The following is a 121896-nucleotide window of genomic DNA, read 5'->3' as shown; positions in this document are numbered from 1 at the left end:
AATTAATAAAAGGTAAAATTAAAACTTTAAATTGTGTATGATAATGCATTCACAATAATAAGTTAATTTTGTATTTCAATGTCTTTGTTACGTAAAGGCCTATAAGGAGGCATTTGCACTTTTTTATAAACCGAAAAAAATAGCATTAAGATGTAAAAAACAATATCAATTTATATAAAGAATAAGAATTGGACACTCTCGTTAAAGCGCAACTTAAATAAATATTGCTTGATTAAAAATATTAGCATATAAAATAATTTTTTTGTGCATTGCATGTAACTCATAAATAAAGAAATAGCAATTTATTTCCACATCGGTGAATTATAATGATACCACTGATGTTAATTAAATATGAGCGGTGATCAAATTGAGCGACGGGTGGATTAGGGTTCCCACCAAATTCTGAATAACGGATGATACAACATACAAGCGCAATATCAGCTCAAACCTTTTCTGACATTTCTTTTTTCCCGCTTTTAAACCGTCGACTTGCAAATAGCAGTTTTTAAAACCCTACTACGGCTACCACAGTACCGCTTTCAGGGTTTTTAACGAACAGAAAAACCGATACTTTCTCGTCATTTTTCCTGTTTTGTATGTAAATTGGGAGTCTTCAAGTTCTGAATGGCGGTCTTCGAGCATTTTCAGAACTTGTACGACATCAGGTTGAAGCCTCGGTTGCTTCGTTCACTTATAAGAGATCGTGTTCCCGACGAGAAACACCCATTTTCTAAACCTTCAGAGCTATCTATAGTGGTTTCAGCAGTCAAAAACCATGGGCTTCTATCTGAATCTTCCAGAGAAGCAGTTGATCCAAAGCATATGGAGAACTGGAAATCTTCCATTGATGCATGGATCGAGCGCCTTCTGCTGCTCGTTTCAAGTAAAATGGTAACCACTAAAGACATCTTAGACTACCCATACGTTTATTTTTACTTTGATATTTGTAGTATCGCACCAAAGGCCCGTGTTTCTGTTATTGGTTAAGTAATCACTTGAATATATGTTTATTTAGCTATATATTTTTCGTGCTCTAGCCAGATAAATGTTGGGCAGGAATCTGTTTGCTAGGCCTGACTTGTCAGGAGTGCAGCTCTGATCGTTTTCTGGCATCGTACTCTGTTTGGTTCCAGAAACTTCTTGCACAAATTCAGGTTTTGTAAATTAACTTTTATCTTTATTTCTGTTGCAAATATATTCAGGTTATTGTTGTGTGCAACTCAACTCAACTAAGCATTGTCCCAGTTAAATGGGTTCGAGTTTCACCATTCCTGTCTGTTTAGTGCAATATCCATTGTTAAAATATGGGCCCTTAATCGTTTCTTGCCACTTCAACCGGATGCCCTTTTTGGCCTGCACATATCTCTTATAGACCCTTCAATCTGTAATAGACCACTTATCTTTAGCAGTGAAGATGGTCTTATTTGTGTGTGACAAAACCATGTTGTTATGTGAATCAAACTAAAATGTTTTTTAAGTGGATTTTTTGGTATCTAATTATCTGGAGATTTCAATTAGTAAGAAAGTTCATAATTTTTTGGTTTACATAGTAATGTCAATGCTGGACTTTTTTTGAAAGAAATGTAGGCACAACCTGTTGCAAAAGAATACATAATAATTCCTACAAAGTATGAAAATCCTAAACTCGACTTCCTTATCCTTTATTACTAATAAAGTATAAATTATTTTTTTTTGATAGATAAAAATTCAATTGATTTCATTAGAAGCAAATGATAAAGAGTCTGTTACAAGCATCCCAATATGAGGTGCGAGATGCAGCCTCACTCATTAATACAGAAACATCGTAAAATTACAAGTGGGCCTAGTACAACTGATCCCTGGTTACTCCTTTTTTAGCTAGGGAATCAGCAAAAGCATTTGCCTCCCTCCCCACCCATTGTATATTTACATCCATCTGCTGAGTTATCCATTTGAATTTCTTCATTTCAATTCTATAAGCTCAAATCACTTAATCTGGGCAACCCACCACCACCTTGGAGTCCCCTTCTATCACCAAATTTTCCAATCCTAACTCTCTTTCAATCTGTACGCCTTGTAGGGCTGCGTATTTTGCCTTTAAGGAGTCTCCATTCCCCTTCGGTCTTGAGAAGAGTGCTCTTAAATTTCCTTCATTGTCTTTGATGACCCCTCCTATTCTGGCTGGGCCTGGGTTGCCTTGACTACTCCCATCGAAGTTCAGTTTAAAAAATCCTTCAATGGGAGATGTCCAAGCCAACCTTGCCTTAACCTTCTGCACTAAGCTAGAAGTCACTAAAGGCCAATTCCTCTAAATATCATCAAATGTGAAATTTTTGAATAGTTCCAAACGTTTGTAGCCTGTGTATAACCATAGTCATTACACACTCCATAATTTGTTGTTTGCTCCTTTTTTTCTCTGGAAAATTTTGACATTTCTCTCTTCCCACAAGGTCCACACCATTGCTGCTCTAGTGTACCTCCACATTATTCTTCCCCTCTTCTTCGGTAAAGCAAAGGTAGATGGGTCAAACAACATTTTTATCTCCGTTGGCATATTCCACCTGCACCCAAACAAAGAGAAAAACCAGTCCCATATATCTGTAGCAAATGAATAGGAAATTAGTAAATGGTAACAAGATTCACCATCAGATTTGCGTAGAGTGCACCAATTCGGGGAATACACAGAAAATGCCTATTTTTTTGCAAATAATCCAGAGTGTTAATTTTCCCAAGAGCCACTTCCCAATAGAAGGCCTAAATTTTAGGGGTAATTAGTTGAAACCACACTTCTTTCAAGGAAAGGACAGAGAGGAAGGGGACTGACAAAGAGCTTTAAAAAAGGAAGCACAAGAAAAGGAGCCTTTAGAGCTTGGGAACCAAACTCTTCTATTTGGACAAGGAAGCTCTAAGCAGACACTATTAATAAGAAGGAGAAGCTCTGATAGACAAGTTGCTTCCTCATCCCTCAAACCCCTTTGAAATCCAAGATCCCAATTAAGACTCAAAGGCAAAGAAGGAAGAACAAGAAAATTTGAAATGACCTTATTTTTATACAAAGAAATAGAATACAAAGAAGGAAACACCTCCTTTAAAGGCCGGTCACCAAACCAAGTGTCTTCTTAGAACCGAATTAAATTCCCTGAGCCAATATCATACTTGATTTTACCTTGGAAATTGAGGGAGGAGGCTATGGATTGCTTTCCAAGGTGTTGCCAAGGTAGCTCAACGTGATGCACTAGCGTCCCAGCCATTCTTCAATCTACCATGTATGCTTGCCACTACCTGAACCCACAAATTTTCTCTCTCAGGAGGCCATCGCCATAACCATTTCCCTAACAGAGCTGTATTCTTCTTCCTTACATTCCCTAGACTTAAACCACCTTCTTCCTTTCTTTTACACACAATCTCATAGTTTATTAAGTGGTCCTTCTAGTCTCTCCCGGCTCCCAAAGGAAATCCCTCATAATTTTTTCTAATTTATTTTCTTCTCTTGGTCGAATCCTAAAAACAAAGAGGAAATAGATGGGTAGGTTAGCCAAAGTTGATTTTATCAGAGTGATCCTACCTCCCAAAGAGATATAACTTCTCTTCCAAGCCGCCAATCTCTTTTTACATCTTTCTATAACTGGGTTGCAAAAATTGCTTTCCTTCGGGTTTGCACCTAGAGGAAGCCCTAGGTAGGTCAAAGGCCAAGGGGTGATATGGCATTCTAAGCATTATGCTATCCTATTTAGGACAATCCCCTCCATATTAATCCCTGCTATGCAACTCTTGTCCAAATTGATTTTCAGATTTGACACCTTTTCAAATTTCTTGATTAGATTTTTCAATTTCCTGACTTTTCTGATGTCTCTCCCTTCACAAAGATAATGGTATCATTTGCAAATTGGAGATGAGTAACAAAGTATAAATTATTCATAGAAAAGGGAACGAAAAGTACTGGAAGATTGTTTTGGAAAGTTTATGACCTGATCACATTGCTTTTTTTGGATACTCCACTCTTGGTGGGTCACCAGATTGTAGTTGGCTGTCTTGGGTGTTCTTTGGAAGGAGATGTTATCCTTACTTTTACTTGTCAAAATAAAAGTAAATTTTCATCTCTAATAGGGTGTGCAGGACCTCACAGTAGCTAGGGGTGATTGGATCATGATCCGAGCCGAGATCTGATCCTATTTGGTCAAATTCGGATCATCCTTGTTCGGATATTCGGATCAGATTGGATAATAGGATCTGGTCAGAAATTGGATCGGATTCGGATCACCCCTATCCGATTCGAGAAGATCCGATCTGATATATGTTATATATTTATTTATATAAATATATATAATGCATATATATGCTATTTATTTATTTATAAATATATTATTTATATTGCATTTTTATAAATTTGTTATATTATTCATTTTTTATAAAAAACATGTATATGTATGATGAAAATAATAAAAAAATACTTGTATTTTTGTTTTTTCTTTATTTAAATTGGTATATATTAATTTTCTTTTAATAATTAAATAATTTGTTGTTCTCAGTCTTGGATGAGTCTGTAATCTGATTTGTGCTCAGGCAGTCTTTTTGGCCTGGGTTTTGTTGTATTTTCTCCTTTTATGTCTGAATAAATTTACTTTACCTTTCAAAAAAAAAAAAAAAAAGAAAGAAAGAAAACAAGTCGGATCGGATTAGATCCAAAGATCCGACTTACCGATAGGATTCGAATTCAGATTGAGGCCTATCAGATCCGATCGGATCTGCCATGAACGGTGTCGGATTGGATTTACATATACCCTGATTCGAATCTGATCCGATCTGTTTGCATCCTTTACTAGCTGACCATCCATCACTTGCTATCAAGAAACGGCCCTCCACTGCTATACTCTAAACATCAAAAGATTTCGAGTACTGACAACCTGAGCTCTTCAGGTAAAGACAGTCCCTAGATTTATATAGACTTCACTACTCCAAAGGCTATGCAGAACTGTAGAAGAGTGCCTCATCAGTTATAACCTTCAACCCCTCCTTAAGGTGAGACACCTTTAAAAGACGGGGGATTGGGTTTCCATATCAATCATATGGACATCGATCTCTTACAATTGGATTATTGAGCACTTTCTGAAAATTTCCACAATCTTTAGCTTGCAAATAGCTTTGATTGTGATCAAGTTAATGACTTCCTTTAGATGTTTCTGTTGAAGAAAATTGTAGAAATTCTCTCCCAAATATTTCATAATATAGTTTAGATGATTCATCTTCACATGAGCCTGCCCTTTTTGCTGAAAATGGCAGTGTGGCAACTACAAGGCAAGTCAATAGTTTTCTCAGAAGTGGTTCCCTGTTTCATCAAATGCCATATTGAGCAATAGAATGCTTCAAGATTGAGGAGGCAAATGAAAAATGAATGGACGGAATTATTTGCCTGTTGTCTTTTTTAGCTAGACACATGGAGGCTGGAGCAAGGGTACAGAGAGATTTCTAGAGCTTACATCTTCTCTTTAGAGTATCACAAGTATGCATCTTCAATTCATTCATTATTCCCATGGATAACTCTACTGTGCTCCATTAGAACCAAGTCACCAACATGAAAGTGGGGCCCTATAAACTAAGTTGAAGGCTAATTTTTTGGTGATAAATAAAAAAGAAAAATAAAAGTTGCACCCTGGGTAAAATCACTCCAGCTCTTTCAAAATTTCTCAATTACTGATATAGTAAGAGCATGGAATGAAGTGGCACTCTATAGGAAACCCCAGGTCCCAAGAAGAAAGAAAGGTGATGGAGTGGAAGCCCCCAGGTCCCAACAAAGCTGAACTTTGAAGGGAACTCTATAGGAAACCCAGTTATGGCAGGCATTAGTGGTGTGATCCATGGTTCAAAATATTGATACAGCTCAATACGTTGATAGGGGTGTATTGTACTGTATTGGGGCTCACTCCCTTATTTTTTTTAAACCTGGTTCAGAGGGGTCGGTTTAAGGCCTATCTACCCCTGAACCGGGTTAAACCCCGAAACACCCCCTATAAGGTGTATAGGGAAGCACTTGATACGATACATATCGTCTGATACGGCCCGATACGCGTTGAAATTTTGAACCTTGGTGTGATCAGAGATTCCTTAAGCAAAGTATTGCCTATGTACTCAGACCTTTAGGGGAAGGTGATTCTTTAAAAGATGAACTACTGGCTCTGCTACATTGGTTAAAAGTTGCCAAGCAAGCAGATCTTAAGAACTTGGAGATAGAAGGGGACTCAAAAATAGTGATGTCTTGGACCAATTCAGGTGGTAATGTTCCCTGGATCTATAGACATCCGTTAAGGGAGATGGTAAGCATAGCAAGAGGGAACTTAATGCCTCGTTCACATGGATCAGGAGAACTGCAAATGGAATGGTTGATTCTCTATATTTAATTCTCTTAGTGTAACAATTTCTGGTGCAATGTTTGCTTACTTACTGCTGTAATTCTGTATTTAATTCTCTTAATTGAATAAAATTCTCATTTTTCTGATAAGAAAAAAAGAAAAATTTCATTAAAGAAGAAGAAAGTACAATAAGGTGACAAGACATCACCCACAAAATTTCAAAACCCAAGACCCTCCAGCTCCCTTTTAATATAAAATTTTCCTTCCCCACTTTTACAAACACAAACAAGACTCACTAAGAAAACCCAAAATACTTCACCCAGTAGGCCCCCTTAAGATCCCCAAATCAACAACAATCCTAATAATTTTCACCATTCAGGTCTCTCTTTAAAGCTTTATTCGTTCAAGGGATGCTTCTTTTCCAAATCCTGGAACATTTTTCTCGCAAATTCTTCCCTTCCTAATATAGATAACCCTAACATCTTGCTTACTTGGACTTCAGTTTCTTTCTCACTTGATCCATAACCACGTTCTCTTCTTCCTCCCCCCTTCTGATTTTTCTTCTGCCAATTCATTCTCTATCACCACTTATAAAAAACATTCTCTATCCCCTGCATCACCTCCCCTCTTGTCATTACATCTTTTTGATGAGCAGAGAGGGTTCCATCTTCTTCTCCTCGGCCCCTTTCTCCACTGTGTTCAAATTACTACTACTTCTATCAAGGATCTGACTATCTGAATTTTATTTCTGCCTTTTTATCCCCTTTCTCTTATATATCCTTTTGTACTTACTGCAAGGACCATCTCCTAAGAGATAGTCTATCTGGGTTCTCAAAAGCTTTGATGACCAAGATCCAGTCTAAAACCATTGAGCTGATGTGCATACATAACCATCGGAATGGGAAAGAATCTTGAAATACTAAATGATTTCTTTCTTTCTATCCTCTGGCTAACTGTTAATGGAATTACGCTCCAACACATCTTGGCCAAGTCACTATCTTCCTTTCTAGGTCAGCTATTAAAGAGTTCTTCAATATTGTTTGAGTTGAACTAGCCCTTTTGTTATTGATTTGCACAATAGCCTTGGGATTTGAAAGAATCTTGAAAAGCTGAATGACTTCTATCTATCCCTTGACCAACTGTAAATGGAATTACACTCCAACACATCTTGGCCCTACCCTCCTTTTTGGCCACCTTTCAAAGATTTAATTAGTGTTGTTTGAGTTGAATCAACCCCCTCTGAATAAGGAGAACAGAGATTTGAAGGGTTAAATACCACTTGAAAAGTAACGAGTAAATGTATTCTATAAGTGTATTTTCCTTGTTACATATGAAGAACCTACTTGCCATTTCTTTAGATGATTTACTGAATGCTATTCTAAGATTTTAGCTAGGCAAAGAACCTCGATTGTTTCAGTATGTACTATATGAGATATTAAGACCCCTCAAATTCCATATTTAGTTTCTTCAATCACTATTTGCTTGTCTAGGAATTTTTCTCATTTCAAGAATTTCTGCAATATTTACTTGTATGCGTTTAATCTCCCTTCGAATACCCCCCCCCCCCCCCAAAAAAAAAAACCTCCCTTCTGTTTCTTGCAAAATTTTCATCTTTTATGTATAAAATTTGTTCTAAGTGCTTATTTTCTTAATCATGATCTGTTTGATTAAAACTTGAATACTTGTGTCTTAAGCAGCCTCCATCAGATTCTCATTTTGTTAAGGTTGCTTCTTGTGCGTCCTTGGCAGATCTTTTCACAAGGTTTGACTTTGTTCCTTGAGTGGAAGCATAATTTCTCGGTGGATCTCTCTCATACATCTAGTTTTGCAGTTGGTAACAAACCTGTAGTGACAATTATAAATGTCTGGCCTTTGCATCTGCCTACATGCCAGGCAATGCTTCACATGCATGAGAATGCCTGGTCATTTGTGAATTTGGGCCAGGGGATTCACCTTAGAATGTAAAATGACTCATTTATCTATTATCAAGTTACTAACAGTTAAAAGTGTACTTGCCCTCAGTGGGAATTTCAAAATTCATCTTCTTTTTCCTGTTTGACTGCATTACTTGGAGAATTGTTGTTTGTAAACGTCATAAGATCTTAACTTTTTTTTTTTTTTTTTCATTTGGTTTACTATTGACATTAGGCTAAGTGGATTTTCAAATATAAAGAAAGATGTGACATCTCATGCTGGAAAACTTATTCAACCAGTTTTGAAGTTGCTGACTGATGATAGCTCAGGTGCTGTATGGGTTAGTATCTAGTTGAATATATCCTCTTCTTCTCATCAGTCACATAGGAAAGACTTTAATTAATAACACATATGACACACCAGGATTTTGTAGAAATGGGAGATACCCACCTCATTGGGGGTGGTGGGGGGTTCAAGCCAAATAGATGGTTGTACCCCTTTTCCAGGAATTTGCTAAGGAGTCTCCAGACTTTTGAATGCAGTAGAAAGAAGATATTTTTGCAAGTTCAAATTAAATATTCATGGCAACTTTAAAATGTGGTTTATTGGTTTGTCTGCATGTTTTCTCTCTTATCCCCTACTCTCCCTCTTTCTTACTTAGTGTATGTTTCTTATACTCAAGGCCTTTGAGGTCGGGGAAATCTTATGCCTTTCTTTTGATATCTTAGTTAGAAGGTTTATTTATTTATTTTTACCCTAGACATTGTACAGGGACAGTGTCAACATTTTTTACGTATTTTTTTGTTTATCCATTTGCCTTCATAATAGCCTAATACATAATATTTCCATCATTTTAAGCTCTTTCAGTTCATCTTTCATTCACTTTGGTTATTTTTACAGGAAGGAGCAGTTGATTTGTTATGCAGCATTATAAATTTCTTTCCGTCTTCTGTCCATCGTCATTATGAAAGTGTGAGTTCTATTTGTCCTTAACTTTTTTTTGATCAATAATTCTATTTCTATTTGTCCTTATCCCGACTACACTCTTAGTTATGTTGTTATGTTTAACAAAGTACTTTAGAACCTTGACTTAATGTGGCTTTCCTGCATTTGTTTATCCATAAATCATGAAATAATATTACTTCTACAACCTGTTTCCCCAACCGAGATCATTCACTAGCTTACATAATGATTGGCTAGTAGCTTGGCTTCTAGTCCTTTTAGCTCATTTGAGAAACTACCTCCCAACTCTCTCAGTTGAGGGTTCTTGAGTATCAATTAGAAAGGCTAAACCTAAACATCATTTCTCTATTTTCCTCATTTTTCACATGCTGTGTTTCCTATGTAAGAGAGAGTGGAGCCAATCAGTTCTCACTTGGTTGTTCTTTCACTAGAAAAGTGTTCTTTCACAGTCGGAGATTGCAGAGAAAGAATGTTTTAGTATATCCAGATTCAATGGGATACAGGGATCCATTAATGGGCAGAACTATTAGCTTTTCTCTATATCTTGAGATAGGTGCTCTTTGGGCCTTCAAAGGTTGAAAGTAGAGGGGAATTCTGCTGGTGGTGACTGGATGGATGAAGGTTGAGGAGGATGTCCCATGGATTTTGAGGTGTCAAAGTTCACTAGAATTCCTATGGTTTATAGTTTTTTTTTTAATTTTTAATTTTTTATAACTAGCAAATGTGCCCATGCTTTGCATGGGGCAATTTTAGATGACGATGATATAAAAAATATGTATATGTTTTTACTTTAATGAAATACTTTACCATTCTCTAAAAGAATAATCGTAATAATATGTATCCAAAAATTCCACATTTTTTTTTATATTTGCGTATAAGAAATAATTGTTATTCATCACACTTATTTTCATTTTATGTGATGAATATATAATAATAAGACACTTAAATATTTTCTACAAAATTTCTGTATTTTTTTATATTTTGTGTTTTCATCTTTTTTTTTTTTTATAATTTTGATCATTTAATTTTGAAGGGTTGACACCTTTCATCCAAAAGGTTGAACTATTGGCCCACCATCAACTAGGAAAATATTTTTATTTTTGAGTTGATTTTTTTTGATCAGCAAATATGTATTTTATTAAGATTCAGATTGTAAGCAGTTTATACAACTTGATGATTGGACTGTTGATCCCCTTTAACCACTCTATTCACCCCTCTTTACAGTGTAGCCCAAAATAATTGCTGTCTCAATGCCCCCTGTTTTGATAATCCATCAGCTAGTCCATTTGCACTTCTTCAGATCCATTTTAAATTCAGCCTCAACCTCCTTTGCAATCTTCTCCACTTCCCTAATCACATGTTTAAACGTCCATGGGGTGTGGCTGCTATTTGTTGCCCATGAAATTACTACTTTTGAGTCCCCTTCCTCATTTTTGAGTTGATTTTAAATTTTACAGTTCAGTTTTTTGATAATTCTAAAATTTACAATTCATTCCATCATCGGTAAAAATAATTATTGTTTATCACACTTATTTTTCTTTAATGTGATTAATATAAAATATTAGAAATGAGTCCAATATTTTTTGTAATTATTGTTTATATTTCTGTTTTAAAAATTATTATTTAACTATCAAGCTTGACCCATTTGACCTGGATGGTTGAGTTGCATACTGTCCACTTGGGCGGAATAATGGTTTTGTTTTTGGGTTGGTTTTAAGAGATATGGGCTTTATTATTGTTAAGAGTATTGGTAGAGATCAAATTAGTAGAATTTATTGGTAAGAAAAATACCTTAAATATAGGATTTAATGATAGAGAATGGGAGTTAATACCTTAAATATAAAACTTAAAGAGAGGGGATTGAATGAAATGAAAAAAAATTACATTTTCAGTCCTCACAATTAGAGAGGGACCAAATTCAAAAATAGGTTATTTTAGTCAAGAAGAAAAGTAGCACAAACTCATTCATACTTTTGACATATTCCATTTAGATGATCCATGATAGTCAAAGAAGTTCCATAATTTCTCCATATCATATCATGCTTCATATTTGGAAATATTACAACAAAGGGGCTTAAATACTGAGGAGTGAGTGTACTCACAATTTTATACAAGATATAGCCCTTGTTAGAGTGGAATGGTGGAATAAGATTCATGCAACCAAGAACCAACCCTGTATAGTTGGGACAAGGCTTTATTTATTTAGACTAAGCTGACACACTTTCATCAAAGACAAACAAAATTTGAGGAAGTGGATTAACAAAAAAGATGATGTGCAAAATGGACACCAGAACAGAAAAAAGAAGAGTCCATTGCAATCTGTGCAAGCATATAGTAATATAGTATGCGCAAGTTCCTCTAGCAATGATGCTTCTTAAATTTCCTTGAATGACCTCCCATTTAGCAAGACTATTAGCTCTTGTATATAATTGTACAGGAACCCATCTTGTTACATGTTCACATGCCCAAAGGAGAGGTCTAGTCTCATTCCATCTTGTTACATGGAATTCCCTTCATTCAGATTTGAGGTAGGCTTTCTAGATTCCTTAAGCCCAAATCATGTTGCCTTTCCTACTAGTTATGATGCCACTTAACCCCAAGGGCACCAGATTTCTGAGTTGCCATCATATCTAAGGCGGATCTCCTCATTGAATTGTTCTACAATTATTACACCCATGGATCTTGGGCTGGTTTCAATGAAGAATTGAAGATCTAGAATCTGAGGTAGATGAGATGAGACAGATATAGTGTAGCAGTCCACAATAGAAAGGTGACCTTTGAGGGCAAGGTTCAAAGTATTGGAAACACCAAGTGTCTTAGAAAGGAAATTTTAAGAGACATATTGGGATATGCCTTCGATATACGTGTATCGGAGAAAAATTAAGATACACATGGAAACATTATAAATACTTCAATAAATCATAAAAGTACACCAATAACATTAAATCTAAGGCCTCAATGAGGTATACATGCATTAAATTAATATATTTTAATGGGTTTTATGAAGAAATACATCTTAGTTAATTATATTTTCCATTAAAACATCCTGTGCTTAACTATAATTTATAAATTATAATTCTTTAGTTTTAAGGGATGGGAAAAGTCCATGTCCAACAATCCTATCCAACCATAAAGCATGCATTGGTGCAACTTCTAAGTGAAAATATAAATAATAATTATTTCTTAGTTAAATAATTACTATCTTTTTTTTTTTAATTCCAAAAATATAAAAATTAAAAATAAACAAACATTGTACAATATATTCACAAAATAATTAGTAATGAAGAAATTTAATTACTCTGTGGATACGATAGATCATTCATAGATTTATAATATATTCAACCCTTATGATTAGATCATAAAAATATAATTCATTATTTTTAATTTTAAAATATAAAAAATGAAAAATAATTATTGAAAAGGAAATTTCAATTGCTCTATGGATGTGAAAGATCATTCATAGATCTACAACCAATGTTCAGAGAACTAGATCGGGCATAGAACCAGAGAAGGGAGAGGTTCACGGGTCAGAGGTTCAACTGGGGTCGAACTGTGATGACATGGCATATACATATAAATATATATATATATATATATGTATATTATATATATATATATAATGTATATATATACTATGGGTCATATAAATACTATATATAATGTATTTTACAATTTTTAATGTGCTTAAATATGGTGGATGGATGGTAAGCTACTTAATTTTTAAAACAAATTGACTAGGGTTCAAGCCTTTTAACTTACATTTTCTTTAAAATACATGCATAATAATGTAATATGTACAATAAATAGTCATTAATTAGTATAAGTAAAGAGGTGGATTAGTGGTAATTAAGTAATCTATGAAAATAAGAGGGTCTTGCGTTCAAATCTTGTTAACAACATTTTAAAATTTCACTTATGTATGGACCCAAGCGGTTTCATGAAACAGGGACCGGTTCACCGGGTTTTTGGTTAAACTAGTTGGCTAGCCGATTTTCAGCGGGTTTTGAGCAAGTCTGGTTATTGGGGTGTGATCAAACCAGTTAGGACCCTGGGTCACGGTTCGACCGGTTTGACTGGTCTGGTTTTCTAAACACTGTCTATAACATACATTGTCTTTATGGGAAAATTACAAGAAACTATAAATAATCAAGATTTATTACTTAATTCCAAAAATTACAAAAAATATTGTACAAGAAATTCCATAGATCTAAAACATATTAAGTCTTTATAGCAGATAAAAAATACATTTTCTATTTTTTGTTATCTTATATTTTTTTTCTGAAATTTATTTATAAAATTTCCATAGATCTACTCATAACACTAAAGAAGCGGTGGTTTTTAATACAAGAAATGTAGATCAACATAGATTTAAACATTTTCAAGCATTTAGGCAAAAAAAAAAAAAGAAATCATAAAATGTTATGAGAAAAATTGAAAAAACTTCTATTTTTGCAATATTTTCTAAAACTTGAGAAATTTTCAACCTTGATGATTCACACTTATTTCTTGTGTGTGCGTGCGTGTGTTTTGCAGATATATCACTCTAGGAATGAGGTTTTGAGTTTTAGAGTCGTTTGGGGTTGAAAAAATTCTTGTTTTGGGAGAAAGACGATATGGTGGAAAAAGACGGTACCACCTATTTCCCATCGTATCCTTTATCGAGCCTTCATAGATACGATGTGATCGCCCTGTATCGGGCATATTGTGTTGAAATTTAAACCTTGTTCGAGGGTACTACTTTCAGCCAGATGTTTGATATGGGAATTCTTCTGCCTGTGTCGAGTTCAATTTCTAGAAAAACAATTTAACTGAAAGAGATGATATTTCATTTTCTTAGTATTCCCTCTGGTGGAAGTTGTATGCCACTTTAATATTTTTTACATAGGGGTTTCCAACTTCCAACAAATTTTCCCATTTGTGAAGGAGTGAAATTCTAAACCCTAGGCTGTCCATGGGGTTGTGGACCCCAATTTGAAAAAAAATTCTCCTCTTTACTTTTTTTTTTTTTATTTCTCCTCTTCTTGCATGAGTCTGTCTCCATATGTTACTCATCAAAGGAGAACCAAAAAACAAAGAATTAAGTTTTCTGAGGTCTCTTTTTCTTTTTGTTAGATTTATATCTAAATTACTTTGATATGCGTAAACGAGTTGTTTTCCATAAAAATTAAAAAAATGACAAAATAGAAAGTAAGGAAGAAGGAACTTTAGGCAACCATGGGCAATCTGGTACTCTTTATATAAAATGAAGTCAATTGATCTTGTTTTTGCTGGGTCTGTAACAGTTCAACATGTTCTTTGAAGGTCATCAAAGTTGTTTAGGTAACAACTACATGCTAAGAATATCATGTAATATCTCTGGTAGGTTGAAGCTGCTATTGTTTCAAAAATCATGTCAGGAAAATGCGATTCAAACATATCAAAGGTGAGTAGTTTGCTCGCAATCTTAAGCATTTATTCATTGTAATATTCACAGACACATTGGACGAAGCAGTGTTGCATGGACTTATAAATGAATGACATATGATATCTATGTTTGAAGCATGTATACTGACACTCCATGGATTCTTGAGGGGCACTTCTATGTAAATGATGTAGTTTCCATTTTTTATCCCCTCATTTATTTGACATAAATGATGTACAAGATGAATGTTACTTTTCGTATTTGTTCTTGTTGGGGTTCATGTTCCCTAAGTCCAAGGCTAGAACCTGTGTACCAATCATTAATTTTATGTTATTTTTTAATCGATATCTGAACCAATTCATTAGATGATTAAGAAGAAAAAGGTACAACCAGTGATTTAAAAGGCGTGCCTCAGGCGTGCCTAGGTGCACAGGCGAGGCGCATTTCAGGGTATGCACCTCGCCTAGGTCCTAGGCACAGCCCTTTCAAAAGGCGCACGCTTGGTGGGCCTAGGTGTGCGCCTGACACGCCTCAGCCCAGGCGTGCACCTTTTGAAAATTTGACGCTTTTTTGCTTTTTTTGAACCCCCAATTTGGTAATGTTGTTCATTCATTCATCCTAATAAAACATCTTCTTAAAAAGTAATTAAAACGAAAATCATCGTTTTTTTGTGTGAAGAGTAGGAATTTAAGACCTAATGTGGACTTGTTTGGGCTTGCCTCGAGGGGCATGGCACAAAGGAGGCTCGTAAAATCAGGAACGTAATATGTTTTACATTACATTAGCTACTTGAAGTAATGCAATTGAGTGAAAAAAGAGATTAGAGGTTTTACATGCTTGAAAATGTTTTATATGTTTGATTTTATTTTTAAATTCTCATTTGAATATGCTTTACATCTTATGTTTATGTATTTTAATTTTAGATAATAGGTTTTCTAAAACATTATTTTAAAATTTAAGTTTATATTTTTTATTAATATTATGTTTAATATTTATTTTAGTTTTTTTTTGAATTTTTTGTATTTTTTAGCATTTTTTTTGTATTTTTGCGCCTTGGGCCTCAGGCACAAATTGACCCTTGCGCCTTTTTTGCACCTTGTGCTTTTAAAACACTGGGTACAACAAGAAACAAAGAACAGGGCACCAAAAACCAACTTGCAATAGAGCCCAAAACAAGGTACCCTTTCCCACCCTTCCTTCTTTAGCAAGTACATCAACAAAGGAGTTTGCACTTCGCTTTACACATTGAAGTCTCACTTCCATATTCTGTGTCAGCCATATAAATCTTCTTTTTTCATTAATATAACTCCAGAACCATTTTCCTCTTGTTGCATCCAATTAATTACTAGCTTGGAGTCACCCTCAACAACTATCCTTCTAATATTTAGCTCCTTTGCCCTTTGTACTCCTTCCTAGACAGCCATAATCTCTGCTCTGAGTGAATCACATTTACCTATTGGCCCAAAGAATAATGTACCAAATTTTCTTTCTTCATTTCTGAATACACCTCCAATACCTGAAGGACCCAGATTACCCTCGCTACTTCTATCAAAATTCAGCTTAATGAAACCTTCCACTGGTGGGGACGAAAGAGGCCTGAAAATATCCTTAGCAGGACTTTAGGAGCTGAATCAACCACCTTTTTTTTCCAATTTCCAAGTAGTGCATCTGTAGATATGCCTTCAAACAGCTCTAAAGATTTTACCCACTGCAACACTTTCATGGAAATAACTTCAATTAGAGCTTCTCTACTTATCCCTTTTTCAGAAAAAAATACTCAAGTTCCTTTCTTCCCAAATTGTCCAGCAAACAACTGCTCTAGTATACCTCTAAAGTATTTGGCCCCTCTTCTATGGGCGCTTAACAAAAGAAGTAAACAAACTTTGTATATCCGGTAGGGAAGTCCATCTATCATTAATTTTAATTTTAATCGAAGTTGTTGGTTCCTATAAAAATGTTTTTTTTTTTTTTCGTATTAAATTTTACCTAGGAGCGTTTTATAACATTGAACCAACACCTGACCTCTTGAAAATTCACTTTTTAGAGTTTTTTGGTCGTTTGGTGTCATCTCTAAAGAAACCTCTTACCTCCTAAAATGTATCTGAATCATTTAGAAATGTTTTTCATAGGTCCAAATGACGATCATCTCCTCTCACTATTCTGACAATGACAACATTTGTTCAATTTAAACAATGTCTCTATTTGAGCCCTAATTCTTCTTTCTCTTATTTTTTAACTTCATTTTTTTCATTTGAAATATTATAAATATGTTGTTATTTTATAATCTATTTTGAAATATATTTCAAACAATTTAAAATATGTTTTCTAATATGTGTTTTTATTTTCTAAAATAATTTGTATTATTTTATATTTTAAATTTATAAATATAACTTATGATTTTATTTATTTTTTATTACTTCTACATTTCCATTTACCTATGGTTTTAATCACATTTGGTATCATATTTCTTTATTGTTATTAATATTTTTAAACACTAGTAAGTGTGCACGTGCTTTGTACGTGGCAATTCTAGATGATGATAATGATAGTAATAATGTATCCAGAATTTTCTATAAAATTCATTTTATTTTTTTATTATTTTTTTGTTCATATTGCAAAATCCAAATCCAATTACGTAACACCTCATATTGGGTTGCAAAGTTTCGAGTATCATTGATAGGCCTACATGCCATCTGGACTCTTCCTTTCGTAATGTTTTATCTTCTTAGTGTATCTTTTCTTGTTCATTTATCAAAAAAAATGTTAAGATTTAAAGAAGGGAATTGAAGGAGGTGAAAAGTAGTAGTTCAAATTACATTTTAAATAGAGATAAATTAAAAAAGGGTATTTTAGTCAAAAGAAAGTTCCACAATCTTATTCATATTTTTAATAGTAGTGTAAATATAGAATTATAGATGTGTTAAATTTTTTCAAATTTTTTTTTTTTATTTCTGTGTACAAATAATTTTGATGTCACATTTTTTTTGTTTAATATGATAAACGTACGATATTATACATGTGCCCAAATGTTTTTTGTAAACTTTATGTTTTTTTCATTGTTGTTTTTTATAGTTTTTTAATTATTTATTATTTAATTATGACATTAAAGGTTGACGCATTTGACCTAAAAGTTGAACTATTGATCTCCATTGAATAGGAAAATAATTTCAGTTTTGGTGTTTTAGATTATGTATTTCATTTTCATCATTAATAAAAATAATTCTTGTTTGTTATACTTATTTTTTTTTTAATTTGATTAATAAAAATATCATAAAAGTGTACTTTTTTTTACATTTTTGTAATTTTCTATATTTATTTCTGTCAAAAAATTTTATTATCTGACTATGACTTCATGGGTTGACCAATTTGATTCGGATGGTTGAATTGCTTAGTCATCACTTTGATAAAGAGTGGTTTTGTTTTTGAGTTAATTTTAAAATGCATGGGTTTATATTGTTAAAAAGTATTGGACATAGATCTATTAATAGCATTTATGAGTGAAAAAATAACTTAAATATAAGATTTAATAAGAGAGAATGAGAGTTAATACCTTAAATATAAGACTTAATGAGAGGGGATTAAATGGGGTGATAAAACAATAATTGAAATTGTATTTTCAACCATCATAATTAGAGATGGACTAAACACACAAATATGAGCATTTTAGTCAAGAAAAGTTCCACACTCTCATTTGTACTTTTAATGATAGTATAGATTTCAAAATATAATTATTATATTTTATATCATCATCATCATCCATGCCTTGTGCCAACTATATGGGGTCGACTACATGAATCCTGTTTTGTGAATCCATTCTATTCAACACCCTATCAACTGTTACATTAGTAGTGCTAAATCATTTGGTACTACTTCTACCCATGTTCTCTTTGGTCGACCTCAAGCTCTTTTAGCCTCTTCAATATGTAACAAATCACTTTTTCTAAGTGGCACAATTGGTTGTCTTTTATGTACGTGCCCAAACCATCGTAGTCTACTCTCTCATTTTATCACCTATTGGAGCTACTATTAGGTTCTTATGGATAACTTCATTTCTAATCCTATTCTTTGTAGTTTTCCCACTCATCCATCTTATTATTTGCATTTCTGCCACTCATTTTTTTTTGGCATAGTGTTTCTTGACTGCCCAACACAACACTTTGCTCCATACAACATAGCTGGCCTTACAACTGTTTTATATAGAATTTTCCTTGAATCTAAGTGGTATTCGCCTATCACATAATAGTCTAGATGCACTCCTCAATTTTGCTCCTCCTGCTCTAATTCTTTGGGTCACATCCTCAATCTCACCATTATTATTAATTATTGAACAAAGGTACGAAAAATGATCACATTGAGTCATCTTTTGGCCTTCTTGATTTACACTCCTGTAATATACTTGTTAATGTCGACTATGTAGGGGTATTTTTGTCTTTATGCTTATGTTTAAGTTGCTGATGTGTAAGGTTATGTTAGATCTTATGTCCCTCACTTAAGTAGGGGCACAAGTGTCATTTCCAGATTAATAGAAATATAAAAACAAATCTGGCCGAATGGGAGAGTAGACTTTTCTCTCTTGTTCGACCAGAACTTTCTCTCCCTCTCTTCTCTTCTTCTTCTCTCTCTCTCTCTCTCTCTCTTTCTTTTACTTGTATTGTTATCAGTCAAACAGGATTCAAGGGCAGGCTGAATCCTAATATGGTATCAAAGAAAAACTAAGCAAATCGAAGCTGCCCAGAATTCTGTTCTTTGCATACCCAGTCTAGGGTTTTCTCTTGTTTTCTTTGCCAACAGTTGGAGATAAGGGAAAGGGTTGAAAAGGAGTGATCGCCCTCTTCCCTTGGAGGTTTCTATGCCTCCAATTGTGCAGTTTGTGGTTGGTTGCTGTGGTTTGTAAGAAGCCCTCCCCTAATCGATGAAGAGAAGAGGGCTGATTCGTGTGGTGCAGTGGGTGCCTTGTGTGGTCTGATTTTCGGGTGATTAGGTAAGAGGTTTCTATGCAATTTCTTGTTGTGAATCAAATGATAAGTTTGTTTCAGATTGTATTGTGGGAATTCAGATTGTAGTGTGTTAGGGTTTATGCAAATTTCAGTGTGATTTGAAGGGGGAGTGATCCTCAAACAGTGTGGTGAGTTTTTAGGTAGCCGTGGGGTAGGGTTGTAGTGTAGAGAGTGCAGTTTTCAGCAATAATAAGTGCTGAAAATAGTGTGGTTCAGTGTGCAGTGTGCCGAATTCAGCAATAACAGAATTCAACAATGGGAGACAACAGTGACAATAAGACTAGTGTGATGGTCCCTACTGACTACCTGAATGCTCAGATGACCTCTATTAAACTGAATGGAGAAAATTATGTACCTTGGGCTAAATCTGTAGAAGTCTTTCTTAAGCCAAAGAAGAAGGTGAAACACATAAGGGAAGAAAAAACCCTTCACTGATTCTCATGAGTATGATGACTGGGAACAAGAAGATGCACAGATTATCACATGGTTATGGAACAATATTTCATGTTTTTGATACTGCCAAGGAAGTGCGAGACCATGCTAAGAAGTTGTATTCGGGTCAAGACAACACAACTAGAGTATATTAGCTGTATCAAGAATACTTTAATCTACAATAGGGTAATCAGAGTCTTGAGGAGTACTATGCTAGTATGAGAAACATTCGTAATGAGTTGAACGTTTATCACCCCCACTTCTGATGTCAAAATTCAGCTACAATAGAGAGAACTAGATGTGACCCGACTTTTGGTGGGGCTGAAGTCTGAATATGAACAAGTGCGGGCTCAGATACTAGGAGGATCAGCTCTCCCTTCCTTAGAAGAGGTGTTTGCTCGACTTAGGAGGATTTCTATTGGATCTACCGAGAAGTCTAGTGTTTCTGACAGATCAACCTTTGTAGTATCAAGGGGCTGTGGTGTTAGAGGTGGATGTTGGGGAGCTCAGTTTGGCCGTAGTGGTAGCAGTGGACAGGTTTATGGTCGTAGTGGTGGTGGTCGTAATGGAAGTCGAGATTCAGGGGGAACCCGTGGCAAAGGACGTAGTTCGGGTCCGAGGAGATGTACACACTGTGGTATGGATGGACATACCATTAATTATTACTATGATTTGCATGGTCCACCTTCAACTTGGGCCAATCATGCCATGACTAGTGACAGTAGCTTTAGACAAGAGTCGTTTAACTGATCAGATGCTCCCTACATCCACTGATGTTCCTGGGAAGGAGATGATGAGTATGAGAGGTTTGTCCAGGCCACAGCTCAACAGAACACGACCACTCTCTCACACTCAGGTATGGCTTGTCTGGCATCCACACCCAATCCTTGGATTATTGACTCTGGAGCCTCTGATCACATGCCTGGAACTCCAGGTGTGTTTTCTTCCCTCTCTCATTACCCAACATCACAATTTGTTACCCTTGTTAACGATTTCACATTCTCCATTTGTGGTGTTGGTAATGTTAACATGGACCCTTTACCCTTATCCTCAGTTTTGTACGCCCCTAAATTTCTATTTAACCATATGCCAGTTAGTAAGTTGACAAAGTCTCTTAATTGCTCTATTACTTTTTACCCTTATTCGTGTGTTTTTCAAGATCTCAAGACGGGGATGAAGATTGGTGGAGGGCATGAAGCTGGTGGAAGGACGTCAATAGCTCTCCAGTCATCTCTTTCTCCCCTCCAGTGGCACTGTCGATTTGGTTACCCTTCGCTGAAAGTTTTGAAGTCTTTGGTTCCTTCGTTGAGTCATCTTTATGTTTTGGATTGTGTCGTGTCAGTTGGGGAAACATCATCATGTTCCCTTTAGTCCTAGGGTTGATAAACGTATGTCAAGTCCTTTTTCTTTGGTTCATTCAGATGTTTGGGGTCCTTACAAGTAATGTCTTACAATGGATATAAATATTTTGTCATTTTTGTTGATGATTATTCAAGGATGACATGGCTTTATTTAATGAAAGAAAGGAGTGAATTGTTTTTTATGCTGAAATTCGCAACCAATTTGGTGTCCACATTAAAATTTTTCGTTTCGATAATAGCCGTGAATATTTCTCTATATCATTTCAAGAATATTTGGACCAACATGGCATTATCCATTAGACTTCATGTACCTACACCCCACAACAAAATGGGGTGGTTGAGAGAAAGAATCGTCATCTTTTGGAAACTGCTCGATCCCTCATGCACCACATGAATGTACCCAAACCTTTTTGGAGTGATGCAGTGCTTACTTCTTGCTTCTTGATTAATTGGATGCCTACGTCTATCCTTGATGGTCATTCTCCATTCACCACTTTGTTTCCTACCTTGTCTCCGTTTTCCCTTTCTCCTTGGGTTTTTGTGTGTGTCTGCTTCATTCATAATTCGGGGCCAGGAACGGACAAGTTAGATGCACGACCCATTAGGTGCATCTTCCTTGGCTATTCCAGGACCTAAAAAGGGTTAAAGTGTTATCATCCTAGCTCTCGACTTTCCTTTGTGTGTGCTGATGTTACTTTTTTTGAGTGTACTCCGTTTTTCTTGGGGTTCGATGATGTTTCTTCCTCCTCATCACCTCCTCCCCTTCCTCTTCCAGTTGCGGATTCTATTCCTCTTGTTCCAGCTGTGACCAAGTCTTTGCCTCCGGTGCCACCACCTATTAAACGACCACCTGTTCGTCAAGTGTATACACATCGCCAACATGTACTGGCTCCTCCTTCAGCTCCATCTTCGTCGACAGATCCGACAGTTGTCCCCACACCAGCCCCAACCCCAGTATCTGAACTTGATCTTCCCATTGCCTTGAGGAAAGGTAAACACAGTTGTACCCTTCATCCTATTTCTAATTATGTTTCTCTCACTCACCTTTCTGCTTTCCATTGCCAGTTTATCTGCTTGTTATCCTCTGTTGTTGTCCCTAAGGATGTCCAGGAAGCCCTTGCCTCTCCAGGGTGGTGCCGTGCAATGGAAGAACTCTCAGCTCTAACTCATAATCATACATGGGATCTCACCACTCTTCCTCCTGGTAAGCAGGCTGTCGGTTGTAAGTGGGTTTATACTGTTAAGTACTTACCTGATGGTCATGTAGAGCGGCTGAAAGCTAGACTGGTTGCAAAGTGTACTGCCAAACCTATGGTATTGACTACACAGAGACCTCCCCGGTTGCTAAGATTGGTTCAGTTCATGTTGTGATTTCTCTTGCTGCTATGTATGATTGGACCCTCTATCAGCTTGATATCAAGAATGCCTTATCGCATGGTGATCTGCTCGAGGAGGTCTATATGGAGCAACCACCCGTCTGTTGCTCAGGGGGAGGATGGTAAGGTGTGCCGACTAAAGAAGGCCATTTATGGTAAACTAAAATATTTCTTGGGGATAGATGTAGCAAGGTCTAAGCATGGTATTAACTTGTGTCAAAGGAAATATGCCCTTGATTTGCTGGAAGAAACGAGTTTGTTAGGTACTAAACCAGCTAAAACACCTATGGAAACAAACACTAAGCTGAGTAGTGATATGGGTGAAGAGTTTGAAGACCCTGGCAGGTACCAACGGCTTGTAAGTAAACTGAACTACCTAACCATTACTCGGCCAGACATTTCATTTGCGGTTAGTGTGGTAAGTCAATTAATGCAGAAACCTCGGGTTCCGCATTGGGATGTAGTTCTAAGGATTTTGAGGTATTTAAAGGGGGCTCCTGGTCGTGGTTTGATATACAGAAGTGGTGGAAAACTTAAAACAGGATATACTGATGCTGATTGGGCCGGTTCTATATCTAATAGGAGATCTACTACAGGCTATTGTATTTTTCTTGGGGGTAATCTGGTGACATGGAAAAGTAAGAAGCAGACAGTTGTGGCAAGAAGCAGTGCAGAGGCAGAATATAGAGCTATGGCACATACTACTTGTGAATTAGTGTGGCTAAGGAACCTTCTATAGGAGATGGGATACACTGTTGACACTCCAATGAAGCTCTACTATGACAATCAGGCTGTGGTCCATATTTCTTCTAATCCGGTGTTTCATGAGAGAACCGAGCACATAGAGGTTGACTGTCACTTTGTGAAAGAGAAGGTGCTGAGTGGAGTGATAGATACTGCATATGTTAACACAGGAAACCAGTGGGCATACTTGTTTACCAAAGGGTCGAGTCGGGGAAGAGGGGACTACATATGTAACAAGCTGGGATTATATGATATATACTCACCAGCTTGAGGGGGAGTGTTAATGTTGACTATGTAGGGGTATTTTTGTCTTTATGCTTATGTTTAAATTGCTGATGTGTAAGGTTATGTTAGATCTTATGTCCCTCACTTAAGTAGGGGCACAAGTCTCATTTCCAGATGAATAGAAATATAAAAACAAATCTGGCCGAATGGGAGAGTAGACTTTTCTCTCTTGTTTGAACCAAAACTCTCTCCCTCTCTTCTCTTCTCTTCTTCTTCTTCTTCTTCTTCTTCTTCTTCTTCTTCTTCTCTCTTTCTTTTACTTCTACTGTTATCAGTCAAACAGGATTCAAGGGCAGGCCGAATCCTAATAATACTCTATTTTAATCTTACTTTGTTTAAAACCTCTTCTTTATGAGGCATTTGTCCATTAGCTTAATTTTGCATTTATTCCTTCATTTGTTTCATCAATTAAAACAACATCATCCACAAACAACATTCGCCATGGAATTTCCTCTAGAATATGTTTAGTCATCAATTCATCTATGATTAGCGCAAATAGATATGGGCTAAGTGCTGAACCTTGGTTATATTTTACATATTTGTTATTATTTTATGTTTAAATTTAAATAATGAAATATATTTTTATTATATTTTAATATTTTTAATAGATTTTCTATTTATTAATAATATTTTAAAATGCTGTGATTATTTAATGTTTTGATGCCTTTATTTATGAATTTATATTAATAAACAATAGTCATGTGAAAAAATAACATTAAATTATAACAACATCCAAAAGCACTAAAGAGATTTACTCAAAGGCGTAAAATTGTAAAATAGACATTTCTCATAGGTCTAGATAGCAGTGCATTTTTATTGTGTTCACTGTATTAAAGAAACAGAAAAGTAGATTTTGACTTTTCTGTGATCAGAACTGTTCTCAGATTTTTTTTTTCTTTTCAAATATCAGAGCTGAGTGTTATCAAATGCACCTTAGTATTAAAGGCAATATTTTAGACTCATATTTTGTAAGCATATAATGTTAGAATTCAAACAATAACTATGTTAGTGGTATATATAAACATGTCAGCACTCCATTTTTTCTTGTCTTCTGAATTTTGTTTGGTTTTTATTGTTTAGAAGTTTGTCCATTGTTTAGCATTACTTCCAAGATCAAAAGGAGATGAAGATAGCTGGTCCTTAATGTTGCAAAAGATTTTAATATCAATAAATGTTGATTTGAATGATGCTTTTCAAGGTCTAGAAGAAGGTACATGATACAACCACCAGCTATGCTTGATTTGAGTCTTCCATTTCTTGGTGTTAGTGTGACTAACGTTCTTTGCATATGCAGCAGAAACTAAATCTAATGAAGTTATTAAACACTTGGTTCCACCTGGGAAAGAACCCCCTCCTCCTCTAGGAGGCAACAAAATGCAAGGAGAAACCTCCAACCAAGCAACTGAAATGTCTGAGCAATTAATACTGCACAGAATATCTATGCTGATGCTTTGTTGTTGCAGAATGCTTACTAATCCTTATCCTGCCCAGGTGTGATGTTTATGCGATTCTTTTGTATTGCTTTTATTGACATGCAATGATAATTTTATTAAAGATGACAAAAAGGTATTAATAAAAGCACCCAAACAGAGGTGCGAGGTGTGGCCTCCATTACAAAATCAGAATTACAATTGAGCCAAAAATAGTCCAGCCATATGCACCCCCTGTTTTGCAAAAAAAAAAAAAAATCAGCTATCCCATTTTATGACCTCCTTTCCCATTGGATGATAATTCTTATATCTCTAACTAACCATTTAAAACTTTTCAATGTTGATTCACTGTTTTTCTAAACCCACTATTTCCAATTCCTTCAGCCCACCTACTTTGAATTTAGAGTCACCCTCAATTACCAATCTGCCATAGTTTGTCTTTAGCAATTTGTACTCCTTGTAATACTGCTTGAAACTCAACATACACTCAGTCCCCTTTTCCAACAGGACCTGAATATACATCATGAATGTGTCCATCAATATTTCTGAAAACTCCTATGCCAGCTGGTTTTGGCTTTCCAAGACTGCTTCCATCAAAGTTTAACTTGATAAAACCGTCTTCTGGTGATACCCAAACCGCAACCGGTTTATCCTTCACAACAAAACTTCTTGCTACAACTTCCTAATTTGGTCATATATCATCAAAAGAGAAATCTAAGAAAAAGGTTTAAAGATTTAGCCCAATGTATAACCCTATTTACTACACATTCCTACATTGCCTCCTCATTCCTTTTTGTACCATTGAAAATTTTGTTATTCCTTTCTTCCCATACTGTCCAAATCAATGCAGCTTGAGCACATCTCCATATAACTTTGCCTCTTCTCTTCAGCCAGCTAAAGGTCGTTGGGACAAAAAGACCACCATCATGGTCTTTCAAATCTCTCCTTAGTCCCAAATCCCAATTCCAACCGAACTTGGTCAACGAGGAGGAAGATGCAAAGCGGAGGATAGGTTCTTTTTTGAACAAAGAAAGGGAGTACAAGGAAGGAAAGAGATCTTTAAGGGTTGCGTTGCCAATCCAAAAGTCCTCCCAAAAGAGAACTTTATCTCTAGGGCGATCATCATACCTAATAAGGGTTATAAATAGATCTGTTCATGGGCCGGGTAGCCTGACGGCCTGGCCCGGCCACGGTCGGGCTTGGACATATTATTAGTCCCGGGCTCGGGCCCTATTATCTAAGCCTGACATGATTTCGAGCCAGGCTTGGGATTTTACAAAAAAGCCTGACCCGGTCCGACAATATATAAAAATATTAATAATATATATTATTAAACATATAATATTTCTAACCCTAGCCCAAGTGTTCATTCAAACTCATCCCTATTTCTTAGCAACGTGACGACATCTTTCTGAGCTCTGTCCTCGACTCTCTCTTAGCAACGTGACGGCGTCCCCATTTCTTCGAGCTATGCTCTAGTAGCGGCAAGCCAGCAGCTAGTCCCCATTTCATCGAGCTTTGCTCTGCTCCAAACACTCCCAAGTCCCAACATCAGGTTGGCAACATCTACAGTACCACGGTGAACTCAGATTTGAAGTGTTGGTAGTTCAGAAAATTGTCATCCCTACGGTGAACTCAGATTGACGACATCTTTTCTCTCTCTCTCTCTCTCCCCAGTTCTCCAGCCATGCGGTGAACTCAGATCTAAAGCGTTGGTAGTTCAGAAAATCGTTGTCCATCGCTCTCTCTCTCTCTCCCTAGTTCGCTAACCCTGCGGTGCACTCAGATATGCGATTGCAATGTCGGGCTTTGGGCTTTTACAAGGGCCGGGCTTGAGCCTAAGATGTAGGCTTGATGGTTGGGTCGGGGTCGGGCTTGGGCCTCAATATATTGCATTGATAACCAATGAAAGCCCGACCGACCCGTGAGCAGGTCTACCTAGAAACCAAGGAAACACTCCACAAATGGACTTCTAGGGATAAGCCATAATACCCCTTGAAGATACTCTAACATCCTAGCCGTTGCCTACATTTCCATGAATTCTAGCAACGACCTCTTGCCACAATCTCCCCCTCTCTAGAGGCCATCTCCAGATCTATTTACCTAGAAAAGATAAATTCTTCTTCCCTAAATTACCTATACCTAGGCCTCCTTTCTCCTTGCTTTTACACTCTAATTCATATTTGATCAAGTGATCCTTTCTTCCTTCCCTAAACTCCTATAAAAAGTCTCTAATTAGTTTTTCTAATTTTCCACTTCCTTTTGTGGCATTCTAAAGACCAATAACAAATAAATTGGCAAGTTTGCTAAGGTGGATTTTATCAAGGTAATTCTACTTCTACCCCAAAGAGAAATATAATTCCTCTTCCAAGTTGCCAGTCTCTTAGAATGATTCTCTACTATTGGACTCTAAAACTTGCTTTCCTTTGGATTATCTCCTAGGGGCGCCTAGATATCTCATTGGCTAGTAGATAGTAGAACAACCTAGGGATTCCACTACTACATTCAACTCCTCCTGCTCAAGGTTCATCCCAGCCACACAATTCTTGTCAAAATTGATATTCAACTTAGGAAATAGAAATGCTTTCAAATAGCCTTTGTGAAGGGAAGGCAAATTTCTGATCAAATCCTAATTGCAAATGAGAGTTTGGATAATTTCAAGAAGACCAAAAAGAAGGGAGTGGTTTGCAATCTAGATCTAGAAAAAGCTTATGACTTGGTTGATTGGTCCTTTTTGATGGAAGTGTTGGTTAACTTTGGATTCAGGGTCAAATGGTGTAAATGGGTATTGGGATGTATTAGGAGTTGTCATTATTCAGTGTTGGTAAATGGAACAATGGTGGATTTTTTCCCAGCTTTGAGAGGGATAAGACAAGGAGGCCCACTTTCCACCTTCTTGTTTATCTTGATTGCAGATGTATTAGGGAGATTGATCCATAGAGTTGATTCGAGAAATTTGTTGAGATGTTAGAGGATAGGAAGGGAGGAAATACCACTCACACACTTGCAATTTGCAGATGATACAATCTTATTCTGGGAAAGTGGAAACATGTGTTGGATTAGGAATATGAAATTGGTTGTACAACTCTTTGAGCAAATGTTCAATCTTAAGGTGAATTTTGAGAAAAGTTGTATAGTGGGAGTGAACTTGGAGGGATGGGAGATTAGGGAGTGTGTAGGTATTCTAGGGTGTGCAATTTCGGAGTGGCCCATGCAATACCTAGGCCTTCCCCTAGGACATAACCCAAGAAAGGAAGCTTTTGGAATCCAGTGGTGAAAAGATTTGAGAAATGACTTGCTTCTTTGAAGAAAGTTTATCTTTCTCTTGGGGAGGAGGATTACTTTGATTAGGTCTACCCTAGCTAATCTACTTGTCTACTTTTCATCTTTCAAAATCCCTACAAAGGTCTCTAATAAATTGGAAAAGCTGATGAGGGATTTTTCGTGGGAGACAGGAAAGGAAAAGAGGGACCATAGGGTGGGTTGGGAGGTGGTAACTAGAAGTAAGAAGCGAGGAGGTCAAAGAGAGCATACAAGTTGTGATAGTGGCTAGCATTCATGGGCTGGAGGACAATGGATGGGATCCTAGAATTTTGGCAAGGACTACAAGTGCTTCTCCATGGAAAGCAATCCATGACCTTCTGTCGACTCTCCCCTTGGATCAGGTAAGATTTGAATTCAGGTAACTTCATAAAATTTTGGGAACAAACCTAGGTTGGGGATTCTCCATTGATGAACCAATTCCCTTGGATGCTCTCTTCGACCTAAAAAATGAGCCTATTTCTTCTTTCTTAGTTCCTTTAGAATTGACCTCTGGCTTTGGGTGGAATCTAGGCCTGACTGCCTGAGGAGGGCTGTCAGGGATACAAAATTGGGTAGCACCTTGACCCTCTTGGCCACCCTCGAGTGTGTTTGTTTGGGCACTTCAAAGGAAGAGAACAGATTTTGGACCCCCTCTCCCTCGGGGTCCTTCTCTTGTGCATCAATTTTTAAAACCTTAACTTATCAACTTGCCATTCTTGGTTTGTCTTTCCTTGTTAAAGAGGTTTGGTGCAAGCCCATTCCTCCTCAGGTTGGGAGTTTTTGTCAGGAAGCTTTCCTGGAAAGAGTCAACACATGTATCTATAGAGGTAGCAAGTGGGTGGGTTGGGTAAGGGTTGAATACCAACCCACCCATATTGATCCACCATCCCACCATGACCCATCGTTAATTCTTGTTAAAGTGTCGTAACCCACCCTAACCCTGGCCCACCCATAATGACCCACTTGACCCATCCATATTGACCCTTAACCACCCTCACACATACTGACCCACCTATCCTCACCTATAAATACAAAAATGGGTCGGGACGACCCGTATACCTGAAATAATAATTTTTAAGAGCAACATCTCTCTCTCTCTCATGGTTGTCGTGTGGTAGAAACGGGTTGGGTCGATCCATGTTCCCAAAAATAACAAGTTTTTTAGAGGAACATCTCTCAAGACTGCCATGTGGCAGAAATGGGTCGGGGCAACCCGTATACCAGAAAATAACAATTTTTGAGAATAATCTTTCTCAAGGATGCCACATGAAGGAACCAGGCCTGGTCAACCCGTATAGTCGGAAAAGAACATTTTTGAGAAAATCATCTCTCTTAAGACTCCACGTGATAGAAACGGGTTGGGTTAACCTGTATATCTGAAAAAAAAAAACATTTTTGAGAGAATCATCTCTCTCAAGACTGTCATGTAACAAAAACGGGTCAGGTCAACCCGTACACCTGAAAATGCAAAAATTGTAGATAAATGCAGAAAATAGCAGAATTATTGCAAAAAATTCAGAAAAGTTAGAAAATTACAAAAAATGCAGAACTTTTTTGCAGAAAAATCATAAAAAATGCAAAAAAAATGCATAGATTTTATAAAAGTGCTTTTGTGTAAAAGTACTTTGGTAAAAATGCTTTCATAAAAGTACCTTTTGAAAAGTGCTTTTGTGCTTTCATAAATGTTTTCGTAAAAGTACTTCCATAAAGTGCTTTTGTGTAAAAGTGCTTTTCTATAACTGCTTTCGTAAAAGTACCTTGTAAAACTGCTTTTGTAAGAGTACTTTTCATAAAATTATTTTATAAAATTGCTTTTGTAAAAGTGCTATCGTGTAAAATTCCATGTGAATACGAAAGTTAATAAAATCTATTTTATTTCTCTTTTAATCACAAAATGAAATGTGGCATGGTGGTTTGGATTTGTAATGGGATGTTGATGATCTAGGAGGCGTGAGTTCAAGTCACGTTAACAGCTCTTTTTTTCAGATTTGGGTACCCTCGACCCTACCCATCCTAACCCTAATGGGTACCCTCGACCCAACCCACCCTGACCCTTTTCCACTGATCCTAATGGGTTACTTGACCCATGTTGACCCGCCAATAGAATGGTGGGTCAAATGGGTTGGGGTCAAGATTGCCAGCCCTATGTATTCTGTTTCAAAGAAAGAGACCCAAGGCTTGTTAGTCCCCACATAGGTGCACTCTCTGCAAAGCTGATGGGGAAACTGGGTACCACCTTTTGGTGTCTTGCCTTTTATCTAAAACTATTTGGGAATGAGTTTTCTCACTTTTGGGTGTAGTTCGAACCCCCCAATGAATGTACAAAGCCTGTTTTCTCCCTCCTTCAGCTGGCCAATGAAAAGAGGTATGTTAATGTGGAAGTGTATTAGGGCTGTTGTATGCTGGACCCTATGGGAGGAAAGAATTTCAAGAATTTTCTCAAAAAAGGAGAGAAACTTTGAGGACTTAATAGAGTTGATCCATGTAAGGGTGGCACAATGGCTGAAATCCTTGGACTTATTCACATATTTTTCCTTGACTTGTTGATAAACTGGAAAGAGATAGAATTGAACTTTAGGAGGCTGGTAACAGAAGGTGATTCGAAGGTGGTGGTAAGAAAAAGGAAGACAAGGGTGGAATGTGGAAATTTAACAATGAAAGGAAAAAATTCAAATGGCTGGCTAAGGATATCGAGATAAAATACAGCTGGGTGAGGAGAACTGCTAACTCATTTGCTGATGGGCTAGCTAAACAAGGGGTGAATAGGGATTCCTTGTTTTGGGCTCCTTTCTAATCTTGTATTTGTTTTGTTTTATTTGCAGGGAAGTTATGATAGTTTACCTCCCTCTGCTTGTAATTTACCATGTTTTCCCATAGTTTTAATGAAGTTGCATGCTATTGATAAAAAATGCATTCAAATAGCTTGGTCACGCTCTTTAACTGCCTTGCTTTCTTGGTATCGCCACCTTCACAAAAAATGATTGTATTCTGCAAATTGCAAATGTGTTACTAACGTATTATTCCTGCCTACCCTCCACCCTCTAAACAGATAAGTCCTATTTGCCTTCAATAAATGTCTATTGAATATGCATCCGATTAATAATAAAGAACAAAAAATAAAAAAATAAAAAAATAAAAAAATGAATTTTATAGAAATTTATGGGTACATTATTTACTATCATTATCATCATCTAGAATTTTCTATTCCTATTTGCCTTCACAACTTGGTGTATCCCTAATTTTTGCTAATTAATGAAATCAATTCAGAGTTGCTGATAAAAAAAAAGTCTATGGAACACATCTGCAATTAGAGTAAAGAGGAAAGGGGAAAGAGGGTCCCCTTGTTTCAATCCCCTAATAGCTAGAAAAAAGTCCCTTACCATAATGACAAGTTCCCAAACAACCTTCAATCCAGCCACACCATCTTTCCCCAAAACCATAACACTTCAAAGCCTCAGCCTTGTTGATAATATTTTGATAAGCAAATTACCATAAAAAGGCATTGTTAAGAATATTTTCAGTTTTGATTTCTTTTTTTGGCATACATGAAAGTATATAAATGCAATTAGGAGTCTTCAGTAGCATGATACATTTGGCTTAACAGGTAATTGTTCCTGTTCGCCCTTTACTAGTACTTGTTGGGAGAGTGCTGATGGTGGATGGTTCACTGTCTCAATCCTTATTGCCCTTCTTAACAGTCATGCAACGAGAATTTATTTGTTCAGAGCTTCCACTGTTGCACTTATGTGGTTTGGATCTTCTGACTGGAATCATTAAAAGAGTGCGCAGGTAAACAAGATGACTTGTTAAATTTTGCGTTACTGATGATCTTCTTATGTATGGCTATGTAACATTGCACAGCGTGGAGATATGCTCTATTTAATCAACACATTTTCTGTACTTCAACATGAAGTTTATACTTATGAAAATTATAGATAATTGTTAAGGAAATATACTTATGGAACCTAGGGAACTACCCTAGGATACATGTTTTTTACTTAAAAAAATTCCATCGCCTAGGTGACTAGTTGACAAGGCACCCCCCCTGTTGCCTAGCCTCGCTTTGGTGCCTTGAAACTATGAAGTAGACCAAGATGGTTTTGTCATGCACACAGAAGACCTTTGACAGTACCCTAGAGAAGTGATCTATTGCAGGTTGAAGGGGTAGGGGTAGCCCAAAAAAGGACATCAGTCAAATTAGTAAGAAATGAAATAATTTAAGTGCTAATAATTTAGCAATGGATATGCATTAAATACAAAATGGGATTCATGTAACCAACCCTATATGGTTGGGATGGGCTTGGATGATGATGACGATTGGATTTTATTTTATTTTTTTTGTTGTGCTTCTTATGTTACCAGGTTTGCTCTGCACTACATATTCTCAAATGTTAGAGATATTGTTTAGTACCTTTGTAACAAATATCCTGCTTTAATTTTGTATTTTCTTCTGCCTGGTATCTGCTGATGATGCTGTTATTCATGTCTTACTCATATTTCTTATTTCTGCTGGCAGTCAACTATTACCACATGCTGCAGATGTTGTCAGACTCCTAACAGAGTATTTCAGGCGATGTGCACTTCCAGCATTAAGAGTCAAAGTTTATTCAATCTTGAGGATTTTGTTGATATCAATGGGCGTTGGTATGAAGTTATTACTTGGAAACAACTTTTATACACTGTGCACGGACACACATTCTTCTAAGTTGCTATTGCAGTGCATAGTAGATATGAATGCTGCAGCATATTTTTCTTTTCCTTAAACTTCCCTTGGAGACGGGCCATTGCTTGATGCAATGGTAAAAATCTCAGGCTACAAGTTGAGAAAGTGGGTTTGAGTCTGAGAGCAGCTACTTTGTGCAAGAAAATGACAAAGGTTAAGTCCAGTCAACCCTAAAACACCCCAGATTGCTGGGACCAACATTTGGTAATGGTTCTTTTTTAAAACTTCTCCTGGGAGTAAAGTAACTGAAATTTGGCTTTATAGATGGAACTATTCATTCAAACCTTGAGATTTAGTCTCCTGTACAGCTGTCACAGTGCATGCAAAGGGGTTGAACCAAGCAATGAATAGGTCCTGGCTGGAAAGTTTTCTAAAGAAAAAACTTTATCTGCTTGTATGTTCTAACCTGACCTAAGTGAGAGACGTCTGCTCCACTGATTTAGAGAAATACACTCCAGGAACCTAGCTTTCCTGTATCCTTTTCTGGACTTTTTTATCTGCTTGCCGTTTCCTTTCTACTTGCCATTTCCTTTCTGTTTATCTATTATTTTGTTTTTATTGTGCTCATAAAGTGGGTCTCGTGGTATTTCTGATTAGTTATTGTTGAAGTTTGACCTGCCATAGAATTCTGTCTTGTTCGTTGACTGTAGAGTAAAGTAGACAGCAAGAAGTAGGAGGGGAAAGAAGAAAAGAGAGAAGAGAGAAAAGAGAGAGGCTGGTTCGAATTAGGGAAAAAAGTTAATCCCTTGATTCGGCCAGACCTATTATTATATTATTGACTTATTGAAAAAGACTTGAGTGCCCTTCTTTAAGTAAGAGGCACTCGAACTAACATAACAGTACACATCAGCATTCTCAACAAGTACAAAGACTGAAATACCCCTTCACTAACACCACTAACACTCCCCCTCAAGCTGGTGAGTATATATCATATAATCCCAGCTTGTTACATATGTAGTCCACTCTCCCCCGACTCAAGCCTTTTGTAAACAAGTCTGCCCACTGGTTTCCCGTACTAACATATGCAGTTTCTATCACCCCATTCAGCACCTTCTCTCTCACAAAATGACAGTCAACTTCGATGTGCTTGGTTCTTTCATGAAACACTGGATTGGAAGAGATATGAACCGCTGCCTGATTGTCACAGTAGAGCTTCATTGGAGTACTGATGTCATATCCTATCTCCTGTAGAAGGTTCCTCAGCCACACTAGTTCACAAGCAGTATGTGCCATGGCCCTATATTCCGCTTCTGCACTGCTTCTTGCCACAACTGTTTGCTTCTTACTTTTCCATGTTACCAGGTTACCCCCCAGAAAGGTGCAATAGCCTGTGGTAGATCGTCTATCAGACATAGAACCTGCCCAATCAGCATCGGTGTATCCTTCTACTACCAGTTTTCCACCACTTCTGTACAGCAAACCACGACCAGGAGCTCCTTTCAGATACCTCACAATCCTTAGCACTGCATTCCAATGTGGGACCAAAGGTTTCTGCATGAACTGACTCACCACACTAACCGCAAATGAAATATCTGGCCGAGTAATGGTTAGATAGTTTAGTTTGCCTACAAGTCGTCGGTATCTGCCAGGCTCTTCAAACACTTCACCTATATCACTGCTCAGCCTCGTATTTGTTTCCATAGGTGTCTCAACCGGTTTAGTACCCAACAATCCTGTTTCTTCCAGTAAATCAAGCACATATTTCCTCTGGCACAAATTAATGCCATGCCTGAGTGTGCAAAGGAAGCTGTGTTCTGCTGCGACTTGGATTGAACAAACCTCTCATACTCATCACGAGGAACACTCACCATCTCCTTGCCTGGACCATCTGAGGGAGTAGAAGGCATCGGGTCAGCTGACCGTTTCTCCCGTGTAGGGCTGAAACTGGTGTCACTAGTCATGGCATGGTTGGCCCACGTCGAGGGAGGACCATGTAAGTCATAGCAGTAGTTAATGGTATGTCCATCCAAACCACAGTGAGTACACTTCCGTGGACCCGAGCCACGTCCTCTACCACGAGCTCCCCCTGAATCTCTGCCTCCAGTACGACCACCACCACGGATGTGTGTAGATCCACCACTACCACTCCTGCCAGGCTGGGTTCCTCGAGTCCCACTTCTGCCACCTCGGCCTCTTGACACTGCAAATGCTGATTTATCGGAGACATTAGAGTCCATAGATCCAATGGAAGCCCTCCGAAGACGAGCAAACACCTCCTCTAAAGATGGAAGAGCAGATCCCCCTAGTATCTGGGCTCGTACTGGTTCATACTCAGACTTCAGCCCCACCAGAAACCGTGTTACATCAAGCTGCTCTCGCTGTTGCTGTTGAACTTTGACATCTGAAGTGAGAGGATGATAGACATTTAACTCATTACGGATATTCCTCACATTGGCATAGTACTCCTCAAGGCTCTGATTTCCCTGTTGCAGATTGAAGTATTCCTGATACAGTTGATATACCCTAGTGGTATTATCCTGACCTGAATACAGTTTCTTGGCATGATCCCACACCTCTTTGGCTGTGTCAAGAAACATGAAGTTCACACTGATTTTGGGTTCCATACTGTTCCACAACCATGTAATGATCTGTGCATCTTCCTGTTCCCAGTCTTCATACTCCTGAGAATTAGCGGGGGGTTTCTCCTCTCTTATATGCTTCACTTTCTTCTTCGCCTTCAGAAAAACCTCTACAGACTTGGCCCAAGGGACATAATTCTCTCCATTCAGTTTAATGGAGGTCATTTGGACATTCAGGTAGTCAGTAGATATCATGACACTAGGTTTACTATCACTGTTATCTGCCATTGCCGAACTCCCTTAATTCTGAGCACTGAATTAGGAGCACTACACACTGCACACTACACACAGACACTTCATCGAAATCTGCACACTGATTTCAACAGCTGAGAACTGCAACACCACAAACCCTACTCACCGAAGTCTGTACACTGATTTCAGCAGTATTAAATGTTGAAAACTACAACACCACAACCCCTACTCACCGAGGTCTACACACTGATTTCAGCGATATCAAAAGCTGAAAACCACACTTGTAACACCACCAACATTAATCCACAACTATAGGAAGCTTCACCATTAAGTAGACACTATTGCCATTCGAATCACACACAAACCAGAATAAACCCTAGCATAAACCCTAGCATACTGCAATCTGAGAACCCATCATGCGAACTGTACTACACCTCTCATGTATTCCATAACAAAAAAAATATATAAAAAAAACTTTACCTCATCGCCTGAAGGCCAACCATACGAAGGGCTGAGACACCACTGCACCACACGTACCAGCCCTAACTAGGGCTTAGAAACCACAGCAACCAATCACCAACGACACAATCGGAGGCATAGAGACCTCCTAGGGAAGAGGGCGATCACTCCTTTTCAGCCCTTTTCCCAGTCTCCAACTCACAACTGAGAACCCCAAGTGAAACCCTAATTCGAATGCGCAGAAGGCAGAATTCTAGCAAGTCTGATTTGGTGAACCTAGCTCTGATACCATGTTGAAGTTTGACCTGCCATAGAATTCTGTCTTGTTCGTTGACTGTAGAGTAAAGTAGACAGCAAGAAGTAGGAGGGGAAAGAAGAAAAGAGAGAAGAGAGAAAAGAGAGAAAGGCTGGTTCGAATTAGGGAAAAAAGTTAATCCCTTGATTCGGCCAGACCTATTATTATATTATTGACTTATTGAAAAAGACTTGAGTGCCCTTCTTTAAGTAAGAGGCACTCGAACTAACATAACAGTACACATCAGCATTCTCAACAAGTACAAAGACTGAAATACCCCTTCACTAACACCACTAACAGTTATGATGGCTCTGCAGGAATGGCTCAATACCTTGCCCAGGAAGTTGTCAGTAATGCTCTTGTTGATCTGGATTCTATTGCTCATGGATGTGGTGAGGCATCTTCTACCCCATGCTCAAAAGCTGCAAGTGAGGGATTGCTTCTGCCAAGTTATAGGAAAAGAAAGCATGGTACTATAACGGGGTTTTCTGAGGAGCAGCAGGGTGGAGTTGGTACAGAAATGGAAGCAGTGAAAGGCAAACCAATAACTCCAATTGCTGTCCAGACAGCTGCATTACAAGCATTGGAGGCTCTTCTTACTGTGGTATGTAGGTTTATGTTTCAAGAAGATTCTGGTGTTAGCCTGTGTATAATTATCCTTCATCTGTTATTTTAGCTAGTAACTTAACCAATATTCCTACATCTGTTGACACATGGAAATGCTTAATTTGCGATTTGCTTGGTCATCTTAAGAATATTTGCAGGTTAAAAATTCAATGAAGTAAATTATTACAAAAATTTGATTTTGCTTGTTGGACAGTGGAAAGATGTAACGATTTATTGCAGTCTATAGGGTTGATTCCATTATCAATTGATCTGGCTGTTGTTGTCGTTAGGATTTGTAACAGAAATCGAAATGGTTGGATTTAAGGGACAGGTACAAAGCATGTCTAAGTATTATATTATGCTTATTTATTACAAGGTTTTCTTGTTAAGGACTCATAGAACATCCTCAATATGTTTTCTGGAAATCTTCGTAAGTTGAAGACCTTCTCAAAATATCAAGTGGATATGAAGAGTCTTCACATGGGTAGAAGGGTGGCAATCTTAAATATATTCTGGGAAGACGGTCAGATGAAACCAGTAAGGGCTGGGCTTGAACTTATTTCTCTAAAGATGTTATCTTCTTGAAGGTGCTGACCATAAGGTGTTTAATTTTGTCTCAGAGTTGGGGAAAATTGATAAAATTTTACTATTCTTTTTATCCAACTAAAGAGGCTAATGATAAAAAAAGGTCACTACCCAATATTGGTCCTGATTATCTGGGGTCTTGGAAGGGGTGGAAGAACTGTTGGGTTTAGCAGATTTGTAATTTCATCTTGCAGATTTGCAGAATTTCTATGTTTATTTAGCCACAGTTAATTTGCTTTTTTATAGTAAAAGAAAAAACTTGGATTCTTATAACTGATTTCAGGAAAGTACTCGTATTATTAGTGGCTCCTTTGCAAATTTATGATTTATCTTGTAGATTTTTTGTATTTTTTGAAAGAAATTAGTTTAACCTTTATAGGGTGGTGCTCTGAGATCCGAGTGTTGGCGACAAAATGTTGATCTTCTTCTAATAACAGTGGCAACAAATGCCAGCAATGGGGGTTGGGCCAATGAAGAGAAAGACATTTTTCTTTTGTCTGATGAACCAACTTCCACTCGGACAGATTTTCAGCTTGCTGCATTACGTGCACTTCTGGCTTCTCTTCTTTCCCCAGCTCGTGTCCGCCCTCCATATTTGTCACAGGGTCTTGAACTCTTTCGCAGAGGTAAACCTTCCATGTAACTCTCTGTCTCTGTCTGTCTCTCTCTCTCTAACAATAGTTCGCTGAAGCATTGATGTTAGTTTTATTTACTCAGTTGGAAACCTGAGTCAACTGCATTCTGACTTATAATCTTTATCCTCCACTGAGATATTAATATTAGCTTCATAGCCTCATTCTAAGTAGATAATTTTTATGTGAATCAATCATTTAAATAAAAACAAGGTTTGGTTAGAGAATGGAGTGGTTGTTGTCTGGGCAACTAGCTAGGGATTTTAGGCCCAACCCACTGAAAGCCTAGTTAGTAGTTATGCAACTAGTAGGACTGCAACTCAGGCTTGATAAGATCGATTTGGGGCTAAATTGAGACAAAATTGAAATGTTCAATCAAATATTCAATCCTAAACTGACCTAACATAGATTGTTAAATGTGGCTTTGGTTGGGATTGAATTTTTGGATGAATCTAGTTGGGCTTGTTATGATATAATTGTATATGAAAGAAAGAGGGATGCTAGGATTTCAGCAATTGGCTGTAAGAAGGGTTTATTGATAAAGAAAGAGGGATGTGATTATTGTATGAGGACGATAACAGAAAAAGGAAGAAACCACATGACTGATGAGTTAAAACTGGAAGAAGCCACACTCATAATTATGTGTATAAAACTGAAATCCTAGCATCTGTCAGAGGTTTGGAAGAAAGTAAAATTTGTTGGGAAAGTAAAGCTTGATACAGCTGTCAAAGGGTTCAGCAGGGAAAGACATAGAATAATAAGAAAATTCAAGAAAAGCGTACCCCATAGGCACTTCACAAACTAAATTCAATTATATGGTAAGAAGGCCCATTTAGAGATCTATCAATGGGTAGGTCAACCCTTAAAATAACAACTAAAGATTCCTCGATGGCATGCACATTGGGCTATGTGGGTAGAAATTAGTGTGTTGCAGGGTCCAAGAAATAAATCATTGGAAGCATCTTTATAAAAGGTTGTTGTTGGACTAAAACCTTGAAGTTGTTTGAACCTTTCTCTTTGGATGATATTCTTAGAGACTGGCATTTGGTGGCATCTTCTTCTTCAGCCAGATTGTTGGTATCCTGGCAATGGTACCCACTTAGTCCTAATGTTGTTGAACTAATCTTTGATAGCTGTAGCTTGGGCAACCCTGGAACATCTTCTACTGGAGCAATTTCTAGACTGTCATTGGTCAATATCATGTGTTTAGGGCTCAGGCCATCAAAATTCCTTTAAAGCTGAACTGCTTGTGGTGGTAAAAGGGCTATGGTTAACAAGATCTCTCAACACATTTTCTTTGATGGGGGGGGGGGACTCGAAATTGGTAGTGCACTGGATAAAATGGCATTATTGTAAAATATTTAAGGAGATAAGGGTGCTGGGCCTGCTGGCAAGAGAAGCAGAAAATTAAATTCTCTTGGGGTTCATAGATCAGCACCTTCAATCTTGATAAAAAAACTAACCTTGATCATAAATTTACCCAGAAAACTCTGATCAGCACCTTCAATCTTGATCACTTAATTTTCTCTGATTCTTCCTGATTACCAAGAACACTCTCCAATCTTTGGACAGCTGCTAAAGACTTCTGGTAACCTCCAAGAATCAGCTGGAGGTATGATCTTTCCAAACTTCCAGGCCTAGATAATTCTCATGTGATCGGCTGAATTAGACCCACATGAGAAACCCTAGATCGAGTGCTTTGATACCAAGTAGTCGAACAAGACTACAACCTGTTTTAAGTGTTGATGAGAAAAACAAACAAAGATAGAAGAGGAGAGAAGAGAAGAGAAGGAGAGAAGAGGAACTCGAAGATAGAATTCTGAAAAAAGAGTGAGTGAACTAGCAATTGCCGCCCCACTCCTTATAATTTATATTCATATCCAATTAAATGTAAAAGGGCGGAATTACCCCTATTGCTTACATGGAAAAATAATAAGACAAATTAATAACATAAGTCTGAAATAACTACTAACTAACAAGCTGAAATAACTAACATAACAACTAACTGTATGGACACAGTGGGGACCACATCAGTGTTATCTACAAATACAATAAATTTTTTGAGAAAACAATCAATACAATAATCAAGTTATGATACCTTGATACATTTCCGTTTGTCATCTGTGTAGTCCTCAGCAATGGTGCTTGGGGTTTTTAAGCAACACCCTATGCAACCTTGCATTGATTAAATTTACGGCTCACAGTTTCCTTGCATTGACATGTTCCTAGTGCCTACCCGTCAACACTCCCCCCCCCCCCCACCAATGTTTATAGTCATGTCACACAATATAACAAAAGTGCATCTATCCATTTGAAGCTCACTCGTACAATATATATCACTCTCTCTAGTGAGTTTGCTTTATATATTCAATCCTTTTTGAATTGCCTACATTTCATTCTATTTGGCAACTGTCATTCTTAGAATTGATGAAAAAATCCATTCTTGCAACTTTTATTTTTATGGTCATAATTGTGTATATACAAAGAGAAAAAACAGGTCTTGGCTTATCAAAAATATACTTGCTAATCAGGCTTGCAGTGGGAAGGTTAGAATTGAAGTGGGACTTCCTGGCATAAGTTTTCTAACAAATAAAATTTGGCAGGCATCAGCTTTTCTTGTTTATTAGTTTCGAGTTTGTCATGAACTCTTCAAAGATCAGGCTGCTGGTCTTGAAATGGTGAAATCCCTAGTGCTTGAGAAGTTTTCTCCATAAGTTGCTTTTGACATCTAGGGGGTGTACGCCAATGTGAATGGTTTTGTTTTATAAAACAAAACAACTGCCATGTGATCGATGATGTAATCATCAGTATTAAAGTTTCAAAATCTCCAACTACACACAAACACACACCAAAACGAGAGAGAACTACTGTTGCAATTGCATACAAAATTGAAATTGACCGAGGAAAAATTACTCTTGAAGCAGGCATCAAGCTAGTCTTGTTTTAAAAATAGAGAACTACTGTTGCAATTACTCTCTTTTTAATCATGCTGCATATTCCGTTGTCCTTATTTTAAATTGTTGTCTTGGATAAACCATTATCAGGTAAGCAAGAAACAGGAACAAAGGTAGCTGAATTCTGTGCTCATGCTCTTTTGGCCTTAGAAGTGCTAATGCATCCTCGGGCTCTTCCACTGGTGAACTTTCCATCAGGAGATCATCCTGACTTTGGTCAAGGGTTTAACTGCAAATTTCCAAAAAATATATTCTCTAGTGGTCTGAAAAACAATAGCCCATTTCCAAGAGGTATACTGGGAAAGGATGAAATTGAACCTGAATCTAATGATGATGAACTATATAGCAGCTGGCTGGGGAATGACGAAGAAACTGAGGCTTCAGCAAGTATACCAGATAAGCATTTGGAAAGTAGGCAAGAACTTTCTGAAAAAGATGGTCGGCTGTCCACTGAAGATCATCAGGCAGAAAAGCACCCTTCTGATCTTCCAGCTGGTGCTCAATTTCCCAAGGAAGGTGATAGAGGGGCTACAGATGCTGCCCACATGGAAACAGGAGGAATTAAGGATTCAATCATGGCTCAATCAGAGAGAGTGCAGGAAATTATTCCTAATAATGATGTTCGGTTACAGGATAAAGATGTCATGGTTCCTACTGGTGATTTGACAGCAAATGTAGTAGAACCCAACAAAGGTAAAATAGAGAGCAGCGGGTCGGATTCTTCAAAAGCTACCCCTGCTTTATCCAGTGAGATAAATAACAAAGTTCTCATGGCGGCAGCTGATGCTAATGCCTTGCCTTCAGATCAAGGGAGTCTTCTTACTACTTCGATAGTCATTGAGAAAGGAAAGAAGCTTGTGTTGGAGTACAATTCTGATGCATCAAAGGATTCCTTCCCGGATATTGTTGATGGAGAGCCAGATTCTGATTAGCGTTTGAATGGAAGTTTTGATATTTCAAACATTCTTTTTAGGGGAGAAGAATGCGATACTGATATGTCGAGGGGGAAAATATTCTCACATAAGACTGGAACTTTTTTGTTAATGCATGTATTTTTTCTGTACTAAGCATTTTTTTTCTTAATTTGTTTACCCATGCCCTCGTTCCTGGGCGTGGAATGTGGAAATTCCTCACCAAGGAAACGGATTCAAGCTCAGAATGTAAATTATTAGCAATTAAAGAGTTTGCTGGTCTAAAAAAGCCTTTGTGCTGCAAAGCTGCATAAGCTTCAGGGTTTGTTCGTTTGTTTTGAAGTCTGACATATGAAAGTGTAATAATTACATTAAGAGGTATATTGGTATTGGTGAATTTTTTTTCCTCTAAACTCTGAATGCAGAGAATAATGTTATGAATTCTGAAAACTGTTAAATATCCATTTTGATCCCATATATAAGAGTTTGTTTGTCTTTTTGGGGGTATGAGTTAAGAGGAAACTCATAAACTGATTAAACTGATTAAAGACTGATTAAACTGTTAAATACCAATTTTCTCTTAATGTTTAAAGATTCCTCTTAAGAGATATGAGTTAAGAGGAAACGACCAGACCCTCAGTTTCTGGCAGTGATGATCATAAACTGATTAAAGACTTTTTTATCCCTTGAGACTGTCCATGGAAACTGTATATAGTTAAAAAAGAGAAGGTATCTTGTTTGATTGCACGTTGAGGTTCATTGTAACACCGTTGCCTCCACAAATCAACATGATAATGTAAACATTTTTGTCGTAATCATTTGAACAGGAGAATGTAAGACAATATCCTCTACCAATTGGAACATGCTGGGTAAAGGAAAATTCATATCAGTCAATTACAACACATTGTTGGTCACGTTCATCCAGCCACACATTGGGAACATCTCTTGTATAGCAGATCCGGCCTTGGTCAAAGGGCATAGCTTTTTATACAAGAGCTTCCCAATTTTAAGCTCTTCCCTTGCTTTAGGGACAATGCCACTACTTTTTGGAGTGTTTGCTAATCAAAATCTAGCTTGTAAATAAGTTACTAGGGATTCTTATCCAATGTTATCTCAAGACTCCTTTTTTAGGTAATGAAAAAGAACTCAAACCACAATGTTTTCGAATGTTATCCAATGTTTTTAAACTGCTATTGGTCCAAATGGTCAGGACCATTTGGCCTAGGAACTGTTCCGGCAATTGATTCCGTTTTACCCCAAACCTGAATGGCTGAATCGTCGATCAGTTTGCACCCATTTAACGGTTTTTTGGCTGCTTTTTATTTTAATTATTATTTTTTTTGTCAAAATGGGCTCTGTTCAAACTGGACAGTCAAACCATTGACCGAGAACCCGGTGGCTAGAACGGTTCTAGTTCCAGGTCTATTTTAAGAACAATATTGCCTTGCCAGATGGTTTTGTTTTGTTTTTGGAACTCACAGCTAGAACACTTCACATTGGAGAACACCCCTTTTAACTGTTCTCTTTCTGGGCATTCACAATTTCACATGATTCTTGTTTTGCTTATGATTATAAATCTCTCTTTCTCTCCCTCTCACACGCATAGATATTTATTCCCTTAATATTAGTGTTCCTTTTTTTCATTTTTAATTTTCTTTTCAATACATTACTGTAGCATTGATCATTATCAAAATATCAGTTGGTATTGGCCGATACTCGTCTGTAATTGAACGAACAAACATACAGAGATGCCAGATATTACTGATTGGACAACCATCTACCAGCGAATTCGAGTATTCTATAAATGAAATTTGGTTAAATATGTTTATAGTGGTAAGAAGCTAATGGTGTATGTTGCATTAATCCATTACCAGGAAAATGAAGTGTGTTATATTAACCATCTTATGGTCGTAGCAAAAACTAATTTGACCTGTTCAGGAGGATGTTGGTAGATTTGGAAAGTTAGGCAAACTGGCAAAGAGGATAAAAAAGAAAAAAAAGGCAGAGATCATAAACTTCTGATACAGAGCTAGGACAGTCGCTTTGGAGACAACTGGTTAGGTGAATCTGACCTCACGATTATTTAGTACTTCTAACTTGTTCTTGCTCGGCTTAGCATCACATTCTCCATGTAGGATGTTAATCAATGCAAGCTTTGGCGCTCTTGTGAATCTTACTTTTTAGAGTCACTCTTATCAGATCTACGTCTAGCAAGCAGGTAACAGTCATACATTAAAAAAAAAACGGCAAGACCAAAACAATATTTTAATATAGGACACGGGAATTAAGGTCAAGTGAATAATTATAATTTTCATCCACATGGTGAAGATCTAATTTTGCTAATTATTCCCTTGCGATATATGTGGGAGTGAAAGCATTGCAACTAGCAGAAATTTGGCATGAGAGAGAGAGAGAGAGCAGAACTGAACTAATAGGAACTATCCATCCAGCATGGTTAGATGATCCACGTTCCAGGCGTTCAAATGGGATTAGAACCCAGTGAGGAATTCATCAAAATTATCTGATAATCCAACTTGAGAAAAAGGCATGCAAGGTCTGTGGATGCAATGCATATTCATTTAGGGTAGTTGATAAACTGACATGAAAGCATCGTGCACTAATAAGAGTACAAAATAATTGAAGCAACTAAACCACTAATGAGCTCAAAAATTGGGCTAAAGAGTTGCTGCATAAAATGAATGTACAGAAGTTAGGCTCCCTTGCATGAACATATAGAGACGAGAATTATGGCCTTAGTTAAATTAAGTCAAATGGGGGCTCTACCACATAAGCATATAGAAGGTCTTGGAGTAACCTTGAAAGGGCGGATAGAAATTGAACAGAGATTTGTTTAATTTAATGTGGCAACTTTTGTTAGTTTTTTCATGTGTCCTTGTTATATTTAATGATTTATTGTATAGAATTGAAGTTTGAATTTACAATGGATTTGGCACTAAACAGAATGGAATGGCAAAACAGGATTCATGTAGCCAACCCCATATGGTTGGGGCAAGACTTAGATGATCATGATAATGTCAAACAAGTTCTCATGCTATCAAGTATACACTAAAAAAGGTATCACAGTTGTCAGATGAGTACAAGAGAAATTGCGGAAGAAAATTAGAAGCAATGAAATAACTACAGGAGATTAAAACAACTATTGAAAATAAGACCCAAATTGATATGAGATATACGGACATTACTTGAATTGTGATTTATGACAACTTAAATCATATTTCTCTTCTATCAGCGGTACAAATGTAAGCAGATTTTTCATAAACAATAAATACTTGTTGAGAATTAAAAGATGGATATATTGAAGATATTATTATCTGCCTTTGAAACGAGTGAGACTGCCGCTGGCGCCTGCTGGTGTCTTCTCCTCCTTGAAAGGTTGGGTAGATGCATCACATAGACTGGGCAACCTTGGAACGCTACCCTTCCCTTTCTTTGCATTTGGTCCTAATTCCTCTATCATGTATTTCCACCCATCAATAGGTCTCCTCCGGCTAAATATGTGAGATTTGATAAAACTGGCAATCTGCACCCAAAATGATGGACATGGATCACATGCCAAATAAGTGAAGACGAAGATGAAATGGTCTCAAGGCCAAATTCTCATTAAAAGTACACTTGTATGCTCACTTTTTTAGTTTTCCCTCCATAAATCAGACATGATTCTTGGATGGGCCACAAACAGTACAACACAACACATTGGAGAAACCACAAAACTTAGTTGCTTTGTCACATAACTTGAAAAGCTGGAAAATAGATAATGTTTCAATGAGGAAATAAAAATCCACTAATGAGATGGTTAGGATCACTGGGTTAATATGATGTAATTGCATATGGTTAAAGGAACAACAGACAGGGCTATGACCCAGCAATAACTGTTCTGGACCAATGAATTTGGTGCACAATTATAGTGCTGTGGATATTGGTTGTCTTTTACATAAATCACTAGCCATTGATTATGTATTACTGAAAAACAAAGTACAACAGCACATATTGTGGCATACCTGAAATTTGCTAAATGCAATTCGACGCTCAAATTCTTGAAGGAGGATGTCTTCTTCCCTGTGTGACATCTCCCAGATATTCCCCTCCTGAGATTTAGATGTCGTTTCCCAACCATCCGGCTTGGTTTTGAACTCAGAAGTACTTGGGATCTTTGAGTTGTCTACGTCATTGTTAGCAAGGTCAAAAATCCTGCATTTAGTGGAGAAATTAGCATAATTTCATTTGAGATGCTACCACTATTAAACTGACAAAAAAATGCTACCTCTATTAAGTAGCACAATCGAGATTACAAAATTATATAGTAATCTCAAAAATTGAGCTATTTGACATCAAAGCCAAATGGTTTATGTTGAGTTGGGCCGATTTCTAGTTATTGGGCCAAGTTATTTATTTCTTATTTTTAAGTTGTTAAGTTAGGAAGTTGTTGGGCTTTAGGCCCATTAGTTTATGTTTTAAAGTTGTAACTGTTCAGCTACTTAAGTAGCCACCCTACTAAGGGCATTCTTGTAATCTCTTATTCTTTTAAGTTGAGTATATAATACAAAGAGAGGTTGGCGGTCAGAACTAATTCAATTCTGGTTGACATCCAACTCCTTTTCTTCTCTACTGCTAAAACTCTTCACCTTCTTCTTTCTCTTCACAAGGAATTTATTAAAACTACAATCAGTGATTTCTACTTGGTATCAGAGCAGGCCGAAGGTTCATTGAGCTGTTCTATCATGCAGCCCTAGATCGGACAACTACATGGTGATTTAAGAGGTTAATCGAAGATCTCAGGTAAGCCCAGTTTTTGGATTTTTTGGTGGATCTGTTTGTCCTGTAGCTGGTCTAGGGCTTCCATCAAAATCAGGAGAAACTGGAGAAAGGGGGAAAGTCCTGTTTCTGTTGCACTCTTCAATTTTGACCTAGGAAGTGGCGCCCTAATTTTTTAGGGTTCCTTGGAGTTTTTTGAGGGGGGCGGTTCAAGTCCTACCTGTTTTGGAGGTTTCTGGAGAGAGCGGTTGCCTCCACTTTCTTCTCTCGTCTTGCAGAAAATGAATCTTTTGTAGGAGGACCATCTAGGGCACTAGAAGGGTGTCGTTGGTACCAAAAGTGATTTATTTGATATTCTTGCATATTACAGTAACCTTCTACCCCTTTTTTGATAATTATGGAGGGTAACGGAGTTGAAAACAAGCCCAGGAGTGAAATGAGACTAGTGAGAGGAGGTGTCGGAGACCTTTTCGGGGCTGGAACCATTGTTACAATTAAGTTGGATGGTTCAAATTACTTAGAATGGTCACAATCTGCAAAGATGGCCATTGGTACTCGTGGGAAGTTAGGGTATATCACTGGTGAAGAAGTGAAACCCGAATAGACTCGAAAACAAGAAGGGAAATGCTCATATGGCAGTCACTGGTGACATACCAGCCCCTCCCACTGTAGCTACTCTAGAGTCTATTGCAGCTGCTGTAGTGAGGGCCAAACTTGAGAGATATGTGCAGTTCCTAAATTAGCGGGATACAGTCAGTTCTAATTCAGTAATAGGTGAACAGCCACGTACAAGTGGTTTTGGTGGAATACACTCTACTTCCTTTACTTATACATGTAGTTCACATGCCACTGCAAATTATGTTTCTACTACAGGTAAGGAGGGGCCCCCTTGGATTATAGATTCTGGAGCCTTAGAGCACATGACCCATAGTTCTACTATCTTTTCCTCTTACCAACTCTGTTTTGGTAGAGACAGAGTCTCCACAACTAATGGATCTCATGTTCCCATTGCTGGGAAGGGGTCTGTCAAGATTAATGCTTCCATTTCCCTTTCCTCTGTCCTTCATGTTCCCAGATTGAGTACTAACTTGTTATCTATTTGTAGTTTGACTAAGAACCTGAACTTTCAGTAATTTTTTTCTCTTGGCCATTATATTTTGCAGGATTTGGATTCAAAGAGGACGATTGGGAGTGGTTGTGAAGTGAATGGAATCTACCTCCTGGATGTGCTTCCTCCTCATCAGGATCATCATGGCAGCAGGGATAGTGAGTCAGGGTCTATGAGTCAGATTAAGCTTTGGAATAATCGTTTAGGTTATCTGCCTTTTTCTTCTTTGAGTTTCTTATTTCCAAAGCTTTTTGAGTCTGTTAATTTGTCAAGTCTGGAGTGTGAAGCTTGTCAACTTGGAAAACATTGTAGACATTCCTTTAAAGCTAGTAATAAAAGATGTTCATCTCCTTTTGATGTTATTCATTCTAATGTGTACCTTATCATGTTCCTTCTATGGGTGGTTATCGATATTTTCTCTTATTTGTGGATGATTTTTCTCGATATTCTTGGATTTACTTAATGAGATCCTGAGATGAGGTACCATCCTTGGTAAGGCAATTTCATCAGATGGTGCTAACGTAGTTTGGGATACGAATAAAGGTGTTCAGATCAGACAATGCCAGGGAATATTTTAAAAAACATCTTGCTTCGTATCTGTTAGAATATGGTGTTGTCCATCAGAGCAGTTGTTCCTACAGTCCACAGCAGAATGGTGATGCAGTAAGGAAGAACAAGCACATTGTTGAGATTGCAGAAGCATGATGATCACATCTACAGTTCCAATTCGTTTTTGGGGTGATGCAGTTCTCACAGCAGTCTTTTTGATTAACAGGGTGCCCTCCCGTATACTTGGATTCAGCACCCCATTTAGTATCCTTTTTCCTGAGGGGGAGATGTTCCATGTTCGTCTCAGAGTGTTTGGGTGTGTTTGCTTTGCATAAATTCTTGGTCCTCATCGTTCAAAGCTTGATCCGAAGGCAAAGAAGTGTGTCTTCCTTGGATATGCAGAAAATCAGAAAGGGTACTGCTACTATGATCCAGTCTCTGGGAGTTGGTATGTTACTATGGATGTCACCTTTTTTGAGTCCACATCCTTCTTCTCGAAGAAACCTTCTTAGGGGGAGTGTTTTGGGGAAGTGAGTGAGCAGTCTATCCCTCTTCCGGTTCTAGTTCCTGTTTCCACTCCTGTGTCTGATCCTCCTATGTCACCTACCTTACCACCTCCCTTGCGTCTTGCTTCTCAGCGTTACTCATGACAGAGACTTCATAGGGAGGTTGATTCCATTATAGCAAAACTTACATCACTTCCTATCGGTTCCTTGGAGACTCCAGATTCAGTTGGCATGGATTCAAGTATTCCTCTTGATCCCTCTACTATTTCAGTTCCCATTGAGTCTACTAATCCCATTACAAATAACCTGGACCTTCCTATTGCTCTTAGAAAAAGGGAAGAGAAAGTGTACTGCTCATTCTATTTCACAGTATTTATCCTACAGTGGACTTTCTCCTTCTTACTGTGCTTTCTTTTCCTCTCTTGACTATGTGTCTATACCCAAGGATGTCAGTGAGGCTCTCTCCAAACCTGAGTGGAAGACAGCTATGCAGGAAGAGATGGAAGCCTTAATTAAGAATCAAACATGGGAGATTGTGGATCTACCTGAGGGCAAGGAAACTGTTGGATGCAAATGGGTTTACACTGTCAAATATAAGGCAAATGGAAGTATAGAAAGGTATAAGGCCAGACTTGTTGCAAAAGGGTACACACAGACCTATGGCATTGATTACTTAGAGACCTTTGCACCAGTTGCAAAGATGACTTCTATTCGGATACTTTTTTCTCTTGCTGCCACATACTCTTGGCCCCTGTTTCAAGTTGATGTGAATAATGCTTTCCTAAATGGAGATCTACAAGAGGAAGTGTATATGGATCTTCCTGTTAGTTTCTACAGTGATGCTGAAAAGGGAAAGGTATGCAGACTTAAGAAGACACTTTATGGTTTAAAGCAGTCACCCAAAGCATGGTTTGACAGGTTCAAGAAGGCCTTGGTTGCTTTTGGCTACTCTCGGACTCAATTTGACCATACCTTGTTTCTGAAGCAGAGGGGATCCTTGGTGTCAGTCCTAATTGTTTATGTGGATGATATTGTTGTCACAGGGAATGACCTAAGTGAGATTCACAGTTTGAAGAAGAATCTACACAGGGAATTTGAAATTAAGGATCTTGGAGAGCTTAAGTACTTCTTGGGCATTGAAGTTGCAAGATCAAAACATGGAATCTTCATTTCTTAGAGGAAATATGTTCTGGATCTTCTACAAGAAACAGGAAAGATTGGAACAAAAGCAGTCAGTACCCCTATTGGTCAGAATCACAGAATTAATGCATCAGAAGGTGAGCTGGTAAAGGACATTGGGAGATATAAGAGACTTGTGGGGCGGCTGTTGTATTTGTGTATGACGAGACTAGACATCTCCTATGCAATGAGTGTGGTGAGTCAATTCATGCATGCCTCACGAGTCCAGCATTGGGAGGTTGTTGACAAGATTCTTGCTTATCTGAAGGGAAACCTAGGCAGAGACATACTATTTGTTGATCATGGACAGTTGAAGCTAGATGCTTATACATATGCTAATTGGGCAGGATGTCTTGATGACAGGAGATCTACTTCAAGAGTCTGCACCCTTGTTGGGGGTAACCTAGTCTCGTGGAAAAGTAAGAAACAAACAATGGTGGCAAGATCAAGTGCAGAAGCAGAATACAGGGCATGGCACATGGAGTTTCAGAACTTCTCTGGATCCATTCCTTGTTAGGAGAGATTGCTGTACAGGCAAAAGAACCTATGATGTTGAAATGTGATAATCAAGCAGCAATTAACATTGCCCATAACCCAGTTAAGCATGACCAGAAAAAGCACATTGAAGTGGATAGACACTTCATCAGAGAAAGGGTGACTTCTAGGGAAATTTGTCTCCCATACATTGCTTATGATCTGCAGCTTACTGATGTTCTCACAAAAGGTGTTGCAAGAAATAAGCTGGAGCATGATCTACGTAAGTTGGGAATGTGTGACATTTACTCCCAACTTGAGGGGGAGTGTTGAGTTGGGCTGATTTCTAGTTATTGGGCCCAATTATTTATTTTTTATTTTTACGTTGTTGGGCTTTAGGCCCATTAGTTTATGTTTTTAAGTTGTAACTATTCAGCTACTTAAGTAGCCGCCCTACTAAGGGTATTCTTGTAATATCTTATTCTTTTAAGTTGAGTATATAATACAATGAGAGGTTGGCGGCTAGAACTAATTCAGTTCTGGTTGACATCCTACTCCTTTTCTTCTCCTCTTTTCTTCTCTACTCATTTTCTCCAGTATTAATGAATGCATAGCTGAGCACTTCATAGGCTTTGACATCCTCACAAAATTCAGAAGGGTTCAAATGGCATCATCAGTCTAACACTTTTGTATACGAAGAAACAATCTCTAATACATGAATCAGTTAGAACAAATACCATAACATATACGGCATTATTAGGTGGAAAAGAGAAATAAAGGATATGCATTTCCTGCACACTGTATTTGTGAAGGGCATGCACAGATGAACTCAGAGAAAGACATCATAGGTTCATGGTTATTTGGATAGCAACAGCACAGAGTTGCTGCTAAATTTTCTATTTTTCCAAAAAATACCATATCTCAATTAACTTTAAAGAAGCATCCAGTTTGTGAAACTGTATTTTGATGATCAAACCATATTGAAGGCATAAGTTATAATTGCCAATTAAAGCACACCTGAAGATCTAATCAAGTCTTTCTGGCATTTGATACGCAGAGGCATCACCATGGACTTTTGGAAGCTCAAAATGAAGACTTACACAAGCAACACGAAGAAAATTATACCAAATGTATGTTAGCTTCAGTCACACCAAAAGAATCGTTTAGCTCCTCAGTTCTTTTGCAAATGGAAGATAGGTACACCAAGTTTTTGATTGTCAACCTTGGCTGTCTGTATTTGGTCCCCTTCATTCCAAAAATTTTCCAAGGCTAGGGTCTTCTCTTTTATGCATTAATAAATAATTTGATTGTTGTTCCCGAACAAATAAATAAATAAATAGGCCACCCAGTATGCAGAAAAAAAATCATTCTAGGCTATTTGTAGTATAGTTATAGTCAATGCAACTTCTGCAGCTAAGATGGAAAAAGACACCAGAATATATGTAGCCAATTTGCAATGACAATGAACTCAAGAACGACCCAGATTTTATTTTAAATATATAAATGAGAGGAGTGCTACATTGTAATTTCATGTCTGATATATTCAAAAGTTCGGAAACTAGCCTAAGTCCAAGTTCAACATTTAGAAACCCACCGGTGGGTGCTAATACAATACTACGGCGTTTGTAATAGATGCAAAACTATACCTAATGGGCGAAAACCCTAATAACTAAAAGCCGGTGAACCACAGAACTAGCAGCAAAATTGCCATTTATTAATAGGAAATCTTGTTAATCAGTATCTATTTTCCCCTACTCAATAGGAAAGAAAAGAAAAAGGAAATTTCCAATTTTGTATAAAAATGAGGAAAAAAGAGCAAAGAAGAATATACTCAGAGCAGCTATCAAGCAATCTCTCGATATCATCAGCACCGCCGCCTCCAGAGGAGAATGAACCCGCCAACTTGGCCTCCTCCCGCTTCTCGATCTCTTTCATCCACAACCCGGCGTGAATCTTCTGCTTTTTCAACCTGTAATCTTTCTTCATATTCTCCACGTTGTAAAGAGAGCTCTCTTTCTGCTGCTGCTGGTGGATTGTCTTCGGAGCCCTTCTTCTCTCGTTCCAATTGTCGTTCATGTCCTCAACGAACGCCTTGGTTTCTGCGTCCACGTCCGACGGGAGGACCACAGTAGGGGTATCAGAAGAGGAAGAGAAGTTGACGTCGCTCTCCCAGGGATCCCTGTTGTGCTTGTTGGAGGATAATGTGGCGTCCTCAGGTAGCCAAGCCAATTCCCAGGCGTCGTTCCATTCGTCCTCGCCTTTGGATTTGGTTGTTATCGTTCTCAGATGGATACTTCCGGGATTGAGAATGGATTTCTCTGATGAGATAATGAGGTGCTGTAATGGAGTACTGGCCATGGAGAGGCGTCTCAGGGTCTGCATTTCTATTTCGTTCCTAGTCTCTCTCTCTCTCTCTCTGCTCGCTGGAAGAAAGCCCTCTTTAAGTCTTAACCCAAACGTTCGCCCTTCGTTAATTATCTATCAACTATGAGCTATGAACATGGGAGGACGGACAGGGTGTCCGGATCGAGCCCGGATCCTTACTGCAGTGCAGTGGGTAAACCCATAAACTCAACTCGGGGTCGGGGCTGTTGTACGTACCTTCTCCGTTGATTTACAAAGGGAGGGAGGTGCAAGTAAAAGGATCTTCTAGACATCTGATGGAGTTTGGGTGAGATCACACCTTGTATGCGTATCTTTCTTTGCTCCATTCTCCATCCATGATAGAACCCTAGACTAACAGAATATGATCTTTTTAAGTAGATCTTTCGACAGCCTGGTATCCCGATCTATTGTGGTTTATAAGGCTGTTAAACAAATGGTTTTAGACGCAAAAAGATGAATGAAGCTCCCTGATATTTGGCCATTTTAGACTTCCACGAGCTTTTTTTGGGGCACGGGGTCCGTCGTAACCAAACCGAAAAAAAAAAAAAATGAAAACAAATTTTGACCTTCCAAAGTCCAAACATTTATGAATGTAATTGCCTATAAGGATAGCTGCAGGCCTATGTTCAACTCCCCCCAGGATGGTGTACCGTGTATGTTGATTGATTGCATTATTGTGGCGAGCTACTCGACATTGTACATTTGATGCAAAAAACAAGAGAAAGATGTCTTTGCAATAACAGGAGATACAAAAATAGCAGAGCCACTAGCAAGTATTATTGTTATAGGTAATGGGCTAGTTCGGATTTAGAAAATAAATAAGTAATTCGATTATAAAAGTTTCGCCGCCAAACATCAACCCATTCTGCCATGACAGACAAAGGACTTCTCAGTTCTCAGCTTTTCACGCTGCTTCTGCTTGTCTAATTGCATTGACATTTTACTTCGAATCACAACTATGAGGCAATGGGAATGAACTTATTAAACATGGAAGCACAATGCTTTACCTTTACAACTGATGTTGCATTAGAAAATTGAGAATCTAATGTCACTGTAAGAGTTCATTATAAGCACATTTAGATCAATTTTAATCACGTTGCATACCACAATATCCAGTCTCTGTAAGAGTGTCAAGTCTCTAAGCTACTATTTTATGGTTATCAACATCACTAACCAAGCTACCATGGTTTAGTCGAAATTCTGCATTATTGATCAAGTAGCACACTAACACCGTCAGTGTAAGTTAAGGCAAGAGTGTGAGATATATATGTTCATTCTAAGAATCATCTTCTACTTCAGCTGCATCAAGATTGTTCTTTTTATCGGTTTCATCTGAATCAAGATTCATGGATCTGCTTATCAGCCCTTGAGCTTCTGTAAGAGCCGACTCCTTTGCATCTGCAGCATACAAGATCTTCTTTATTGTCATTGCCATCTGCATGAAGAATTAAACACCATATCATGGACCCAAGCCTTACAGCCACCAACACGTGCTGATTAGTATGGACCCAAGGCTTACTTTAATTGTAAGCACAAAAACCCAGACTGATGGTTAAATTCAACAAGAGAGTCAATTATAGGAGAATCCTATTTAAGGAGTCCGGATCTCCTGCCCACGTTTATTGCAGCCACACATGGAGAACATCTCAACCTCTGCGGAGATGTTCTCAATTCACGGGGGTAGTGTGTTGTGGGTAGACGTGGGCAAAATTCTTGTGGGCAGGAGATCCACAAGTACGCCAATAGCATGGACAAAAAAAAAATTGAGTTGGAATAGAAACCAATTTGTCCTTTTTTCTCCTTAAGGTTCCGAAACAATGATTTCTCCCTACAAAACCAGCTTGTGCCTATTGCTTCAATACAATGATGTTTCTCAAAAAAAGAAAAAAAAAAAAAAAAAGAAGTGGAATCGTACAGACATGCAGTGCATGGAAATTCTGGATGCCCCTACACCAATAGTAGTCAAGTACAATATTAGTTTTAGCAAGGATGCAAATATAGATGTAAAATGCCAATGCTTACCCATTTTCAACTGGTCAACAGTTCAATAAAAGTATAAAAGCCCTCACTTAGTATATTTTACTTAGCTTTAGATGCTTTTCATGTTAAAGTTTAGTCATAACAACCTCATATTATATAAAGAGCAATAAGATCAGGCTCACTTAGGTCTAGGGATACAAACGGATCGGATTTGAATCATGGTATATCCGAATCCGATCTAATACTATGAATGGCATATCCGATCCGATCAGATCTCATAAACACTGATTTGAATTTGAACCCGATGAGGAAGTCAGAGATATTCGGATCTGATCCAATCCAATTTATTTTTTTAAAAGAATTAATAAATTATTAAAGACAAATGAAATGTAACATTTTAAATAAAGAAAAAACAAAAAATACAAGTATCTTTTCAACTATTTTCATCTATATATACAGTTTTTTTATAAAAAAAAATAAATAATATAACAAATTTACAAAAATGCAATATAAATAACATATATATATAGGATCAAATAGAGGTGATCCAAATTCAATCCGGTCCATAGATCCGAAATGGGGATATCCGAATCCGACAAAATAGGATTGGGCTTCAGACCAATCCTATGTTTGGCTTGGTATCTGAATCAGATCATGATCTGATCCATTTGCCACCCTACTTAGGTCAAGTCACCAAAGTTCCTCACCCTATGTGGCTTGACATTTTCCAAGCTGAGTCAACCCAACAGTCATGTTGGATTACTTTAACTCCAGGCTAAACCCAACTTAAGTTGCAACACTGTTAATGAAATGATGTCTTTCTTTAATTGAAAAGAATAATAGAAGTACTTACTAGGTTAGGCTACTGCATATGCTTGAAATTTCATTATAAAATAGTTTACAGTTAGAGGAAAATGTTATAATGTATGTCATCATGAGCACCATTGGATTGTTTAGAACAAGTATGTTAGTAAAGAAACCACCTACCGGCAGGTTCTCCAACTCAGGATTTCGACAAAGGATTTCAATCTCCAGTAACTTTGAAAAGTAGAAATCTCTCTCTTTCTCCAAATGATCAACAGAAAGCTTGAGGTCCATGATCTGCACGCAAAAACATAAAACTACAATTTACTTTATCTCTCTCTCTCAATAAAAAAAGGAAGAAGAAGAAGAAATCATATAGTTACATTGTATGCTAACTGCTAAGAAAGATCAAAAAAGAAAAGCCAAGACCGGGCAATATCTTCCTTCACAATCTACTGGAATGAAAAAGAAATGAAATTCTAGTGGTCATCTGCAATATCTATATTTATTAATTTTGAGGAAAGGAAATCATTCTAACTAGCAAAAGAGTACTGAAGCTCAATAGTACAAGTTAAATGCTTAAAAAAATCCACAGTTCCAACTAAGACTAGTAAAGACTGACAATCCTAATACTAAGCAATCCTTGTGGTGTTATAAAAATTTCATATTGCAGTCAAGTAAAGGGGTTCTGCTACTTTTCGTTCTTATCATTGATTAATATGATCCACATAATGGTACAGACTGATGGTGGCTCAGTTGGTAGGATCTCCAACTTGTTGTGGCAGAGTCCTAGGATCAAATCCCACTGCCACCAGGATTGGGGGGGTTAAGGGGATGGGGGATGGATTACCCCCCATTGTGTAGCTCCATGAAAAAAACTGCTACAGTATGATCCACATAATGGTTGGTACTAGGATCCACTTGTAACTAAAGCCCAAGCAATGGTGGACATATGCAATAGATGATATGCTACAATGTTATGCCCCCATTACAGTTGAAATACAGCACACAAGAAGATATCCCCATTCAGCAGCCTACTAACACCAGTACCTGATCAGACAATTCCTGAATCTCACGAGCAGAATTAGCTACAGCTGGCACTGAACCACTTTTCCCTTGCTTAGGTCCTATGTGAATCAATGTGATTCAGATTAAGACAATGAGATCAGAATACAGCGCATCCATATGAAACATAACCATTGCATAGTGAAACATGCTGACCTGTCTTGGAACCTGTTCCATTGCCCAAGCCAGCATTATTAGCTAAGCTGTTTACTTGAAGAGATTTTGAAACTTTGTGAGAACCCTTGGGGTTGCGTTCCTTCCCACCCTTACATCTTCTTTCCACTGGATTATAATTCCTTAAGGAAATACTAAACGGTTAGGACCTTGGGAGATTTAAATATTGAAAAAAGGAGTTGGTAAAGATAAATAAAATAGAAGTATAGATACTGCAGAAAGATAATAAGACAAAGAAGATAAACTGCCTACTCATTCATAATGCCACCATTTACAGAGTCACAGTAACGTTTCAGCCATTGTAAAAACTCCAAGTTGTCCAAAGGTCGCCCTTTTACAAGTTTGTTGACTTCAATATGCTGTCATTTACACCAATTAATAATTGAAATAAAAGCATATATCCAGATGAAAATTCAAATTTTAAATACATAGTACAACCATATGCTTAAATGATCATTGCAAAACTCACCCCTTAGGCTTAGTTTGGAAGGAGTACAAATACAAATATGTACAGTGCAAAACCTTGTATTTTGTATATATTTGCACTGTACATATTTGTATTTGTACTCCTTCCAAACTGAGCCTTGGAAAAATTTGAGGAGTTGAGTCTTGGCTCTATTGCGCTGTCAAATTCCAGTTAACAAAATTTATAGGTGGGGAAGACAATTGTTACCAAAACCAAGATTTAAAAACATGAGCTTGTGAGTGCACAATTAGTAATAATCATCTAAACCAGGTTCTACGATTACATCACATTATAGCTTATTGTGATGACATCCACTGAAACATACTTGCCATTAGGCCAGATTATTCAGGCACATAAAGGTGTAAAAAGAGTATCTCAAGTGACCTTTCATCTCAAATTTATTATCCCTTGATTGAACCTCAGCTAAACATGACAATCTCAGCATATAAGAATGTAATACCAACCAAAAACTAAAATTAAGCAGAAAGGAGTCTAATTGACAAAGGCATAAACTAAAAAATATATAACCCACAGTTTGAAGAAAAATCAATATTTTTACCCCTGTAACAAGGAGAATCTATTTTTTCCAAATCTGCCATTCACATAGAACCAATATAAGGTTAGATTTATTGCCTATTTCTGTCCACAATCTGCCTTGACTTCAATTACAATTATCTCTTTGTTATTTTCCACCTTTCCTCCTAGAAGTACAAAATCCTTAATTTGAAGCTGGTTGTTTAACACTTCAGCCTATTTATCTGATTACCACTGGCCATTAATTCATATCATTAATGTGTTTATAAGTTTATGGTGACAACCTCAATTTATAGAAAGGGAAAATGCATACACCAATCATACATTAAAAATAATCCCAACCCGGGATGTCCTATGCCCAAAAATTGGCACAATCAGAATTGACCTAATGATCCACTGGAAAGGACTTCTTATAGACATTCAAATATTATTTGGATATTCATAATCATAATACCAGTTGACTTCATCATGGACCACAGTTGTAGTCTAAAAGACTGAGAGTATTAGTATTAATCATTTCTCTGAAGAAAATGAGACTAAATGAGGCTATTGGCTGATGGCTGTGAGGAATTCAAGGTTATGTACTTCCATTGGAGACACAAATAGGAAACACTTCATTCAGTTTTTACGACTAATATTTAGCAACACCGCAATAGGATCCTAACCTTGTATAGATGAATAATAACACTGAAATAAGTTCCATACACAAAAATCCAAATGGAACTTAATCTGGCAAAGCATAAAAAGGTCTGATATGGAAAATAAAATAAACATCAAATGGCATTACTAATAATATGTGCAACTTGAGATCCATCAAAAGGACTATCCTCACTCCAGATGGAGCTTGAGACTCAGCTGGAATCTCCTGTCAAATTAGAAGCAGATGACAAAATTACCTTCTCTATTTTTAGTTTGTTAAATACTTCTTGTAGAACCTTGTAATTCTGGATCATGTCATATTCAGTCCTGGCATCAAAATTCACCTAAAATAAACTGGGATAAGCATACTATATTTGCAATAAAAGATGCAGAACACAAAACTACAAATCACATGCAAGTTGATACCTTGTGCATTGGAACAACTCCTGGATGGGTCATGTCCATCATCTGACACTGAACAGCACCCGATGCAGCCTATTCACAATCAAAAAGGAAAAAAAAAAAAGAAGATAGAATCTGATGTGAGGAGAAAAACATTGGCAGAAACTATATAGAGTCTGATTTATCAAAAAAAAAAACTATATAGAATCTGCATCTTAGTCATTGATATTGAAGCATAATATATACATGTACATGTACATTTAGATGCTATGAAGATTTTATCTGTCTATAACATATAAAGCAGATACTTGCATTGGGTTCCGTGCAGATCATAAAGTTAAATCCAAATTCCATACATGGATGCATAATTAGCACTTGCTTGAACACATGTATAGTACATTCTCTTACACTAGTACTATATAAAGCATATATTTGCCTTGGGTTCTATGCAGGTGATAAAAGTTAAATCCAAATACCATATATCATATATGGTTAATACTTACTTGTGCATGTGCATAGTGCGCGCTCTTACACTAATTTATATATTAAAAAAGCAAATTTGAACTACATATAGGCAATTCAATACAGTTTTTCCGACCAGTCACTAACCCAGTCAGTTAGACCGATGACTCTGGTCACAATTCTGGTTTTGGTCAACATCTAACCCGCTTTACCACAAAAAGCCATGGACTTGGTCAGCAGTCATTACTGAGTCACCAGGTTTTGTATTGTTTTATTATTATTTTTTTTGAATACTTTTAATAGTCATGACATCACAGGTTGACCTGTAGACCCAGATGGTTGAACTGGTGACCTATTCAAAGGGAAAAGTGGTTCAGCCTTTGGGACAGGTTTTCTCTACATTTTTTATCAATGTTTTTTTTTTCTACATATGAAAGTATATTGTATTACATATAAAGGGGAAAGGGCAAAATGGCCATGAAGGGCATTCAATATAACCATAACATTTCATCAAGAATTATATTATTGATATATATAACAATGAACTTCGGATCCCTGTTCCTTAGACATGCATTAATGCACTCACTCAACAAAAAGCACGGAAACCCATGTTAAATTTCTCAAATTCAAACAACGAAGAATAATCGCAGATTACATGAGGGAGGAGAAAGCTCGAGAAAACGCTAATTGCGGTTCGCATGCGCTTCCCCCCACTCACATACAATTACAGAAAGATTCAATTTCCCCGCGAATCAGTTTCCCACTAAAAATTCAAAAATGTCAGTTCACCGAAGCAGTGGAGCAGAAGACAGGTTCATAAGTTGAAATAACATGAAAATCAAGCAATATAAAATACGGAAAAAAAAAACTTTGGAACTCCAAGGATATGAACAAATAATATATAGATATATGTACCTCCTCTACCCTGGAGAGATTGAGCTGAAGCGTGGCGTTAATCCAGGTAAGGATTTCATTCCGCCCTACAAAATACGCGCCATCCATCATCCCTATATTAGCTGCCGACATCGCCATTTCTCGTGTAAATTTTGCAGGCTTTAATTTCACAGAAAGAAAACGAAGAACAAAGTCCTCGACCAACCAAATAGCAAGAACTTAACTTCGACGAACCAAAGGAAAGACAAAGAAAATCAATGAGAAGAAACGTAAAGAACCAAAACAAATGAGTGGACAAAGAGGGAAGGCTGTTCAAATGCTTGAAAGTTTTATTTGGAAACAACAGAAAATGAAAATGAACAACTGAGGCTAGTCATTAGGATTTGGGCCGATTTTGAGAGGCAAAGAAGCAGAGAAGGGGGTTTGCAGGGAGAGAGAAGGAATGGATCTGTTAGAGTTAGAGTGGAGTGTGGTGGTGTTTAATTAATGGACTCCGAAAGCGATGAAAGTAGTGGCGAGAAAATAATAAAGCGATGAAAAAGGCTAAAAGCTGGCATTGGCGATAGAGCGATTGATGGCCGATGCAATAATAACCCAATGAACACCCGGGATTTTACCAAAAAAATGAACACCCGGGGGAATCAGACTTCGAAATAATTTTAAACGGAAAGGTAATGCCAGGAAAATAAAAGGGAAATTTACCGACTAATACTCTATACTTTGGGTTCAGTGTTATTTTGGACCCCATACGACAATTTAATATTCAAAATTTTAAAATGGGATAATTTATTATTTATTATTAACTAGCTGGTTAAATATTTTTTGAATATCATCTAATTTTTTTTATTAATTATTTAAATATTGACAAAAAAATAATAATTTTAAATGTTTGTTTCTTTTATTTAAAAAAGTTAAAATTATTAAAATATTCAAAGATTTATAGTTATTAGTTTTTTATCAATATTTAAATGATTGATAAAAAAATTAAATGACAATTGAAGAGCATTATGTATTTTTAAAATGTTATTTAAGATAACTACTGATTAATAACAGATACTGTATCGACAGGTTTTAAAAATTCGGATAATATTTTAAAATTTAAAGACCAAAATTTCAATAAACACAAAGTATAAGATAGTAATGGAGAATTTTCTCGAAAGAGTTTTAACTGTTCAGTCGGCATTTTTGTGGTCTCAACTCTTACTATGCCCAGATGTCCACAAAAATACGGGTTCACACAACTTTTGTTTTCATCGCCTTACGATACGAACAAGATGGGACCCATGCCGGTGACCGACTCGCTTCCTTCGTGGTTGATAGCTTGAGGATTGAGATGCTCAGGCTCAGCTCATCTGAAAAGAGGTGGCACGGGAGCAAACCCGTGGAAATGGACCTCACCTTGCACCTTGCTGTGAGGAGGTGGAACCAAAGTGAAGCCAAATCAAGTACAGCAGATCTTTGATTCATTATTATAGGGAATTTGGATTTTGTACACATTAGTTTTTTTACCCACGGTCATAAAATGTGTACGGATGGGATGCAAATGGATCGAATCGGGTTATATCCGAATTATATATTTAAGATTCGATCTGATTCGAATATTTGATTAGACATGACAAATGTAATTTAAAGATGTTATATATTTGAATTCGATCCATCCAATTCAAATTCTGAAATTTTAATAAATTATTAAAAGAAAAAAAAACATAACAATTTATATAAAGAAAAAAATATATGTTTTTTTTCAACTATTTTCATCATATATATTAGTATATACATGTCTTTTTATAAAAATTTACAAAAAAATGTAATATAAATATATTTATAGATAAATATGCTAATAAATATATTAATATATACATGTCTTTTTATAAGTAAATATATTTATAGATATATACATATATATTGAAAATCCAATATAAAGTTATCCAAATCCGACAAAAATAGGATCAGAATCAGATCGGATGATCCATTGCACCCCCACGGACAGATGAATTGACCCATCTCCTACCAAGATTTTTTCTTCTATTTTACCACATAACTATTTGTCTTAAAAACCATAAAATACATATATAATTTGGGAATAATGAAACGTGGGTTTCTGAACTTTCATTTGCATTGCAGAGCCATCATTTTCTTTCATATTCTAATGTATGTTGTTGCTGCCTTCCATTAGTTAAACACTTGAACTTCTATGAGGCAACCTTGGCCTTTTCATTGCATTCTCCAAAACACAGATTTTGAATTTCTATAATTGCTCTCTATTTTTAATATTTATGCTTGTGCATCCATTGATGATGTACACAAAACCATATTATGAATTCTCCAAGCTGGTTACTCCATCGCTCTCTTAAACAAATTAAAACATATAAATGGAAGATAGAAAAAAGTTCAAAAGGGTTTTATAGATTCCTCCACCTCAAAAATTTGTATATGTTTATATAATTGGGAATAGTGAAAATGAGAGAATCCATCACAATACAAAGGGGTATTGTAAAATAGGTAGGAGTTTGAAACAACACATTTAGAAAAATCAATAAAAACTTTTTAGGAGGAACAAACCATACATTTTCCAAATTTAAAATTTTGAGTTGTGGAGATAAAATAAAGGAGGGGAAAATGGTTTCATAAAAATTCAAAATTGACAAAATGATAATGAGATTGAGCACTGAAATTTGAGACTTGAAAGTACAAAGTAACTCTACGTCACTAAGAAAAATTCAGGGACCTAAGTGTCATTATCCACAATGTACATTTTTTGGGTTTTTTTATTGATTCCTCCACCTCATAAATTTTTATGAATTTATGCATTTGAAAACAATGAAAAGTGGAAAAACCTATCGCAATATAAGGGAAGTATTGTAAGTTTGTAAGTTGTGGCACAGTGTGGATTTAGGGCAATACATTAAAAAATCCAACAAAATTTTCTGGCAGAAGCAAACCATAAATTAATTTTCTTTATAATATATATATAACCCTGGTGCAAGTGGGATTAAAACCCAAATCTTTACTACAACCAACAGGAAGACCTAACCAACCAGTCAATTGGCAACTTACCCCTAGAATACAAGGTAATTCTCTATATTTTATTTTACCCTAAAAATGTTGGATCGGATAATGGCTCGAAGACCTATCCAATTTAAGAAATAGATGACACACATATAAAGCTGTCCACAATGAACCACAGGATTAATCAATAGCAAGTACATCGGTGTTCCGTGTACATAGGGTCTCAATGGATTCAATCCATGATCATAGGTTTGTGATGATGGTCAAATGTCAAATCATTGGAGTTCCACCTTATTTCCCATAATCCCATATGTCTATATGTGAGTGAGGTAGGCTGGTTTATTTAAAGTGGATTAATATCCTGATTTGTTTTCTGCTTTGTGTGGTGCTTAATTGAATAATAATTAACATATATTATCTCACCCTTTTTTACGATCATCAAATCTGAACTTGTTTAATTATCAACCCAAACATGAACATGATTCATCTTTCCAGATTGGTTTTAAGTCATTTGCTGCAATTGACTATCACTCGGTGTGTGTCCAATATCCTTTGTAACTAAAGGGCCTTATGGCAGTCACCAGTATTCTTCTTAAGGCTTAATTTGAAAAAAAAAAATACAAATATAAATATGTTCAGTAAAAATACATAAAAAAATATAAAATACAAAATTCTACATTCGTATTTATATATATTTTTCAAATTAACCTTAAACGTACAAATAAACGGATGGTTAATGATGCGGCCTGTGAACTGAAAGACAAGAGCTAATGGCTAACTACTAGAGGGTCACTTGTGGTTTAAAGGAGAATGCCAAAGGCCCTGGGGTGATAACTTAAAGACGTGGACTTTGATGGTCAGTCAATAAAGTGGGAGGAAAGAAAGATGAGATGAGGAGCTAGATAGCAATTAATATATATTCGAGGAGAGGTGAGCCAAGGTAACTGCAAGGTATATGACTTTTAGGAGTCTACAGTTAGCGGTGCTCACGAATTGTTTAATCGAATTGTGGGACATTTTTTTGAATTGAATTGATAGTACCGGTTTTTTGAAAATCAGTAATCGGAATCAAATCAAAAGCAATCGGTTAATCATTGGTCCGGTTTATTGATTCTTTGATTTTAAATAATCGGAACCAAATAAAATATTGTATTTTAAATAATATATATAATATATAAATATATATATCGATCATTTCAATTAACTGTTTATTTTTTATATTGATTAGTCGAAACCGAACCAATCGATTCGGTTAACTGATCTTTTAGTTTAATTTCGATTGATTTTTTCAATCGATTCAGTTTTTCGATTTGTTTTTGCTCACCTCTATCTACAGTGTATAGTAGATTGGATGGAAACTTACTTGTGTACAGAAGTAGAGCCTTGCCAAAAGATGAACATGTCACTCACACAGGGTCAGAGCCCGATCAACTTATATTATACCTTTGGTTGAGCCATGCATGTTAAATGTATAACATCTAATGGCCTCAATTCTGCACGTGGACGTCCTCACTGCTTCCTCGTATGATTAGACATACACATGTCATGAGTTTATTATTATGTGTATGTGTTTGCTTAATTCAATTTTCTTCTGGTGAAGTAGAAGCTTCGACTATGCCATTCGTCCCTCGCTTTCAAGGACAAAGTGTTCGGTACTAGGTCGGCTGGCATCAACAGCTGAGGGAAGTGGTCACATCAGCTAATGCTAGGTTGGCTCGCTGAAGGGAGGGCTGCACACGTCATATCCATATTACTTGATGAAGTTACCAGTTTGCTCTTTGAGGTGGTGTTATTGGGCATCACTGTCTATATGAATACGACACATGGCGATTTTTTATTACTAGTTATGTTCTTTGGGTTGGATATTTTAATGCAGTGCGAATGTTTTCGTTGGTTCTGTCTATTTCACTTTTGTCTTTCTCATCATGTCGAGTAAATTGTTGAAACACTCGTGTAGATATTGCCAATTCATATATATTAATACGATTGGTATGCTCTCTCCGTGCAATAAATGGAATCTATAGATTCCCACGTGAAGCATCCTATTCTATTAATTACAATAACAGTAATTAATTACTGTAATTTAATAGTTACTGATTATTATAATAATTTAATAAATATATAATTAGTAATTATAATTAATAATTATTGTTATTATAAATATTGTTAATAATTAGATATTTACTTTAAAATGATAAATACTATTATTAAAAAAATACTATTATAAATTACTGATTATTACAATAATATAATAAATATATAATTAGTGATTATAATTAATAATTACTGTTATTATAAATATTGTTAATAAATAGATATTTACTTTAATTAAAATTATAAATATTGTTATTAATAAATACTGTTAATAAATTTAGTAATTATTGTTATATTAAAAATAATTAAAAATGATGTTAAAAGTATTGCTATTGATTATTTAATAAAATATTATAATTACTATTAATTTAATTTAGTTTTGGTAATTATTAATATAATGAATATTGTTAATAAATCCTATTCGTAAATTTAATATTTACTTTTACATTAAAAATAACTAAATAATATTATTAAAACTATCATTAATGATTATTTAATAAATAGTATAATTACTTACTATTATTGATAAATGTTGTTAATAACGTTCTGACAACCGACAATTCGACCGTCCAGTTCGAACGGATGGCCCGTTCTAACAACAAAAATTACAAGTAAAAAATTATGGAACCATTCTGGCCACTGGTTTTCGGGTCGATGATTCAATCATCCGGTTCGAACGGACAGTCTGGTCTGACAACAAAAATTATAGGCAAAAAATTGAGTTTGTGAGGTCCATTAAATAGTATCATACGTGTTATGTCATTTGAGCATGTGACTCATACGGATCAAAAACGGAACCATTCTAGCCACTTTGGGTCGACGGTTCGACTGTTCGGTTTGAACGAATGGCCCGTTTTGACAACAAAAAATTACAAGAAAAAATTACTGATAAATACCGTTAATTTAATTTAATTTTGGTATTTATTAATTTAATGAATATTGTTAATAAATCTTATTCATAAATTTAATATTTACTTTTATATTAAAAATAACTAAATAGTATTATTAAAACTATCATTAATAATTATTTAATTAAATGACAATTACTTACTATTATTGATAAATGTTGTTAATAATGTTCTGACAACTGACGATTCGATCGTCCAGTTCGAACGGATGGCCCGTTCTGACAACAAAAATTACAAGCAAAAAATTACGGAACCGTTATGGCCACCAGTTTTCGGGTCGATGATTCGATCATTCGGTTCGAACAAACGGTCCGTTCTGACAACAAAAATTATAGGCAAAAAATTGAGTTTGTAAGGTCCATTAAATAGTATCATACGTGTTATGTCATTTGAGCGTGTGACTCATACAACTCAAAAACAAAACCATTCAGGTCATTGGTTTTATGGTCGATGGTTCGACTGTTCGGTTCGAATGGACAACCTGTTTTGACAACAAAAAATTACGGGACCATTCTGGCCACCGGTTTTCAGGTCAACTGTTCGATCGTCCGATTCAAACGAACGACCCATTCTGACAACAAAAATTACAGGCAAAAAATTGTGTGTGAGGTCTATTAAAGCAGTACCATACGTGTTATGTCATTTGAACATGTGACTCATACGATCCGAAAATGGAACCGTTATGGCCATTGGTTTTCGGGTTGGCGGTTCGACTGTTTGGTTCGAACAAATGGCCCGTTCTGACAACAAAAATTAAAAAAATAAAAAAATGGCCAAAACCATTGAATGAGTCAATGGGTTAACGGTTTGACCACTCGGGTCAATGGGTCGATGACTGATTCAACAATTTCTGGCCAAGGATCGGGATTGGGGTAAAATGGAATTGGTTGCCTGGATGGTACCCAATTAAAAACAAAACGAATGACCCATTCTGACAAAAAAAAAATACAGGCAAAAAATTGAGTGTCTGAGGTCCATTAAGCAGTGACATACGTGTTATGTCATTCGAGCATGTCACTCATACGACCTAAAGATGGAACCATTATGGCCACTGGTTTTCAGGTTGATGGTTTGACTATTTCGGTTCGAATGGATGGTCTGTTCTGACAACAAAAATAAAAAAAAAAAGACCAAAAACCATTGAACGAGTCAACAGTTCGACTGCCTGGGTCAATGGGTTGTTGACCGATTCAATGATTTTTGGCTAGGGACCAAGATTAGGATAAAACGGAACCGGTTGCTTGGATGGTTCCCAATGAAAAAAATAAAAAAAATGGCCAAAAACCATTGAACGGGTCAACGGGTCGACGATTCGACCGCTCGAGTCAATGGATCGTTGACTGATTCAACAGTTTTTGGCCAAAGACCGGGTCAACGGATCAACGGGCTGACGGTTCCATTCCAGCCCTTGTAAAGCAGGGTTCCTCCGCTAGTTGGAAGATTGTTAATGGTGTTATTTTTTAATAGTTTTACTTATTATAACCTTTTCATTTATGCCCCCCCATAAAAAAAAAGTTATGTAATTTTCACTAGAGATCTTGAATCTGCTGCCACTATTTTCTACGCTATCATACTCTACCCCCTAGAAAAGGGTAAATTGTTAAAACCTCCCTTGAAGTTTCTGATTGTTGTTGTTAAAAACCTCCCTTCAAGTAGACCCCCTCCGATAGAATTTTCTAAAAAGAGGCATGGGAATGTCCAAAATACCCATGTAGTTACTTTTGCAAAAGTATTTATTTTCTAAATTTTATTTTCATATGAATCACTACCCCAACCTTTTCGATCTCTTTCATGGAATTGGTTGTTTACTTTTCAAATATGTCCTGAAGGTAAAGCTGCAACTTGAAACTCTCTTTTTTTTTTTGTTCATAAAGTATATACATTGTTTTTTCCATGGAAACCAACCTAATGGGTGTTTTAGACATTTTATGGCTCTTGTTAGAGGGTTCTATTAAAGAGGGCCTACTTGCAACTAGTTCATGGGCCGGGTAGCCCGATAGGCCGGCCCGGCCCTCGGATGGGCTTGAGCATGTATTTTAGCCCGTGGGCCTAAAAGCCCAAGCCCGGCTCGGGCCGACTTTTGTATAAGTTAAACCCTAACCCTAAATATTAATCCCTCTCTTCTCAACCCCTCTTTTATCACTCATCTCTTTTTCTTAGCCGAACAAACTCCCTTCTCAATCACAGTCTCACATAGCCAAACATTCTCAAGAAGACAAAACCGACACAACCAGTGAACTCCAGCGGTGACTGGTGAGTCCTCTCTCTCTCTCTCTCTTTCTCTCATTCCTCTTCTCACTTCTCCTTCTCTCTCAGAATTGATCTCAGCAGCTCATTTATCAGATGCGAGTCACGCAAACTCAGGCGCCAGCTATGAATCCTCTCTCTCTCTCTCTCTTTTCATTGTTCGGTTGTTCCTCTTCTCATTTCTCCTTCTCACTCTCACAATCTCAGCTCAATTCATTTATCAAACGTGAACTCAGGCATCGACAGCGAGTCCTTTCTCTTTGCCCTTTTGTTCTATTCCTCTCTTATTGTTTGGTCCGCGGCGAACACAACCACTGGCAGCGAACACAAACACAAGCACCGATCTATCTTTTTGTTAGGTTGGGCTTCGGGCTTTTTATTAGAGCCGGGCTTGGGCCCAAGTTGTAGGCCCGTTGGTCGGGCTGAGCTCGGGCTCGGGCCTAACAAAATCTTGTTTATGAAGAGTAAAAGCCCAGTCCGGCCCGGCCCATGAACAGGTCTACTTGCAACTATATCAAAAAATTTTAGGGAGGTGATTGCAATTACCAAAGTTTAGGGGAGGTTTCAGTAATAGTCAAAAACTTTAGAAGGGGGTTTGAGCAATTTATCTAGAAAAACAAGATTCTACTTGACTTATTGCTATAATTATGGGCTTGAACCTTAATGTCTAAATAATTTAAAATAATGCCCTCTATGGGTTATCTACCAACATGTTTGTGTTAAAAAAAAAACAAAAACAAAAGATACCATGTCAATGTAAACAATTTGTTTTTGATGATATGGCATATGCTTTTGAATTGAGAAACAAAATATATAACTTCTAGGCCCCATTTTTTTTTCACCAAGTTACTTATTGATGTTCTTTTATTTCCCAGCTAAATAAGGCAATGGTCGTGACATAAAAAAAAAAAACTCCATTATTAAAAGGGACATTTTTGTCCCATCAAGTGCTGACAAATTTTCCTCCAAGTGAGAAAATCATTTACCCACCTAGGAGATGAGTATCACTTACTTAGGGTGATAGCCAGGAAAATAAAATTTTCCTGCTCTCTACATAAAATTAAAAAAAAAAACATGTATTTCTTAGTCAATGGGAACCAAAATCTAATTGACCAACTCCCCCCCCCCTCCCCCTCAAAATCCAAATAAAGAAAAAAAACCTCCTAATATAACCTTTAAATACCTTGGAATTATCTAGTACCCTATAACACTTGCACCTTCAGTATTGAAGTCGGGACAATAATGGCAGAAGATGCACTTGGTATAAACTTTTCAAACTATCTAAAACCCTAGAAAGATGGAGATGGAGAAATGTTAGGAACCAAAATAACCGATAGAACAATCCTTGAAAGAAGAAACTAATACCTCAAAATAAAGTCAATGTTCGATAAAAGGAGAACTCAAGCAAACAAAAAATGGAGGCTTTAAACATTCAAGAGGGAAGTCAAGTTCATGGACGACAGTCCTTGGGATCTCAGTTATTTGTTCCTTATTGATGTTGCTGGCAGGCCTTGCCTTGTTGGCGTTAATTCTTCCATTGCATAAAAAAAGGTATAATACGGGGTAATATGGATCATTTTCAAAATATTTGGGAGCACTTAAGACATTAGCCAAGCTCTAAAACGCATTTGAGCACATTAAGGTTGTGTTTGGCATCGTTGTCATTTCTACTTGTAATGTTTTAAATTGATTAATACAATTTTTATGAGAATATATTTTTTTCTACCGCATATGTTTTGAGTTATTAGTACAACATTTGGTGCCATTGTTGTTTCTTCGAGAAACATCAAATTTGGTGTTTCTACTATAAATGCCAACACCCGATCCAATGTCCATATTTTTTTTAGGCTATGTTTGGTTTGAAGGAAAAAGTAAGAAAAGGAAGGGAAAGGTAGGAAAACCTATACAAGATTGTAAAGGTTTCCCTACCTTTCCCTTCCTTTCCCTACTTTTTCCTTCAAACCAAACATGACCTATTTCTCAAAAATTTGTATTGACTAACCTAAAAATGTTGTAGGTATAAGTGACAATGGTACTAAACACAACCTAAGACACGTTAAATGATATCTTACAGTTTCAGATTTGAATTAGTTGTTCATATCTTATAATCACACATAAACACAAATGTATTTGACATCTAACAAGCAAAATTTTCAAATGTTTCATTATCAAACAAATCCTAAGATCAATATTTATCAACAATAAGTCCTCAATGTGTTTGTTTTGAAAGCAAAGGAATCCCTTCCTTTCCCCTACATTTCTTTTTATTTCAAACCAAACAGAGTTGTCTAGTATTATAGCTCAAAAACTGCCTTTACCATCTTTAAACCCTCCATCTGTATTAACCTTGAAAGTCCTAGAGTTTGGAGGTTGCCAAAAAGAGTGATAACCCTGGTTAGGGTTAGATGCATTTGTAACGCTTGAGCAAGGCTTCAAAGTTTCGGTAATGAGCTACAATTACCTGTTCACATTCAAAATAATACCAGCAGAGGATTCATTAGTGTCGTTAAAGATAAAAGAGTTTCTATACTTCCATAAATTCTAGATTAAGTACATTTTAGTTCTTTGCAACAACAATTTGTTTTCCTTTGAGTTCTCGTAATCCTTTATCCAGTCAAAAAACCAAACCTCAAAATTTAAATCAGGTGGGTATCTTTCCACGATGGCACCAAAACAGCTCAAAAACTATACTTTTTTGGGCACATCATACGTATACAAGGCATGAAAGACTGCTTCTAGTTCTTTACTACATACTCTACAAAGGTCAAAATTAACCACTCTTTTTAGAAAGGTTTGCTTGAACTGCGATGACATTCTTGCATCACTCTAGATGAAGGTTTTGACCATGGGCTCTACCTCCAACCCCTAAATTTTGCTCTACGGAAGGGGGACTGTTTGAATTTGGTGAGAATTGGACCTTTATGCAGTATATGCCTGTTTCTTTGCTACATAGTAGGCCGACTTCACACTGAACCTCTTCTTACTGTCAAGGAGCCAAAGTAACACATCATTTCAGTCACCTTCTACACAAGGTTTATTTTGAGAACATGGGAGGCATAATAGTCACCCAATAGATTTATAATAGTTGTTTCATTCCAAGTTCTAGCATTTTGGTTAATTAATTCACCTACCCATCTTGGATCGCTAGGGTTGGATATGTTTTGACCTTTGTTTACTAGCCAACAAACCTCACCCTTTATCACATATCTCCCTACCACCGGGCTTTTCCAGCTCCAAGAAACAATTCTTTGGCAAATTGTCATTGAGGAAGTTCTTGTTTTTCAGATATCCACCCTTTATGATCTGGGCCCATAAAATGTATTTCCTAAAATCTAATCTCCACGCAAGCTTAGCAAGGAGTGCTAAGTTAAAGCAATGCAGGTCCCTAAATCCTATTTCCCCATCAGACTTGTTCATAGTGACTTGGTCTCGTCTCAACCAATGGATTTTTTCTATTTTTCCTCTCATTGAAGCACTAGCAGGAGTGTTTTTTTTCTTTTCTTTTCAGCAATTTGTCTAATTGTTAGCAAATTGATTTAGGAAGGAGGAAGTAGGACATGGTATAGGCTGGGATGGTTGCTGCTACTACTGCTTTCATTAACACTACTCTTTTCACCAAGCTAGAAACCAAAGTTTGTAGACAATCCCAAATATTTAGAAGGATGGTTTACCAATCTGATGTTAATGCTTCGAGTTAGGATCTTTTTAATCTTAGGATGCAATTTTGTGTTAAAGAAAACTTCATATTTAGAAAAAAATTACCTTCTGACCAAAAGCCCTTTCATAGCTTTTGATGGCATCGGCCATTGTTGTTCATTCTTGCAAAGAGGATTTTGTGAAGATGTAGTTGTCACCTACAAAAATAAATAAATAAATAAATAAATGGGAGATGGTAGGATACTGACTACCGAGCGTTTAATTTAACTATTGAAAGAGTGGAGGAAGCAACTAATTGGTTGAGGCACTTTAGAGCATAGGAGAAATAGATAGGGGGTGCCTAAGACACCCCTTAGGGAACAACCTTTATGATGGAGTTCCATTAACTAGAATTTGGTGGAGTTCCAATTTGGACCAAATCCAAAAGCTTTCAACACATTCTCTAAGAAGGTCCACTCCACCTTGTTGTAGGCCTTATTCATATCCAGCTTGATTGCCATCAAAACCTCTTTCTTTTTAGAGGTTTTCATATAATGGAGTATCTCATGTGCTATGAGAACATTATTATTGATTAGTCTCATTGGGATAAAGACACTAAGATTCTTGCGAATTAGGCTATCGAGGTAGGATTTTAGCCTATTTACTAGAATCGTAGCAATGACCTTGTACACAGTGTTGTAGAGGCTAATTGGTCTGAATTGACTTGCCTCCTTTAGGTTTATAGCCTTTGGAATGAGAGCAATATAGGTGGCATTCATTTTTTTAAGGATTTGGCTAGTTTTGAAGAAGCTTTGTACAACTAGACAGACATCATTTTTAGTTATACTCCAATATCTTTGAAAGAAAAGGTTAGGGAGTCCATTCGAACTTAGAGCCTTCTTAGGCTCCATCCAGAACAAAGTTGCTTCTATTTCTTCCTCAGGTTTCAGCCTCCACTCTCAATCTAAGGTCATTTGAAACCTTGTGATCAATTGCTAGGAATGGCAACGGGGCGGGGCAGGGACGGGGAGCTTCTCCCCATTCCCATTCCCGCAAAAATCCCCATCCCCGTCCCCGTCCTTATCCCCGCTAATGGGGACAAGGTTATTCCCATCCCCATCCCCACGAGGATTCCTATCCCTACGGGCATCCCCATTCCCCATGATTCTTTATAATGCTAACCATTTTGTTTTTGTTTTTTATTTTATTTAAAAAAATAAAAATAAAATAATTAACACTTACAATCTATTAGAAAATATTCAAACATATTTTCAAATATATTAATATATAGATGTATGTTTACATATTTACATATATAACGTATAAATACATATATACATATATATTAGTAGGGATCCCACGAAGCGGTGATTGGGGTCCCCGCGGGGCGGGGTGTGCTCTCCCCGTCCCCACTAGCGGGGATGAAAATTTCCCCATCTCCATCCACGTGGGGGGAAAATCATCCCCATCTTTGCCCCATTCGAAGTGGATCCCCATGGAGATCGGGGAAATGGGGAAAATTGCCATCCCTATCAATTACTCTTGTGTTGAAATCAATATCATTATTTGGGGAGTGTAAAGTTTTAAATACTTTACAAAAATGGTCAACCATGACTTTAGAAATCTCACACTGAACTCTTCAACCCAAACTCCATTTCTGTCCTTAATTTTCTCTAGCCCGGTGATAGCCCTTTTTTAAGGATTAGAAGTGGAAGAATTTAGTATTTCTATCTCCTAGATTCAACTAATTAATTCTAGATTTTTGGGTTCAAATCATTTTCTCTATCTTGTTCTAAAGATCTAATTGCTCTAAATGCTAGTGATCAACACGAGAGATAGAGGGATCAAGGGAGTTGATGATAGCTGCTGCAAATGGTGATTGTTGGTTTTGAGTCCCTTTTCCCTCGAGAAATAAGACTCAAAAATCCCTAACCATCAAAATGGTTTTTACTTTTTAAATGTGACATACGAAACGCTGTTCAGATAATATATATAAAAGTGGTTCAAGACATAATCGAATCCAAACCCATGGCCGATTCCCAAATCAAACAGTTAGACCATCTAGGTCAACTCCATTTTTAAAACCTTGATCATAACATTGCATCAAAAGCCATAATTTCAGAGTTTTAGCCCAACGCTACTTCAAGTGGAGTAGCCTTCCTCTAATCCTCTTCAATATCCCATTCTAATCTGAATTGGATGTGTACTTGATATAAAATCCAATGGATTTTGTTCGATTCGAATTCGAATGTAAACGAATGGATCTGCCTGTATAATTTCGGTTCGATCCGTTCGGAGCCTAAATAAAGAAAGATCACCTTTGTTCGGGCATAGTTATATCACTCGACCCGGTCCACTAGCCCAACCAACCTGTAACCCTAGCCGCGAATGGTATTTTAGGGTTTAGGGTTCCTATATAAAGAATATCGTCACTTTTTCCCTCCTTGTTGGTCGTCTTCTTGTTCTCTTCCCCCTCGCGGCATCAGAAGGGGAAAGCGACGACGGAGCCATGGTTCACGTTAGTTTCTACAGAAACTGTAAGCTTTCTCACTTCAGTACTTATCTTTTTCATTATCATTATTTGGTGTCTTTCTCCCAACCATCTTGCTTGTTACCCATGATTTGATCTGCTGTTGTTGTTGTTGTTGTTTCTGATGTTCTCTGTCGCTCTCATTCTCATGTTTTATTCCATCGCTTTAACTGAACATTTTCTTTAGCTTTGACCACTTCATCTGAAAAATGTTGTATAAGACCAAATTGTCTCCCATTATTATGGACGGGATCTAGTGAATTTTATAAGTTGTATCTTTTATCTTTAATTTTTTTTTTGATGTAAATGTGGGTATTGGACCATTTTAGATGGGAAGACATTCAAGAAACCTCGTCGCCCCTACGAGAAGGAGCGTTTGGACGCTGAGTTGAAGCTAGTTGGGGAGTATGGTCTGCGATGCAAGAGGGAGTTGTGGAGGGTTCAGTACGTTCTGAGCCGCATCCGTAATGCAGCGAGAATGCTACTCACTCTCGATGAGAAGAACCCTCGCCGGATCTTTGAAGGTGAAGCTCTTCTTCGCAGGATGAACAGGTACGGCCTTTTGGACGAAAGCCAGAACAAGCTCGATTATGTCTTGGCCCTGACTGTGGAGAACTTCCTTGAGCGCCGTCTCCAGACACTTGTGTTCAAGTCTGGTATGGCAAAATCGATCCACCACGCCCGAGTGCTCATTAGGCAGAAGCATATCAGGTATAAACCACATTCTGTTGGGCCGTATAATATCAATTATTTTCTAATTTATCCTCGTGCTAATATGTAATATCATTGAATATATGGTCTATGCAAAATTTTACAAATTTTAGTCCTTTATTACTGTTCCTGAATCTTATGTGGGTTGTACAATAGTCGAGGGTCATTGGAAAAGGTGGTGTGATTTTTATTTGCAATCTTTTGTTATTTTATATCACACCCACCTGTAATGGAAATTTGGAGATTTAAATGTATATGGTGGAACTCAGTGCTTCACGTTTACTTATTGTTTTCTAAGTAAAAACCATGAATTATAGGGTAATTCCCTAGGTCTCATAATACACAACAACCACAATTCACTAGTAATTATCTACAATCATCATAAAAACTATAAACTTCATATTTAAACATAGATAATCAATATATTCGGAGAATAAAATTCAGAGAATAGAGGGACAGGGGCCCTAGAATATAAAAGTAATTTAGTTTAATAATATCTATATTATTATTATAATCTCCATAAAAGAATATATAATGGTTCCATGTACAAAATAACTAGGCACTCAAGTGAGGCTACTTTATTGGGCTATTTTTTTGATAAATACTTTATTGGGCTATTTTTTTTTGATAAATACTTTATTGGGCTATTTGTTGCCCAGGCATTCCCTTGACAACTATTACGTGATCAGGTGCTTGTACACTTGGTAACTGTCATATGCATGTTTTGGTCTGATAGATGTCAAAATGGATCAACAATACTGAATTATATTAAGGTGTTCTCCATGAGTTATGTGTACTGGAGGTGCAGTGAACTATCACTGTGAAGCTTTATAAAAAGCTATATTAACAAGCATAAGTTAAAGTTTCCAGGCAACCTTGAAGTGTTAGTTTCAACCATGGAAAACAGTCATGCTAATATTGATAAACCCTGATTATCCTTAACATATGTTATTGATTTATACACTTTGACAGAGTCAAATTCCATGCATGGATGAATGATGATGACCATGATCATTAGGTTTTCAACAAAGTAACCTGACCTGCTTATATACTTTTTTGATTATACATTGGGTTGTTGAGGTAGGTGTCGAAATGCAATGTAGTGGCGTTGAACTGTAATATGATATTATGTGTATATACAATATGTCTTCGTTCATTTCTGCGTGTATGCATGCATGCTTAATGAATTCTATATGCTGTAGTTATGCAAGTGAGGAGTCTTAAAGTCTAATCGGAAGAAACCTTTAAGATGGTCTTAAAATGTTACTAGCATAAGAACTGATATGAAAACTTATTAGTAGTATATGTTGCTCCTTATTTTAATTCAAACATGCAATTGAGGAACACAAATATCATCATCATCATCATCCAAGTGTTATTCCAACTATATATGATATGCTACGTGAATTGTGTTTTTGCTCTTCTGTTCTGTTTGAAGCCATATCCATTATTAAATAATGGTGTCTTAAAATCATTACTGACTATTTTTATCAAGTCCTTTTTGCACTTCCCCTAGCCCTTGAACCCTTCAAGCCTTTTGAACTTTCAGTGGATTGCTGTTTCTCCCGGGTGCTGGTGCTGGTCTTTTATGCATGGGACCAGACCTTCTTAGTCTCCTTTCTCTCATTTAATCATGTATTGGGGCTACTACTTTCTTTTGAATGATTGAGGGACAAAAATATACCAAGGATTAAAACAAGTAATGTAGTGAATGTTTCTTTTGATGTCAATTTTATTTACGACCATAGGATTCTCTCCAGTCAGTATTGATTGGATGTATATGTACTGAATAATCATTTGTTTTTAATCTTGTTCTATTGTTTTACATGTTTCATGTAGCGTTTTAATGTACAGTGTAATTCTATATTTAAGGGGATCATAACTATTTTGAAATTTAGTTGTTTTTCCCTCTTTAATAGTTTACTAGGTGTCATTATATATATGAAATGAAGTGATGAAAGCTTGGTTGTTGCATTGGCCATTGACATAAAACCCATTGGAGGTCTGCCTCATGGTGCTTTGAACAATTGGAGTTTTGGATGAGGCAGAAGTGGAAGAAATAGTTGAATTATGCTTTGATCAGGATTTATAGCGACTTGTGCATTCATTGTAGGCCTCAAAAAAATCAGTTCATCTTAGCTTGTAGGACAACAATAACTGAGCTAAGATATACAGAGTGATTATGTATCTTATTTATACCTTCAAAAAATGTTGTCTTCCAGGATTTGTGAGTGTGAGTGTGAGGGTATTTTATTGAGGCTGGGTGTTCTTCGAGAATTGAGAATGGACTTCATTGGGGGCACTTCTAGGAGACAAAATTTATTATGGTTCCATTGTTTATTATCCTATTGTTGCAGCATCTTTGTTATGTTTATTTTTCACCAAGTAGCATCATTTCCTAGTTCTCACAGAAGCCAGCTTGATTACATTTTGGATATGGAGCCTAAACTTTTCAAAACAAGTTCTCAACTTGCATTTCCGTTTTTATATGGATTGCCAAATAAAGTTGTATTATCATGAGTTTCCATTTGACTGCATTTTCTTCTACATTTTGAGTGTATCTAAAACTTTTTGGTAATCTGATGCTTCTTATATATTATTTTTATTTTAAAGCATTAGCTTTTCATAATTTTCCTATTCTGCAGAGTTGGTAGACAGGTAGTTAACATTCCATCATTCATGGTGAGGGTTGACTCGCAGAAGCACATTGATTTCTCTCTCACTAGTCCACTTGGTGGTGGCCGCCCTGGAAGAGTGAAGCGAAAGAACCAGAAGGCAGCTGCCAAGAAGGCTGCCGGTGGGGATGGAGATGAAGAGGATGAGGATTGAGTCTCTGTTAGATCCACTTAGAATTCTTTTTTTCTAAGTGGGTTTGAGCCTCTGTTTCATATAACATGTTCTTTGTCTCTCTTAGATCCACTTTGAATTTTTTTGGGAACGTTGAGTTTAAGATGTCGGAAGTTTTGGTTGCACTATTGTCGCATTCCTTCCTGATTGTCACAGTTTAGAAGAACGTTTTGCGTTGTTATTGTTTGTTTTTAAGTTAAAACTTCAAACACATGTTCATTTTGATCAGGTCATGAGAAACTGATGGTATGGTTGAATAGTTAACTTCTTGTTGTTACTTCGCAGAGGTCATAAAACTTTGTTATTTGGCACTTTTGGCCATGTTAATTTTTTCGTGGTAGGAACTAGGAAGGACAACAGCCCATACAATCTGAAAAATAATATAGTTTGAATCCATGGAATGGTTGTCTCCCATCATTAGGGCCCTGTTTGGCAACGTTTTGCTACTGTTTTCCCTGTTTTTGGCATTCTTGTCGACCAAAAATGCGTTTGGCAAAAAAAGTGAGAAATGGATCATTCTTGTGTGAGAAAAGCTCTCTTCAAGAGTGACAAATTGACTCTTTCAGGCATCACGTTCTAGGGAATGTGTGGCTCATATGTCCTAGTAAATTATGAATGTGTGACCAATTTTGTCATTTTCATTCAAAATGAAATCTCTAGCTCCGGACAAGATTCCTCGTTCATTCACCCTCAATTCTACTGCAGCACAACCCAGAGAGTTGAATGTTGCTACTGCATCAAGGGCTAGACGGCGAATGACTAGAAATGGCCAGAATCACTTACACGGGTGGTTGTCTTCTTGTAGTTTCTAAGTTTTAGACATGCCGATGCTCTGTTTTGCGATCCATTCGTCTGTTTCTCCCAACCTGAATTCTTCGACAATCCTCCCTTCTCTACTTGTTGCTGAACTTCGATCCTAGTTGATCTGGGTTCCTTTATAGTATTTTCGTTTTTTGTTGAATAATATGAAATGTGGGATTCTGTTTTAATTTGTTGTATCGGATTGAAATGTGCGGTTCTATTTTTCGTGTTTGAACTGATACCCAACGTTAGTATACTCATGAATTTTATTGTTGCACCTCGATATTGCAAACTCATTGATAGCTTTCTCCGGCACTGGTTGGCATTATCGGAGGCCTGTCTTTAGATACAATTTAAGTGTGATTTCTACTTTATAATATCAATCAAGTAAAACCTCAAATTTTGATTTTTGGATGATTTAGTAGGCTAATGAAATAACCACTGTTTTCAAAACCGGACCGGATGGTTGGACCAAAAAAACCGGGAACTGGTCACTTGATCGGTTCCGTTTTTTTCAAAAACCGCTTTTTCTCCTAAAACCGTTGATTTTGGTCAGCAAACTGCTGAATCGGCCGATTAATCGTTCGAACGGTTTTGACCGTTTTCTAATTTTTTATTTATTTTTATTTTTTTCAAAATAGACCGGCTGTTCGGGTCAAATGGTCGGACTGTTAAAACAGGTAACTGGACACCTGACCGGTTCGTTTTTAAAAACCATGGAAATAACAGTAGGGAAGACTTGAACAGTTCAGACTTTACAACAATTGGTAATTACATTGACTAGATCCAACTGGGAAAATGATAATTCTGATGAATCTCCTCCAATAGAAAAGTTGAACTTTTCTTCTGGATGCTGCAAAAGAAAGGTGGATTTTCACTAGTTTTTTCTGGATGCTGCAAAATATTGGATGTCCTTAACTCACTGATATTTTACTCTAACCAAAATTACAATATTTCATTGACTCACAGTTGGGCTGCGGATTTTCATTAAACGTCCATGAATTAAGCTCAAAATTCTTTACCCATCTTTCCTTTGTTTTTTATGAATCTTTACCCAATTTTTCTAAAATATAAGCAGTACTCCAAAAAGATAGTAAGAGAATAAAAAAGAAGAGCTACTTTGAGATTGTACAGATCACATTACAAGTCCTTGTAAAATCAGGAGCAATCTCAAATTTCTGTGTTAAACTCCCCTTAGTAACCTCCCCCTACAAACAACTTAAAAATGAAAGAACACTGTGAATTTGATAGTTATTTTGTTCATTGGCTACCAAATGGCCAAATTTTTTATGTGAATGTGTTCTTTTTTTTTTTTATTTTCTAGTTCATTTGATAATTAAGAGCACTGTGAATTTGAGGTATTTATGGCAAGGTTTTTAAAACCAACCTGGTGACCAAACCGGTCAGGGGTCCGGTTATTGGGTCGAACGGTCCGATCATTCGAACAGAACGCTCGACCCATTTTGACAAAAAAATAAAAAAATTTAAAAAATACGGTCAAAACTGTTCAAACGGTTAACTGCCCGGTTCAGCGGTTTGCTGACCAAAATCAACGGTTTTGGGGGGTAATCCGGTTTTTGGGGAAAACGAAACCGGTCACCTGACCGGTTCCCGGTTTTTCCGGTCTGACCGTCCGGTCCGGTCCGATTTTGAAAACCATGATTTATGGTTAATTTGACACTTGTTTTTTGTTAATTTTAAGCTTAATGGGGATGGATTTGCAGAATTAATTTTAAAAAATAGTTTCATCATCCAAACATTGTTTCTGTTTTTGAAGAACAAAAATCCATTCTCGAAAAATAGATTGCCAAACACATCTGTTATTCCCAAGGAACAAGAAATAAAATTCTTATTCTAGAGCAAGAATTTCTAAAAGAACAAGAACATGTGGGAATGTTGCCAAACATAGCCTAGATTTCTGGAGGGACTCTTGTTCGCAAGCCTTTTGGTTGCCAACCGTGAATGTGCGAGACCAATCAAGGGCTGGCTCGTTGGTGTATTAGCTGGGTTGCTCCAGCATTGACGTGGAATCAAGTCTTACAACCAGCACTTTGGAAAAAAAAGGGTAAAGGAGAAAATTATGGGTGATTAATAAAAATAAGTTCTGTATCATGATCTCTAACATTCTTCCTTCATTCTGCCTGTGCTACGTCTCCAAGTGGTCTTGTCTTGATTTTGTATTGCTCTCATTGTTACTATTGAGTCTTCTTTTCTAATCCATTTAAATTGAAGATGTCTTGTTAATTTGTTGGTTTTCTTATCTTCTCTTATTTCGGCTATTGTTACATAACCCCATGCAAGCCTTGATTAAATGATGCTTGTAATTTCTAGTATTGCATCCAGAGTGCTCACTTTCCAACTTTTTCTTTGTGCAACCAAATTTATTTTAATTTTATTTTGTTTTGGATGTTCTGTTTAATTCATTAGATGTTTTTCGTTTCTTTTCTAAATTTTCTACTGTTTGCCTTAGAATAATAATATTTTGGGTAAATTTTTAAAGTATCCTTAAAGTTTAGAAAATTGAGTCAATTGACTACTGTTTACATATTTGTATTAAATTATTCTCAAATTTTTTAATAATTGTCATTGTCATTAAATCTTGAAAAATGATAAAATGTTAATTTTACCCTTTTCGTTAAATCCTATTTCAAAAGGATATCTGCTGCAGTCTGGAGAGGAGAAACTCCATTGCTTGCAACTGTTGCAACTTCCGGCCGTGACTGGCGGTTTGACAATGCATAAGACATTGGGAAGAAGAGTTGTGCAACTCCTCATGCCATCTTTCACTAACATCAAAGAGATTGCTCTCAAGACCACCCCTTCAGCTTCATAGATATGTAATTATTGATTAAAAACATAGTAAATTATGAACATGCTGACCAGTACGAAGTTAGTAACTTTTTTTTGTGAGATTGCTCATTGTTTAGGCTAAATTAAGAGAATCGTTATTTATACCAGTATATACGAAGATCTGAGTAGGATGACTGCAAGACAAGTCAAAACCATAAAATTTCATTTGTTTTCATTTAAATTCCTCGTCAACATAATTGTGTAGGCAATTGGATTAAGTAGAAACTATACATAGAGAAATGTTAAACTGTTTTTTGAAGGGAACAATCATCATAGGTTCTGAAAATATCTTTATTTGTTAGTAGAGGTAACCGGAGTGTGTGGAGTGCGAGTATCTAAATATAGGTTACATTTAAGCATGGTTTTCAAAACCGGACTGGACCAGAAAAATTGGGATCCAGAAAAATCGCTGACCCGGGTGATTGAACCATTCAATGGTTTGATCATTTTTTATTTTTTGTCAGAATGGGCCGACCGTTTGATTCAAACGGTTGGACCATTCAACCCAGGACCAGACCTGACTGGTTCATTGTCTGGATCGGTTTTAAAAACCTTGCATTGAAGTATATAATATTTTAGCCTTTTGGTAACATGCTCCTCACAGATCATAAACACTACAAAACAACGTTTTTGAACCGTCATTGACTTGGACGGTTGGACCGTTTGGACCAGAAACTAGTCACTCGAACGGTTCTATGTTACCTCGAATTGTCATTTAGCGAAAAAACGTTGACAGTAAAAAAAATCGTCGACTCGGCCGGTCGAACCGTCAACCCGTTTGACCCGACCAATGGTTAGCGGTTTGGTATTTTATAAATTCTATTTTTTTTTAATTTTAAAATAAAAATAAAACAAAAAATAAAATGCCAAGTCTATCCTAACATCTAACCTTCGAAAGTCTTGTCTAGTTAGCCTCTTAGGGTTTTGCTTTGCCAAACCCAAAACCAAAAGCCTTCAGGCGGTGATACACTGGCACCACCCTTCCCAGAATCCGAGCTACAGCCAGCGACTAAAGCTTCATTGTGGCTGTCGGCGAACACTATGAAACCAAATGCTTTCACTCTTTCTTAACTGCATCTTGAAAGGAACGGCTCCGACGATTATCTTCATTGCGGCTACCGACGAACACTGTGGACTCCAACTTCCGGCGACTATCTTCGGTTCTTCACTGCAGCTGCCAGCGAACACTGTAATTTTTCAGGTAACTAAGTGAGCCGGTGACCACTGTTCAGTTCTGAACCATTAACTTGTTTAAGCCTTTTGTTCCTCATTTTGTTTTACCTATTCTCTTCATTGTATTAAACAAAAAGTGAAAAAACAAGCAGCTCATACTTTTTTGATTGGAATTTTCTTTTTGTAAAGCTACAGAAAGTTATATCTGAGAACGAGTATAGGACCTATAGGTTCAGATTTGATTATCCTTGTACAGGGCTTAGTACTTTTTTAATATTTTTAATGAAATAAAAAAAAAGTATTGGATGCTAGGTGGTGGAAGGTATGTTCAGCTGGTAAATTTTATCTAATGGCTTTGTAATTTTCTGTATTTTTTTTGTATTTTCTGGATTTTATTACTTTTATATTTGGATATTTTTATTTTTTCATATGTTGTTCTTTTTTCTGTATATTTTCTGTATTTTATTTAATTTTTATGATATTTTTTATTATATATAAATATTTTTTTTTGTTTTTTGATTTATTTATGACGTCATAGGTCAAACCGTTTGACCCGTACGATTGAACCACCGAACCAGAAAATGGTGCCCAGAACAGTTCCATTTTCGAATTAGCTTTTAAAACCTTGATTCCAATTTTTTGAGGATGACATGACATCCAACGTGGCATTGAATAATAACTCTAATACAAAAATAATCAATCCTTTAAAATCAGTACCAAATAGATTTAAAGCCTATTTCTAAAAAATCTACTTACATGACATAAATGATACCAAACAATAATTTTTTATAATTTTTTTCTTAAATCACTGATTTCTAAATAATCGGCAAGGAGAAATCATTATCAATGCCAAACATCACGTAAGCTTTTTAAAATTGTATTATTATAATAATAGAAAATAAAAATTATTATGGTAGCCCAAAGTGATAGATCCTCTTACTCTCATTTTTACTATATAGTAATATAAATTTATTTGGTAGCCCAAGTGATAGTCCCTTTTATTCTCATTTTCACTATTTGGTTGCTTTGTGACTTTGTCTATGGTACGTGGTGGCCCAGTAGTTAAAATGCATGGGTCTTGTGAAACAATTAATTGTCAACATTGCAAAACTCGTGGATGGCGCCAATATTCCAAGTATGGCAATAATTAAACGCGCTAGTACTCTGAATTGAATTTTGAAAGGATTGTATTCATGGTTTCAAAATCGGACTGGATCGGACCGGATGGTCGGATTGGAAAATTCAGGAATTGATAGTTTGATTGGTTCTGTTTTTCTTTAAAATTGTTTTTTCCCCAAAATTGTTGATTTTGGTTAGCAAATTGTTGAACTGACCGATTAATCATTCGAATAGTTTTGATCATTTTTAATTTTTTTTGTCAGAACAAACCGATCATTTGGGTTAAACGGTTGAATCGTTCAAACCGATAATCAAACACCTGACTGATTCGGTTTTAAAAACCATGATTGTATCTCAATTCTATATGGCTGTCTGTTTTCAACTCTAATATCCAATGGAACTATATATATGCCAAGCCGGCACTATTTTATTTTTCTTTATAAAATGAATGAAAAACTTGGGTTAAGAGGCTTTGAACAGAGGGCTGCTTCAACAGGATTTATAGACTTCGGTTGGATAATAATCTTTTGCTTTTTGAACTTTGGGTTGATCAGAAACAAAATTGCGTTAAAAACAACCAAGTGAACACATTTTTAGGCCTCATGAGCTTTGTGCTTTTGGACTTTAAAAGCACAAATTCTGAAACTTTTACAGATTAGGGGTACAATAATATGTCAAATGGTAATTTTAAAGTTTAGCCCTGGCCCTAAATGACTAAATCCTTCTTACATTCTATTTTCTGAAATTTATTTATTTTCTAAATTTACCTTTCATATCAATCGATCAAAGGTAAAACTGCAACTTTGATTTTTTTTTATTATTATTTTTATGTAGAAACCAGTGTTAATAGTAATTGCATGAATACTTCGGACATTTTTACACCACTTATTTTTTTCTAATAAAATGGTCTAATTGCAACTGTGTCTGAAAATCGAAGGAAAGTGATTACAATTACCAACCACGGGGGATTTAGCATCTGTCAGAAATTCAGGAGAGATTTTAGCAAATTACCCAAACAAATTTATTCGTGATTACATGTTTTGCCGCGTGGCTTTTTTAAATTTACTTTTTAGTGCAATGTGATCCGATCATTTTGCAATTAAAGTTGAGGTGAATTGTACCGACGAGGAACGGATTTGCCTCCAAGTCCTAACACGATCCCATTTAAAATGTTGACCATTTCACTGAGGGCTTACTTGGGAAAATTCAAAATAAAGATTGCGAGTGGAAAACAAATTAAGCAAAACAAGCTAGGAGCCCAGGACTTCGAGCTGCTTCACTACTCTGGAGTGTGGAGTCTGGACTCGGCGTTAAACGCCCAAAAGGAGATCCGATGATCAAGGTGGCGACAAGAATGAAAGGCCGAGATTATTTCTATCGCAACTTACAACACCAACGTCTGGGTGGCCCACGAATCAGACGGTTAACTACCGGTCGTCCAGATGTAATATTCAGATCACACGTGACTACGCTCTCAGCCTCTCACTGTTTCACGGTTGCAGATTTGCAGTCACGCGTATGCGTCTTAGAAGCTTCACGCAGGACATGACTCTCTCTTCCTCTCACGACGCGTGAATTATAAGGAAGGAAGCTCCACCAATACAAAGCACCTGTGTAGCAGTGCATAAACTTCTCTCTTATTTCTCTCTCTCTCTCTATATATATATTCTCTTCTTGAAGAAGAAGGACAATAGGTTTGGAAGACGAAAAATGATGACCAACTCATTGATTTTTCAAGGCGAAACCAGCGCCTGCGGGAACCCAACAATCTCCTTGCTTCGTCCACAGCTACTCAGCTAAGGAGTTGCAGATTGAGAGAAAGAATCCCTGTTCTTGGTTCTTCGGCTTAGGTAAAAAAAATGAAAGCAGAGCCTGCGAAAGAATCTGGAGACCAGTGCTCTCGTCGTGTTCTGCAGAATGTCAGCAATCTTGGAAGCTCGGTTATCGACATGGATACAGAAGGGACGGTTCCAACAAAGGTTGATTCTACGAGTCTTGAAGGTTATCAACGGAGCGAGGAATCGCCGGAGAATGTGATGTCCCTCAAACCGGTGGCAAATTGGAAATGTATCATTCATCATCAAGTGCTGAAGATCAGAGAAGAAGATTCACACCTCGGTGAGGACATAGCTAAAGGTCTAAAGGAAAAGCTCGCTATTCAAAATCTGACTTCTCAAATGGACAGATTTATGATAGCGAGGCCCATCCTGCCTTGTTCGCCACTTAGCGGCAAGACGGCCGCTCTTCATTAATTCAAGGTTCGAAAGCGATCCTTTCTTTTTTCCATTATTCTTCACAGATGATGTCCATATTAATAACGCTCTGTCACGGGAAAATTTTATATATATATGTTTCCTGGAAAATTTTACATCCGGGGAATAAGGTTGGGCAGGGCAAGGGATATTCCTTTGATATGCAGTCGCTCAAAAAATCGACATAGTTCTACTTCTGCAAAACATAAACCGTGTATGGAGAGGAAGAATTTCAATTCTTATTGCGGTTTTAAGTTTTAACTGCACTGCCTCTATGGATTTCTGTGTTTGAATAGTAGTATTTCAGTCTAATATGAAGATGTGAATCGATGAGAATCTTTTAATTTTTTAGACAACTTGCGCAGGAACAGGCGAGAAATTACAAGAGAAGAATGAGGATTAAGGTAGAATTTAAGATGTTTGTTTCTCTCTGCCTTTGTCCTTCTAGACGGGTTGGATCGTTCGGCAACTCGAAAAGAAAGCAGCGGTTTACCGTACATAGACTTGGATTAATTGTCAAATCTATTTCTTCTTCTTGTTTTCCAGAGGTCTTGTTATTTCGTGTAAATGCTACAATAGCTTCCCTAGAGATTTTTCGTCGTCTTCTATTTCTTTTATTTTCTTGAATGTTATAATTCCGTTCGATCTTTCTACCCCCCCTCCGAAAAAAAATCATATGAAAAAAAATCGGTTTTGCTATTATGGAGCACCCTTTGCTATGGGAGGACGATTGCCATAGATGTAATAGCTTATGCGTTCCTTAATTCGTTGAATGAGCAAATACAAACTGACAGCTACAAGTATAGGTTGCAAACGAATCGGATCGAATTTTGACACGGGTAGATCATCTGACATCTGATATCCGAAGGATATATGAACACAGACTCAAATTCGACTAATTTGCTTACCAAAAAAAAGAAGATTTGCTTACATATCCAGATATTCAATTGAAAACAACATCAGTATATCTATATCTAGACATCTTATCAACTAACATTCAACAAGTTAAAAGGTGATAGCTGGCGTGGCTTGTGTAGAGTGAATAGATGTAGGGCCTGTTTGGCGTGTTCGCATGGTCTTTTGATTGTTTACAAGTTGGGAATATTGATTTTAAGATTTAGTTGTCAAAAGAGAGTGCACCCAAAAGACACGAAAGCCCATTTCAGGCTGATTTCAGAAAGCTTCAATAAAACTTTAATCCACGTCTTTCACATTTTAATCTTGCACAGAAAAATTGAATAGACGCATGAAAACACACATCTGCCAAATTATCTTCGGGCTGTCTACATCTTATATCAAAAGCTCAATGTATATTTTAACTGTAGAACTATAAGAAGATCTCAAAAAAGACGCATCAAACAGGCCGTAGTTTCCATTCACTTGGGATGGAGTGAGTATTAATCCTCGGTAAGGCATACATCCTCCTTGTTCCTAGTGTGCCAGTGGTATATGCCTTGTCACCTCTGTCATACTCAAAAAGTCAAAACTCAAAAATCAGAAACTATTACACCTTACGAATCTGGTTGGTAGCTTTTGGGCAAATTCACTTTTTGTTTGTACAAGTGCTCTCTGATCACAAACAACATTCCTCTTTGATATTAATAATATTATTATTTCAGTGGTTCATTGTGGGTCCTGGACTACGATCTACACTTTGAGCTAAAAGCCTAAAACTGTCACAATAGTTCAAGCCTTATGCAATATCCCTTGGTAAATACACCAAATAGGGATTATTATTGAAATATTGAGAAATTAAAAGCCGCTTTTACTTTCTGGTTGAATCATGGAGATAAATAACCCTCACGTGGGCTTTCTAATCTACTATCTTTCTTTCTCTGCACAGAAGCACGACAGTCAAACATACATATGAAGGGCAGAAGGCATATATATATATATATATATATATATATCTTATATATCTTATATATAACTTATATATATAGTAGTTGATCTTATAGTAGTTGATCCATTGGCCAATTTAACTTATATAACTTATATATCTTCATCTTCATCTTATAGTAGTTGATCCATTGGCCAATTTAACAAAACGTTGGAGAACAAACTAAAAAGTTAGATGTTGTACCATACCACAACACAGAGAAGCTATTCTGGCATAATCACACTTCTTATGATGTTTGAGGAGAAGTTATTCTTGCATAAGTAGACTTCTTAGGATTTCTTCCTCACGACTGTTGGTACCGATAGAAGCCATTAGTTCCGAGAGTCTCTGACTTAGGCCGTCCACCTCTCTCTTTAGCCTCTTTATGTAATTGCATATCTCTTTCAGAATCTCTGATGCCGTTACCTAGATTAATGTAAACCCAATATTGTCAAGCATTAATACATAATATATATATATATATATATTATCCTTTCTTTGGTATAATACGTATGCGCATGCAGTTCATCTTATTCATATATTGCTATATATATTCCCTGTTCCCATCGTCATATTAGGAAATTCGGTAACGATTCGATGTTAGATTGCCTCCACCCTACCAAATTTTTTAGGCGAGGTAGGGGATGCCATTTCAGACCACATGCTGATTGTTGGGCTTCACCTATGGCTATGGTTTCTTCTGGCTTTAGGTTGAAGTTTTGGGCAACTCAAGATGACCCAGTTCGAGAAAATCCTAAATGATTTCTGTGCGGAATTGGACTATATATGTGCTGTATTTTAATTTCTATTATTGGGGCCAAGTTGAATCTCAAGCTTTTCAGCCCACCCAAGCTATCCAAGTAACAGACCCAAGTTCGTCCGGTGAGTGTACATTGTATTGCACGTAAGTTTATGTGCAGTGTCAACTCAACTCACTACAATTCGCACCAAGATTTTCAGAAACCCTTTAGCCAGGAAATGAGGCATGAGGAAGATAAAGAAAAACAGCAAGAATTGTATGTACCTACCCCGGTTGCAGCCCTCCGACGAATTTCTGGTAATAATTCCTGTGATTTGAGGACAAGATCGTTAATCTCATCCTGTGTGAGCGGTGAAGCTTCAGATCTTCTGCTGCCAGACATCACTGGAGAGGTTCGCTCCTTCTTGTATTCCTCTTTAATTTTCACAAGTCACAACATCAACTTGGAGGGGGAGGGGTAGAGAGGGAGAAGCCAGCCATCCTAAAAAGGGACGGATATTTGTTTTAAGGACAAGGTAGTAGTGAGTGAGAACGAGAGAGGGAGAAGCAAAGATTTAGCGCATGATGATGAAGATCGAAGAATAGTACAAGTTAAGAGACCACATTGTCCCATATTTGCCAAACAAGGATATATAGACACATCAAATGTGGGCCGTCGTTGATTAGCTCTTTGGAAGTCCATCAACTACCTGCATAACCAGCAAACAGCAAAGTTCCACTGCACACCGCTCGATAGCCGTTGATAAGACACAAGTGTTGCAATAAGGTTCAATCTTGGTCATCTTTGAAAGGTACCTGCCTCCTACCAGATGGATATCATTGTTATATCGAAGCTGCACAGCCCCACTTTGTCCACCTCCTTGTCCTATCAAATCTTTGCATGTTTCAGGTACACACGAATCACATTAGTTGTCAATTTTATAGTGTGAATGCATCTTGTTATCAAGGCTGTGTACTAATCAGATGGTGATTAGAGACTGAAAAAGGTAGGGAAAAAATTGTTGACGTGATAGAGTGTCACAAGAGACAAGACCATATTAGATGCCGTGAGGGTCCACAGGTGTCTATATGAACGAATAATAGTATGTTGTAGCAGGGAGCAGAAAAATAGAAGTAAACCAAAGTAGCACCTGGGGTGTGGGGCGTGAAATTCATATGCACCGTAAAATGAAGCTAGAGACGAAATATATGTTGAAGTTAGATGGTGACCTGGCAAATCTAATAATTGGAATTTGGGGGTACCCAACGTTCCATTCCACCAACCAATAAAAGTTGAATAATTGGATGTTGGACGTATTGCTCTGTTATTTGTATCTTATTGGATGGTGACCTGGAAAAAGAATATTTATATCTTATTATTAATATAAATATGCATTGCTCTGTTATTTGTCAATACATAAATGTAATGTTGTCAAATTTACGATAAATTAGAATATAAATTTATCTTAAACTAGAATTTATACTCCATTTGGCAGCAACGAACTGCACCTCCAGAAAATATTAAATTTGGTGCTGCTTGGAACTATACCTTTCCGATTTTCATGGTATAACTTAGAGCATCGTTTTCTATAAAAAAAAGTTTCAAACAGATGACTATTTTCTAAAACACCGTTTTTTATAACATGACGCTGATGTAACACTATTTTTTAAAATAACAACACAAATGCTAAATTTACACAATTTTGAAATTAGAATACCAAAACCATATTAATATGCAATTTATTACGACCAGAACGTGCAATCATAAGAATATATGTGTTAATAGATCAGATTTGGGTTAAAACCAATCTAAATTAAAAATAATTTAAATAGATTGAATGGTTCAGACATTAAATTAAACTGGTCCAAAATATTTATTGGATTGAATTGAACTGGAATGGATTGGATCAAATCCAGTACAATTGACTCCCCTGCCACTTAAAAGGGTTCCAACTTTAACTTGCCAAATTGAGGTACCTTATACTTTCTAAAGTCAACACTCTAACTCTGTCCCGTTAATCGAATGTTATGATTAATGATAAATTTATTAGAATATCCATTTTCTTTTGAATCAAGGCTTTCCATTCAAAGGGAGCCAAAGCTCCGGAAAGGATACAAAGATAACAGGTCTTAAACAAAGAAAATAAAACAGATCAAAATTAACAAGGAGAAAAACGAAGAAAAACAAAAACTAGGCATTATAATCCATATCCAGAAGCTCCTGAAGCCAGATCGGGCACTCCTGAACAAAAACACCCCGATCATTAAAGCCTTTTCTTGCCGACTCGTGAGCAACTCTGTTTAGGGACAGAGACCTCCCAAAGGTCTGAATGCCCTTCAGCAGAAAGAAAGTTTCAACATCTATCTCCAGATTTCGAGACTTAGAGCATCTACAAAAGATTTTGCCTGGAGGGAACAAACGAGAAAGGACCTGGCATTTCTCAAGACAGGCAACCACAAAACGTCCATGGTGATCCCTGATAATTGCACCAAAACTCCTTTATATCCCAAAACATGCATTTCCCAAATATCCATTCATTTATTGAATAACTGAGAGAACAGAGTTATAAACTGACAAAAGCATACATGGTTAATGCTTGCCCCTTTTTGCAAATTTGAGAAAGAAAATATGGAAGGAGAGGTTAAGAACTAAAATTTTAAAGGCTCAAGGAGAGGGCAAAATGATCTCACTAATTATACAAAGGGTAGTTTTCATATTTTTGAATGTTTCAAGGTGCCGAATCTAGCTAATTGACGGATTGCTAACCACTGGACTTTAGTTGCACTTTGAGGGGGCTTTCTTTTTTTTTTTTTTGGATTTTTAAAAGGGGAAAGTTGGTGAATGGGATTTTGATTCCCATTAACCAAGAAACCTATGTTCTTTTTTTTTTTTCCAGATTTATGTGGGGATCAAGGAAAGTTTATTTTTCCGGGTATCACTTACCCGGTTTAGTGATACCCATCTCTTAGGTGGGTAAATAACTAAATACCTTTTCCACCTCGGGGGAGGGGGCGAGGGGGAAGTAATAGATTTTTATGACTAAAATGGTATTACCTTTTTTGTATGAGAAATAAAAGAACATGGGTAAATGCACTTACCCAGATAAGTCATTCTTGGAAAACACTTATTTAAGTAAATGCATTTATTCGGACAGATGATTTACCAAAAAGCGAATAGCAAACAGGTGTCTGAGTGTATTTTTATAGGAAAAATTCCCAATCAGTACCTTGTACTTTGGCTCGAGTGACAATTTGGTCCCCAAACTTTAAAATGCAACAATCCAGTACCCGAACTTTCAAAATGTGACAATCTAGTACCTATCGTTAACCAGTCCGTTAATTAACCGTTAAGTGACATTTGAAAAGTAAAAAATTTCCTTTGAATGCCAATCTAATTCTCTTTAACAATCATCCAAACGTTGACAAAAAATTGAACAATCCCAAATCATAGCTTCTTCTATTCAAAAAAAGTTGGTGACTATTTAGAAGAATATAGAATTTGAGACTGTTCATTTTATTGTCAATGTTTGGATGGTTGATAAAGAGAATTAGATGGCATTTAAAGGGCATTTTTAAATTTTCAAATGTCACTTAACGGATAATTAACAGACTGGTTAATGACATGTATTGGATTGTCACATTTTGAAAGTTCGGATACTTGATTGTTACATTTTGAAAGTTTAAATACTGAATTATCGCATTTTAAAGTCCGAAGACCAAATCATTACTCGAACTAAAGTACAGGTACTGATTGAGAATTTCTCCATTTTTATAATAGGCCACTTGAGGGTTGTGTTAGGGTATTTGGTTAAACTACGCATAACATGGCCTAAGTTAATTAGGGAAATCCAGTCACATTAGGACATAAAATGGAGTCCGGATCTCTTACAGTTAATGCATCGTATTAAGGCATAACGAGAATTCATAAAAAATTCTGTAGTGGTTTTGATTGGTCAGACTCTGAATGCAAGTTTTAGTCTACATCTTACTACAAGTCCATGATTGACTACGTCCTCAATTCGGAATACCTCATACCGGACAGCATTATTTACCTCAAAGTCCAAACAACTAGATCCTCTAACCCCGTCCCAAGTCTCTGTTACAACCAATAGGAGAATTTACAAACAAACTAGTATAGTGCCTTCATAAAAAAACAAAATTGAAAGTGGAGAAAAATAAAGTTTTTAGTTCCACATATGATATAAATAATAGATAAGTGTTTCAATTTGCAACATTTTTTATGCGTCCTTAGGGGTGGCCACGAGCCGAGTTCTATTAGGTTCGAGTTCTGCTCAGTTTCAATCGAGCTTGAGCCCGTATTATAGGTTCGATTAATAAACGAGCTAAGCTTGAGTCTAATAAAACTCGGCTCGTGAGCCTCACGAGCTGGCTCAAATATATATTATAATATATAATATAATATAATAAAAATATTATAATTCTTATTTTTTAAATATCAAATAAAAAATATTTTTTATATATAATTTTTAATTTTTATAAAATATTTTTTTTCGAGCTCAAGCCGAACTCGAGCTTATGAGGTTTTGACTTGAACTGAGCTCAAATTCAAGGTTTTAACTCAAACTGAGCTCAAACCTTATACTATTCGGCTCGGCTCGGCTCAAATCTACCCCTACATGTCCTATTTTACAAAAAATAAACACATGATTCAAATGTATTTCTATTTTTTGAAGTGATAAAAGGTGAATTTCATTAATTCATGCTCAGTTACAAAATCAATATCAAATAAACAGAAACAGAAAGATCCGACGAGCAAACAATTAAGCAAACCCAGAAACAAAAGAACAACACCCGAGATCAGAACGAGCTGCATATAGATGAGATGTAAAGTGAGCACTGGGTATTGAATAGACCATTCATTATGCCTTTATAAATGACACAGTTCAGACAACTGGACAAGCCAACAAAAAAGTTCAACTTCGTGCAAACCCAGAAAGAAAGTGTGAATGCTGTAACTAACCAAACCCAATGCCCAATACCAAGCCAAGCATGCTCGGGGTTTTATTTAGAGAGGAAAATTATTAAGAAAATCCAACCCATACAGAGATCAGCTTCCAGTGCAAGGCTCATTCAAACACCGTTCCAATAATCTTTACAGCCTTGCATCGAAAATATCTCTATATTTCTGTATTTTTTTTCATAAGGAGATATTCTCAAAGTAAGATTATGATGGCTGTTCGAACGGACCTTGTACTGATTGAATCCGGTTTCACCCATGCAAGGCAATAGATCTGAAAACATAAACTCAAAACTGAAAATGAGGCATGAGAAGATGGTAAAGGAACCCATCTTGCCAAGTTGGATGAGACAAACCATCGGACTTGTAGATAAGGAACCAGCTGATCTGATTGGCAATTTGTTCAGTCCATCATGGCATCATCCATCATCTATGTTAGCCCTATACCCCACTATATTTAGAGGATTTTTCAAGTGATTATAATGCTTGAAAGCTACTGATTTATGAATTATAAAATTACTTGAAAAGGGCTTTTTGTTTTGCTCTTCAACCACCATACTAAGATGTGCTCTATAATATTTGGGACACTTGAGGTGTTTCACAAGTAGTAAGTAGTAGACAGATAAAAGATTCCCGGTTATCTAGGGCCCCATTTTGCGTGTCTTTCCGTGTAGTCTACCAGCTATTTACAAGCTCGGTAGACTATGATTAGGTCTTTTTTTTGTTTGATTTGTGGTAGATTTAACTGTCAAAAGTCGATATGTCAAAAAGACAAGAAAAACCCAAAATGAGTAATTTTCGAAAAACTCCAAATGGTGGTTTTGCATTTTTTTATTCGTCTTCACGTGGAAAGACATGTGAAAAGACATGCCTTAGCCAAACAGGCTTCAGGCTGCTCAGATCTTAATGCAAAAGCTCAATGCACCTTTTGACTGTCAGAGCTACCAGAAGATCTTCTCAAAAAGACTTGCCAAATGGCCCCTAGGTCTACTTATCTCTCTCCAATATGATCTTTGACCGCCACACCATATGAGCAACTATATCAAAATTAATTTTCAAGAAAATAATCGCATAGACGTATACCATTATGTCCATTGTCTATCTCCTTCACCTTCCTTATTCATCTACAACAGTTAATATTGATGACTATTTTCATGTATTGCCATGTTGTTCAACAGGACTCGTCTAAAAAGCATAGTTGGGGAAAAATTGTAAAACATAATGGGACAAATTTGTTCATTTTAATATTGATATTTTATAGATAAAAAGTCATTATATTACTTAGATAAAAATCAAAACAACATGGGTAAGTGAAGTTATACTTACCCAATGTTAAGTGCACTTAACCAGGTAAATGACCTTTTGAAAAATAAACAAAGCCTTATAAATCTAAGAATGGAAGGAAGGGTAATCTGAGTCCAGAATCTACTGCAATCTCGATGCTGAACCCCCCTACACTGAATTGAACAGAGACTTGTGCAAACAAGTAACCGATTCCTTAGATCCTCCTCCTCAATTATGCTTTTTTCATATTTTGAAATTCAAAATACTTTGAACCAAAGGGTAAAGTATAAAACCTCCCCTAAGGTTTCATTTCAATAAAAGCTTCCCCTGTAGTTTTGAAAAAATCTGCAGTTACCTCTTATCATTGTTTTAGCAATGGAAACTTGGATTTTATTAAATTGCCCTCCACTCTAGTTGACAAATTTACAAAATAAAATTATTTTATTCTTTTCAATTTGACCTAAAAAACTATTTTAGCTAAAAGTTAAAAGTTCTTTTGGGGGTATTTTAGTAAATCTTTATATGAATTGATAGACATAAGGGTAAAATGGGTGTTAAAAAAACTAATGCCTTAGGCCCACGTTTTCCATCTATCACAATGATGGAAGGGAGGTAACTGCAGTTTTTTTTTTTTTTTCCAAACTACAAGAGAGGTTTTTATTAAAATAAAACCTCTGGAAAGATTTTTATAATTGTGAGAAAATCACGAGATTCGATAGACCCCAAATGGAGAAAACCTTCTTATAGAAAGGGAAGGGGGAAAATATGCCGGGGTAATGCACAAGTGCAAACAGGCGCAGACACATACTAATACTCAATCTGGCCTTTTCGGCCCATTCTTGCCTTGCGTTTCGCGTTACTACGAAGCCCATCCAAGCCCAATCTCTCAAATTATGAACAGCCAATCCTTCTGGGTTGTTCGCTCTTGCAGACTTCCCCACCAAGCAACGAGAGCCATGGCTATAGTTGAACACTTGAACCAATATTCGTCTGCTTGATCACATGTTCATCCTTTTGCCTTCCTTTTCCTTTGATACCTTCTATTGAACTCCTTCCCCTCGTTTTAGTGCAGTTGTCTGCGGTGTTGGGACGCTGCAGCTGGATGGGATCAACCGATCAAAGGCCAAAGACTCCAAATCTTGGGCCACCTATACGACCGGATCAAAAATACTTTGGGATCAATCAGAGGCATGCTTTTTATAAGTTTTATTTAGGAGTTTCTAAAGATGATTTCTTCTTCACCAAATTCTTTGTAAATTTATTGGGATCAATCTGATTTTTCCCTACTAATCTTACACTGGAACCTATTTCGTGGTAGGCCCTGATCGTGTTGATAAAGGTCAGTGTAGTGCAAATTGTTGGCCCAACCAGTTTATGGGTATTGTGGGCTCTGTGGGCCTGACCCAGGCTTCACAATAAAATAGAACCTCTTATTGGTAGGGCGGCAACTTGGGCTGGGTTAGCCCAAACCCATCTCTAAGTGTTGGGTTGGGTTGACGATTGGGTTAGGGTTAGGGTTTAATTTTGTCAACCCAATTTCACTCCGCTAGTACTCCAACCCGACTCTATTGTTGTTACTGAACATTTGTATTATTGTCCCGTTACATACAATCATATCAGTTTGTCTTAACTCTTAAATTCCAATCATACAATCATATTATTAATTAAATGATTTTAGATTTTCAATAGAAGATTTATTATAATTCATAATAGGCTCTAAGCATTTCAAATATTTATTTTTTTCACTTTTGTACTAAAAAACCAATAAAAATATTAAACAAATAAATATCAATAAAATATATGGTCAATTTGACAATATTGTTGTAAATCTTGTCGGCTATAACACAATGATACAAATGCACTTGCGCATTGTTTCTTTCCATTCAAACATTTTGCAAGATCCATTAAATTCATATACATTTCAAAAATAATAAAATAGAATTTGATAAAAATAGTAAAAATAGGATTTATTAGTGGAAGAGTTCAGCTTACAAATAAAAGAACTACAGTTTGACTAAATTTGCATGGTCTTTCCCATAGATGAAGGCACTAACATAGGATTGGAGAAGGTAAAATTAAGAAACTTAAATAATCTAATTTGATCGTTTAGAAATTTTCTTTTTCATTATCCATTATGTGATAAGGTCATTAAGGCAAATCTTTTTGTCATTTTTATGTAGTATTGCGGGATGCACATCGATGCTGTTTGATTCAAGGTGTAGTCGAGTCGGACATGCAGCAAATAATCCTATCAATTTGGATGGAGCCGAGGTGGAAGGCCAAGGTGGGGTATCGAGCAGATCTACAAACGTAAAGGAAAGTCAGAGGCCCAAGGAAGAGGTCACTGGGGAAGGCACTTTGATGCTTAACTCAGTAATAAAGGGTGAAGTTGGTCGGGCCGAGCTGTTAAAGGAAAGCTGGTCTGAGCTGAGGTGGGAGTAAGAGTAATGAGAGCAAGAGATTGAAAGAGGTAAACAATGACAAATCTTAGGGGAGATGCCTTTAAATAGCATACTCAGACATGCTCTTTGTGGTATTATAGGGATGAGGCTGTCCGCCAAGGTCATTGGAAGGTTCTGACTGCCTCACCTGGAGCGCTTATCCTTGGGAAATGACACTTATCTTTCTCTATGAGGGATTACACTTCTCTCTGAGGTCTTTGCTTACGTGATTATTTGTGCTTCTCGATAGGCAGTGTAATTATACACTAATGTGGTGCAAGAACGTCAGCCATGAAGGCATTCACATGGCAACTTCGACTGGTTAAGGGATGGTCCGAACAAACATATTCCATACTTGACTCGGTAGCTCATTCTTAAGAGTTCACAAGAAGCTAGGCCCAATGCTGAATCATCTCTATAACAGGTGGGGCAGTTCAAGCATTGCTATGGGGAACTTATGCCTTTTCCCTGCAAGGACTATGATTGAGCATTTGGATGAAAGTAATTGAAAATCCCACAATTTTGTTTTCTGCTGGCCAAAAAGAATGTGGAAATGTTGACCAATTTGTGATGACCAAGAGAGTTTTATGACTATACAAAGAAATCCTTGCAGCCTTTAATATGTGTTTGATTCCGTGGAGATTTATAGATGGAATGGTTATTGCTTTAAATGTTTATTTCAAATATGTTACTTCAAATGTTTATTTTTTTTGTTTTTTGTTGTTTGGTTGGGTATTTTATGAGCATTTTAGGTAATACCTCATAAAATATGCCACATAAGCATTTTATTTCAAGAAACGTTAAGACATTAGGAGAAATAAGAATTTAACGTTTCTCATGTCTTGTGCACATAAATCCAAGTAGTTATGTTTTTAAGTATTTATTTGACAAACATTAAAATCAAACAGCGGTTTCATGCACAATAAACACCAATACTTATATGGTATTAATGTGATAGTGTTTTTTCAATAAATGTCCACTGAATCAAACATAACCTTAAGTTTTGATCATGATGATCGGTTCATTTGATTGTAAGTTTTTTTTTTCCTTTTTTATTTGTATGTAATGATTAATCAATGGTATTATGCAATGGAGTTCAGTTATTTGTATTTAACTTTTGTGGACCCAATTCAAAATTCTTGGGTGTGTTTTGATTAGTCAAAACTCTTTCGATACCTTGTTTTCCCCGTATCAAAGATTTTCCTTTTTTTATTAATATTCAATATTTTATATTAATAATATTGTAGTATTATCTCAATTAAATATGTTATTCAATAATTATTGATATTGTCAAAATACATTTTTTATTTAATTTGTATCTCAGATTATAGTGGAATTAATCTGAGACGTCTGATTGGAATAATCCATCCATTCAATCTATACCCCTGATACACTAGATCCGTAGTTGCTCTTGCAACGCTTCACTGGTGCCAAATAGGATTCAACCTGCAATACTGAAGAAACACCTAATTTGCGAGTTCGTATTTCATGCACTTGATTGCGTGTATGCCGGGGTGCACTTCCAATTGTGGTTCACGTGCACATTTGGCTCACATGTGCCACAAAATTAAACAGAGAATTTGCCGCATTATGTTTTTCATATAAAATTTTTTGAAACTAAAAAAAGATGTGAATTCATCTTCAACTGGAGAGTGATGGCTGGCTTTACGCCCACTATTCCTCTCCTCTCTCGCCCTCTTCCTATCTATCTCTTCTTTCTTCTTATTCTTCTTCTTCCCTCTCCTTTCTTCCTCTCTCATCTCCTCGCCCCCATTTATTAATACTGCAAACTGTTTCCATTTAATTTGGATGGACTTAAGACTAGGGAGCAAAGACGGTAATGGTAGTAGAATCGCCATTTTGATGTGCTGTCGGGTTGTGCCTCCGGCTGTACTGTGAAGTTGCAGTAGCCTCGGTTTGGGGGCATCGCTTGCTAGTGACGAAGTGCACGGTGAAGACCTGCACAAACTGGGCCCAACTCCTTACTGACCCGGGGGCCAGGTTCCTGTACTAGGTGCGAGCCACTCATCTGAAGGTGGTAGTGAAGGCTATGCACATACAGGACTCGCTGGCCCTAACCAGGTGCATCTGGGACTGGAAGGCATCGACATGGTCGCTGGGGTCAAAGGACCCATTATACTTGTCGAGTGGGGGGAGTTTGAAGTCTTTGGGCATAGGAACTGCAAGGAGTTCTGATGACAGGGGGGAAGGGACTGAGAGGACTGGGGCAGCCTTTACCTCTTCCGAGCTTGCTTCTTCTTCACCTCGGAGCTCGGGCAGGGCGCGGGTTGCAGTTCGGCGGCTTCGCCGGCGGCGCCTCTACTGCTTGGAAGGCCCAGCGTTGGCACTGCTTGCTTCGGTGCTCCCAAGCTTGATGGGCCTGGACTGCTGGAGGTAGTCCGCGGCTAAGGCGCTGAACCGGTTTTTGGTGTGTAGGGGCCCGTCTTGAGAGCGCCGAGGTGATGCTGACTTGATGGATCGAGTTCTTGGTCCGCCGGCGCATGGCGAGGCGGGGGCAGCCGCTCTCTCTCTCCTGCCGGGGGATGAATCCTGGCTTCTAGAGGGGCTCCGAGCCTGGGAGGCCCGAGCTTGGGAAGCCTCCTGGTGGGGGCGCCCGCCTTGAGGAGAGGGCTTGGCTCGCCTAACGGCGGGGTGCCGAGGTGGGAGCTGATTTTGAGGCAGTTGGGGGAATTGCTGCTGGTAGTGGTATTGGGATACATGGTGCAGCATATGCTGTTGGTAGATTTGATGTTGTTGAAGTTGTTGCATTTGGGCTTGGATGGCCTGCATGCCATGCACCTGGTCATCAAGCTGGTTCTGGTTAGTTGTCGGGGGAACAATGGTTGGTTCAGCAAAGGTGGTTCCAACAAAGGGAGGAAGGGGGACGTTGATGGCGGGAAGATTCACGGGCGCCACTGTTCGTGGCGCATTCAGTCTGGGGATCCCATCCACTGTAAGGGGGATGGTGAACTGTCTGATGCACACCACGGGGACTTGAAGTTGTTCCCTGGTGGCGTTCATCTCCGTGCTACGTCTAACATTGCTGGAAGAAGCCATGGGTGTTGGGGTTTCTTGGAAGAAAGGTGTTATGAAAGCTTTAGAGGGAGGCTTTTAGAAGCGTTTCCCACAGACGACGCCAATTGATGGAGCGCAATCCGGTCGGTCCTAGCTGTCAACGATCTTGCTTCTGACTGGAGCAAAAGGTGCCTGAAACGGGGAAGAAAGCAAGTAGTCTCCGGGGATGAACCCGGTGAGAGTGCTCCAAAGCTCAAGTTAGTATTTTCTCAAAGGCAAGATAAAAAACCAGATGGCACAAAGTTATCACATACCTTTTTTCTTGGGGGGAAGGGGGCCTTTTATAATCACCTTGTGCACTCACTCCCAAGCTTCTGTCAGGTCGGGTATCATTACCTCTGCACTTCTACCAGTTCAGGTGTCATCACCTCTGCTAGGGCAGACAACCGCCACTGCTCTCTTTGTCGGAGCCGTCTCTATAACTGGAGGTGGCAGTGGCAGGTGGCCGTTGAAGTGTGACTGTCAAGCGTCAGATCCTAAATCAGTCAGGTGCGCCGCCTTAGGATACGGACTCCTTTGGTGTCAGGTACGGTTGTTCAATTCAGCGGCCTGGAGACGAAGTGTTGGAGTGGTGTGCGAGGTAAGTCTTGAGTTCGGATAGAAGTGTGGCCCGAACTGCCCTGGGGGGCTAGTTCGGGTTGTTGCCCTTTGCGCTCCTCGTAAGGCTCGAGGTGAAAGGGAGAGTTTGGTCTCCTTTTGGGGAGCTCGGACCACTGTTTCCTCCTCTCGGAGCTCGCGCCTTGAGCGTACTGTCGTGCCGAGCTGTTGCTCCTGCTAGGTCACCCTCGGTTGCTTCCACATGTTGGGTGGCCAAGAGGTCGGGCCAAATCTTCCTCCATCAATAGCCAATGTTTGTAATGATACCCCTTAGAAACTGAAGCAAAATAAAACAAAGAATATAATCCAAATCAAGAAATGAAATATGCTTAGAGTCATTGGCACAAAGATTCTTAGAATGCATTACTTGAAACAAGCTTAGTAAGAATAACATAAGACAATATAAAACACAAAGAACATTAAGCTAGCCAAACTGCAAAATAGCTTCAGATTGGCTGTTTTAAATTGTCAACAACCATAGAAGAAGATTTTGAAACTTAAATGAAGATTCAATCTACCCAAGCGATAACTTCCCCATTAGGCGCTAGCTCTGTTTTTCTTCAAAAAGTTATTTGTCAACGTTGTTTGATGCCATAGCTAATGATCAAATAAGAGAAAGTGATGTTTTGAGTACCAACTTCTGTTACCCAGAGAAGGAAAGGATTGAAGGGTGTATCCGTGAAGCCGGCCGCCGCTCTTTGGTTGTCGAGTAGGGGAAGTCGGGAAGAAGAAGAATAGTTCTTCTCTTATTCTTTTTTAATTTCAAAAAATGTTTTATAAAATTATAACATGACAAAATTTCGTTTAATTTTTTGGCACATGAGACAGGTATGCATGTGAACCACGACGTGTTAAAATCCGATTGGAAGTACACCCCAGCCCAGCATACACGAAACCAAGTGCAAGTAATCCGGACTCCTAATTTGCATGTGTGCATTTTGCCTCAACTCAAACGCAAATAGCACAACTCATACCATACCAAAGACCACCATTCAGTCCGATTTGCAATTCGCACATGTACATCAATTAGCAATTAGTGGGCATGTTTAAAATTGATGCCATTTTTTCAGAAAATGGTACCACGTAGGAGATTAGGTATTAGGAAAAATAATGTCTGTTTGGTTGGGTGTTTTTTTCAGACCATGCTATGGAAATTAATAAAAGCGTGGTCTTTGATGTTTTTTTTATAACGCTTAAATAACAGCAAAAATCCCCCCAAAATATTGTTTTTTCAGAAAACAACATACCAATGCGATGCCGTTTTCTTAGAAAATGGTGCTGAAGAAACAGCACTGCTTCCAAACATTACCGATATGATCCAATTCTAATTCATAATTCTTCAAAAAACAAACAAAAACAAAATTTTAATTCATAATTTGTATATCTGCCCTCTTACTCTCTCACTACTCTCAGAGAACGTTCTGAATGCGCAGAAAAGAAAACGAGGAAATCTGAATTGTAAGTTAGTGGATAAGAACGTGGCAAATCGGTCTTAATTAGGCCCACTATTTACTAATTAGAGCCTAAGTTTTGCCCCAATTATATGTTCGGTTTTTTATTTGAAAATTATATAATCATACATATTCTCAAACACCTGTTACTAATCAATGTTACTTGTGAGAGACGCTAATAAATGGTTGGACCGGCCACGTCATCCCTCCAGGTGGAAGGATTTTGACAGGGTGCGTAGGAAAGCTTTGCTATAACGAATCATTTTGGTTGTAAGCGATGGGAAGGGTTTAGGCATAAACTGGACGTATATGATGTAACCTGGACTTGCGTAGAAGCAATCTCCTAATCCTTTCTAGATTTTCTATATTTCAGGGTTCAAGGTCTTGTATATACAGGTGGATCCTGGGGGATGGATAAGAATGATGTCGAAGTCTGGACTGGGCCTGAGAGTTGTTAGTCTGGTACGTTGAAAAAGAGTGAAGGAAATAGGTTAAGAAGCAACTACACATTCCCACTAGAACATTCAGCTCACTACTGGTTACAGAGACATGGAGCTCTGATGCTTTTTATTGTCTGTAACCACTGAGCTCAGTGTTCTGATGACATGGAGCTCTGATGATTTTTATTGTCTGTAACCACTGAGCTCAGTGTTCTGATGAGAATGTGTAGTTGCTTCTTAACCTATTTCGATTATAACCCACTTTACATGTCTTATTCAAGGTAGATATGGAGTTTTCAAGAATATTTATATTTTCTATGGAAAAATTAATTTATAATTAGAAAGTTTATAGAAATCTTGTGATAGTATTAATTCAATATATATGAAAGATATCTAATAAAAGAAGTTTGAGCAAATAAATATATACTAGTGTAAAGAGTAGGTGCAATGCATGTGTGCAAGTGCAACCAAGTGTTAACCAACCTTATAAAAAAAAGAAAACAAATTATATTAATCATACATAATTATAGGTCTAGAAAATACAATGAAATGTTTAATAAATGCTTGAAAGCAATTTAAAATCAGTTTTGGGCGTCACTTGTGAATACTCTTGTTGTGGATAGGGCTGTCAATGGGTTGAGTCAACCTGATGGACCTGAACCGATTGGGCTGGTTTTGGTTATAGGATCTATTATCAGTCAGTTGATTTCAGTTCCTAATTTTGTTGTTTTGATTATTATCAGTTTGGAATTGGTTCTACCTAGTCTCAAACTGACTTAGACGTGACCCGAGCCATATATATAATGTGTAATATATTAAATAAATTAATATTACATGTATAATATTTTGAACAGGTTTATTATAATCAGGTCCATCGGGTGAGACTTGATTGTCCCGGGAATCGATCAATTTGATTCTGGGTCTAAAATCATAACCCTATAGGGCTTGGTTCAGTTTTGGTTCCTTAATATTTCTTGTTGGGTCAATTTTGATTCTATTGAAACTTGATCCATATCCAATCAATTGACAACCGTAACTGTGGATATGGCCTTTACAACAACTTCTTGCTTGAAAGTTGAAACCCTTCAAGAGAACCCTAGCTCCAAGGACTCCGGATCTTCTGCTCACGATAACTCTGCCTATGTCTACTCACAATACACTACCCCTGTGAATTGGAAATATCTCTCCCTGTATAATACTATACAGAGGATGAGATGTTCTCCATATATAACTGCGAAAAACACGAACAGAGAGATATGGACTCAGCACCAAGAACCCAAGAGTTTCCAAATGTATGTGTGTGTAGAAATGAGAGAATGAGAGTATTTTCAAAACTCCCCCTTTTTCTTTTCCTTAGTCCTTCTGCTTTGACTTTAAGTGAGTGGGCCCCATATCATAAGGAATCAATTTAAAACCAGTTTTAGGCGTCACCTGTAAATATTCTTACATCGATATGGTTCACAATTGCTTCATTTTGTTTGAAACCCTCGAAGAGAACACTAGCTTCAAGACCCAACATATCATATCTGTGTATAGAGATGAGAGAATGAGAGTATTTTCAAGCCCTCCCCTATGTTCTATTCACTGAATCACTTGTTTGTTTGAACACATTTTATGCGTGAAAAGCAAGTAGATGAGAATTAATCTTTTCTCCACTATGTTTTTATCGTTCGGGTCAACCGATTTGAGGTTCCCATGCATCTCTAATCCAGGTGTGGAGAACATGATCATAAATAAAATGTATAACAAACTATTAGTGTAAACACTCGAAGTAATAGAAAATCGGATCAGCAAAGATGAGATGCTTAAGATGAAGGATGTGAAATTTGTAGATAGTGATGGAACATATGAGTGTGAAATTCAACAATAAAGTATAAAAAATTACGGAGAAGTGCGAAATTGATATTAATTCTGAGCAAACATCTATTCCAAATGTACTTTGAATCTACAAATTTTGACCTTAGGCTGAATCGTCATTCTCCCAAAAATTTATCTTTTTGATAAACATAAGTATTGAAAATTTATTAGTAATTAATTGAGGCACAACAAATACGGCTATCCTTAAAATCGATTTCGCTCCTCCATGGTTGATCTCTAGGATAGCTCTTAACTCCAAAGACGTGTGTACTCATGACTTGGATTAACAAATCAGAACATTATGCACACTGAAAACACAGATAAAAAAATCAATGTAAAACTAGTAGAAACTAGACCTGTTCATGGGCCGGGCTTTTACTTTTCATAAACAAGATTTTGTTAGGCCCGAGCCTGAGCCCGACCCTAATAAAAAGCCCGAAGCCCGAACTAACAAAAAGATAGATCGGTGCTTGTGTCTGTGTTCGCTGCTGACCAAACAATAAGAGAGGAATAGAACAAAAGGGCAAAGAGAAAGGACTCGCTGCCGGTGCCTGTGTTCGCTGATGCTTGAGTTCACGTCTGATAAATGAACTGAGCTGAGATTCTGAGAGTGAGAAGGAGAAATGAGAAGAGGAACAACCGAACAATGAAGAGAGAGAGAGAGAGAGAGAGAGAGAGAGAGAGAGAGAGAGAATTCACAGCTGGTGCCTGGGTTTGCATGACTTGCATATGATAAATGAGCTGTTGAGATCGATTTTGAGAGAGAATGAGAAGTGAGAAGAGGAATGAGAGAGAGAGAGAGAGGACTCATAGTCACTGCTAGAGTTCACTGATTGCGCTGGTTTTGTCTTCCTGAGAATGTTTGGCTATGTGAGATTGTGACTGAGAAGGAAGTTTGTTCAGCTAAGAAAAAGAGATGAGTGATAAGAGAGGGGTTGAGAAGAGAGGGATTAATATTTAGGGTTAGGGTTTAACTTATACAATAGTCGGGTCTGGCTTTTTTAACAAATCTTGAGCCTGGCTCATAAAATAGTCAGGCTCGGGCTTTTAGGCCCAAGGTCAAGCCCGCAGGCAAAAATACATGCTAGCCCATCCGGGGGCCAGGCTGGTCCGTCGGGCTACTCGACCCATGAACAGGTCTAGTAGAAACCCATATTTTAGGAAGAAAGAAATAGCAAAATAAATAGGCGTGGCTATGGCATGTTGAGGATGGCCATCTTCTTCAAGACCATTCTACACCCGCCACCCTTACAGAGTTCTCTCTCACCCAAACCTTCTTCTTAGAAAAACCCATGTAGCATGGCCTTGAATACCACTATAGATTCATTAAGGAGTTCGAAAGGTTTGGTGAGAAAACAATGAAAAGGAATAAAATATAGCCCAAGACCATGTGTGTGACATGGCATGGCACAGCATAGCTAGCGGGTGGACACATGTGTTAGCCCGACCCAACGTGTGTGATGTTTCCAATCCATACACTCTACGTATATGTTTGGAACCATGGGCGCTTATTTACTAAACGTTTGTACTTGATTTATTTGTAAAATAGAGAAAAATAATAATGAATCCGTTTATTAACACTTAGGCACCACTAGACGCCATTAGCCACCACTAGGCGTCATTAGCCACCACGTCAACCAAATAGTGAATAAATGCTTACCCATTGGGGGAAGCACTAAAATGAAGCTTTCCCCAACGGTAGGCATGTACATAAATTAAAGCTTACTTTTACAAGTCTCTATATGTATGGATCTATGCATAATGGGGAAATGCTGAGCTCTATGTGACGATATTTTAATAAATTCCTATCACAAAACGTCCACAAAACAAAACCTATGCCACATGTCTATAAGACATAATAGTAATAAGCTCTGACAGAGTTCCCTTAGGCTGTATTTGGTTTGAAGGACAAAGTAGAGAAAGGAAGAGAAAGGGTATAGGTATCCCTAGATTCCCTACATTTTCCTTCAAACCAAACACAGTTTTATGTGGGAGTGGGACTCTTTTCCACTAGTCAAGAGAAAATAAAGTCTAGTATATTTGTAAATTTTGTAAAGAACTAGAGTTAAAAGAGAGGCACATTAAAGAACATTAAAACACATTATACATAAGAATGTAAAGGATTGCCAGGCCTCCCTTCAGTTTTTCAGTGCCAAATTAACGTCTGCATTTGATCGAAAGCAAGGGAATTTGGCTTGGATATTTTACAACCAAAAAAATCCTAAATTCCCAATAATATTCCCTAAACTTTTTCTTTCTTCTGAGTTCTGTTCCTAATTTCTTCTCTCTTCTTTCTGTCCTTTTTTTATCATTTCCTCCGTTCTCTACTCCAGAAAAGGTTGGCTACAAGAACAGCTCCGACTGCACTAACGTATAGTAGTTGGCAGCCACATCTTCGAATTCCCACAACCCATCAAAATACCAGGACAGCCCAGTGCTTTCAGGGTTGATACTTTCATCTTCCGCTTCAGATACTCTTATATCTCCCTGTGGGAAACCTAGCTCATCATCAGAAGCTTCAAGAATGTGTGTTATTTCAGTCCCCTTCTCTGCTTGTCCATCTTTGCTATTCTCAACAGTGGCCGCCGCAGACGATGAATTAAGATTATAAAGAGCGGAGTGGGTGGGTTGATTGGTGTGAGCCTCAGGAGCAGGCTCCGAACTGGGTGCGGACGAGAGCTCCTGTTGGAGGGTTGTCATTAAAGAAGAGAGATCCTGGTTGGGTTCATCCTCATCTGCCTCCAGAAGAGAAATGATGTGATTGTAACACCTATAACGCTTTATTTCTTCTTCGTCTTCTGTTTGATTGTTTTCTCTCTGACGTTTTAAGGGTGTCTCTGCCATTAGAGAAAGCTAGAAAGGAGAGAGAGAGAGAGAGAGAGAGAGAGAGAGAGAGAGAGAGGTGAAGTGAGGAAAAGAAACTGTAGAGAGTTGAGGAAAGAGTGAAGGGACGACAAGGATTTTATAGTGTCACGGAGTATACGGTTGGGGCAGAAGGAAAGCTTGGGAGACGTACCCATAGTCCATACCGATACAAACAGAAACGAGTCTGCGAGAAACCAAAACTTAACTCGCGGTTGACTACTTACCCGATTCAGATTCTTTGCTTTGTTGTCATGTTATTGATGATGGCAAAAACTCTTCTACGGTTCTATCCCACACCCATGATATTTGAACTCTGTTCGGGCCGTTTTTTCCAAACAAACCGAAAAGTCCTCGAAATACCACCCACTTTTTTTTTTTTGAAAATGCAAATTCCACTCACTGGCCGAATGGTCAGATGAGACTGCCATATTAGTATTAGGTAAAAGTCACCAAATATCTAATTTGATGGATGGGATCCATTCCTTCCTTCCGAGTTCCGTCTTGATGATTCCAAAAAGTTTGGACCTTCTAGATAAGAAGGAATAAAGAGAAGTTCAGATCGCATAAAAGTTACCTACATAACTTTAGACGTTGAAATGTAGGATTAGGACTACGGAGTTAGATAAGAAATTAGAATGGATTGGCAATCAGCCACCGGAACCTCTGTCCTCTGATAGTCTGGTGTCAGTCAGGCCTATCTGGCCTGGTTGAATTGATTCAGTTTGAATGTGGATGCAGTCACAACTGAGGATTCTTATGGGGGCGTGTATACATATCAAAATTAGGATTGTTTGATTGTTTCTCACCAAGCGTGCCTCAAGCCAACCACACGTCATATCTAAATATTATATATATCATTAATAAGTTAAATTAAAATGATAAAAATATTATGTATCATTAAAAAAATACATTAATATAATGATTCTGATGTTTTATATCATATCTAATGTAACTATAGTTCCAGAAAGGAATTTTTCCTGAAAGATTGATAACCGGTTAACAGGCCCAAATAAATTGGAGCAAGGATAAAATTAATTAAACCACTCAAGATCAAGAGGCGTGTTTGGAGAGAGCACAATCGAGAAGTGTTATTTTGGTTGCCATATATTAAAATCACAATCAAACACCTGACGTGAATGTTTTCCTTCCACAAAAGCTTGAAATGGGCCCATGCTCGTCCTACAAAGTCAACGATCAACATGCTGGAGAGTCATATGATTGGAATAGAATCCAAATTCCAAGGCATGCAATCCACCTAATGACCTAATACAACAACAGGAGCAGCCATGGGAGTTAATTTTCTGGATTAAAATCAAGATATATGGTCGGCAGCACCGGCACGTAATCTAACTCTAACGCTTAAAGCATGCTCTAGTTCAGTGTTGACCCCACAACACTCAAATCCAAATTGAAACGATTGCCTCGAAGAATTTGATTTTTATATAATGGGTAAGTAATATTTAAGTCTTCAACAAGAAAGAATAGGATCGAGGTAGCTTTATAGACATGTTCAATGAATCGAAATTCCATGATAAATTGGTGTTTTCATTTATATATATATATATATGCGAAATTAAAGAGGTGGGGACGCGCTACCCTAGCACCTTCTGGATTTCTTATCAACAAAAAAGAAGAAATTAAAGGAGTGGGCCGGTAGGCTGTGTTTAGTTGCGGTACTAGTATAAATGTATAGGAGTGCAAATGAAAAGAATGTAAATTCGGGTTTATTTTTGTTTTGAGTTTTATTTTATTTTGTTTCAAGTCTTAATTTACTTCATTTGTCTTACAATCATACAAAATAAGATAAATTTTAAACTAAAAACAAATCATACTTTACACTGAAATCATTTTCACTATCACAGTCTGCATTTGTGCAAATAAAATTTGCATTGCAACCAAACACAGCCTAATTAACGTTCAACACCACAAGGCAGTGGAGAAAAGTAAGTAGGGTAATAAGGGTTGAAGATATCAGATATCGTGTCTAAACTAAAACTATGTATAATTGGTCCTAATGACAAGTCATTATTTCTATCTACCTAAACTAGGTTACCAGCTGCTATTCCCCACTTACCAATCTGACTTTAGAGCAAATATAACGTTTTTTTTTTTTGATAAAACTAAGAGGGGGTAGCTTGATCTCAAAAACTAGCAAAACAGATAAAAGAAAGAAAAAAAGGAGGAAGATAAAGAAAAACTCAAGAACCCTGAATCCGATGAGAGAGCATCGTGTGCTTGATTTGCTTCACAAAATGTGTGATGGTAAACAACTTCTCCCTGCAGGTGATCCTACATCTGAACACAGCTGTAAATGATGCTTTGAAGTCTCCATGGGGCTCCACTTTCGTTTTTAGACAATAAATAATCAGTTTTGAGTTTCCTTGGATGATGATCGAAAATTCTTTAAAATTTAAAGCCAAATTATAGGCTTCCCAAACAGCCCAAGGGAGGAATTTCCTAATTTGAGGCATACCTTTGTCTATTCCACCTTTTTGTTTCTTTCTATATATCAATATCCATATCTATATCTATGGAGATTTCTATGATACCGAAATCAATATCCATACTTAAAAAAGTTAAAACAGTTTTACCTATCAAAATCTCACCTGAGTTTACATGAATGAAATTATTGATTAATTGGCAATTAATTTGTAAGGTACCATACTTTTTTAACCATAATGGGTCTCATAATCTTTGTATATATGACTATTATATATATATATATATATATATATATCATGTTTTTATTTAAAAATTTAAGTAATTTGTCAAATTTGTCAATTATATGATATTTTATATATTATTCCTGCAAAACAATAGAGAAAATCCATATATATATATATATATAATAGTACAAAACATAAGGTTTTATACTCTGCATATTTGTATTTATACTCCTTCCAAACTGAACTTATAGTTTGTAATCCAAATAATCTTGCTTTCATGTGAAAGAGACATCCATGTGTTTGTTAAAATCCTTATGCGAGATGGTGGATATATATACATTCATCCTGATGTAGATATTTAAATAATGATCACAAATGGGAGTTAGGGTGGTATGGTGATGTGTGGAACTTCGCTGGTCACAAGACTCACAACTCAATGCCAACTTCCTTTTCTGGCGCATTAATTAGGTAGTAAATGGCTTCCTCTTCTGTTCTCTTGTTTCTTTCATCTTTTTATATCTATATCTCGAAAATTGTCATCATATACTACTTTTCGTTTTCAACCCAAGAGAATCAGACATCCACCGTCACTATATTATCATCCCATCCATTAATTACTTAGAAACTTTATAACAAAGATGGAATTGTTGCGTAGAAAGGGAAGGATAGATAAATGGAGAGAGAAGGATTCTTGGCTCTGTTGCAAATATAACGGGTTATGTAATTAATCGCACGAGTGAATACATTAGTATTCTGTACACATTGAATTCATAAGGAAGGACTAGGTTTTCATGAATGGGGTCATTTGATCATATGGGTGGCATGTGAATAAAGAAAAATTATTTAAGACTCTTTTTGATTCACGGGAATAGAGGTTTGAAATTGGAATTGGAATTGGAATTGGAATGGGCTATTCTGATTTTAATTGTTTGATTAAGTAGAATCAGAATTCTATTTTCATTTTTGATGGAATGACATTCCCCCATTCGAGGGAATGAGCATTCCCTGCCCCTCCTTTGGGAATGAAATCCCATTCCTACTGATTTTAATTCTCATTCCCATTCTTGTATGAACCAACCAGATAATGAGAATGGATTCTAATTCTGAAAGATTTCAATTTCGATTCCAACTGTAAACAAACAGTCCCTTAGTTCTCCCCTAACTTTAGGCTGTGTTAAAAGTAGGAAAAACCTTTGCCAATCTTGTATATGTTTTTTTCTATTTTTTTCTTCCTTTTTCTACCTTTTACTTCAAACCAAACATAACTTTATTTGTTAACATCTAAAATTCCCGTGAAATGTGTATAGAATTACTAATCTAACTGGTATATTGTTCTGAAATGTGTATTTTTATAATACCAAAAATACTCCCAAGTGATGGGTGTTTTGCAAATGAACAAAATGCTACTGAGTTAGAGATGAGGGACCTCTTGAAGTGACATTGCTGAAGATGAGGACACATCAATATTAGGTGTTCGGTGTATTAAATGGATGGTCTTAATCAACCTTTAGATCTTTCCAACTGTTTTTTTTTTTTTTTCCATTTTATGCTGCTTTCCAACTGTTTTTTTTTTTTTTTTCTTTTTACGCTGCAATGATCTTTCCAACTATATATCATACAACTTAGTTTAATATTTACATTTGCCCAATATTAATAGATAGCTTAATCAATGTGTGAGTATGTTCTGGATCAACTGATAAAATCAGATTGTTAGTATGTAATTGGGGTATTCTTTTATAATCATATAAAAGAATAAGATAGATAACATGAAGAAGGTTAGGGCCATTTTACATTTGAAAATGATCATTTTGAGACCGTAAGGAAAAAAAAAAAGAAAGGTGTTTTAGCGACCAAACTTGCACCTTATCTTGGCCGCGGCAAACAAACGCAACCGACATTTTGAGCGACAAAGTTTCGATCAATCAGTACCGTTTTACCAGAAAAATATTAATTAGTTGCGTACTGAATCCGTGAACTGATCATCACATGGTCTATAGGTGTATTAATTGAATAAACAATGCAGAAACATTATTTCAGGTCGGAACTTTTGATCCTTGTTCTTCGATCGTCAACTGAACACGGATCAATGGGTCCAAGCTTAGTGTGCTCTGTATAACAAAAATCAGCATAACCAAGTGATTTATACTATAAATTTTTTTCTTTCGACTTTGGATATATAGAAAATTGATAATGTGGGCTTATTTTTTGGTGTAGGAGGTCTCTCATTTGTGGGACCCTTTCATATACCAAGTTGGTGAAACTTTACTGCAGAATTCTAATTTCAAACAACACCAAAGACCACCAGTGAATTATTAGGTATGTGGGCCGCATTTGCAAGAGGGGATTTTGGGCCTGCTCCAGCATCCCTGTAAGCCCCGGTGTTATGGTTTGGAGTTGCCATGACTCTTTATTTTCTTCAAATTAAGCCCCAATCTTAAGGGCTTTGCATCTGTTTCTACTGTTGTTATCGAGTGAGTTGCACTTATTACTTTGTCTCTGTTGGAGGTTGAATGTCTTTCTTTTTGGGGTTTCTTGATGACTTTGTTTCATCTGCAGCAAGGTTCTTAATATTGACATGGGCTGATATGGCGTATCGGCCTGTGTTGCTACATTTTTTTTAAGTTTTATTTATTTTTATTTGAAATTGGTTCAAAGGAGTCAGTTTAAGGCCTGTTTACCCTCTGAGCCAGTGGTTGACCCGATACAACCCTTAGAGGGGCATATTAGTAAGCCATCAGCATGATATGTACGGGCCTATACGTATCGATACTTTAAACCTTGATCTGCAGAGATGTTCTTGAGCTAATTCACTCCTGGTGCTCGTGGTTACTGCTTTGCACAACATGTTTATTTTGTTTTACAATGTTGTTTTCTTTTATTCTTGTTACTGTTTGTTCTCATTGTAATTGCAACTCGAGCATTCTATAAATGAAAATTTGCCTCCTTGGCTTAAAAAAAGAGTTTTAATATATTATTAAATCAATGTAATATACACTATAAATATTAACAAAACAATTAAATTTTTAGAAAAAAATATCTGAAATTTCCAAAATTTTGGGAAATTCCATTACAAATCAAGGGTCCAAAATGATAGAAATTTTCAAAATTTAGAATAATAAAGAACAGAATTTCAATAACTAAGGTTGTGTTTAATACCATTGCCACTTTTACTTGTAACATTTTAAGTTGGTCAATACAAAGTTTATAAGAATTTTTTTTTTCTACCACAAATACTTTGATTTATCAATACAATATAGGGTACCATTGATGTTTCTTGAAGAAACTCAAATTTAATTCTTTGATGTGATGTGATAAAACAATTTTTCAAAAATTTATATTAATCAATACAAAATACTGTAAATACAAATAACAATAGCATCAAACTTAACCTTATGAAGTTATTTTCTCTTTGCAACATTTTTCTTAAGCCTCAATTACTGTACAAATGCATTGATGAATCACCTGATTTACTTATTTGGTGATTTGAGGGGGGTGTTGGACAATATAATTTTATTCTTAACCACAAAAACAACTGCCACGATTCAGTTATACGTCCAATTAACTAATTTTATTTTCAAAAACAAAATCAATCATATCCTCAAACACGGCCTTAAAGGACACGTCCGGTTCAGTACACGTCAAAGAATGCCGAAGAACTGGTAGGATAATGAAGACATTGTACGGTAGAGGTAGAGCCATTTCCATTTGGAATTGAGATACGAGAGACTCGAGGGACCAGACGGCTGCTACAAGTTATGAAATTATTTGTTACCAGCACCCATCATGATGTGCCTCAACCACCACGCAAATGAACATGTGAATGGACATTTATGAATACGGCCACCACTCAATTCAATTTTCAGGCCCAGCACTAAGTGTATTAGTATTTTATTGCCTAATTTGAGATCAATTTTTCTTATTTTTTTCTTCAAACTAGTTTCAATTTTCTTTTTCATGATCCATATATATAGGATCTCGAAAGGATCCGGAGAGGAGACGTGAAGGGTCTGGATGATTGAATTTGGCTTCACCATCATTAGATGTTGCCAGTGGTAGCCTGTGCTCCGCAGGCATTATTAATCAATGAGAAGCCCTTCAGTTTAAGCTGTGATGTTTCAATTTTCAAAATTAATTAGTAAAACCTAAGGCTCAGTTTGGGAGGAGTACAAATACAACTCATCACAGCCCTTGATTGCTGTGATGTTCCAATTACATCCACAATGGAAGTAAGTAAACCTTCTGAGTTCCTCTGGTCTGAATTCAAGAAAGGAGTTCCAAATAAAAATTGTTTGATGATAAAAACTTATGTAAAGAGAGGAGGCCTCACCTATTAAAGTCTGTTTGACCAAGTGTTGTAGTGTTCAACCCCATAATAATTAAATAAATTTATTACATATGGTCTGGATGGGCCTGTAGTGCTTGTGCTTCTCCCGTTTCAAATAAATAAGCTTTCACACGAGGAAATACATTAGAGAATAGGGTAAAATACAAAAACCTCCCCTAACATTTCTTATAATCATAAAAACCTTTCCTATAGTTTCACTTTAACAAAAACCTCCCCGATTTTTTAAAGAATTCGACAAAAACCTCTCTTTCAGCAATGACCCATATGGAAAATGTCAGGCCGGTGCATCAATTTTATTCCAAATTCCCATTTTACCCTTTGCAAATTAGTTTGCATACATTTTTACTGAAATACCCCTGCCAACCTGTTATCCTCTTTACCTCTTCTGTCAACCTCTTTTATCCTCTGTCCTATCCCTGAATTCTATCGTTTAAAGAGGAATAAAGCAGCAGCTCTTTTAATCTTTCATCCAAACCCAAACGGAACATGACTCTTTCCTTTTCTCCCTGAAATTTCTTTGTTGATTTCTTCCTCCTCTTTCAATCTCCCATGAATCTGTAATTTTGTGTTCAGTTATGTTTCTCCTGTTTATTGCCTTATTTGACTTTAAAAAAAAATCTATTTATTGAAGCATAAAATTTAATGTATTTTGGAGGTATGGACATGTTGAATGATATAGAGTATTTTTCTTATAAAAAATCTTCAAACCAGCAGCTGTTTGTGCTAATGGAATGTTGTTTTCAGCACAGAATTAATTAATGTTCACCATTCATTGGCATGGCCGCTTGGCATTGACAGCTCCAAGGTGATTTAAGATACTCATGGCGGGGAACAGGAATACATGATGATATTGATCATCCATATGAGGTTCCTATAGCCAACCATCCACCATTACCAATCAAGGAAGCTAATGGGAATGCGGGCTCATTCTCATGAGTTTTTTGTACACAGGTTTCTAAATCATAAAGCACACAGTGTGTTGTATACTTTTAGCCCCAGAATTTTCTATATTCAAGTTTCCAAATCATTCTTCTGTACAAATGCATCACTGTAAGTCATTTGTATATAGACTTCACTTTTAAGAAGGAAATTATTTTCAAAATTGGGTCCTTTAAATCGAAAAGCATCTTATATAGCCATAATCTACTCTCGCAACTGAAGCGTTCTCTCTTCCAAAGTTCTGTGATTTCAAGTTTGAACTGAGAAAGAGAAAACAAAGCAAGATGAACGGTTTGATAACAAAACCCTTCCTCAGCTATGTGGATCTGACGAAAGAAGCCATAAAAGATTTGGAGATGGTAGTGACGGCGACGCAACAATAAACCATAGGAGGCCAAGATGGTGAAAGAGATTAGTTTCATTAGAGACATCCTTGGCCGACTGCAACAAGCCAACGAAGAGAGCAAGTGCCTCCACAAGCCGAAGGCCCTAAAAGCCCTGCACACATGGACCAATGTTGATATCGTGGCCGTGCTTAAAAGGTGAAAAGCATATAGTCTTAACTCGAGGATATGGACTGTGCAAATGCTGCCAATAGGAGGCTCTCTGGGTATAGAGAAGGGACGCCGGTGGACCGCACAAGGACTTCGGTCACCATCAAGCTGCGGAAGAGGCTAAAGGAGCTTATGGACTTCCAGGAGTTAAAGCAGCAGATGATGGTAGAGTACAAAGAGACGGTGGGCCATCGATATTCCACGGTAACAGGGGAGTACTTGGAGGAAGAGGTGATATAGAAGATTATATCAAGTGGTGCAGGAACGGGAGGGAAGGAGCTACTGTAGAGGGTGGTGCAGGAGCACAGGAGGGGAAGGTTTTTGAGACGGTGTTAGAGATACAAGACAGGCACAACGTGGTGAAGGAGATTGAAGGCAAATATGGTACTTTATAAATTAATTGAATGGTACTTCAGGGTAATTTTGCAAGTGTTGACGTTTTCTGTCTGATCATTGATGGATGAGAGATTTTTGTCTAATTCTTTAAAAATTCAGACGAGGTTTTTGTATTTTACCGTAAATAATATTAAGCTATTCAGAGATCTCACCTCGCAGGGCAGCTTAAGCTTTTATATTGAACGGCTGACAAAAAGAAATTAGTTTCGGATCAACATCCACTGTTCCTAGAATTGTAGTCTTTTTAACTGTTGGAAGTTATAATATTGCTTGGTTTTGGTACGAGAAGGATTTAAATTCTGACAGTGCATTGAGACATATTAGCTGATACATATTGTATCGGTGAACCCCCCACCCCCACGGAACCTGTTTGTTGGTCTGTATCAATATTTAGAACCATACGACATGGATAAAGAATCCAACGTTGTGAGGTGTAATTGGTTTTTTTTTTTTTTTTAACATATCTATTTGCTTTGTCATCAAGGGTTTGTTTTAAAAGGGAATACCAAATGTTTGACAAAGTAGTATGTATAGAACATATGATCTAATTAAGTATATTATACATAATGCATAAGATTGGGATTACTAAAATTATTGTGTTTTGATAGTGATTAAACACTAAAGTGACCACCTCTCTTTCCGGGTTTCAAGAGTTTTCCTCTTAGACTTTCAGAGTTTCCCTCTCTTTCTACTGTAAGAGAGTCTTCGATTTAGGGTTTTCTTAGTTATTTCTCTTTGTCCACCCTCAGTCGTCCTTCTGTCTTCGGTCGTTTTTTTTCTCTTTTTCTTTTCTTTTCCCTTTCCCTCACTTCTTTCTCTCCTTTTTGATTATCTTGTTCCACTTCTCATTCTTTCTTCTCATTCATTATTTTCCTTTATCTTTTGTTTTTTCGTATATGCTCTTTTATGTTGGGGATTTTGATATAAGAGGCTAACTCTTCCTTGAAGAATTTGGTGTTGGGCGGTGGCCTTCATCGCTTCTTTGGCTTTCACCATTAGTGGCTGTTTCCAGAGTGTATTTCACCGACGGTTATAGTTCTAGATGATTACAGTTTTGCCGGTTATAGTTCCATCGATCACAGTTCCGATGGTTATAGTTCCGGCGGGTATATTTCTGGTGATTACAGTTCTGGGTGGCTCCAGTTTCTTCGTGTGAGTCGCTACTATCTTTATCCCTCACTTTCAGTGGTTAGAGATGCACTCAATTGTTTATTCTATTGGTGATTCTGCCTCACCTTATGTCAATTGCAAAAATTCATTTTTTGTTCTCCTTTATCCACAGTCTATATTTTGTTCTTTCTAAGGATTTGTGTCTGTGCTTTTTTGCTTGGTACTGTGATTACTTCCCTATGTTTATACAAGTTTCTTAGTATGAAACAAGTTTCCCTATCTTGCTTGGTACTGTGATTACTTCCTTATTGGTGATTCTGCCTCACCTTATATCGGTTTTTGCATTTTTTGTTCTCCTTTATCCACAGTCTATATTTTGTTCTTTCTAAGGATTTGTGTCTGTGCTTTTTTGCTTGGTACTGTGATTACTTCCCTATGTTTATACAAGTTTCTTAGTATGAAACAAGTTTCCCTATCTTGCTTGGTACTGTGATTACTTCCTTATTGGTGATTCTGCCTCACCTTATATCGGTTTTTGCATTTTTTGTTCTCCTTTATCCACAGTCTATATTTTGTTCTTTCTAAGGATTTGTGTCTGTGCTTTTTTGCTTGGTACTGTGATTACTTCCCTATGTTTATACAAGTTTCTTAGTATGAAACAAGTTTCCCTATCTTGCTTGGTACTGTGATTACTTCCTTATTGGTGATTCTGCCTCACCTTATATCGGTTTTTGCATTTTTTGTTCTCCTTTATCCACAGTCTATATTTTGTTCTTTCTAATGATTTGTATCTGCGCTTTTTTGCTTGGTACTGTGATTATTTCCCTATGTTTATACAAGTTTCTTAGTATGAAATAAGTTTCCCTATCTTGCTGGGTACTGTGATTACTTCTTTATTGGTGATTCTGCCTCACCTTATATCGGTTGCAAAAATTCATTTTTTGTTCTCCTTTATCCACAGTCTATATTTTGTTTTTTCTAATGATTTGTATCTGCGCTTTTTTACTTGGTACTGTGATTATTTCCCTATGTTTATACAAGTTTCTTAGTATGAATGATATATAATTCTTGCCTTCAAGAAAATATTATTGTGGGTTAGATAGGCTTGGAGTAGTTGAGGCTTGAACCCAAGCATAACCAAGGTTGATACAGAGTTAAGAATGGCAATGAGGCAGGGTGGGGCCATTCCCGTAAAAATTCCCATCCCTGTTCCCAAGGTTGGCAAGGACAAGGTTCTCACCATCCTTGTTCCAATGCGAGGATCCCAATTCCTTATCATTTCTTATGAAGTTAAATTTATTTTATTTTCATTTCAATTGATACAGGAAAGATATGGTAAGGAAAGTTTTGAACAACCATTCTCATTCACTATCATCTTTATGATTTTAGTTGATTGGTCAAATGTTTTTTTGGATATCATATCTTTCTTTTTCATATCATAGTTGAACCCAACATCAAACATGTTCAAATCATATTTTTAAAAGTATTAAAACAAACATATATATTATTAAGCAGGGTGGGGATTGGGGACTTTGCAGGGCATGCAGTGCTCCTTTAGTCCCCGCTCCATCCCCACTAACAAGAATGTAAATTTTCCCATTACTACCCGATTTGGGACAGGTCCCAATAGAGAACGAGAAAATGAAAGAAAAAAAATTGCCATTCCTAATTACGAGCTCAAGCATTAAAGCCCACTAACAGCCCAAAACCTAAAATATCCAAGCCCAATTACGTGAAAAATATGGGTGCTTGGTTGGGCCTGCACAACTTACAGCACTAACTGGAATGCCATCAAACATAATGGAGTGTCAGTGTCATGTAAGCTCTTCATGACGTTTAGACTCTTTAGTAAGATAGAGGGTTCAGGCTTTCCTCTAGAGTGAATTTTGTAATTAATTTGTGCAATCCTTTCCGTACTCTATAGTGAATTTTGTGAGCAGGTAGGTTTTATATCCCTTCCCCCATTTTGTGCAATCATATGTTTGTATTAAGAATATTTCCATATCAAATAAAATACATAGGTACGGAGATATTTTCAATGCAAGGCTGTAAAAGCTATTCGAATCTTGCACTGACTGAAGCCGATCTCCATACTAACAGGTTCAGTTTATTCGACCATGTATAGGCAAGACCCACAAACCCAAATCCTGCAGCCCATTACATTTATCATTCGTCTGAATCTCTCTACTTCCAATCAGGCCGTCACCAATCTCTCTCTCCTTCTCCCTTTTCTGAACTATCCAGTACTGCGTTGTAGTCCCCATTAATAACCATGGGTTTATGATCCGTTCTTGGACACACTAAAACACTCAATAGCTCTCCATACTTCCTCTCTATTCGTTCTAATTGGTGCACGGTGCACCATACAGATCAATCAAATACCAAAGAGGAACAAATGTTGGAACTATATGCAATGATGAAGTGATTACAAGATTGTTGAATGAAGACTAACTGACGATGACCATAACAAATAAAGACCATCCGATCTATTTCTGGCTGGCATTACAAAGCTGCTTTATTTTAGTTACACTTAGGGGTTGTTTAATACTGTGGGCATTTATTTAATAAGTATTTTGTATTGTTTTTATCTTGAAAAATGAGAAAGTGGTTGATAAATATTTATACGGTGTTGTTTGATAGTTAGGTGTCATTAAGTTCAGCTTCGGTCAGGACAACGCCTGATTCAATAACTTTTACAGCCTTGTATTGGAAACATCTCCATATTTATGTGCTTTATTTTATGGGAAGATATTCCTGATGCAAGATTGCAAGAGACTATTCGTAAAGTGTGAGCATGAATTTGCCCTGACCAAGCCGACCCAGGTGCCATTGGGCACCGTTAGGCACTACATAAGCACAACAGTAAACATTGGGCACCATTAAGGAAACATTTATTTAATAAAGTATTTTACCAAATACCATGCAAATAGCATTTTAGAATAAATATGAACTGATATAATTTTTTTTCAAATAAATAGCTACAGAACCAAACACCGTCTTAGATTCAGCGATGAATACTGAAATAACCAGGTTAGAATTTCAAGGTGCCAATCAAGCTGTCAGGGATCTTTCCATTCTCTAGCAGTCCCAAGATAAAACCTTTCATTGGGCCGCCCCCCAGCCCTCAGACTTAGTAGAATCATTCGCATGAGTTGATTTGGTTAGTTGCACTGACACGTCGACAATTGACACGTCTTCACGCGTCGAGTGTTCGATTACCAAATCACCATTAAGACTGTAC

General features: G+C 37.0%; 6 protein-coding genes and 1 pseudogene across 17 annotated transcripts; 3 read left to right on the top strand and 4 right to left on the bottom strand.

The window, feature by feature from the left end:
* Window positions 1-376: 376 nt before the first annotated feature.
* LOC104586782 (uncharacterized) lies at window positions 377-42881 on the top strand. 7 transcript variants are annotated; one of them, XM_088904120.1, is made up of 13 exons: window positions 377-891; window positions 1038-1154; window positions 8024-8088; window positions 8475-8580; window positions 9141-9212; window positions 14566-14625; window positions 24883-25009; window positions 25097-25290; window positions 32137-32321; window positions 33049-33176; window positions 37098-37384; window positions 38351-38597; window positions 41648-42881. In XM_088904120.1, the coding sequence occupies exons 1-13, from the start codon at window positions 625-627 to the stop codon at window positions 42487-42489; spliced, it is 2697 nt and encodes an 898-aa protein (XP_088760246.1). In that variant the 5' UTR covers window positions 377-624; the 3' UTR covers window positions 42490-42881. The 7 variants fall into 7 exon arrangements, with proteins under 7 accessions (XP_088760246.1, XP_010242432.1, XP_010242430.1 ...); XM_010244130.3 differs by having other exon boundaries at window positions 25094-25290; XM_010244128.3 differs by having other exon boundaries at window positions 24880-25009.
* A 2637-nt stretch (window positions 42882-45518) lies between these two features.
* On the bottom strand, window positions 45519-54040 carry LOC104586781 (mucin-like protein). Its single transcript, XM_010244126.3, has 3 exons — window positions 52889-54040; window positions 46488-46677; window positions 45519-46009 (listed from the first exon to the last, which is right to left on the bottom strand). Exons 1-3 carry the CDS (start codon window positions 53437-53439, stop codon window positions 45797-45799), a joined length of 954 nt encoding a protein of 317 aa, XP_010242428.1. The 5' UTR covers window positions 53440-54040; the 3' UTR covers window positions 45519-45796.
* Window positions 54041-54444: 404 nt separating this feature from the next.
* On the bottom strand, window positions 54445-61497 carry LOC104586779 (microtubule-associated protein RP/EB family member 1B). 3 transcript variants are annotated; one of them, XM_010244125.3, is made up of 8 exons: window positions 60884-61497; window positions 59531-59599; window positions 59362-59448; window positions 57718-57824; window positions 57448-57587; window positions 57277-57353; window positions 56410-56523; window positions 54445-54877 (listed from the first exon to the last, which is right to left on the bottom strand). In XM_010244125.3, the coding sequence occupies exons 1-8, from the start codon at window positions 60998-61000 to the stop codon at window positions 54719-54721; spliced, it is 870 nt and encodes a 289-aa protein (XP_010242427.1). In that variant the 5' UTR covers window positions 61001-61497; the 3' UTR covers window positions 54445-54718. The 3 variants fall into 3 exon arrangements, with proteins under 3 accessions (XP_010242427.1, XP_088760017.1, XP_088760018.1); XM_088903891.1 differs by having other exon boundaries at window positions 54445-54840; window positions 60884-61378; XM_088903892.1 differs by lacking the exon at window positions 54445-54877 and adding an exon at window positions 54895-55389 and having other exon boundaries at window positions 60884-61080.
* Window positions 61498-75133: 13636 nt separating this feature from the next.
* On the top strand, window positions 75134-79121 carry LOC104586778 (small ribosomal subunit protein uS4y). Its single transcript, XM_010244124.2, has 3 exons — window positions 75134-75293; window positions 75616-75997; window positions 78643-79121. The coding sequence occupies exons 1-3, from the start codon at window positions 75266-75268 to the stop codon at window positions 78824-78826; spliced, it is 594 nt and encodes a 197-aa protein (XP_010242426.1). The 5' UTR covers window positions 75134-75265; the 3' UTR covers window positions 78827-79121.
* Window positions 79122-88244: 9123 nt separating this feature from the next.
* LOC104586776 (transcription factor PRE6-like) lies at window positions 88245-90268 on the bottom strand. Of its 4 annotated transcripts, none has more exons than XR_016068601.1 (3): window positions 89947-90268; window positions 89128-89344; window positions 88245-88510 (listed from the first exon to the last, which is right to left on the bottom strand). XR_016068601.1 is itself a non-coding variant. In XM_010244121.3 (2 exons), exons 1-2 carry the CDS (start codon window positions 90058-90060, stop codon window positions 89186-89188), a joined length of 273 nt encoding a protein of 90 aa, XP_010242423.1. In that variant the 5' UTR covers window positions 90061-90267; the 3' UTR covers window positions 88923-89185. The 4 variants fall into 4 exon arrangements, 1 of the variants encoding a protein (XP_010242423.1); XR_016068600.1 differs by having other exon boundaries at window positions 88250-88502; XR_016068599.1 differs by lacking the exon at window positions 88245-88510 and adding an exon at window positions 88543-88874.
* A 17598-nt stretch (window positions 90269-107866) lies between these two features.
* Window positions 107867-108903, bottom strand: LOC104586775 (uncharacterized). The gene has a single exon (XM_010244120.3). It carries the CDS (start codon window positions 108622-108624, stop codon window positions 108124-108126), a length of 501 nt encoding a protein of 166 aa, XP_010242422.1. The 5' UTR covers window positions 108625-108903; the 3' UTR covers window positions 107867-108123.
* A 7711-nt stretch (window positions 108904-116614) lies between these two features.
* On the top strand, window positions 116615-117803 carry LOC104586792 (syntaxin-111 pseudogene; annotated as a pseudogene).
* The last annotated feature ends 4093 nt before the right edge of the window (window positions 117804-121896 follow it).

Source organism: Nelumbo nucifera, chromosome 4, assembly GCF_055504915.1.
Source record: "Nelumbo nucifera cultivar China Antique chromosome 4, China Antique-T2T, whole genome shotgun sequence".
Classification (NCBI taxonomy): Eukaryota; Viridiplantae; Streptophyta; class Magnoliopsida; order Proteales; family Nelumbonaceae; genus Nelumbo; species Nelumbo nucifera.
Note: the sequence above shows the minus strand (reverse complement) of the source record. Positions and strands in the feature narration are given on the sequence as shown.

What these genes read in the sequence shown, in the direction of transcription:
- LOC104586782 (XM_010244127.3), top strand. Translation starts at nt 625, where the DNA reads ATGGCGGTCTTCGAGCATTTTCAGAACTTGTACGACATCAGGTTGAAG. An exon ending in TGCTCGTTTCAAGTAAAATG is followed by an intron (nt 892 to 1,037) that starts GTAACCACTAAA and finishes TTCGTGCTCTAG; the next exon opens with CCAGATAAATGTTGGGCAGG. An exon ending in CTAATCCTTATCCTGCCCAG is followed by an intron (nt 25,291 to 32,136) that starts GTGTGATGTTTA and finishes TTGGCTTAACAG; the next exon opens with GTAATTGTTCCTGTTCGCCC.
- LOC104586781 (XM_010244126.3), bottom strand. Translation starts at nt 53,439, where the DNA reads ATGCAGACCCTGAGACGCCTCTCCATGGCCAGTACTCCATTACAGCAC. An exon ending in TTGCTTGATAGCTGCTCTGA is followed by an intron (nt 46,678 to 52,888) that starts GTATATTCTTCT and finishes CACTAAATGCAG; the next exon opens with GATTTTTGACCTTGCTAACA. An exon ending in TTGCATTTAGCAAATTTCAG is followed by an intron (nt 46,010 to 46,487) that starts GTATGCCACAAT and finishes TTTTGGGTGCAG; the next exon opens with ATTGCCAGTTTTATCAAATC.
- LOC104586779 (XM_088903892.1), bottom strand. Translation starts at nt 61,000, where the DNA reads ATGGCGATGTCGGCAGCTAATATAGGGATGATGGATGGCGCGTATTTT. An exon ending in ACAAACTAAAAATAGAGAAG is followed by an intron (nt 57,825 to 59,361) that starts GTAATTTTGTCA and finishes TGTAAATGACAG; the next exon opens with CATATTGAAGTCAACAAACT. An exon ending in TGGAACAGGTTCCAAGACAG is followed by an intron (nt 57,354 to 57,447) that starts GTCAGCATGTTT and finishes TGATTCACATAG; the next exon opens with GACCTAAGCAAGGGAAAAGT.
- LOC104586778 (XM_010244124.2), top strand. Translation starts at nt 75,266, where the DNA reads ATGGTTCACGTTAGTTTCTACAGAAACT. An exon ending in CGTTAGTTTCTACAGAAACT is followed by an intron (nt 75,294 to 75,615) that starts GTAAGCTTTCTC and finishes GGACCATTTTAG; the next exon opens with ATGGGAAGACATTCAAGAAA. An exon ending in ATTAGGCAGAAGCATATCAG is followed by an intron (nt 75,998 to 78,642) that starts GTATAAACCACA and finishes CCTATTCTGCAG; the next exon opens with AGTTGGTAGACAGGTAGTTA.
- LOC104586776 (XM_010244121.3), bottom strand. Translation starts at nt 90,060, where the DNA reads ATGTCTGGCAGCAGAAGATCTGAAGCTTCACCGCTCACACAGGATGAG. An exon ending in GTCGGAGGGCTGCAACCGGG is followed by an intron (nt 89,345 to 89,946) that starts GTAGGTACATAC and finishes ACATTAATCTAG; the next exon opens with GTAACGGCATCAGAGATTCT.
- LOC104586775 (XM_010244120.3), bottom strand. Translation starts at nt 108,624, where the DNA reads ATGGCAGAGACACCCTTAAAACGTCAGAGAGAAAACAATCAAACAGAA.